We start from the raw sequence: 143,339 nt of genomic DNA, 5'->3' as shown, positions 1-143,339 counted from the left end.
CTAGGGTTAACAGCAAGAGTGCTTTAGGGAGTCTCCAGACAGGGCGGGGTCATAATTAATTTATTTTATCTTATCCATCTATCTACACACAGGATTAAAATATTCACATTGGTCTGCTCACTTTGAAACATATGCCCCCTTCAGGGTGACGCCTTCAACTTTCATATTTGGGGCTTCCCTCCTTCCTCATCTTTGGACCACACCTACTTTCCAGTTCTGGTGGGATCTTTTAAGTCGGGGAGCCCCTGCACACTGGTTCTCTAACATGAAAATCTGGCGACAGTGAGGTCACAGAGACAGAGGCCCTGCCAATAGTTTTCCCCAGAGAGGCCAATGAAACCTTACAGGTCTGAACCTGGCTTCTAGAAGAAGTGTGACTTGGCCAAGGCAGCTTGATGGCAGCCAAAGCCTGGCAAAGATGTGCTGTCAAAGGCTGCCAGGTAGGCAGTGGGTAGCAGAGGGTTAACTTGGGGAACAGGGTGGGGTGAAAACAGAAGCACACAGGCAGGGGATCAGGAGCTGTAGGACCCAGCGAGACAGGCACAGACACAGGGGGCTCTGTCTGCCTGCCTGCTGCCCTGGCACAGTGACTAACCGCCCCACCATTGTAAGCCTGAAGCCAGGCCTTTGTGTGGTCTCCTGGCATCTGGGAGCAGAATGGAAGAGCCCTTTCCAGCAGTTCGTTTTTCGCCCTGGAAACCTGCAGCCCAAGTCCCACTTTATCCGTTCTCAGGGTTGCTGAGGGCCTAATAATCCAACAGAGGACTCCCCTGCCCTAGTCAGGAAGGGACACCCAGCAGGAGAGGTGAGGCAGGGGAAGCAAAAGAAAGCTCCCAGCTTGGAGTTTGGGCACAGAAACCAGCTCAACCTGCCTTGCCCACTAACTACAGCAGGCTGCCCACCGTCCTGGCCCCTGAACCTTTGAGATCTAAAGAATCCAAGTTTGGACACTTTCGTAAAATATTTAGAGTATTGAGGACTTTGTAGAAAAGAAAAAGTGTCTCTCATTAGCAATTTTGTGTGCTATATTGAGATTGCTATTTGGGGTCTATGGTAGAGCAAAGGAATTCTATTGTCAAAGTGGCTTCTCTTGCTTCCTGCTTTTCCTTTTAAAAACTGGCTGTGAGGATCTGTGCAATTGCCGATAGGCCTGTGACTGGCGCTCACACTATGCTTCTGTCAGATAGGGCTAGGCCAGGAGAGGGCTTGGGGTCCAGAAAGGAGCCTTGGAAACTGTTTTCACTTAGGAAGACAGGCAAGGGCTCCCCAGCCCAGAAACACCGTGTTCCTTGCCTTAAATTGGCCTTTTCCTGTACTGAGGATTTTGGGTGTTATACTTTCACCCTGTGTGAAACACACATGAGTAAAAAGGTATGCATCTGTGCACACGCGCGCGCACACACACACACACACACACACACACACAGGCACAGCAACCAGGCCATGGCTCCTCTCCATGACAGAATCACCCTGTCCTTCCAACCATCAGAGAAGCTGGATTCATAGAGGCCCCAAATGGTCTCTCAAAATACCCCCAGAGCCACTCATCAGACCCCCCCCCAGGCCCCCAAGAAAGACAAGACTAGCTCATGACCAGCTCTGTTTCTCCTGACCCCAACCGCTGTTGCCTTCCCAGGCCTTTCCTCCAGAAATATTAAAAAGTCTACTTTATAGACACACCGGAGATGTGTCTACAACACAGGCTGAGTTCAATATTACATGTTCCTTACTCATTTTTTTTTAATTATAGAAGGAGTTGAAATTAAAACATGCTGTGGGCCTATGGTGGGGCAGCTACCCGGCACAGGGGCTCAAGCCATTCCAGGAGCACCCACACCTGCAGCTGGAATCCCTAGAGCTTGCCAGCCAGGCGCAGAACCACCCCACCCCATCCCACCCCACCCTACCCCTTCTTTCTGGGAGCACGCCTACCACTTTCTTCTGACTACTTTCCCCTAGAATGTACTCTCCTTTTCCCTACATAGACGGTGGGAGAGGCCCCCAACAGCCACCAGAAAGCATGCCAGAAGATTTTTCAAACACAGAAATCAGATAGGAGAAAAGCTCAGTATCCCACTGAGGACCTAAGTCAGTAGGACTGGAGACCATCGACTCCAGTGGGGTTTCCATTCGCTTGCGAAGAGGGCCTGGTCAATACCTTCAACCCCAAGAGCAGAGCCCAGGCATGGTAATAACAGGGCCAATGACTGGCACCCTGCCACTACCCATGATGCACCATGCCTGTTCAGGAACCAGACACTATGCCCCCAAGCCTGCACACTCAGCGGGTGCTCCACCCTGGCTCTGGAAGAGGTGCTGAAGAGGCCTTGGCTTCCCGGTATCTCACAGAAAAGGCACGTGGGCTCCCCATAACCCCATTCCGACGGTGCTACTGCCTAGTCCCCGCAAACTTTGCTGAGGAAGGCCTGGTTGAAGCAGGAGATGGTTAAAATTCTGCATCCGTTCGCATCCGCCTCCAGAGGAAGCACTGCTTTTTTTTTTTTTTTTTTTTTTTCCACCCCCAGCAGGAGGAGGGGGGGAAAGCTGAGAGCAGCAATTTGCAGGCCTTGGGATGTTTTTCTCCTTGACAGCCCTGGGCCCCCGCCTGCCTAGCTTGGCCTTCCTCAGCTGGGCTGCTGAGGCTGGCCCTGCAACTGGGAGGCTTGGCTCCGTGGCTGCTGCTCCTGAGAAGGCCCCAGACACACGCACTCACACACCCCCATCCCAGACTGCAGCCCCCCTGCTTGGGCAGGGAGGCCATGCTGCATGCTAGCGGCCTGGTACTGCCATGCTTTGTGCCTGGTTCTTCCGCCAGCAAGCCTCTTCCCACGAGGCCTGCTCCCAGCCAAGCTGCACTGTCTGCCCACCCCCATGGCTCACCCTGTTCCCACCCGGAGTGCCCTCACCTTCTGGGCCCCTGGCCCCCGGCCTCGGGTCCTGCTCGTGCCCAGGGCGCCCAGCCACGTCCTCCGCGCCTCTGCTGCTCGCCCCACCCTGCTGCCCGCGCTCTGCGGCGAGCCTGGCACTGTGCCAGGCTGCCTGGGAGCCCAGCCCGGGCAGGGCGAACTTTCCAGCAGAGTGTGTGTAGGGGGATGCTGGAGTGAAGCTGGTGCCAGGGGAGGGAGCGAGCCCCAGGTGCCCGGCGACCAACCCCCCCTCCAACCTTGGCCACCTCCCCCCCCCCCACATCCCATCCCCTGTCTCCTGAGTCCCATAAAGGCTCAGACAACACGAGTGGTTTAGTCAAAACAGTCATGTGCAGGAGCCCGCAAACAAACAAAAGCCCTTATTTATTTATTTAGTTCACACACCCAGATAAGGAGCCGCCTTTGTGCACATAATTTCACAGAAAGGAGGCGAAGCCACGATGCTCTCCGCAGCCCAAGAGCCTGGACAGCAGGCCTGGCTTCATGAATAATTGCAGAGTCGCAGCCTGGGTATTTCCATATTTAAATTGGGCAGCAGCGTATGATTAATTAAGAAGGAAAAAGGCAAAAAGGAAGAAAAGCGGTGGGGGTGGGGAGCCGGACATTCTGGTCAGTGCATCGTGCCAAGGTGCCCACTGTGGCTTAACTCCTCCCATGCCAGGCCCAGGGAGGACACTGCTACAGATGGTTTGAGAGGACTCTGAGGGCGCTCACACTGGCCACCTTCCTGTGTCCAGGGCCACCTGACTCTAGATACTGCCCAGGAAGGTTCTCCTATGTTCCAACATGGCTTACACAAGAAACATGCGCTGTGTCCAAGGCACCCAGTGGGACACTTCAGTCTAAGACAGCCTTTTTTCTCCGTGTACATCTTCATCTTCTCATGCAAGCTGCAATGGGGCTATGAGGTCCATCCGCTCCCCCATCCCCCCAAACACACGAGTCCCTTCCAAATACAGAAGCTGCACCACATCTTGGCCGTGAGAGCAGGTAGCCTGTTCTGCCATAAGACAAGAGGCCTGTGGCCCTTCTGGAAATAGTCTAGAGATACCAGGTGAGGCAGCAGAGGTCTATATTCCTGAAGGCCACTGCCCTGGGGTTAGGGCCAAGCCATCATTGTGAGTCAGCTCTGACCTTGCCAGCTGTTTGGCGTCAGGCAAGTTATCTGGCCTTCCTTAGCCTCAGTCTGCCCATCTGTAAAATGGGAAGGGTACTATCACTCATATCTGCCCCCATGGGATTAAGACAGTATAGTACCACTTCTGACTGAGTAGGGGCCCTGCCTGAGGTCTTAGGTCATTAATTGTTGTGATGAGCAACAGTGGGGCCAGGGAAGCCTCCAGCAGAAAGCTTGGCCAGAGAATAAGTCTGGTGGCCCCAACACAGGAGTCACTTTGCTGAGTTGACCTGATTCTGTGGCCACCAGCACCCTCTGCCCTTGAGTATGTGCAGATCATCCTTGGGCAAGGGCCTCTGGGGGAGGAGGTGTCCCTCTGGGATCTACCTACCATGCCTAATTTGCAGACAGATAAATCTAGGTATAGAAAGATTAATTACCCCCAAAACAGGGGCACTAAATTTGAACTCAGAGCAGCCTCACCCCAAACACTCGGCTTGTAATCACCAAGCGGTGTGCAGTGGGCTGGTTCCTGTCTGGGATGTATTCCTGTTACAGAAGTAGCAAAGCATCCTCAAAGAGGGGGTACCCAGCCCCTATTAGACTGTGCCCCCCTCAGAGCCAGCAGCTAGAGACTGCACATGTGCAGTGTGTCTGTAGAGAAAGGAGGGAAGTGGGGCGAGGCAGATGGCGGGCTGAGCAGAAGAGCACTCTGGGTAACTGTGTCTTTGGGGGAAAAAAAAATGAATGTACCTCTCTAAGCCTGTTTCTCAGGTGTTATCATGAGAGGTGACTCGGGGTTCTTAGACAGGCTCTACTGGGATGCAGTGACCCTCGCCCTCCTGATCATGGGACAGCCGCAGCCACATTTGCTTTTCTGCCAACTACAGGCGGGGGGGGGGGCAGGGGGACTGCAGGGGATGAAGCTCCTCTGTGGGCATGTGGCTGCTTTCTGAGAGCCCTGTATTCCTGTATGTGTGAGCTGAGGGGGGGGGAGGTCATTCTTTCCATTTCACAGGGGCTGAGGAGATAAAGTGGAACTTCATACATGTTCGTCACTCCATACACATCCCGCTACCCCAGAACCCTTCTGCTGGTACTAAGAAAGTCTTGGAACTGGTGTCCCTGCAGATGGGGCATCAGGAGCTGGGGGGGGGGGGGCGGCGGGGGAGTCCTGCACTGGGGCCAAGTTTCTGTGTCCCTGGCTTCCTGACCTTATGTAAGTTCACACTCAAAACAGGAAAGAAAAGAAGGAAAGGGAGCAGGGGGGAGGAGAGGAGAGGAAGAAGAGGGAGGGAAGGAAGGCAGCATCCCCTGTGCTCTAGGAGAGACTAGGTTACTCCTGACCCCACCCTACCCTGGGCAGGATAGTGGCTCTGAGATACTCAGGGCCCAGTCCCTAGAGACTACATATGCATCACTTTTCAAGACAAAGAGGACTGAGGGTTTGATGAAGCTAAGAGCCTGGGACAGAAGGTTGGCCTGGGTTACCCACAAACCCTTTAGTGAGGGAGAATCGCTGCCACTGAAGACAGGGGAGCAAAGGAATGCGGGCAGTCATCAGGGGATGAAACAAACAAATCAGTGCCTTCATTGAGGGGGCCACTGTCTCCATCCCACAGAGGGTGGGGTCATGAAAGACCTGGCACATACTAGTCACTCCATAAATGTTCCTTTAGCCCCTCACAGTGAGAAAATGGCTCTCCCCCACAGAACAGTCACCAGATACCTTGCTTTTGGCCCAGTGAGACCTCCACTTGATTTCTAACCTCCTGTTGTAGAAAGAAAACAAATTTGCATTGGTCTGGTTACAACTTCAGTGGCCCTGAGCATGAAGAACAATGGGAAAAAAAACATATAGATAGGGTGACTATTCCACAGGTCCACAGGTGAGCTTATTTACTGAACACTGTCCATGAGTGGCCACCACGCAATTTTATTCCAACTCTGTCCAACAAGCCCTGGGGCCCAGGCACCTGTGGTCTCCATGGCCCCTCTATAGTTTGATGATACGGAGGCCGCTGTTAGCCCTGTGACTATCGCCGTGCCTTCCTACCATAAGAGCAACAGGACATTCTGTAGCCAGCATGGGATTTCCATGACACTGGGAGACACTTGAGCCACGTGAAATTCCAGAGAGCCTCAAGAAGCTTCCAAAACTAAAAGTTCTCCCTCAGCAGACTGACAGGGGTTCTTGAATGGGCTTATAGCCTTAAGAAGCAAGCGGGACGTGCAATGTGCTTTCTGTGCCATGGCTAATAGCAAAGGAGTCTGGGAAGAATCTGCATGCCCAGTGAGTGCACCCAGGGATCTCCCTTTAGCTAGCCAAGACAATCACTTTGTAGTCCTGCATCATTTGACAAAGGCAAAGAGCTGTGATCAGTTGCTTGGCGAGATACACAGGAGGAAAAGTGAGATATCGATGTGTTCTGTCCTCCTGGACGATGGGTAAGCTGTTTCTAATAGGTGCACTCAGTGTGAATTCAAACGTAATTAAAAGATGCCTTTCTCCTTTTGTGAGGTTCCAAAAACGATCTAAGCTTACCACAGAATACCCACAACACACACACACACACACACACACACACACACACACACACACACACACACACATGAAGAGGAATGGTGAGCCTTCAGTGTGGCTGCCTGCAGTTTCCCCAAGCCTCAGAATAAACAGGGACAAGGCACAGCCCTCTGCTGCCACACAGGCCCAGCACTCAGCAAGCACCTGAGTTCAGAAGGGTCCTACACTCTGTTAAGTCCTCCATTGTCACCATCTTGAAATTCTTAATCCACTTTTGAACTAGGAAGGCCACACATTTCCATCCTCCTCCGAGGTAGCACAGGATGTGGAAGCTGAGACAAAGTACCCCGGGCTCTACACAGCCTTCTATTCCTCTACCTCCTGTCTCTGCATGCAGTCAGCTACCAGGCTTGCTGCCCTGCCACTCAGCAGCTCCCTTCCTTCTTGTGTTTCATCCAGACCCCCCCTCCAAGATTAGGAATCTAACCCCAGAAAACTAAAGTAGATAATTGCTGTCCCCAGGAACAGAGAGGTGCTAGGGTATAGGTTGGGAGTCCCCAACACGGACCTGACAGTACTCAATGCAATGTTAGCAAAAATGGGGGACGGGGCTTGGGTTTGTAGATAATAATTACAACCATAAAGACTATTTCCTGATGATTTGCAGTGCTTTTTCTGAAAATGGAAATGAGTCTATGTTCTCAGGACCTTCTTTTTTTGTTTGTGTTTTGTTCTATTTTGTTTTTCGAGACAGGGTTTCTCTGTGTAGTCTTGACTGTCCTGGACTCGCTTTGTAGACCAGGCTGGCCTCGAACTCACAGCTATCCACCTGCCTCTCCCTCCTGAGTGCTGGGATTAAAGGCATGTGCCACCACCACCTGGCCTTAGGACCTTCTTAGGAACACTTTCCCTAGTAAAACCCTACTAAAACTAGTAAAACTCTGTGCCCTAGGCACAGAGACAAAGCTGCCACCTGCCCCTTACCTTTGGTCTCCCTCAAGTAATGTCAAAGGATGCCTAGAAGGTTTCATCCGGTAGCAGTACAACAGCACCTGGGATGCAGAAACAGGCTCCCTGTGTGCTCAGAGCTGGCCCGGCCAGGTAACAGTACACAAATGCTCAGTGTTTCAACAACCTGCCTCTACCTACCCAGGATTGAACAAAGTTCAAGTTCAGACCTGCTTTCTGCAGCCTGTCTCCCCTGTGGCAGCTGACCATCATGGGCACTGTGTGTATTTGTGTGTGTGTGTGTTTGTGTGTGTGTATGTATACACAATGTGTGTACAGGTGGATGTCTGCCTGTGGAAGCCAGAAAAGGTTATCAGTTCCCCTGGAGCTGGAATTATAGCTGGTTATGAGCCACCAGTAGTGGATGCTAAGAGCCAAACACTGGCGCCCTCCCTCTGGAAGAGCAGAAAGCCGTCTTTTTGTTTGTTTGTTTTGGTGTTTTGAGACAAGGCCTCTACAGAGCACTGGCTACTCTGGAACTTCCTATATATACAACGTTGGCCTTGAATGCACAGAGATTCAGCCACCTCCGCCTCCTGAGCCCTAGGATTAGAGGTGTGCACCACCAAGCCCAGCCAACAAGCAAGCTCTCTAAACCACTGAATCACCTTCCAGTGCTGGAACTCTTGTTTTGGGGGGAGAGGGGGAAGAGAGAGAGGGTAGGTTTTAACTTTGGAATCTTTTCACCGAGACAAATCTGGCCTGAGAGGGCCACGCACCTTCTCCCTCAAGTATAGTGATGGCTTCCTTCTGAAGGCTCTGACTGGGTCCCCAAGACACTAGGAAGCCTGCCTTTTAACACGAGCCTGGTCACATATACAAGAGGCTCTAGCAATCTTGGGAGTGTAAGAGAGTCTGAGCTGGCAAATGACATGTTCCCTTGTCCTGTAATACTTCCTTTTTTAGACATCGTGGTGACGCAAGCCTTTAATCCCAGCCCTTGAGAGGCAGAAGCAGGCGGGTCTCTGTGAGTTCGAGGCCAGCCTGGGCTACAAAAGCAAGTCCAGGACAGCCAAGGCTGCACACAGAAAAACCCTAACTTGAAAAAAAATTTTTTTTCTTTGTTTGGTTTGGGGTGTGTGTGTGTGTGTGTGTGTGTGTGTGTGTGTGTGTGTGTGTGTGTGTGTGTGTGTGTGTGTGTTTCTTTTTTGTTTCTCTGTGTAGCCCTGGCTGTCCTGGAACTCAATCTGTAGATTATGCTCACAGAGATCCACCTACCTCTGCCTCCTTACTGGGATTAAAGGCATGCACCACCACTGGGGACCTGGCCAACAGTGGCAGTAGTAGTTAGCCAGTAATCTCTGCAAGGGCTGGGGTACCCAGTTATAGTCTTGCTGGCCCAGGACAGAACTCTAGGAGGTTAACACCCCCTGTGGATTGGGGAGCAGACAGAGTTCAACCTTGTGGGGACTCCTCACGCACACAGCACATACCAGGCCATTCACTTGGCAAGTACTTATTTCAGGTAAAGGGGCATGGGCGCTGAGAAGTTGGCTACACAGGTGGTCTCAGGGGCTGAATCCAGACGCAAGGCCTTCCAGAGTTCCACTCAGTCTCCCCCTTAGATACTCTGTCCACAGCAGTCTTGTGTCTCCAGCACTGCCCATGCCCACTTACACCCTGGCTGACCTCAGGCAGCCATAACCGTCAGTAACCACTGTTCTCCTTTTCAGGCTATCGGGGAAGCCGCTCAGGTCTTCCCGGACCATCCAAAAACAATGGCTACAGACACTCCTGCAGCAGGGTGAAGACCTGGTTGAATTAGGAAGGCTAAGGCCTCCTTCATCTCCCCCTCCCCCACCCCTCTGCATCCCAAAAGGGACCATGTGCAACAAAAACACCCAGCAGAGAGCCCCCTGAGTGCATGATCTTTGTTCCCCCTTTAAGAGCCCTGGCTGCAGCCCTGAGGAAGGAAACGGTCTCAGCTGAGCATTCCCGGCCTAACTCTGCAACCTTCCTTTGTGCGACGCCGGCTGCACGGGCTGAGGCCAGACTGCACCCCAGGGCGGGCCCCAAACCGTGCCCCAGCTGCTCCCTTCAGCTTCAGCCGCTAACCCCACCCAAGACCTCCGCCTGGGCCGAGCAAAAGGCAGAGCATTTTACCAGGTCAACAGGAGCCCGGGGCGATGCGCGCGGGAGGAGATTGGGGTCAAGTTCATGGCCACCGCCTGGACTGTCCGAGGTTCCTAGGAGCAGGCTCTGCCGTAGTCCCGGTTGCGACCTTGAGTAGCTCCGGTACTAACGCCCCTCTCTCTGGCCTCGCCACCTCAACTTCGTGCACAGTCGCTGAACTTGAAGTTTCCGGACTTAGCGGAGGCTGGGCTGGGTTTCAGGAGCGACGTCTGAGCTTGGCAACAAAGACAGAAAACAGGCCAGCCGGGAGACAGGAGAAAGAATGACAGCAGGGACAGGAGCCTCTTAGAAAGAACTTGAAATGATACCCGGGTTTTTTGTTTTTTGTTTTTTTTCCTAAGAGGGAAATAAGAAGGGCCCAGACCCCGGTCTGGACATGGGTGAGGGTGGGGCAGGAAGGATATCTTCTTTTCTTCCCCAAAAGTGGGTGGTGGTGGCTGGTCAGCACTTCTCTGCTAAGTGGGTATCTTCATGTCAGTTCTTTCGAAAAGCGTCAGTCCACACAGTGCTCAGAGAAGAGCTCAGCCGTTGGAACATGCAATGATACTGTTTCCCTACCTGGAAACTTCTATGGCATGGCACTAGGGACACAGGTCGGGTGGAGCCAGGGGCCGGCTACAAACGCATGGCACCCATTCTGAGAGCTCACAAAACATTTTGGCCTTCACAGGTTTGGTATTGATAGTGTGTTCCCAGCACCCCAGGGACTTCATTGCGGTGGTGGTGGTGGTGGTGGTGATGCTGGAGGCTGGAGATCCTGTCTTAAGAGTGTGGGATGAAACCGGGCGTGGTGGCACATGCCTGTAATCCCAGCACTCAGGAGACAGAGGCAGGTGGTCTCTGTGAGTTCGAGGCCAACCTGGTCTACAAAGTGACTCCAGGACAGCCAAGGCTAACACAGAGAGACCTTGTCTCAAAAAACCAAAACCCAAAAAAAAAAAAAATTAAAAAAAAAAAGTGTGGGACAACACTCCCCACTGTTCTCAAAGTAACCAGCAGATCCACAAGCCCTGGGAGAGTTAGTGTCCGTCATCCACTCTACTACAGAGCAGTGGGAATTCCATCGATGCTGGTGGTCATTTCAAGAGAAGTCAGTCTAAATCACACTCCTTTTCAAGGGGGGGGGGGCTGCCTGCTTTCTCCACTGCATCCTTACCAGGAGCTCCACTTGGTATTTTCATTCCTTTTTTATTTAGTTCTTATTCATAGTCATAAACAGTGGCACACACCTGTAATCCCAATCCTAGCACTCAGGGAGACAGAGGCAGGTGGATCTCTGTGAGTTCGAGGCCAGGCTGGTCTACAAAGCGAGTCCAGGACAGCGATGGCTGCATAGAGAAGCCCTGTCTCAGGGAGGAGAGGAGGGGGAAAAGAATTGGAGGAGAATGTGGAAAACACAGAACCCAGAGAATTTTTATGAGAGCAGAGGCTATGGGGTATTATAGGCAGATGGGGGGAGGGGGCGCACTTTTCTGAGCCAGAAGGAATGGTTTGGTGGGTAAGATGCCCACAAGTCAGAACACTTAGATTTGTCCACAGTCGGCAGTGATACTGTTCTTGCTGGTCTTGCCGTCCCTGGTCCCAAGACACTCCACGGCTTCCACGATGCTCATGTCTTCTTTTAATTTCCTGAAGCCCACATGTTTGTCATCCAGCCACTCAGTCCCTGCAGCAGATGAAGAAGTGGGAACTGTTTGTGTTTGGCTCAGCGTTCGCCATGGACAAGATGCCAGGACCTGAATGCTTCAGGATGAAGTTCTCATCCTCACATTTCTCCCTGTAGACGGACGGGGCCTGCCACCTGTGCGTGCCCTTATGGAGTATGAGGTTGCCCTCCTGGCACATGAATCCTAAAATAACTCTATCAAAGGAGGAGCCCTTATATCCCAACCCTTTCCCTCCAGGGCTCAGATCATGAAAGTTTTCTGCTGTTTTTATTTCTGCTTGTAACCAGCTTGAAGGAGACACAGCTCAAGGCTCACCACCAGTCACAATGTGGGATTGACCATGGCTGTCCCATCTGCAGAGCCTACTTTGTATTGTCAATGTACCCAAAACATTATTTTCTGGGATCATGCCCTTCTTTGCCTCTGCACTCCCTGTCTTTGGAGCTCAACTTGTCCTAAAGGAGCTGGGTGTGGGGTTCACACCTGTAATCCCAGCTCTCCAGAATCAAAAGTAGAAAAGTTGTGAATTTGAGGCAGTCTAAGCTGCATGGTGAGAAACCGTGCCAAACCTAAAAAGGGCTAGAGAAATAAATGGGTAAAAGCCAGTGCTGAGGTCAGCTGTGGTGGTGCATGCTTTTAACTCCAGCACTCAGGAGGCAGAGGCAGTCAGATCGATGTGAGTTCGAGTCCAACCTGGTCTACAAAGCTAGTCCAGGACAGCCAAGGCTACACAGAGAACCCCTGTCTCGAAAAACAAAGCTGGTGCTGTTCTTCTGGAGGGCCGATGTTTGGTTGACAACTGCCTATAAAACTCCAGCTCCAGGGAATCTGACATCATCTTCTGGCCTTAGGCACCTGCGCGCGTGTGCGCGCACGCACACACACACACACACACACACACACACACACACACACACACACACTCACTCACTCACTTAAAAACAAATCTTGAGAGTTGGGCATGGTGCCACATTCCTTTAATCCCAGCACTCATGTGGCAGAAACAGGTATATCTCTAAGTTTGAGGCCAGCCTGGTCTACATGGCAAGTTTCAGCCCGACCAAGGTTACTATCTTTTAAAAAGATAAAAAATCATGAGGCTGGAGTGATGACTCAACGGTTAAGAGCATTGGCTGCTGCTCTTCCAGAGGACCTGAGTTTGATTCCCAGCACATACATGGGGGCATACAACTGTCTGTAACTCCAGTTCCAGGGACTCCAACACCCTCTACTGGCCACCACAAGCACTGTACACACAGTGCACAGACATACGTGCAGGCAAAATACCTATACACATTTTTAAAAAAGTAACTCTTTAAATTTTTTTCAAAAAATAAAAGAGGAACATGGAAGGGGGAGTAGTAGTAGTAGTAATGGAATAGGAACATGCTTAGTTAGTAATTTGTTTAATGTACATGAAGCCGTGGGTTCCATCCCCAGCACTGCATAAACCGAGAGTAGTGGTCCATGCCTATAATCCCATCCCTTGGGAGGTAGACACAGAACAATTGGAGTCATTCTTGGTTATATAATCAACTCAAGGCCAGCCTGGACTATATAAGATCCTGTCAAAAAATAAACAAATAAAAAAAAATAAAAGCACAGTGTTTACCTAGGGCTGGCTGTGTAGGTGTGCAGCATACTCAGTCCCACAGGGCCACGTGCACAAAAGGAACTGCTTACTTGTCAGCTGTCACCTGGCTGGAAATCTGAGTCATGTTTGAGCCCAGAGCTGCATTTTCATCTTGTCCTGGGCCCTGAGAACCAAGCAACCAAGCCTGACTGTGGCTGTAGGTGAACAGCGTCACAAGGCAAGTGTCTCTTACTGATGTTTCTGCTACTGAATTCTGCCTACAGAAATAACTTCAAATCCTGGGTATTTGGAAAAGAAAGACTTCAGTGTCAATTTATCATGTTTTCAGAGGATGTGTGTCTTAAAGAGGGAGACACTGTGGTGACAATGGTGGGACTATAAGGACCGGAGCCATTCCCGGCTCTCCTGTGTGGGTGCTGTGCTCCATCTCAGGGTCTTTAGTTCCCTTGGAGGGGATGAGAGAATTCCAGGCTGCAGCTATTTTTAGGAATCAGTGTGTGGGTGGTGGAGGCAGTGGATCAGTATGCAATAGGCACTTGATAAGTAACTGGCACCTTTGACTCTCATGGCTATGATTTGACAGCAGGATCCATGTACAATTTCATACGTGTGTGTGTGTGTGTGTGTGTGTGTATTATTTTTTTTTTAACATATGGTCTCACTATGTAACCCAAGCTAGCCTAGCTCTTGTGGTCCTCCTGACTCAGCCTGAGTCCTGTGATTATAGACACATGCTCCTATGCCCAGCTTCATGGTTTTCAGTGAAAGTGTATTTGTTTTTCCTTTCTGTCACCACACACACACACACACACACACACACACACACACACACACACTCACAAACTCACACTAGCCACTCAGACAGCCCTGGTTAGCCTGCGACTTACCATGTAAAAATCATTCTGGACTCAGATGCATTAACAATCCTCTAGCCTTGGCCTTCTCCCATGTGCTGAGAGTACAAGCATAAAACGACACACCCAGACATCCCTCGATCCTAAACGCAAGCACTAGTGTGCCCCGCCCCCCATAGTTGATCTGGTGAAGGTGCTTGCTGCCACTTGAAGCCTGAGGCTCTGGGCTTGATTCCTGGAACCTACATGGTATTGCAAGGAAATAAACTCCAAAAATTGTCCTCTGACCTCTGCACACAGGACGTGACATAGCCATGCCTATACACATACATATATTAATTAATTAATCAATTAATTAAAATGCACGCCAATGGGAGACCAACTCAGTAGATTTGTTTGCAAACCGGTGAGCACAAGGACCTGAGTTCAAATCTCCAACATAAAAGTATTTTGAAACCCATCACCCCTATGGGGAGGGAGATGGGGAGGAAGGGAGGGAGGGATGGAGAGAGAGGGGGAGGGAGGGAGGGAGAGACAGAGAGAGCACTAGCAAAGCACAGTGGGACCTCACTGGGGACTCTGAGCTGAGCCAGTGACCTCCCTATACCCTGCAGGATGCCCAGCTGACCACGCCATGGGATGCCTTCACACCAGGCATAAACCTGGGCTCTGTGGCCGGCTGTTCTCCATAAGGAGACACTGTGACATTTGCTGCTGATTAAAAGCTCTGCATCACACTGCGTCCTTAACCTTCTGTGCCTCAGCTTTCCCATTTGAGACTTGGTTTTTAAAAAATTATTTTTAACAGTTTCAGGCTCTTATTTATACCCACAGACTGCTGCAGAATCTGCTCCATCCATCAGGGAAAGGAACAAAAACAGAGCCACCCAGTATCTCTCTATGCACCCCTGTGAGACCAGCAGGCAGGAGAGAGGGCTGGTGAACACTGGGACCCCAGCAGCTTTCAATAAAGGCAGAGTTCTGTTCCCAGGTAAGGTCACAGTCAAATTCAAAGCCTAGCCCCAGAGCCCACAAGAATCCAGATCCTAAACCCACAGCATCTTAATGATGTGCTAGACCCAGAGACTCATGGGAACTGAAATTAATAAGAACTGGAAGCCCAGGCAAGGCATTAAGTTCACCAACTGCTGGCCAGGGTTCTCTGGGCATGTTACTCCTCATCCGAAGCTTTGGTTGCCTCCAACAATAGCCTTGAACGCTCAGGGTTACAAGAGGATGAACTTCTGTTCGGTGACTAACACAGGCTCTGCCCACCGGTGTCGGTGCTATTCCCACTAGCCCTTGAGGAATCGGGTGACCAACAAGATCCAAACCCAGGACCCCATGCTGGGCAGGGCAACACATGGCCTCAGGCCAGCCCTCCAATCCGAAAGGTCTGCCAGGGATGGGGCTCTCCTGGCTCCCCTTGCCCACAGAGCCCTTCAGAGTGACAAGTACAGAAACAGAGCAAGGGCAGAGGGTTGGGTGTTCCAGTCAAAGCCATTTTCCCTATAGCCACCTCACTGGCATTGTCCTTTGATGGAGTTAGGGTGTGTTCTCTGAGTCCTAGCTAGGAGTCTAGCTCACCTCCCAGACCTACTGTAGTTGGAAAAAAAAGAGAAAGGAAATATGCTTGATTTTATTTAATTTGTTTATAAATATAAAAGTGTTCATTAAGGAACATCTGGAAATATAGAAAAACATAAAAAAAAAAAACAGAAATTACTCACAAGGTAATTACTGGGTACATTATGTTCAAAATCCTTCTGGGATATTTCAAACAGTCCATGTGTGCGTGCAAGAGTACATATATGTGTGTACATAAAACTAGATTATATGGTAAGTTACACATGTGTACATGTAGGTAGGTCACAGTTTGAATTATTTTAAAATCTTGTTTATATGTTGTAGAACTTTATGACAATACTGTTCTGTTCTCTATGGTATTTGAACACGTAAAAGGTAAATAACTTCTAAAATCAGCATTATTGGGCTGGGATGTGGCTCAGTTAGTAGAATGTTTTCTAAGTATGTGCAAAGCCCTGGGTTTGATGCCAGTACCACACACAGCAGGAACGGTGGTGGCACACAGTATGTTATCCCAGCACCTGGCAGGTGCAGGCAGGAGGACTGAGAGTTCAAGGTCATCCTTGGCTACACGGCAGGTTGGCAGCCAGCATGGGATACATGAGACCCTATCTCAATAGTTAACAAAGCAAATGTAGTCAGCTTTGTACACTTGTGAGCACACTTCTGGTATACCGCTTTGTCATCAACCACCTGCACCGAGAAAAAATAGTATCTGCAACTACATACTTCTTGTTCCCCGGAGCCCCTTGTAGGGAGGTGACGACTCCCAGGCCTCAGAGTCACATGAGTCACGGGCCTGTCACTGCACAGTGTTCTTACCTTGGCTTGACTTAACAAAAATAAGTCAAAGTATGAGCTCTCCCTTGGCACACTTGACACTCACCTCTGTTGGTCAGTTTGCCACAGCCTGTTGCTTTTCCTTAGTCTGTGATGTTGCGTTGTATGCTGACTGAAGGTTACCTGTTGTCTACTGATGGGCCACTGGGTTGTTTCTGGTGTTTATTTATTTTTAGCTGTTGTGACCAGAACTTTGTAAATCTTTTTAAACTTATAAGTGAGTTGTATCATCCACAAGTGTGGATTTAGCCTGTGCCTTTTTTCCTTGGAGCATCTGAGATGGGGAAACTGAGGGCTGGAGATATGCATGGGTGAGCCAGAAACCGCGGAGTGGGGTCAGGATCTGCTGGGAAGAAACCTGGCTTCAAAATCTCAAAATCCCACTATCAACAGGACAGAAGCCTCCTTTTATAGATACACTTGTCAGAAATGCTCCAGAATTTCCCTTCAAGGACAAAAATTCTATGAAATCACACAGCGGAGTATACAAAGGCAGCCTTGTGTTAATCTGGCTGCCTCAAGTTGATTCCTCCACCGAGCTACTTCATAACTACAAATTTGCTACTGGCATGAATAAATATCTGATACCTGACCCTCAAAGGGGTAGTAGCACACAGGTTAAGAACTGCTGGTTCAGAATTTCCTGGGTTCCTCAGGGGCATTAAAACTGAGACCAAGTTTGGTTTTGCTCCTGAATTAATTAGCTCGTTGTTACAGGTCTGATAGAGCCTCCTTGTATCTTTATCTTAAACATTTATTTTATCATCTATTATATATGTGGGAGTATGCGCCTGTGTTTGTGTATGTGTATACGCACATGCATTCAGATGCCTGTGGAGATCAGAAAAGGGTGTCAGACACCCTGGAGCTGGAGTGACAGGCAGTTGTGAGCAGCTGGATTTGGGTGCAGAGAAACTGTACTCAGTCCTATGGAAGAACAGCAAGTGCTCTTAACTGCTAAGCTGTCTCCCCAGAACCCCCTTTATCTTTTAAAAATAACATTTTATATTTATTCTTTGAAAAAAATCATGCAGCCAGGCATGGTGGCGCACGCCTTTAATCCCAGCACTCGGGAGGCAGAGGCAGGTGGATCACTGTGAGTTCGAGGCCAGCCTGGTCTACAAAGTGAGTCTAGGACAGCCAAGGCTACACGGAGAGACCCTGTCTTGAAAAAAAAAAAAAAAAAAAAGAAAGAAAGAAAGAAAGAAAAAATCATGCACGTATACAATGTATTTTGGTCCTATTCCTTTATCTTATTTAATCCCAAACAATCAAATATGGTTGTGCACGTTTAGCAGATGAGAAGCCTGATACTTAGAGAAAGCTAAGAAACTGGAGCTGGGAGATGCCTCAGTCAGTAAAGCATGTGCTTGCGACCATGAAACCCTGAGTTTGGTCCCTGGAACCTATCTAAAGAAGCCAGAAAAAAAAGAAGCTGGGCATCATGGTAGTGCTGCAATCTCAGTCCTGGGAAGCCAGGAGCAGGGAGGTTTGCTGGGGCTTGCTGGCTAGCCAGCCTAGCCAAATCTCTCTGCTCAGTGGTTTAGAGCACTTGTCTTGCAGAGAACCCGGGTTCGGTTTCTAGAACCCACATGACGGCTCCACAAGCATCTCTAACTCCAGTTCTAGAAGACCTGATGGCCATTGCCAATGTCTGTGTCCACCAGGCATGCACGCAGTACACATACATACATACGTACATACATACATACCAGCAAGTACTCATACACATAAAAGAAAAAATTAACTCTAAAAAAAAAAAAACCAACAAAAACCAGTGATTGAGGAAGGTACCAAACACTGACCTCTCCACATACACACATCCATGAATAGCCACACTTGTGAGGCACAGGAACACACACACACACACAGAAAAACCTAAAGGGTGAAGAGAAGGCTTAGCAGTTACGAGCCCATAGGTTTTTTTTTTCCCCCAGAAGTCCCAAGTTTGCTTCTCGGCATCCAAATCAGGTGGCTCACAACTGTGTGTAACTCTAGTTCTGGGCGACCCAGTACTTCTGGCCTCCTTGTACACACCCACACTCAGACACACACACACCTACACATAATTAATTAATTAATAATGTAAATCTTTAACAGGAAAGGAAGAAGTCAAGAAAGGAAGGAAATAATGAAAGGAATTTTCTTTCTTTCTTTTTTTTTTTTTTTTTTTTTAAGGTTTGGAATAGTGGTGCACACCTCTAATCCCAGCACTCAGGAGACAAAGGCTGGTGGATCTCTGGCTCTCTGTGAGTTCTGAGGCCTCAGAGTAGTCTGAACTCCCACGGAACCTGCTCCTTACAGTTTTGCAGCCAACACCTCTTCTGAATCAGAGAAGTCTCTCCGAATGTGTGCCTAGCAGGCCCTGAGGGACACCTACTCACCGTAAACTAGCTGTAAACATAGCTCCCTTCAGTGATCACTGCCGGCTCTGCCCCTTCATTGATATTTCATCACTAGGGGGAGGACCTTCCCTCCTTAACCACCTTGGCGGTGCCTGATGTCCCCATCTGCACCAGGTCGCCAAGATCATCAAATACAGATTTTCCTTAATGATGGCTGGACCAGACCCCAGAATGATTCTCTGACACAGAAGTGGTCTAGACCCTCTACCAAGTCCTATTCAACTCCAAGAGGCCTTCTTCCTTGGACCATGCCTTAGATCCATCCCAATTCATCCTTTTCATTTAAAAAAAGGGGGGGGGCATCGGTCTCCCAGTTGAGACAGTCCTTAGTCCCAGAATCCCTGTGCTTGGCGTTATTGGACTGAAGTGTGTCTCTGTCCATAATTGGTGAAACCACGGAACAACTCTTGGAAACCATGTGTTTTCTGTTTACAGAGGTGCCTGTCCAGTTCCCAAACTTCGTTTTTTAAGACAGAGAGGAAAAAACAAACAAACAAACAAACAAAAAACCCCACTGTACAGCTGCCTCTCTGAGGCACACTTCAGTCTAGAAAATCTGAACTGTTGTAGGCAAGCTTGGTAGAGCCTCAAGCCTTGGGCCAGGCATCCCATGTGCCTGCTGCTGCCAACACTCAACACATAAGACAGGGGCAGACACCATGGAACCTCAGGACAGCCCAGGGACAGCCGTAAGTGCAGACAGGAGAGGCAGCCTCTGCACCACATGACTGGTTTCTTCAAAACTATGTATGAGAACACTGGGAGTGGCCTCTCTCATACACATTGTGTCCGTGAGATTGGCTTGGCAGGCTTAGTCCAACAAATTAGGTGCTTGGAAATCACTTACTTTTCCACGTCCTCTCTTCAAAGGCTTCATAAAGACCATCTCCCCCAACTTCTGTACAAAGAGAGATAGTGCACAGATGGTGCACAACCTACAATGTTTCCTTTTGGAGTTGAGTTTACAATGGTGCACATGGGGCAGACATCAGCAGAAACAGTACTTGGGATTTTGAATTTGATCTTTCCCAAGCTTGTGATAATGCGATAGAAACACCCTTTCTCAACGCAAGGCCATCACCAAGGGAAACCACATGCTCCTGTGTGCTGTGTTGATAAGCCAGGGCGTTTAGATTAGGCGACCCCATGATGTCTTCGAGCCACAGTGAGTTGTCGGTGTCTGCCATCGTTAAGGGACATCTGTATTTGATGATATTAGCGAACAGGTGGAGTTGGAGACATCAGGCACCTCCAGGATGCTTAAGGAGGGAGGGTCTTCCAGCTAGGGACGAAATAGCTACAAACAGCGCAGAGCTAGCGGTGACCACGTTAGGGAACCATGCTTACAGGCTCCAGTTGAGCACAACGGGTTTTTAAAGCAGAGATTCAAACCCAGTTGCTCACACCCAAGCAACAGGGCTCCAGCTTTCTGTGGAGTGACAGTGCGGGGCCACAGCTGCTAAGAGAAGCACCGCGACACCACCACAGGAGTATGGGCGGGCCTTCCTGGGCTCTGCTCCGCATTTCCTGGACCTGGGCTGAGAGCATCCAGCAGGGCCACCTCGCTCCCTGAAAAAGAGGGAGGCCAGAGCAAAAATTAGGAGAAGCCTCGCCGCCATCTCAGTGCCCTGGCCTGCCCTCCCTAGGGACCTGAAAGGCCTCGCGCTCACACTTTGGAGGGGCACAGTGGGAGCAGAAAAGGAAGCGTGCCCACAACAGGCGCAGCCCTTGGGCAAAGCGTGTAAACCTTACGCCCCACCCCGGAAGTAGACTCGCGGTAGACGTAGGGCGGGGTCTCTCGCCCTTGGGGGCGTGACTTCTAAGCGGCCCGCGCCGGAAATGAAGTCCAGGGTGCGGCAGGCCTAGCAGCCGCGGCTCGCAACTGAGGGGCGGGGCCATGTCTGGAGGCGGGGCCTCTGTATAGGTGGAGGTGGAGTCACTAGGTCACTGTCTCCGATTTCCGGGGATGGAGGCCGTGCGGGAAGAATGAAGCATAGGGTGCGCAGGCCCTGGGTCAGCCTGTTCTGAATGCAAATACAGGAGCTAAGCAAGCGGCGGCTCGGGGGCGCGGTCCGCGTGGATGGGGCGGGGCCGAGGGGTGTAGGCGGGACCTGGCGGAGCAAACTGCTGAATCTAAGGGCGGCCGGGACGGGAGGCGGGGTCTCGGCCCTACTGAGTTTGCGTAGTCTTTCCCGCGGCCAGGCTTTTTCCTCGCGTGCAGGCGGTAGGAGCCCAGTGGGGTCATGCATGTCGTAACTGTGCACTGTTGACCGTAGGGCTGGGTTTCACTTGAATCGGATTTTCATTTAAGTTAGACATTTCTCTTTTGAAAGCTTTTCTGCCCTCCTCTTTGAAACCCGACCAAACCGCTAGGTAGTTGGGATTTGTAAGCGTTGGCGAGGACGGAGAAAATGGGAATCCTCTCTGAGCTCCCCACGCCAAGCACCTCGGGAGATTTTTGAGACTGTCTACACGGTATAGAGATTCTTAAGTGATTGGAATAACACTTGTAGAAACTTTTACACTACCAAGTTCTTGATCCGGGGATGTAGCTCAGTTGGCAGAGTGCTTTCCTAGCATATATGAAATCATGGGCTCCGTCCTGGTACCAAACACAAACAAAACTTGGTAATTTTCCAACTTAAAAAAAAATACACGTTACTGAAAAAAATTATAAAGGTGAAGAGATTTTTAAAACCTGACCATTAAGCCGGTCGACAGTGGCACATGGCTTTAATCCCAACACGCTGGAAGAAGAGGCAGTCGGACCTCTGAGTTCAAGGCCAGCCTGGGTCTACAGAGAGTTTCAAGATAGCGAGGGATACATAGAAAGCCCTCTCTTGAAAAACAAAACAAAATAAAAAACAAAAACAACTGATCACTTAAGATCATGAGTCTTAACGTTCTTGACGAGTTTCTATCTTCACAATTCTATGTATATTTGAAACAAAAATAGGTTCACCCTGTAAGTAACGCTTCGCCTTTTGTCTTCTAGCGGCTGGTTTTGCTGAAAGAAGGTCCCACTGCTCCCTATTTGTGGCCACACACCGCATTAGATGTGGGAACCTCTTTGTTATTTGACCCTCATCTCATTATTGGGCCTTAGCTTTCCCAGTTTCATTTCTTCCTGTCCTCCAGTCTGTGACATGCCTAGAAATGGAACTTTACTTGTTGAAGATGCAGACACTAGACCTTTTTTGTTTCCATCCTTTTAGGATAAATTTTCTACATTTAAAAGGTAACAAATGTTTCAACAAGTAATAAGTTACTTGTAGCCAAAAATAGATATCTTGTGTCCAGATTATCTAAAGAACTAAAACTCAACAATGAAAGACCTAATTTGATTATGGACAAAAGACTTGGATTTTTCAAAGACTATATCACTGTCTAAGACTCTCAAGTCCAACAAGATATTCATTATGGCCAATCAACTGGGGAAAGAATAAACCAAATTCACAAGACAACGCCTCACACTAAGGTAGCAAGTGCAGAAATTAAGAGTTGAGGCTTTAAAAAATGACAAAAAAAAAATCGTTATATAAACGTATGGAACACAAACAATTTGAAAAACTGGAACAATTTTAGAAAGTGTTGGCAAGTATGTGGAGACTCTGGAACCTTTTCATGTTGCTAGTAGGAATGAAAAATGGCATAGCTACTATGGAAAACCTTCTGGCAGTGCCTGAGAAGTCAGAGCTCCCATGTGACTCAGCAATTCCGCTTGTCAGTGTATGTCCAGAGACTTGAAAGCAGGAACACTGACAGCCTGCTGTGCAACCCTGTTCAGACAAGATGAAAGGTAGAAAGAGAAACAGCCCCAATGGGTCATGGATGGGTGACAGGGTGCAGCTGATATATAAATACATGCAAAGGGACATTATCAGGCTTAGAAAGGAATGAAGTTCTCCAATCAGTTTCAACAGAACTGAACCCGGGAAACAGAACTCCGTGAAGAAAGCCAGACACAAAGTATCCAGTCGTGAGATCCGATCAGGGGGAGAATGGGATTACTAGCTCTGGGGACAGGGGAGGGTGTGGAGCTCTTACTGAGCAGGTCCCAGTCTGAGCCTGGGATAATGACAAGATGTGGGAATGGATGGTGTAAAGCAAAGTGAGTGTACCAAATGCGTGGAAACAGCACTTTTTTTTTTTTTTAAAGCTTATTAATATTCATGAGGAAGTCAGAGGCCAACTTTCAGGAGTCTCTCCTTCCACCTTGTTGAGGTAGGGCCTCTCATTTCTGCTGCACAGTGCACTCCAGGCAAGCTGGCCCATGTGCTTGTGGGTGATTCTCCTGTTTCTGACTCCCATCTCACAGTAGAGTCGCTGAGATTAGACGCACACCACCACAGCAGGCTTTTTTATGTGGGTTCTGGGGCTCAAACGCAAGTTGTCAAGCTAGTGTGGCAAGCACCTTTACCTCCTGAGCTTTTTAGGCAGCCTCTGTAATAATACTGTTACAAATATTTTAATACCCCTAAAGTCATATTTTTGGAGGGAAGACCTTTCCGTATACGTGTGTGTGTGTGTACACATGTTTATGTATATATGGAGGCCAGAGATAAACTTTAAGCGCATTCCTCAATTATTCTTTGCCTTACTATTTTCCCTCCTTAACTTTTTAAGGCAGGCTCTCTCATTGAACTCGGAACTCAACTTTTGGAACTGGCTGGCCAGCAAGCCCCAAGAATCTTCCTGTTTTCTACCGCCACAGTACTAGATTACACGCTACACCACGGGGAGAGGAATAGGGTGTCTTTCTCAGATGCTAGTCCCCGTATATAAAATCTCAGGCCCACTGAGGTGCCCCTCCAGGAGGCTGGGGATGGCTTCATTCAGCTTTCTCTGTGTCAGTCCCAATCAAGCAGGAAAGAGAAGCCTGCTTTGGAAAAGCAATAAATCGCTGGCAATCTTTATCTTTTCTGTCTGATCACATGCACATATATACGCCAACACACACACACACACACACACACACACACACGTTTTCTTCTCTAAACACCATACATGTCCATTGCTGGCAGTTTTTGCAAATGTGGAACCCTGAGGAAATAACAAAAAAGGAACCTCAAGCTGGAGAAGACCCTTGTGAAGACTCCCTTCTCTGTTCATGACACGGACCTAAACCACTGCGACCACATGACGCGCCGCGTTCATCTTTGCCTCTACCCAAGGCATGGGGAAAACTCCCGTGTTTCAGTGTTTCTGCAGCACATTTTAGTGACTTCGTGCTGCACAGTCTCCAGCTGCCCCTTATGGACCTTCCGTCCCTCATCCTTCACTGTTGGCTGTGTGGATGATTGACACAGGAGCTGCAGTGAGCATCCTTAATGTCTCTCTCATGCTTCCCATAAAGTATCCCTAGAGTATTTGGAAATTCACTTGAGTGCATCATGAGTTGATGCTCAGGAAAGGGCAAAAATTGTTTTAGCAGCACAGCATGTGACCAGAGATTTCATTTTGTTTTTTAAACTTCTTATGTGTCTGGTTGTTTTGCCTGTATGTATGTCTGCGCACCACATGTGTGCCTGATGCCCCATGGAGGACAGAAGAGATTATTGGATCCCCTGTAATTGGAGCTATATATAGTTGTCAGCTGCCTCGTGGGTTCTGGGAATCGAACCCTGTTACGCTGGAAGAGCAGCCAGCACTCTTTAACTGCTGAGCCATTTCTCCAGCCCATTTTGGGGTCTTGCTATGTAGCCTTGGTTGACCTGGAAATCTCTGTATGGATCAGTCTGGCCACGTGGGGATTCCCATTTCTCTGCCTCCTCGGTGCTGGGCTTCCATACCAGCTGAGCGTGTATGAAGCATCTCACTGTGGAGGGAGTTTTGGGAGTAGGAACAGCATGTTGGAGAATGGTCCTGCCTGAGGCTGTGGCCCACTGTGGACCCTTGCCTGGCCAAGCAATTCTGAAGACAGGTGGCCAGGGAGAATTGAGGCTCCCAGCTTCAAAGGACTGCGTTCCACCCCTAGCTGCCTCTAAGGCTATTGAGCCTGTCACTACTCGTCCCTATTACTGTCAGTCAGGTAATAGGCTGGTTCTCAGATCTGGTTTATGCAATGCTCTCTTACACTCCAGGACCATCTTGTTCTTACTCTTGCTTGGAGGGTGGCAGAGGCATGTCTTGGCTATACCTTGGCCAGCAGGTAAGACCCTTAAAAGAGTGGGAGTGGCCAGAGGGTCACTTTCTTCATCTTCATCTTTCTTCATCACAACACCACCAAGGAGTCCTGTGAGCCTGACTTGTGACAGCTGACCATGAACAAGGCCCTGGGAACCCTTAAGAACAAAGTATGAGCTGGGTGTGATGGCACACACCTTTAATCCCAGCACTAGGGAGGCAGAAGCAGGTGGATCGCTATGAGTTTGAGGCTAGTGTGGTCTACAGAGTGAGTCTAGGACAGCCAGGCCTACACAGAAAAATCCTGTCTCAAAAACAAAACAAAAAACAACAAAAGAAAGAAAGAAAGAAAGAAAACAATGAACAAAGTGTAGTCTTCATCCACCCCTGCTGAGGCACCCATCACTCTCACTATATAGCTTCCTCTGAGGCACCCATCACTCTCACTATATAGCTTCCTCTGAGGCACCCATCACTCTCACTATATAGCTTCCTCTGAGCAACATACTAAAGGGCCCCCCCCAAACTTGTGGCCTCTTCCTGTCCTAAAATCCTCTAGTTTAGGACTTGAAGCATACTGATCTCTGCTTCTCCCTCCAGCCTCCTCACCACTGCCATTTTCCATTATCCAACAGCAATCCCCCCAGTGCAGAGACCCTGCTAGAGAGAACCACTGGCCTTTCTTTACTCATCTTTTTTGGGGTGCTCTTTCTTCCTGGGCGGGGGGGATCATAATCCCAGCTCCTCCTGAGACTAACAATAGCAACTCAGGCTGTTCTTGTTAGCTTCTCCCTCAGCCACCATGTCCTCTGGAAAGCTTCCCAGGACAACGAGGATGGATCCCTCAGCCAAGGGAAGCCACATGAACATTGCTGGCTCTTTCTGCCTTTGCCACAGCCTACCTTTACATCGAGTCCCACCAGCCTCTGAGTTACCTGAGAACAAGGGATGCCCTCGGTGTCCAGCATGAGGCCTACTGTAGGTGCCCAGCTGTGGTCCAGGACCAGTATGCTTAAGCAAGTGACTGAATATAAACAGCTAACACAATACGCCTCACAAACTGGTTCTGACCTTCTCACTTCAAACTCACATCATTTGGCAACAGCTTCCCCCTCCCCTCCCTCTTTCTTTCTTTCTTTCTTTCTTTCTTTCTTGTTATTTGGCGGGGCAGGGTCTCTCACTGACCATAGGCTAGGATGGCTTGGCCAGCAGGCCCCAAGAATTTGCTTAGTCTCCAATTCCCCGGCACTAAGAATACAGGTAGACCCTGTCACACCCAGGGTCTCACTCCTTATATAGCCCTGGTTGGTCTGGAAATTGTTTTGTAGACCAGGCTGTTCTCAAACTCCCTCTGCCTAAATGTGGGAGCTGTAGGGCCTGTGCCACTGTGCTCGGATAATGCCTGGATTTGTACGCGGGTTTGGGGGATGGAATTCATGTAGTTGTGCTTACAAGGCAAGTACTGACTGACCTATCACCCTGCCCCTCTGAGACTGAGTTTGTGAGCCCGATTTAGGATGTGGCACATCCTGTTCACAAAAAGAATTCCCTTGCCTGTTACTTTTACTTTATGGGCTTCCTTGAGAATACTTGTTTCCAACAGTCAGAGGCCACCAGCTTGTGACAGGAGAGCTTCAGGCTCATGACAAGCATGTGGGGTACAGAAACACACACACACACACACACACACACACACACACACACACACACATACATCTTTCTAACATCCAGTATAGACAGCCAAGTCACATGAATTCTGACTTTAACTATCTTGTTTTCACATATACCTTCCTTCTTAACAAGCCAGTGTCCAACTGGGCCTTTAATCCCAGCATTCGGGAGGCAGACGCAGGCAGATCGCTGTGAGTTCGAGGCCAGCCTGGTCTACGACATGAGTCCAAGACTGCCAAGGCTACATAGAGAAACCCTGTCTCAAAAAAATAAAACAAACATATGAATGGAAAAACAAAACAAGCCAATGTCCTCTGCAGCCTTGTTCAGTTACAATGTCCAGACATATTCCCACCAAGGCTGTTCTCTGACAATGGCCATGTTGGAGAGCACAGTGGATCCAGGGGAGAGTAGGAAGATTCTCTTGCTGTCTTGGGGACCTGGGAGCCAGTACACCAGGTAGAAAGAGACCCCACAAGGACCCACCCTCTGATGAACACTTGTCACGAGCACACTATGGAGTCACTGCTTCTTAGAGTCTTTGATGGCTCCCTGTTGCCCTTGAGTTCAGAGCCAAATTCCTTAGTGTGGCTGTTTAGTCTAGGATAAGAGGAGTGAGACAGGGCAAGGGCTGCTACCTTCGGAGAGAGAGAGAGAGCCTTGGAGAGGGGTGGGGCAGGAGCCATCCTGAGGGCTGTGGTGGTTTGAATAATCCCAGCACTAGGGAGGCAGAGGCAGGTGGATCGCTGCGAGTTCCAGGACAGCCTGGTCTACAGAGTGAGTCCAGGACAGCCAAGGGCTATACAGAGAAACCCTGCCTCAAAAGGAAAAGAAAGAAAGAAAGAAAGAAAGAAAGAAAGAAAGAAAGAAAGAAAGAAAAGTCCCCTCTTCCACAGTTACAGGTATCTGAACACTTGGTCCCCATTGGTGGTGCTGTTTGGAGGAGGTTTGGGTGGTACAATCTAGATGAGGGTCCATGCCACTGGGAGAGTGTTTTGAGATTAAAAGCCTTAACTACTTCCAGCTCTCTCTCTCTCTCTCTCTCTCTCTCTCTCTCTCTCTCTCTCTCTCTCTCTCTCCTTCCTGCCCACCACTGAGATGTGAACTGTCTGCTTCCTGCTCTTACACCATGTCATGCTTCCCCACCATAATAGGTTCTTATCCTTCTAGAACCCTAAGCCAAAGTAAATTCTTCTAGAAGTTGCTTTTGGTCATTGTGTTTTATCACAGCAACAGAAGGAAAGTAGTTAATACAAGGGCACTCCATCTGCAGGGACCAGGAATGAGGTAGGGACATTTAAATATGGATTGAGCATGAAATTCCAGAATGTGCATTTCACAGACAAGGTTCCAGGAAGGGGAGACCCCCATACTTAAGACACAGAAAGAGTGGAGCAGGGTGCTGGGAAAGATCTGGGGCTCAGGTGGCCTCTCCACGATGCTGTTTCTCACCAGCCCACCTTGATCCTTCCTCTAGAGCCTGGCCCTGGGCCTGGCCCTGGCAGTAGCTGCAAGTCCATGGATATCATCTCAGAACATGATGCCTGTGGCATGGTGCACCCCTACCCCACCCCACCCCCGCCCCAACCACTGGCTTCACAGGGACAGGTGCTGCAGACACCTGGGACCACTGGGATTGGGTGGGTACGACTCACACACACTCACAGAACTTCTGTTTCCTGGTACCTCCAGAGGCTCAGGGGTGGGCATCTTCTTCAGGGTAAGAGGGGACCCAGGGGCACCCTCCACGAAAAGTCCCACTCTCACCCCACCCCCAGCCCCAGAGGTTCTGAGTCTCACTTTCCAAGTATTGGAAACACCCAGTGTCATGGCCTGTTCTCATCGGTTACCACCCAGCATGACCAGCCCTGGCTGGCATTCACCCATCCAATTAGGAAGTCAGTAATTCTGTCCTGAGTTCTGTGAAGCCCCAGGGAATCACAAGTTCCTGCCCCAGGGAGGAAGTAGGGAGGATCTCAGGACAGTGGGGATGGTGGAAATACCCTGGGAGCAGAAGATATAATGATGGTGGTTACCAGAAGAATCTGAGGTCGCTCCCACCCTAAGCACTTGGTCAGCACGGTAGGACCACAACACAGCTTCACCTACAGCAAACCCACATTTTACTGTCCCTGTCCCTGGGTCTCCTGGCTGGGAGGCAGGCTAGATCCAGAACTTCCTGGAGGGCAAGCTGCCTCACGGTTTAAGAGAAACTGAGGCTAAGATTTGTCCCAGGCTCCCTGGGAGTGATGGCGGGCCCCCTCTGCTCCCTGGCCAGCCGCTCTCCCGCCCTGGGACTGCTTTTCCCACGGGGCCGGGCACTCCTGGCAGCCTAGAGGTCTCCTGGCACAAGGAGTGGAGGAGGAGTGCGGTGGAGGGCATCTGGCAGCTAGGGGTGCGGGGGGCTCCTGGCAGCAGGGGGAGCCTGGGGGATGGGGCCTGGCAGGGGACGCAAGGGGCTCCGGGAGGCGGGCCGCCCGCCCAGACGCGCTGCCAGGCTGATTAGCATGGGCGAGGGGCGCTGGCGCGGGGGCGCCGCCGGCCGAGCTGGCACGTCCCGCGCGGGCCCAGCTGGCCCGGCCGAGACACAAAGCGCCTCAGACGGCGGCGGCGCTCGGCCATTCACGCGCTGGGGCGACCGGGCGAGGGGTTCCCGCCGCTGGAGCGAAGAATAGCGCCTGGGCCAGGCGGGGCTTGGCCGCCCCGCGCTCCTGACCTTGAACCTTTGTGACTGGAGCGCATGCAAATCGCGGCGGGGCCGCGCCAAGCCCTGAGGGCGCTGCGCCTCCCGGGGTGTCCCGGGAAACAATGCGCCGCTGTCCCCGCGCCATGCGACGGGCTGGGAACGGCGGGGGCTATGCGGTGCGGAATGCCGATGCGGACCTGCTCTGTGCCCGCGTGTGCCCGGCCGGCTGCGTGGGCTCAGGGCCGGGACTCGAGTCCACTCTCCACCCAGTAGGCGGTTCAACTGCGCGAGACGGTGATCAGATACAAAAAGGTTTGAGACCTGGTCCCACTCCTGCCTTCCTCTTTCCTTTAATAAAAGTGATAGTTTAAATCCTACAGTGATCAATAAGATATAGACTGGGACCAGAGAGACGACTCGACTGCTTAGGGCATTTGCACCAGGACTGGGGACCTGAGTTCGATCCCCAGGATTCACAGGGAGGACTTCTGGAAGTTCTTCTCTGACCTCTGTACACCATGAACCCTTGTGTGGGCGCTCATTTAATAAAGTTAAAAATAAAGACTGTTACCCACCTCACTCAGGGAAGTCTTGGTGGGGTTCGGAGCACATTTTTTCTTTGGGGCCTCCTTTCTCTTTGCATTCACTATCTTGGATTTGAGGCCCAGGTTAAAGTTCTGTTGGGATGTGCCACGTCTCTACATGGAATGGTGAGGGACATTCCCATAACAGAAGTTAAGACTTGTTAACGGCTGCTCCCCAGTCCTTAAAGCCCTGAGAAAAGACAAAGGCCTCACTAGGAGTTGCAGTACACAACCCAGGAAGTTGTAGCAGGGTCCCCTGTAAGCACTACAGGCAGGCTATTGTGGTCACATGACTAACTGGAGGAAGCCTCCCCTAATGTTCAGGGACACATTCCTTCCTGGCCAAGAGATTCCAGCATGTTCCATTGATTTGAAACAGCCTCAGTCCAGCTCATCCTGCGACTGATAGGTGACCTGCCACTTGTCCCTCAGAGAATCTGTGTCCTTGTTTGGTATGGGTCTGTGAGCCCTGCCTGCTTGCCTTGCAGGCTGTGAACCTTCCATACAGTGTGAGGGCCGGTTCCCTGGGACTACCAGGCTGCTCTTGGAGAACATTCCTGAGCCAGGTGCTGTGATGCACACCTGTGATCCCAACACTCAGGGAGGCAGAGGCAGGAGAATCTCTGTGAGTTCCAATCCAGCCGGGTCTACAAAGTGAGTCCAGGACAGGCAAGTGGGGAGAGAGAGAGAGAGAGAGAGAGAGAGAGAGAGAGAGAGAGAGAGAGAGAGAGAGAGAGAGAGAGAGAGAGACAGGACAGAGACAGAGACAGAGACAGAGAGAGAGACAGAGAGACAGAGACAGACAGAGACAGAGACAGAGACAGACAGACAGAGAGAGGGTCTTAGTGTGCCTTCACACGTGTGGGAGCTCTGGTCTGCCATAGTCAGGGGCCAGAACAGAAGCAAGAAATTAGCAGTTGTGCTTGAGCCGGCCTCAGTTTCCCCAGGGTATTGAGTGAGGGTTATGTAGAAAGTCCGAGAAACACCCCCCCTTTCTCCCCCCGCCCCCCCCCCCCCCGGGCATATATAGTTGCCTTTTTTTTTTTTTTTTTTAATTGCTATGATGAAACAGCATGACCAAAGCAACTTACAGAAGAGTTTATTTGGTTTCAGAGAGTTAGAGTCCATGATTGTGGGTGAAGATAAAGCAATAGGCACAGCCAAGAGCTCACATCTCAAAACCACAATCAGGAGGCATAGAGCACACTGGGACCGGCAAGAGCAAAGCCCACCCCCACTAACATACGTCTTTCAACATGGCCACGCCTTCTCCCATAGAGTTCCACTAACTAGGGGCCAAGTATTCAAACAGATACACCCATGGGGACCATTCTTATTCCAACTGTCACACAGAGTCTCACTATCTGGCTCTGACAGACCTGAGAATCTCTGTGTAGACCAGACTGGCCTGAAACGCACAAAGATCTGCCTGCTTCTGTCGCCACACAAGTGCTGGGATTAAAGGCATATGCCTACGTGTGCCTATACACGGCCCTACTAGCTTCCTTGGAGAGACAAATGAAAACGAAGACTTTCTCTCTCTAAAGGATAAGCCAGGGTCTCATGTGTCATGTCACCCTGGTGAGGGCACTGTGCCATTCCTGTGGATGATTTGCTGAGATGTCCTTGGAGCTAGGTCCAAGCTTTGCATGGACCTTGTTGGCTCTTGGGGGGGGGGGGGGGAGCAGTTCAGACTATGAAGAAGCAGAAGAGGTAGAGAGAAATGGGTGAGGATAGTTACCGAGCCTGGTGAGTCGGGGGGGGGGTGTGGGAGGACACAGCCAGCGATGAATGGTCTATCCGGGAAGGTTTTCTGCAAGAGTGAGTGGAGTCTACCAAGATACCAAAGAGTGAAGAGCACCCCATCGCTGGGACAGCTGCCAGGGAGCACAGAGAGCATTTCAGGAGTGGGAGTACTTGTGAAAAGGAAATCTCCAGGGAAGGGAGCACTGCACAACCCTAACCCTAAGCTTTGCCCCAACCCTAACACTATAACGACCCTAATCAGACCCTCATGTCCTAATGCTACAGCAGGCCCTGTCCCTAATGCCAGTCTAACCCTGGCACTGACCATAATGATAAATCCAACTCTATGCAACTCTATGTGTAAGCTTAGTGCTAATGTTAACCCTAACCCTAGCTCTAACCTTACCTTAAACCTACAACAACTACCCGTACTAGCCAGACGCCTAAGCCAGGCCCCAGCCATAACCCTAACCCTAGTGCTAACATAGATTTTACGCAAACCTAGCCCTAACCCTATGCATACTGTTAACTGCAGGATAAAACAAAGCTCTGTACTTGACCCGGACACTGGCTTTAACCCCTGTCTGTCTGTTTGTTTTTGGTTTTTCCAGACAGGGTTTCTCTGTGTAGCCTTAGCCGTCCTGGACTCACTTTGTAGACCAGGCTGGCCTTGAACTCACAACGATTCACCTGCCTCTGCCTCTTGGGTGCTGAGATTAAAGGCGTGTGCCACCATGGCCAGCCAAAAAATAAATCTTAAAAAAAAATAAGTAAATAAAAGGGAAAGAAAAGAGCCGGGCGTGGTGGCGCACGCCTTTAATCCCAGCACTCGGGAGGCAGAGGCAGGCGGATCGCTGTGAGTTCGAGGCCAGCCTGGTCTACAAGTGAGTCCAGGGATGGCCAAGGCTACACAGAGAAACCCTGTCTCGAAAAACCAAAAAAAAAAAAAAAAAAAAAGGGGGGGGGGGGAGAAGAAAAGAAAACCAAAACCAAACAAAAGATTATCAGCTTTGAGGAATAGTTGGCCTCCTGAGAGACAGGCAGCATGATTTTAATCCCCAAAGCTGGAGGCCAGCGAGTCACACAGCACTCTGTAATCGTGACAACCAGCATAGCTGGTGTTATGGGGGCACATTCTGCGTAGGAGACTGCTAGGTGCCTACATGGTTCAAGTGCCAGCCTGAGTACACACAGTAGGTACAGCCCCAAGGAAACAGGAAGCTCCAGTGTGGTGAAGCCTGTCTAGAACTGAAAACCATAGCCCAGGCCTGGTCAAGGAGTTGGCCTGTCAAGTCCTCAGTGTACTGACAGTGTGGTTCATCTGCAAGGTAGCTGAGGGGTGTGGGTGATTTTCGAATTCTCCAGTCATCTTTGTTATCTTTTTTTTTTTAAGATTTATTTATCATGTATACAATGCACATTAGATCTCATTATAGATAGTTGTGAGTCACCATGTGGTTACTGGGAATTGAACTCAGGACCTCTGGAAAAGCAGTCAGTGCTCTTAACCGCTGAGCCATCTCTCCAGCTCCCCATCTTTGTTATCTTAATAGAAGTGAAATTTGTAGCCACAGAAGTCACTATGGCAGTCACTTATAGCCAGACCCAGCTATAAGACCTGGGGTCAGGCTCTCAAGTCTCAAGACACTTGGCTTTTCAGGAGGCAAAACTGGATGGACCCTCGGCACTGCAACTTCCAGTTCCTAGGATACAGAAATGGCAACCATGGCCCCAGCAGGTTGGTCTAAAGCCAGGGCAGGCTAGCATGGGAAGCAAGCCTCCCGCCTTCTAGGTCTTTCCACTACTTCACCAGATTCCTCAGAAATTAGCAATGGAAAAGCCATCCCACACTCCTGCTCCGAAGACTCAATCTTTCCATCCTGGCTCCTTGTGAGCACCTGGGGTGGGGGTAGGGGAACCCTGCAGATCTCATACACAGAGCTGTGTTATATATGTCACCTGCATCAGTTCACAGGATGCTTTGGGCTGCGGTGATGCTGACATCATGGTTGGAGCCTGTGTGGAATCAGTGGCTTGCCTTTTTCCCTTAGCTGCCACACCATCGGGTTGGGATCTAGCTCAGGGGCGGCAGCAGCAAGGCCTTGTTGGAGCCTCTCCTACGCAGGAGAGAAGGCGGGAAGTGTGGACACACAGCTGTGCTCACAGCAATCTTCTTCCCTTGTCAGGAGGACTAAAAAACCAGTGCTGCCGGGCATGGTGGCGCACGCCTTTAATCCCAGCACTCGGGAGGCAGAGGCAGGCGGATAGCTGTGAGTTCGAGGCCAGCCTGGTCTACAAAGTGAGTCCAGGATGGCCAAGGCTACACAGAGAAACCCTGTCTCGAAAAACCAAAAAAAAAAAAAAAAAAAGAAACCAGTGCTGCGGTAGCTAGTGAACTGTGTTTAGCCCTAGGCAAGCGGCCTTACCACCCCCCCATCCCCACCCCCAGCTTTCCTTTACTCCTCTGTAGACTCAGATAACAGCCATAGTAAGGAATCAGTAGGCAACACAGGGCGAAGGCCTAGGATGGCAGCAGGCATACAGCAAATGCTCACCAACTGCCAGCAGTCACCTGACACTCAGCCATAAGCCAGTTCCCCACCCTAACCCTAACCCTAACCCTTCCTTCTTCCTATTAACTGTACTTCCTGACTGGTGGTTGTACCACCTGCTAGGACACTGAGTCGAGCTGGACAGATAATGACTCTAGTACTTGGAGTCTAGCATGAAGCAGTCAGGGCTAGTCCGAATAGTCCAGAGCAACTTGCCCGAAAGTGTCCTGTGATGACCCAAAAGCTCTTTTTGCTGCCCCCGAGGTAGCTACTATTAGCTTATATGACTATTGTGCCCTTGAAAGAATGGCCAAGGAAATTGATTTCATTTCTTTTTTCTTGTTTTCTTTTTTTTTTTTTTTTTTGGTTTTGCTGTCCTGGACTCACTTTGTAGACCAGGCTGGTCTTGAACTCTCAGTGAGGCAAAGCCTGCCTCTGCCTCCCAAATGCTGGGATTAATGGTGTGCACCACCACACCTGGCTTAATTTCATGTCTTATTCCAGTTCATTTTTAATCAAACTTAGAGAGAGAGAGACAGAGACAGAGACAGAGACAGAGGCACAGACAGACAGAGAGACAGACAGAGTGAATGGGCCACAGTGCACATGTAGAAGTCAGAAGACAGCTTTTGGGAGTTGACAGAGGCAGGGTCTCCCCCCCACCCCGCCCCCTCGTTCTTTCAGCTGCTATCCTATACTCCTGCCTATCTGGGTCGTAAGCTTCCAGCTCACTCTCCTGTCTCTCCTTTCCATCTCACCACAGGATGCTGGGATTATAGATGCATGCTTTTTGCATGGGTTCCATGGATCAGTCTCAGGCCATCAGGCTTGTGTGACAAGGGCTTTCCTGTTGAGCCCTCCCCTCCACCCTCATTTCACCTTAATGTAAATCACCATTCCACGGAAGTCCTCCTATGTGGCTGGCTCATAGCTATGCTAGCGGACATCACGGATACAGAGCAAAGACATTTCCTTCACACCACTGACGACAGGTATCTAAGCTCACCAGGTCATTTCCTGTCATTTCTCTCTAGGATGGCACACTCCTTAGACTTCTGTTTTTGAAAGAAGAGTTCCTGACAGAGATGGGCCCCTGGGCTTTGGGTCAGGTATGAGATTCAAGGGAAAACCAACTTTACTGCGTCATTCCCTGAGGCAGAAGAATTACTTGTTACAGTGGTTACTTTTTCTCCTCTCTCTGGCCAAATACCCAGCAAGAAGCAACTTGATAGGTTAGAGAGATGGCTCAGTCAGCAAAGTGTTTGCCAGCCAATATTGTGGAAACCAAAGGGTGGGAAGAAAGCCCTGACCTCAGAAACTATGTCGGCTGACCCTAGTTCAGATTCCCAGAGCCCGAGTACAGATCTGGGGGTGGAGAGACAGCTTAGAGGTTAGAGGCTCTCCCCCCCCCCCCCCCCGGGGAGCCAAGCCAACTTCCCAACACCTGGATGTTTGGCAGCTGATGGTAAGCCCAGAGTCAGGGGGTCTGACATCTTCTTCTAACCGTTGTAGACACTACACACACATATGTTCACATATGAAACAAACAAACTACATTGGGGTGTGGTAGCTCACGCCTGTAATCCTAACTCGGAAGAGTCAGACACAGGAGATTACCAGTGACTTGCTATCCAGTTAATTTGGCTAAACTAACAAGCTACAGATTCAGTGGGAGACTCTTGTCTCCAAACAATAGGTGGACGCCAGGCGTGGCAGTGCAGGCCTTTAATCCTAGCACTTGGGAGGCAGAGGCAGGCAGATCACTGTGAGTTCAAGGCCAGCCCGGTCTGCAAAGTGAGTTCAGGACAGCCAAGGCTACACAAAGAAACCCAGTCTCCAAAAACCAACCAACCAACCAAACAGACAGACAAACACCCAGCCAGTAGGTAGAGACAGATTGAAGAATACATCTGATGTTGACATCCGGCTGTCACATACATGAACATACACATGAACACATATACACACACACTGACATCCCTACAGTCCCAGGCTGGATGAGGACAGGATGCCAGCTATGGCCACCATGTGCCTAAGGGAAGGAACAGTCTAGTTGCACAGGTCTTCAGGTGGCCAACATCAGTGTGAAATGGGCCTGGAGGCTGTAGCTGGGTTGGGGTTGGAAAAGGCCCAGATAAACAAGCAAGCTACTTGCTTCTTCTTATCTGTCTGTGCCTTTGGGAAGGTACTGTACCATAGAGTCACCTTGGGAGGGTGACCAGCATCTACAGTTACCATGATGACACCAGACCAGAGGCCATTGATGGACACACATATTCCACATTATCACATATTCCATATAAGCAGCTCAGCTGGTCTGGGGGAGTGACTGTGGAGGCCTGTTCCTTTATCCCAGGAGGATCCAATCTTATGGCTGGGTTGCAGGATCATATAGGGATCATGTCTGGTAACTGGGCTATGGGCCCCTAGTCCTGTCTCAGGGATTCTGAGCTCTCTGTGGCATTACTTTTACTGATCATGGTCACTGACACTGGCTGCTCATGCCTAGCGCCATCTTGAAAACACCAAGAGCCACTGGTGTGAGTTCCTGGTTCTGAGACTGTGACCCTTTCCTTCCCACAAGCCCCGGCCTTCTTTAGAATCACGACCAACGTCCTGTGTGTTGACTTGTTTTTCTGCCTCGTGCTTTACAAGTACAAGGAGGCCAGGATGACCAAGAGACAGTGTAGACTAGACACCCGTTCACATAAGAGCATGTGCTTTCTTCATGGCACCTAAGGTTATCTAAGTTCAAACGCTCATCTCTTGTCATCTCTAGTGGAATTGAGCACATGAGACACCTCTGCACAGCTTTAGTTGAGGTCTCAGATGAGTGGTCTGTTGTAATCTACCTCCCGGGAGATGAATCTCCCTGCTAGAGCTGGGACCTCACATCCAACAAAGCCTAAGTTGTAGGGACGGGAGGAGGAGCCTGCCAATAATTCTTAGATCTAAGCATCCCTCTTGGTCCTTGTAGTGGTCTGAATATGAATGTCTCTCCTAGGCTCATATGTTTGGATACTCGAGTCTCAGTTGATGAAACTATTTGGGAAGGATTAAGAGGTGTGGCCTTGGCTGTTGTGGTGACAGCATGCGCCTTTAATCCCAGCATTTGGGGAGGCAGAGACAGATGGATCTCTGTGAGTTCAAGCCCAGCCTCGTCTACAAAGAGAGTTCCAGGAGAACCAGAACTATTACACAGAGAAACCTTGTTTTGAAAAACAAAACAACAAAACAAAAGAGGTGTGGCCTTGTTGGAGGTATGTCCCTGGGGTAGCTTTTGAGATTTCAAAAAAATTATGTTGTTCCCAGGACACTCTCTGCCTCCTGCTTGTGTTCTTGAGATGTGAGCTCTTGGCTGTTCCCAGCACCATCATCTTGGATTCTAGCCCTTTGGAACTGTAAGCCTAATTAAATGCTTTCTTTCTTTCTTCTTCTTCTTCTTCTTCTTCTTCTTCTTCTTCTTCTTCTTCTTCTTCTTCTTCTTCTTCTTCTTCTTCTTCTTCTTCTTTTTGTTTGGCTGGTTTGTTTTTCAAGTCTCTCTGTGTAGCCTTGGCTGTCCCGGACTCACTTTGTAGACCAGGCTGGCCTTGAACTCACAGGGATCTTCCTGCCTCTGCCTCCGGAGTGCTGGGATTAAAGACGTGTGCCACCATGCCCGGCCTATTAAATGCTTTCTTTTATAAGTTGCCTTGGTCATGGGACTTTATAACTGCAATGAAAAATTAACTAAAACAGTCCCTTCATGTGAGGACATAGTTTCTCAGGTCAGGGCTTACTTCCCACCCCTTGGCATCCACAATATTGGCTGATATTCACTCACTTCACTGGTATTTGAAGGGGCGAGACAAGGAAGTCTGGGCACACCATACATTCCACAGAAGACGCGCCGGTGTCCGCCTGGCTCATTGCTGGCCTTCCAGGTCCAGAAGACAAACCTGATAACCATTAGACCAAGAAAGACAGTCCTGTCACAAAGGATTTACTACCAAATAGTGAAGTGCTTTCGTGGTTTTGTTGCTGTTGTTTTGTTTTTTTGAGGCAGAGTTCCTCTGTGCAGCTCTGCCTGTCCTGGGATCAGACTGGCTTTGAACTCAGAGATCCACCTACCTCTGCCTCTGCCTCCTGAGGGCTGGCATTAAAGGCTGGCACCACCACTGTCTGGCTAGTAAAGTACATTTTAAGGCAATGTTTAAAAATATATAATAATTGAGTTGTCACTGGTAAAAGGTGGTTCCATAATCAGAATGAAAACTAAGAGGAAGTGAAGGTGTGACATAAAAACCATAAATATCCTAGGGAAATAGATAGGGAAATATTTGCAAAATGTTGGGGTCAAGAAATACCTGGCTGAGTAATAAAGCTCATTCAGTGTCTATAGAAGAAATTCATGCATATGTGTGCACATACATGTGTGCCTGTGCATGTGTGTGTGCATGTGTATGTGTGTGTGTGTGTGTGTGTGTGTGTGTAGCATCATTTTGCCCTGGGGGAGGACTGTGTAAAACAGAGTCAAAAGACAAATCTCCTGGGGGAAAAACTACGTGATTGAATATGCAAGAATGGCTTTGCTAGCCAGTAGGATGTTCTCAAAGGATGCAGGAAGGAAATTCGTAAAGAGACAAAACTCCAACTGCCAATATAGTTATGATAAAGTCTAATTTTGAAAGATTAAACATTAAGCTAGGATAAAGATTGACACTAAAATCTCTTCATGACGAAAGACAAACATACAAAAGTCTGGAGGAAAAGATGTCACGGACTTGGCAACAGCCTTGCTAGCTGTCCTATTGGTGGCATTGAGTGACATCTGTCCAGCAGACCCTCTGGGAATTGTTCCAGTTCCATGTATGTGTCTGTTACTCTACACCACTAGCAAAGCCGTTTCACAGCTCTGCACAGAGTGGGGCTGTGGAGGACTGACGGAGGCAGCCACCTTGGTGCAAACCTTCTCTCCCTACAGGCAAGTAACCAATTCTGTGTGTACATCAGACTCACCTACACACTGTCCTTCCAATGCCCCTAGGAACTGGTTCCAGCATCATCTTGGATCCCTTATTGATTAATGAATTAAATCAAATCGTAGGTGGATTTATTTTCTCTTTGTATGAGAATCACGATTTGACCTCTAAAAATCACTCAGTAAGAATTTGCATTCACAGTATGTGGTACAGAAGTGAAAAAAAAAAAAAAAAAAAAAAGGCAAAAAAACCAATTAAGCACAAACCCAGTTTCTAAACAAAAGAAATTGCCTGCCCAATGAGGAGAGAAGGTGAAATCAACACTAGGACTAGGACCTGTAGGTACCCTCCCTCAGGTCCCACCTCTCAGATTCAGGTCTCTGTTCTCAAGGGGCTGGGGGTGGGGGTGAAGGAGGGGCAGAGTTAATCCCCTCCCCCAGCTGTCTCTGTTTTAAGAAGGCTCTTCCAGGCTTGTCTGGGGAGTAGAGGAGGCTACCTGGGATATTGGGCAGTGGCCAGGATATAGTGATGGGGGCTCAGGTCTGAGTATTAGCTGATTGAGAATTGGGAGGCGAGGATAGATGGTAACTTGAGTATCTGGAATTGATATCCCTGGGTGCCATTGCCTACACCCTTCCTTTTAGGCCTGTAACTCAGGATCCCCCCTGTCCCCCGCACGCCCCCACATGTCACCAAGTGAGTCAAAGACCAGAGATCAGCAGGTAACCCTTAGTCCAGAGTTTCTGTCACTTAGCTCAACTCCAAGAAGCCCTCTTGACAGGGAGTGGAGCATTGGGTCAGGGCTGGGGCGGTTCTCAGTGCCAGATGTGTGAGTGCTGCAACCTCGGTGTGCTGGAGGCTGGGTAGACCCAAGTCAAGCAGCCTGAGGTGCTCTTGGTATATCTCACAATACCAGGGTTCTAGCAGCTCAGGCCTCTAGTGATTCTCCATGTCCACTCCCCACATTACAGGGGACTTGGGGCTCGGGTTGTACAGAGTTCAGCATCACTGCAAGCTCTCCAAGGACTATGTGATCCTTGAAGTCTGGGATTGAGTGGCTCAAGAAAGGACAGAAACAGGGGTATAGAGACAGAAAAGTGTGAGGCCGGGGTCTTAGGCTGACCTTGGCCATCCCGTGGAGACAGCCACAATCGCAAACAGAAGTGGCCTGAAATGCAGGTTGGAGGTGGGGTAGCTTAGACCAGGCCCTTGGCTGTTGGGTGGCAGCAGGGGAAGTGGCTAAGTTTGGAGTAGGGCGAGGCACGAGGGGTGTGTCCCTTGCTAGGGAGACTTGGGCTTGTGGGACAGCCAGAAGGAAGGGCAAGGCAGCAGATGCTGGGGAGGAAGGTGGAGGGAAGAGAGGCAGTAGGTCTCGGGAGCAGGTGGGAACGCGCAGGAGGAGGGCGTGGGCTCAGGTGCTAGGAGGCTTGAGGCAAAAGCGGAAGAAGCCATGGTGACTTTCCTGAGGCCAAGGGACACCCTTCCCCCGCCCCCCTCCGCCCACCCCCCAACCCCCGCTCCCCACCTTGATTCATTTGCGTGACAATCTGATGGGCTGTGGTAGCCGTGGGAAGGCAGCTGGAAGGACACCTAAAATCTCCGCACGACAGGTTTCAACAGGGCTCAAAGGAGTTGCTTGCCTAGCGGGGCGCAGTGGCTGCTGGGCTGCTGGTCTCGGCGGCAGCGGGGACACAGCATGCCAGGGCTGACTCAGGCGAGCCCTCCTAGAGGCAGGCAGAGTCCTGCAGGGTGCTACCTGCCCGGGTCCGCCCCGTGGGCTCCCTTTGCTGGGTCTGCTCTGGAGTGGTTCTTACAACTTTAGGAGGTTCTCGACTGTCTCCAGGGGTGTAAGGTGTTCTGAACTGCTCCCACGGCCTCAGAGTGCAGCGTTCATCCCTTGTGGGATGCTAAGGGAAGGCCTGGACTGAGCCCCTTGGCCATCTCCATGTTCCCTGTCATCGGTGTCATTCATGTGCTACCTCACTCATTCCTGCGTCCACACGCTCATGCCACGCACGTTCTGGGACCCCACCTGCTCTTTGGCCTGGAACAACGAAGTCAAGGTGACAAACATAACGGCAACACGGTAGGTGGAGAGGTGAGTACCAAACTGGGGAAATCCTAGACTGACTTAGGCTGTACTCTAGGGACAGCTGGCCGGGACTTTGGGTGGGCGGGGTCGTGACTGGGCGGAGCCTTGAGCTGAGCAGAACCTAGGGCTGAACTGGAAGAGAGCAAGGTGACCACAGAGACTCAAGGCCAGGGTGAGGATATGAAAATAGGGAAGCTTCTAGCAAGCCAGGGTGAAAGGGAAGGGTGTTGTGGCCCTCTGCATTAGGGTCTGAGTAAGTGGGAGCATCGGGCAGAAAGAAGTCCCAGCAAAGGACCCTGAGCCTCCCACCCACGCCACAAGCCTTCCTCCAGCACACAGCCCTGACTGTGGACACTGCAGGGTGGTCCTCCAGCTGCAGAAGCTGGCCTGGCACAAGGCCATTGTCCCTGGGTCAGGCCTGCCCAGTGACTGATGTGACATGAAGCAAGGCCAGGCCCACTCCACTGGGCGGAGGACAACTCTGGGTTGTTTTAGAAGGTCAGTTCTACACTGTCCACCCCAGCATCCATCCTTCTGCTCCCTCCTATCCCTGGTACTGTCCACAGGCCATCTCTCCATTCAGGAAATCATGATGCATTGGCTTTCTTGGTCACACTAGGCCTGAAGTTGCTAGACCACATGAGCTGTGACACCAGCTGCTGCAAGGTAGTTTAGCCCTGAATGGGGAGGCTGCCAGACGCTCTTAAATCTAAGGGCCTGTGGGAGTATAGGCAAGGGGCAGAAAAGGCCTTCTATGGGGCCTATGAGCTCCAAGGGGTGCTGTCTGATGGTACCCCTTGCTCTGTTTGCCCTTCTTAGCTCCTCAAATATAGAACCCCCTTTTTCATCTAGACCCAGTCCAGTCCTTAACCCCTTTGTATATCATCAGGACTCACCTGGCCTCAGTGTCATAAGCCACATGTTTCTTGCTGAGATGAGATGACACGGGGTCAGCCTTTCTGAACCCCAGGAAGACCTTTGTGGCCCGTAGACCACCCTTCTGGGACTGAGCCCCTTCCTGCCTATGTCTTCCTACAAGCTGGCCCTGAAACATGGGTGCCCACATGTAAGTTAGACTCTCTCACGGAAAGGGATTCCAGCAAGCAGAAAAGGGGGGGGGGGCTCTAGCCAGTGCACAATATCTCTCCAAGGGCAGCTGGGTTCAGTACCAGAGCATGCTGGGAGTGCTATCTTGGCTCAGGGTGTTCCTTCCATTTCTTTGCCACTCTAGCCGGCACTTCCACTTGGTTGGCTTGGGGCCAAAGCTACATCTGTCCTAGTGGCAGCTAAAAGTGCACTTCCCACACTCAGTGAGATGCCCTTGGGGGTGGGAGACTCCTGTGCTGCCAAGGAACAGTTAGCTCCTCACCCGGGCACATAGAGGGACACCCTGCTGTTTGCAGTGCCCTTAAAAGCCAGATAAGTGACAGTAACCCCAGATCTAGGGCCCTGCCTGTCCCCCCTTTTCCCCTCCACCAGCCCATAGCTCCAGCTTGCACCCCAGAGGTTAAGAGACAGACCACTGCAGGGCGTGGCAGCTCAGCCCTGACTGGCCTAGTCTAAACTGATGTTCTGCCAAGGAGGCCCTTTGGCTGCCATGAGCACCTAAACAGCCCTGTCTTTGTCCTAGCAGCCACAGGCACTGTTTGCTCTGTGCCCAGCTTGTTTTTCCCAGGCTGAGCAGGGCAGGCAGAGGCCCGGGAGCCATGGAAACAGCACAGGCCACCTGTCTTGCCCAGCCCCTCTTTCTGCCCAGTTGCTTTCTCAGTCTCTTCAGACCTCCTACTGCACTGGCCCTGCCCCAGCTGCCCTTGTTCCACCCCACCCTCACCCCAGTCCCACCCCCTCACTAGCTGGGCTGGGTGCACAGATAGCCAAGGGTTTCAGGTGCCCTGGGGTCACACAGATCCTGGGGTCAGCTGGGGGCATCCTCGGCACCCGGTGATTGACTTCTTCTGGGCGGGCGACTGAGGACTCCTGCACTGAAGCTGACTCCCGCACCATCACGTGGCAGCTCTGCCCTGCTCTGGAGGCCTGAAATTCACTAAGCTTCTGGTGCTCAGGAGGAAGGCTGTGAGGTCCATTAAAGGCTCCACAGCTGCATTAAAACTGCTGCATCAGGGGTTGGAGAGATGACTCAACAGTTAAGAGCACTGGTTGTTGTTCCAGAGGACCCAGGTTCAATTCCCAGCTCCTACATGGTAGTTCACAACTGTCATGAACTCAGTCCCGGGGGGTGTCTGATGCCCTTTTCTCTATGGCCACTCCACACACATGGTGCACAGATACACATCAAAATCGATCCATCAATCCATCAAACAAAAAAACCCTTTTGCCCCAGCCTCTGATTTCACCCCCCACCTCCTGAGACAGAGTTTCTCTGTGTAGCCCTGGCTGTCCTGGACTTTGCTTTGTAGACCAAGCTGGCCTCGAACTCACGGTGATCTGCCTGCCTGTGCCTCCCTGAGTGCTGAGCTTAAAGGCATGTGCCACCACACCCAGCTGATTGTTTTTTTCTTGTCCTCTTGGAACCACCAACTATTTATTAAGATCAGTCTGAAGTCCCAGGCCCAAAACATCTGATTCCTGTCCCTAACAACACTTCCTGTCCACTAGTATGTCCTAAGGTACTCTCTAATAAGTAACTAGGACAGCTACAAGTGTGATGGGCCTGACCTTGGACCTATGTCCACATGTTCCCTCTGCCTGCACCTCATTGGTTCTCAGTGTAGCCCTGACAGGACTAATTTCTTCTAGATTTTTTTTTTCAGGGCGCTTATGCAGTCTAGGTAGGATTTGGGAAAAGGTAGTGCATGCAGGGCGTTCTGTGGTTGGGTGGAGTTGGAGGACAGAGTTTCACTTCCCCTGGGGCAAAGAGAGAAGTATATGTTCATCTTAGGAGGAGTCCTCTGGCCCAGGCAGGGGGCGACCCACCCATGTGGCCCCCTAAGCACTAGTCTGGCAGCACCTGTGTCCTCAAATACCTTTCAGCTTCTGGGGGCAGGAAGCTTATTCGCTTCATTATCCAGATGAGAAAATCAAGGCTCCAAGCCAGAGGCTAAGGGAGCTCTTCTGGTCACGCTTAGCCTCCCCACTCCCACAGCTGTCCCCTACAGTTCCCTCCCCAGCCCTGATCACGTGGTTGGCTACAGCCCTGGGCTTCTGGGTGGGTACCATTAGGCAGCAAGTACAGTCATGCTTGCTGTGCCTAATGCTTCTGTATTTTGCAGGAGGGGACACGGCTGGAGAGGGTCAGGGCTTGGCGATTCTGTCCGTCATTTATTTGTTCCCTGCTCCTCTCATGTCTGGCCGTTTGGGTTCCTTCCAGCTCTTGAAATATCTGTTCCGCCTACCTGGAAGCTGCTGGCTTTAGGCAGGGCAGTTCTTCCTGCCTGCTCAGTTCAATCCAGGCTTGTCACCTCCCTGCCACCTTCACTGGGCAGGCACCAGGCATGTGCTGTCTACCCTGGTTGGGCTCCTGGGTGGCCAGGAGGCTCTTGGAGAGCTCTCTTCTTTCCCACTCTTGGAGCTCTGCGGCTCTCTTCCGGAATGGCTTCCCGATGAGGTAATGCATCTTGCAGACGGGAGGAGCTGCCGGAGAATGGCAGTCAGTGGCCTCCTTGCCTGGGCGACCTGCCCAAGGCACAAAATAAGCCCTTTTGGGTGGCTGAAACGAAGACCGGGCTTGAGACTCCAGACCTTCTTTCATCTCCTGGCCTTGAGCTGAGACTATTCCAGTCCTGGGCTGAGCATGGAGCCTCACTCACTCCTCCCCCTGCCCTGTGAACACAGAAGCCCCTGCACACATGGGGGAAACTGAGGCCTGAATGGGGAAAGGGTCACATTCAGAGCCCCAGAAAGAATCCACAGCTCTCCCTACTTGACACTCTAAGGGGACAAGCAAAGCTTTCCTGCCTCACCTTCTTTGGTTTGGGGGTAGTAGGGGACTTTTTCCCACCAGCCAGACTTCATTCTCTGGAACTTGGGCCAAATTTAAGGCTGCCTGTTATTCTCCTGTGTTGGAGCTGGGTGGATGCTAGCCCAGAGGACAGCTGCTGGAGTGGCCACTCTATCCTGGGGAAGAGAGAAGCTGTGGAGATAAGACACAGGCTGGTGTTCCTGAGGAGGTTTGCTTCCTCACCCACTCTGGGCCCCATGCCTGCCAGGCCCTGCCCTGATGATGAGGTAGGTCCCCAATACCCACATAGCCCAGAAGCACCCACACTTCAGGCTTGGAAAAACAATATGAGACTCCTCACTTCTGCGGCTGGTAGCCACGGTGCCTGGCACCTGGGGCTGACCCAGGAAGGCCTTTAGCGCTAGATAGCAGCTGTCTTCTTGAGCCCTGTAGGACCCCTGTCCTGCAGGACTGCAGTCTTTTGGTAGGATTAGAATACAGGCTGGGAGATGACTCTGTGAGGCAGGCAGGTCCAAGTGTCTGCAGGCCCAGCTGGTCCCGTCCCCAATTTGAATTTATTGTGCAATGTCATCCAAGGCCCCCTGCCCTGGCTGGATCTCAAGTTCCCCCCATCTGCAGACAGAAGGAGGGCAGGAGAGGCCTCAACGGGACTCCAGAGCTCCCCAGACCTGCAGCTGTGTGGGCGCAGCCTCTCTGGGCAGGAAGTTAATTTCCGGGTTGGAGGCAATGCCTGAAGCAGGCCCAGTGCTCTCTGCATGTTCAGATGAGGGCCGGGCTGGTGAAGTCATGTGGGAAGTAGCAGCAGAGCCAGGATCCTAGCCAAGATTTCTCTGCTGGCCTGGAGTGACCTTGCTCAGCCTTCTTTGCTCACCCCCACCCCCTATCCCTCTTGCTTGCACAAAGCCCTGGCTCCACAAGGAAAGACAGGTTGCCTTGGAAGGTGGGCCTGCACCCTCTTCTGCCCCCTGGTGGCTATGAGAACATATGGCAGTTCAATCAGGGTTTTGGACTCACATAGCACCATCATCCCCCACACAAGGCCAGGCACCCACAGGATCACAAGAACACACAGGGCTGCAGACACCCACAGAGGCACAGACACCCCCCCAAACCACAAAAACTCACAAGGTTGGGAACCCGCAGGATTACTGACACTCATAGCCAGAAACCACCCATAGGACTTTGGGCACCTTTTAGGCTTGGGGTACCCTCTCTGGGAACTCTGGATTGTGACACCCCACACAGGAAGATGTCACTGCCACCAGTGTCTGAGGAGTGTACAGTATGGGTCGAGAGTGGTTAAGGCACGCAGGAAATGACACAAAGACAGGAGCAGTGTTGAGAGACCATGCATCAACTGCACTGGTGGGCAAACTGAGGCTACAATAGCAGACCTAACAAGGTCCAGGACTAGCTAGGCACAGACCTGGAGATGGGATGGACACAGAGTCTAGGGGTAGTCACCAGTCCAGAGTGACACTGACACTGTGGCACTGAATCCTCAGTAGGAGGCTTAAGGCCCCCGCCAGCCTGGGGCATCCTCTGTGCCTCCCACCCTGGAGTAGGGGAGGCAGGGTCATATATAAAAGGACCAGGGCGGAGACCTAGAACTTTCCATGTTTAGGTCCAGGGGACGGGGCCTCTGATACTGGTGTCACTCCCCTGTCTGGTGTCCCTTCTTCTCAACCTTCTGAAGGAAGAGATACTTGGGGAGCGAGAGCGTCATGAGTTAGGTCTGGGGTGGGGGGTGCCATGACCCCAAGTGCATGCTGTGACCAGCAGAAGGATCAAGCCTACCATGACTGGTACCCCAGAGGCCTGGTAGGTTACCCAGTGTGTACCAGGGCAAGGCGCACGGTGATGGAGGTAATTGCTCAAATCCCCTCCAGGCCTCTGCCTGCCTCAGCTGTGAACCAATGGGCAGCAGTCTCAACGTCTCTGTACTTCATTAGGAAGGACAGCCCTAACTTCCCAGAGGACAATGGGTTAACACATACAGGGGAGGGGCAGGGGATTTGCTTGCCTCTGCCTCCCGAGTGCTGGGATTATAGGCATGTGCCACTCAGGCTTCCATTAATTTATTATTATTATTATTATTATTATTATTATTATCATTATCATTATTATTATTATTATCATTATCATCATCATCATCAGTAGTAGTAGTTTTTTTTTTTTTTCTGAGACAGGGTTTGTCTATATAGCCTTGGCTTCCTAGACTCTCTTTGTATACCAAGCTGGCCTTGAACTCACAGAGATCCACCTGCCTCTGCCTCTCAAGTGCTGGGATTAAAGGCATGCGCCACTTAGGCTTCCATTAATTTTATTATTATTATTACTACTCCTATCATCATCATCAGTAGTAGTAGTAGTAGTAGTTTTTTTTTTCGAGACAAGGTTTGTCTATGTAGCCTTGGCTGTCCTAGACTCTCTTTGTAGACCAAGCTGGCCTTGAATTCACAGAGATCTACCTGCCTCTGCCTCTTGAGTGCTGGGATTAAAGGCATGCGCCACCACGCCCGGCTATTATTGGTTTTTAAGAGATGGGTTTTCTCTGTGTAGCCCTGCCTGTCCTGGAACTCACTTTATAGACCAAGCTGGCCTCAAACTCACAGAGATCTGCCTCCTCTGCCTCCCAAGGGCTAGGACTAAAGGCATGCACCACCACACCCATTTTCTTTTAACTTTAAAAAAATAAAATAAAATTGTCGAGTGTTGTCCTTTGTTGTTGTTGTTTTGTCTTTTTTTATGTGTGTGAGCATTTTTCCTGCATATATGTCTGTGCACCACATGCATGCCTGGTGCCCAGGGGGGGACAGAAGAGGGTGTTGGATTTTCTGAGACTGGAGTTATAGGCATTTGTGAGCCACCATTTGGGTGTGGAGAGCTGAACCCAGCTCCTCTGCAAGAGCAGCAAATGCTCTTAACTGCTGAGCTGTCTCTCTAACCTGAGTGTCCTTAAATTCTTGGGTGTGGGCATAGCCAGGCTTTCATGGAACTTCTGGCCTTCCATTAGCTTGGTTCCGAGCTCCTGGCAACTGCTCTGTTTGTACTTAGGACAAAAATAGGGTGCTATCAGCTCTTTTCTACAATTGAAGATACTGAAAGACAGGAAAATCATCATGGGCAAGCCAGTGCACGGCTGTAGGTGAGACTGGGACTTGGGGCGGCAGGTGTGTGTGTGTGTGTGTGTGTGTGTGTGTGTGTGTGTGTGTGTGTGTAGGGGGACCAGGAGGCTGAGGTGCTAAGGGAGAAGATCTTGAGACAACAATGTTGGAACTGGATCTGAATAGGCCACGAGGGCAGCTGGCATGCTGCATGCCCAGTGAAGGCTCTAGCTGTGGGACCTAGGAGCAAAACTGGGGAGTTGAGGGGGATGGGACTGTTATCTTCATAGAAGGACATGGCTGCCCTTGGCCTTGAGTGGCCTCCAGTCCTGTGGGGGCAGCCAGACTGCAGGGTGCCAGGGAAACAAGACCGGCACTGTTTGTTCAGCTGTTGGGTTGGCGCCGAAGTTCTAACCAGGACCTGGTCTCTCTGGAGTTAACACATACACTTCTCCCGTCCTCACAGAGCATGCTCACGCAGTGACTGCTCCCGAGAGGATACAGTGTTCTGCAGAAGTCATCATGGGCAAGCCAGTGCACAGCGTACTGGGGACCTGGAGCAGAGGTACCAGGAGGCTGAGGCGCTGAGAGAGACAGGTCTTGGCCAAGTGTGACAGCCTCTAACAGAGGAACCTTGAGTTGCCACCCCACCCCACTAGCTAGAACCAAGCAAAAAATCTGCAAACAGAGGTCTGGGGACAGCCAAGGTCAGTCTTCAGGAGCTCCCTGGATGGGTGAAAATGGATCTGTAAATCCCAGAGAGGCAGGTGCCATGTCCCTGAGGATGCCAGCCTGGTCACCAGAATGGCCCTCTCCCCAGGGAGAACATCAGGGCTATTCTTCACAGAAGCCAGAGGGCACCACGCTGCTGATGTCCCACCAGGGGGATCTGTTCCACCATTCACCCTTCATCCTCTGATTGCTCAGACACGAGGCCATATACCACCAAGGGTGGTGTCTACGCCCCTGCCCCTAGGGAGGGCCTATGGCAGCTCTATGGTGCCACAGAGAGTACCACATGGGCTGGATTGTGAGAATTTTGGCTTGAGTCTGGAACTGTGGGAAACCCAGTTCATATGTAGTTGCCACTTAGGGGCCACCACTTGTCAAGCCTGACTCCAGCCCTGGACACCAGGCTCCCTGAAGCTAGCTAGGTATTTCCACTGCCACCCACAGGGGTTGTAAGGGTTAAAAATGTGGCTGCTGGGATGGAGTAAAATGCCTGGCACATATAAGGACCTCTGTAGAAAGCCAGGCATAGAAACCTGAGCCTCTAATCCCAGCAATGGAGAGGTGAAGGCAGAAGGACCCTTGGAGCTCGGGGGCAAGCCAGCCTTGACTACTTGGAGAGTCCAGGCTAACCCATGCTCAAAAAGTGAGGTGGATGGCTCCTGAGGAATGACACCTAAAATTGACTGCTGGCCTCTGCTTACATATACATGAGCACCTGGACCGATACACACACGCACATGCACACACACACACCACACACACACACTTGCCTGCATCCCCCACATGCTCATAACACCTGACTGTGTGGTAAGGGACTATTTAGGGGTTCTCTTTTACATGGCCGCCACAGTACCTGGAGCAGACTCCCATGAAACAGACTGGTCCCAGGTCATTTGGGCACTACTGAGAGAGATGTGGTTGCTGTGAGCTCTGAACTTGAATGGACACAGTGTGTGGACTGGCTTGTGTGCCATGCTCCAAGCAGAGCCCAGTGGCCTTGGCTTTGATGTTGCCAGTGTCCTGGTTCCTGGTCTGCATGGATCTATCTAACCCCTGATAATGGTGAAAGGGACACGGGCGTCAAAGGGAAGGGGAGGAGTGCAACGGCGCCATTTGTCTTCAGCAGTGGGAGAGGGAGGCCTGAGCCATTGGCTCTTCCAGTAACATTCTGGTCACTGTCTAGACAGGGACAGCCACACTGAGCAAGGCGTTTAGGGCCACATGTGGGCTGGGAATAGGAGTGGCTGTGGCAGGGGGTTGGGGAGACAGAGGCTATGGTACCTGGGCAGAGGACTAAGTCCTCCAACATAAGCTTCGGAGACATCAGGTAGAGGTTGGAGAGGTGACAAAGATGTGTTCCAGGGCCCCACATTCCTGTGGCAGGGACAGAGGAACAGTCCACAGTCAGACCATGGGGACAGACCGGCACAGCCATTCCCTACTTGAAGGACTGAGGAGGCTGGGATCTGACGGCAGCAGATGGCGGCCATGATTCGTGAACTCCTCGGGACAGAAAGAGACTTGTCGGCTCACACTTCCTTCCTCACCTAAGCCCTTTCTTAGTCTGAAGGCCCTGACCCTGTTCAAGGTAGGCGATGCCCCATCCTTTTTCACTGTCCTGAATGTTAGTTCAGGCTGACCCTGAACTCAGGGAGCTTACAGAGGTATACCGCAGTGCTGGGCTTACCCTATTAACTGGCAGTTACCTCATCTTTCTAGCAGCCTAGATCCCATATACACCTTCATGTTCAGTGACCCCACCTCTCAGAGGGCAGGTGGAGACTTTCAGGAGAGGAGAAATCCTAAAGGTTAGGGGCCAGGGGAAAGCAGCAGGTAGGTCAACGGCTTTCTTTCTTTTCGTTGCTTTTTTTTTTTTTTTTTTTTTTTTCAAGACAGGGTTTCTCTGTGTAGCCTTGATTGTCCTGGACTAGCTTTGTAGACCAGGCTGGCCTTGAACTCACAGCGGCCTGCCTCTGCCTCCCTGAGTGCTGGGATTAAAGGCGGACGCTGCCACCACCCGGCCTGTCAGTGGCTTTCTTGACTTCTGAAGGCCTGGAGTTGGGAAGGCCTCTGGCACATGGGTCTGTGAGACAGAGTTAATGCAGCAGGAGGCTGAGAAGGCAGGGAGAAAGGTTTCCTGGTCCTGGGAAGGCAGCAGAAGGCACGGAATAAAGCAGAAGAACTCTGTGCCGGCTGAGGGCCTGGGGGGAAGTGAGGCCTTCAGGGGAGGGGGAGGCGTGTAAAGGTTAGAGAGGAGGGCCTGCCGGGCTCACTGGTATCCACAGTGCTTATACCCAAGACTGCTACCCCACATACCCTTGCTGCAGAGTCCCACATGTTTGGAGAGGCAAAGCAAAGAATTTGGTCTGTTTTTTTCCTTCAAAGAACCCAGGACCTTGTACACTGTAGGCAAGTACTCTGCCACCCAGGCACACCCCTGGGGCCTTTTAAAAGATTTCATTTTGAGGTAGTTTCTGACTATGTAGCTCAGGCTAGACCTTCCTGCTTTGAGATTCCAAGTGTTGAGATTCCAGGCATGTGCGGCCACAGCCAACTCGAGTCAGGTTTTTAATCCTAAATGGTACGTTGAAAAGTGAGAAAGACAACAACTGAAGGGAAATTAATAGAAGGTTCTAGGAGCGAGGTCCCTAACCAGAACAAGTTCATACCCCCAAATAATGGCCGTGCATGGAGGTAAGGAGCCAGTGCCTAGCCTGGTACTGCTGAGCCATGGCACGGGCTCTAGGGTGACAACAGTCGTATTCTGGGGATCAGGCAGGGCTAGCCAGGACTTCATGCCCAAGGACTGTAGTATGTGGGTGCTCTGTGGGATCCAGCGAAGGGGCAGGGGAGAAGGCCATGCACAGTGTGTGCAGCTAAGAGTGTCCTGGCCCTTTAAGAGGCATGGTAACCAAATTGGGATGCCAGCACACACCTGCCAGAAAAGGTGGATGCCAGACCAAACACATGTGTAGGTGCTAAGGACAAGGATGGTACTTTACCTTATGAGCAAGGTCAAACCCAGTTTCTTCCTACTAGGACCTACCACTTTTCTTTAAAGCTGTTCACACCGGAAGTGCTCTTTGAAGCTTGCATGCGTGGGGTGAGGGAGGAAAAGATGAGAGCTGGGGGTGAGCAGAAAGGACCTGACTCCGGGGAGGAGCCATGGGACGAGGAGTCGTGTAAGTTCCCAGGCTGGACCTTTGCACACCATTGTTCTCACCTGAGGGTCTAGGGACCAAATTCCCGTGGGCCCAGTAGTTGGACGTGTTCCTCTAGGGTGAGGAGCTGGCCAGGACTGGAGTCTTTTCTGCTTGGCTTAGTTCTTCCTCTTGGCCTTCTTTACTGTGTCCAGGCTGAGAAGTGACCAAAATTGGTTACTGGGAGATGGGCTGGCCCCCAGGAGACTTGGCAAGTGAGGAGATGGAAGGATGGGACAGTGACCAAACCCCCCACACACATTCCAGCCCTCACACCCCAGACTCCCATCCCTAGATGACTGGGGAGGACTCAGGGCTCAGGCGGCCATTGCAGCCTCCCAGTTCATGGTCTCTGCAGGCCTCACCCGCCCTGGGCAGCAGCTGCTTCCGGCCAGACAAGCAGACAATGTGTTGGCGGGTGGCCCGGGGCCAGAACCATCCATTCCCCCAGCAACACAGGAAGACAGAGCACAGAAGAGGAGCCACCGTGTCCTGGAGTGAACCCACTGCCCAGGCACTGTGATTTAGAATTCCGGTTTCCAGGAGGAGGAGCCTGGCCGCTGACTCAAACTGCTTCCTCCAGCCTTGAACCCATCAGGACCCTGGACCGCTGCCTGGGGGAGTGGAAGAGAGTAGGGGTGGGGGGATGGGGTGGTGCCAGGGGCGGGGGGGGGGGGAAGGGGGGAGGGAGCAGGGACGGTCAGATAATCTTGGCTTTGTCTTTCCTTTCTTTTGGTAGCCTTGGCCTCAGACTGTGCAAGCCTTTCCTACCACAATGCCCTTTGCACTTTATCAAGGTCTGTTGAGACTGCCCCATCCAGGTCTATTCCAGTGGCCTCCTGCTAAGGTCTGCCTCATTCTCCTGTTCCCTCTTCCCCTCCTGACAGAGTCTCCTCTGTCCTGGCATCCTTGCTCAAGTGCTGTCTGTCCCTTCTCCTGAGCCGTCCCCTCCCCTGTCTCTGGCCACCTGCCTGTCACCAGTGCCTCCTGATCTCACACTCCCCATACCTCACAATGTTTGCTTGTTTGTTGGTCTCCTCATCCTCCTGAAATGCCCGGAAGGACAGAACCTGCCCAGCTCGATCTTAGCATAAAACCCGTGCACTTAGTAGGTCCTCTTAGAGGCCTGATAGATTACTGGATAAATTCCTGAGTGTGCTGGGTTCTCCCTGCTAGGCCTGTCCTACCCAGTGGGGGGGCCATCTCTGCCTTTTTTTTTTTTTTTTTTTTTTTTTGCCCTGGCTTCTTAAGTGTGAGGCTGGGTGCAGGGTCTTCCCTCAAACCCAGACTATGAACTCTGAAGGAAAGGATGCACTCTAGCCTTACAACAGTGTAAAGCACAGTGACAAACCACCTCCACACACTTGAGTGTTACAATAACAATAGCAGTGATACAACCAAAATAAAACATAAAGGAAAGAAACGAAGCTAGCGGGGGTGGTGGTGGTGGTGGTGGTGGTGGTGGTGGTGGTATTGTGACCCTTACACATGGCCAAAAGGCTGTGACATGGCCACATTGGTGAGCCCCTCAGAAAGGTCAATACAGAGCCTACTATGTAACCAGCAAACCCACTAATAAACCTGAGTCCTGAAGGAATGACAGTAGGGGCTGGGCTCACAGCAGCCAAAGGGGCCTGGGTGAGCCTAATGTTCAGAGACGAGTGCATGGGTGGCCATTCTATGCAGTCCTAGGTGGCCACCCGGGGGCTGCATTGGCTGCCCCTATTCCCGTTCCAGCACCCTGAACCTCAGGGTGATGCCATTGCTTGGAGACCCCTCAGCACCCAGGACCGTAGCTTCAAATACACACCCTACCATTATTCATGATGATCCAATCCTGTTCCTGGTACCGCACATTTCTTCCTGAGTCTTTACAGGCCAGCATCAGCCTGATTCCCACGAGTCATCCCCAGAGCCCTCAGGTAGGCACCATGCCACAGAGGTAAAGGTCTTAATGGTTACACAGCCTTTGGGCAGCCAGGTCACAGACAGCCCAGAATCTGCACTCTCCCTCCATCTCAGGAATGTGGTCTCCAGCTCCATAGCTCCTGCTGGCCTGTAAAGACTCAAGCAGAAATGTGTGGTACCAGGAACAGGGCTGGATCACCGTGAGTATTTGAAGCTATGGTCCTGGGGGCCGAAGGGTCTCCAAGCTATGGCAGTACCCCTGAGGTTCAGGGTGCTGGAACCGGAATAGCAGCGGCCAACCCAGCCAGTATACCTATTCCCTGCTGCAGCGCGCCCTCTTGTGGAGATATTTGGAACTATCAGGCCATAGAGAAGGAATCCAGAACTGGGCCAATTCTGGAGGGCCACAGGGTAGGGACTGGCCAGGGAACTGGAGCTGCCTAAGATCACCAACCCACCCCATAACTTCCATGGCAAACGCATTCAAGCTGTGTATCTTTCCCAGGGACTATGATGTGGTGAGGACAGATACCGCTTGCAGACTGGACTCCACATGTTATTCTCAAAAGCACTACCACTGTCTACAATCTTCCCCATTATCTCCATCATCACTATCACCACCACCATCATCAGCAGCATCACCACCATCATCAACATCACCATCACAACATCAGCATCACCATCACCACCACCATCATCATCACAATCATCATCATTACCATCACTATCATCATAACCATCACTGCCTGTGCTGGCTAGTTTTGTGACAACTTGACAAGCTAGAGTCATCATAGAGGAAGGAACCCCAACTTAGAAACTGTCTCCATAAAGGGCTGTAGGCAAACCTTAGGGCATTTTCTTAATTAGTGATTGATGACGTAGGGCCCAGTTCACTGTGGGTGGGGCCACTCCTGGGCTGGTGGTCCTGGGTTATATAAAAAAGCAGGCTGAGCAAGCCATGGGGAGCAAGCTATCACTCCTCCATGGCCTCTGCATCAGCTCCTTGCCTCCAGCTTTCTGTTCTGGATGTGTTCCTACCCTCACTGCTTTTGATGATGAACCGTGAGTGAAACAAACTTTTCCTCCCTCAAGTTTTGGCCATGGTGTTTTATCACAGAAATACTTAGTAACCCTAACTAAGACATTTCCATCACCTCCACCACCACCTACTCTGCCATCATCACCAACCACCATCACCATCACATACCATCACCATCACACATCATCACCATCACACACCATCATCACCATCACACACCATCATCACCATCACACACCATCATCACCATCACACACCATCATCACCATCACACACCATCATCACCATCACACACCATCATCACCATCACACACCATCATCACCATCACACATCATCATCACCATCACACATCATCACCATCACACATCATCACCATCACACACCATCATCACCATCACACATCATCATCACCATCACACACCATCACCATCACACACATCATCATCACCATCACACACCATCATCACCATCACACACCATCATCACCATCACACACCATCATCACCATCACACACCATCATCCCCATCACACATCATCATCACCATCACCACATCACCCATCACACACTCATCACATCCACACACCATCACCATCGCACACCATCATCACCATCACACACCACCATCACCATCGCACACCATCACCATCGCACATCATCACCATCACACATCATCATCACCATCACACACCATCATCACCATCACACACCATCATCACCATCACACACCATCATCACCATCACACACCATCATCCCCATCACACACCATCATCACCATCACACACCATCATCACCATCACACACCATCATCACCATCACACACCATCATCACCATCACACACCATCATCACCATCACACACCATCATCACCATCACACATCATCATCACCATCACACATCATCATCACCATCACACACCATCATCACCATCACACACCATCACCATCACACACCATCATCATCACACATCATCACTATGACACATTATCACCATCATATACATCACCATCACACTTCATCACTATAATATATCATCTCCAACACACATCATCACCACTACACATCATTATAATCACTATGACACATTATCACCATCACACATCATTGCCACCACACATCATCACCACTACACATCATCGCCACCACACATCATCACTATCACACATTATCACCAACACACATCATCACCATCATACACCATCACTATAACACATAATCACCACTACACATCATCACCACCACACATTATTACCAACACACATCATCACCATCACACATCATTATAATCACTATAACACATCATAACCACTACACATCATCACCATCACACATCATCACATCACACACCATCACCACCACACATCACCATCACATACCATCACCATCGCACATCATCACCATCACACATCATCACCAGCACATACCATCACCATCACACACCATCACCACCAAATATCGCCAGCCTCCATCATCTCTATCACCATGACTACCACCACCATCACCATCACTGTTGGATCAGTCAAGCTTCTCATGCATGTGAGTATAAAGGGGATTTATTGGATTGACTTTCAAGAAAGAGCCTGGGTGATGGTTCAACAGTGGCCGTCTGTGTTTAGGAGAACCAGAAACCGCAGTAGCTGCTCAGCACGAGAAGCTGGGATCTTCAGAACAGGAGGGACCGATGATATAGTCCCAGATGGAGGCTGAAGATCTGCAAGTTCCCTGGAGTCAGTGGTATGAAACTGTACTGAATGGCTGAAGAAGCTGGAGCCTGAGGTCGCGGGCAATGGCAGGCACAAGAAACACTCACCCAAGAAGAGTAGAGGGTCCACTGGTTGGTGTCCTCACTTCCACTTTTATTCACCCAGGATGGTGCTGCCCACACCAGGGCAGGTACTTCTCCCTCTATTGCTGCTCCATACGTTGATCACTTCTGCAAACACCTAGAAATGTGCTTTTCCTCATTCCCTGGTACTCCAATTTCATGAACTCTGCTGCTCTGAGAAATTGTTCCGACAGAAAGCAAGTTATAGGAGAAACACATAAAAACAATTACAGGCCACAGTCCATGGCTGCAGGGAAGTCACGTGAGCAGACATGTGAAGCAGCTGGTCACATCACACTCGCAGATAAAAGCAGAGAGAAAGCCGGGCGTGGTGGCGCACGCCTTTAATCCCAGCACTCGGGAGGCAGAGGCAGGCGAATCGCTGTGAGTTCGAGGCCAGCCTGGTCTACAAAGTGAGTCCAGGATGGCCAAGGCTACACAGAGAGACCCTGTCTCGAAAAACCAAAAAAAAAAAAAAGCAGAGAGAATGCACGTGTCTCTGGTTCCGTGAGCACTACTAATGCAGGCCAGATCTCTTGCCTAGGGAATGGTGCTGCCCACAGTGGGCTGGGTCTCCCACATCAGTTAACAACCAAAACAGTCCTCCATAGACACACCCGCAGGCTAATCTGATCTAGATGATCCCACACTGAGGTTCTCTTCCAAGTGACTCTAGGTTGTGTCAAATTGACATTTAAAATTAACGATCACACTTAGTCCCTTCTCTGTCAACTGGATCATCACTCCTAACCATGTATCTCCTCCACAATCTCCCTCACCTCCTCCACCACATCCATTATCGCCACCAGCAATGTCATCCTCATTACTGTAATTACTACCACCAGAGGCCGGCAGTGGGCAGTGCACAGCACTCTCTGGGAAGCCATGCTGTGTCTTCCACATACATGGGAGGCAGGTATCTCTCTGATTCAACATGAGGTATTGTATAGATGGTCACCACCCCTGAGGCTTCCTGGGGGCTGCAGAAAGGGCAACACAGGAGGAGGGCAATGGAATGTGGGGATACGAGCAGAGCATCAAAAGCTGCTCTGAGCATTTGGTAGGGCTCTCAGGGAGGAGCCTCCAGTTCTGCGGAGGGTGCTTAGGACAATGCAGAAACAATGAATAGAAGACCCTGGCATGTCTTCATGGCTTGAGAGGACCAGACTGGATCCAAATCGGAGGTTTTGCACTTCTGGGAGCCCTCATGTAAATATTCATGGGCCTGACGGGGTAGAGCAGCCTTGGCTACCCATTGGCAAGTCAGTGGAGGGCGTTCACCACCACTGGAGTGAGGCAGAGACCTACGCCCTCTGTATTGGCCAAGAGCACCTGTATGCAGTCCCCCGTCAGGAAGACTTCTGTCAGTCAGTCAGCCTGGTTCATTCTCCAGAGCTCAGTACTGGAGAGCAAATACCCTGTCCCTAGCCACCTGCACCTCCTTGGGGCTCACGGTGTTGCAGCTCTTGTCAGCTTCCGTGGTATCTCCAAAGGGCAATGGCTTCAGATTCTCTGGCCACCGCCAGCAAGGCCCAGTAGGATAAACTCAGGGCTCTCCCTTTACAGGCTGGGACCAGGCTTCTGACCCACATGAGTAAGAACTCTCCCCTGGAAAGCCGGAAGCTTGTCTGTACTCTCCACTGGAGAGAGCACAGACTTTGAGAGTCCCTTCCCTAGTCTCCTCCAGCCAGGGGCATGGTGGATAGTGTGGGCTTCAAGGAGTCTGCATCTGATTACAGAACATCTGTCAGGAAAAGCCCCAAAGTCTGCCTCTGTCAATAGATCCAGTCAATAGATTTATCACTTTTATGGACTGGCGAGATAGCTCTGTGGTTAAGAACACTGGTTGCTCTTCCAGGGGACCTGGGTTAAATACCCAACTTCCATCTGGCTGTTCACTTCTCTGTATGTCTGTAACTCCAGTCCCTGGAGATCAATGCCCTCTTCTGCCCTCTGTGGGCACTGCATGCACATTGTACACAGATATATATGCAGGCATCACATCACACACACACACACACACACACGCATACCACACATGCCCCCCCGACACCACGCACACGTGACACATACACCACACACACATGATACTTACACCATACATACACACATACACACCCCCACACACACACCATACAAACCACCCACACATATACATACCATACATACCCCACACACCACACAAACTACACACACACACACACCACATGCACACATGACACATACACCACACACATATCACACACACACCATATATACACACACACACACCACACATATATACATACCATACATACCCCACACACCACACAAACTACACACACCCACACACACACCACAGCCCCCTATACCTGAACAACATATTTGCATTGATAATTCAATGGCCAGGCAGCAGCACCAGCTGTCCATGCTTGTAGGAGTCAAGATTTACTTGATTTGGCCGAGCATGGTGGCGCACGCCTTTTATCCTAGCACTCGGGAGGCAGAGGCAGACAGATCGCTGTGAGTTCAAGGCCAGCCTGGTCTACAAAGTGAGTTCAGGGCAGCCAAGGCTACACAGAGAGACCCTGTCTCAAAATAGAAAAAAAAAAAAAAAAAGACTTACTTGATTTACTTCAACTTTGTGTCTACTAAATGCCACTTAGGTGCCATGAAAGCTCAATGTATGTCACACTTGACTTTCCTTGTGTGCGTGTGGGCAGCAGTACTGGGATCGAACCAAGAGCCTCATGCATGCTAGGCAAGTGCTCTACCACCAAGCTACGTAGCTCAGCTCATGAGGGACCCTTGTGCATCTCGCTGTCTATCTGGTGAGGAAGGTCAGCGTACCCCATGTGTGAAGAGATGGGGTGCAGCTGAGGATAACTAGACGTGCCTGGGTTTCATCTTCCCGTGGTCTAGAGGGCTAGGGCTGGTGTGCACCTGTAGATTCACTTCCACAGAGGCCAGACTTCACCATCCACTCCCACTGTGGCATCCACCCAGAGTCTCTGTAGGGACCCACTGGCCCCAGGGGAGGGCGACGAGGTCCTGTGAGCACCCTCTGGGCCACCGAACCTCTTTCCTTGCACTTTTATGTGGGTTCTGGGGATTGTCAGGCTTGGGCTACAAGCACCTTTATCTGGTGAGCCAGCTCGCCCACCCATCTGGGAAAGCTGGGGCTAGGGGCTCCCTTGACAAACACATGAGAGTCAGTGAAGCCTCGGGGGAATTAAATGTTAGCATTGGGCCACGAGTTGCAGCTCCACATCCGCAAGGTCCACGGTTGACAGCCCTGACCCCAGGGTTGGCAGAGGAGGGTGGTGCCACTCTACCCCCTCACTGCTTCAGCAGCGAACTCTGGGTCCTCAGCAAGAAAGTCTGAGAAAAGTCACCCACAGGCTTCCTGGGATCCAGGACCATGACTTCAGGCAAAGTCATAGGGTACAGAGACTCGGACACAGCAGGGATTTTCCATGCATGCCCTGGTATCTGCCTCCCACCTGCCTTTGTAGCAGCTCCAGTTTCGGCTGGGTCTATCATGCTCTGCTGAAAGATGACATATTCCGAAGAGGCTTACAGCTTGATGTGGCCCTGTGAAAGACTTGCGGCCACTGAGACGTGGAAGAAGTGTCAGGGACATTTAGGAGGGAAGAGAGACTGCCCCCTCTGCTTGCTTTGGGGCTCTTTAGGGGAACAGAACAGATAGAAGGAATGTACATTGCTAAAGGGACTCATTAGAGTGGCTTGTACGCACAGCAGGGCCTGGGTGGGCCCATCAGTGGCCATCTGCAATCTGAGAGGCTGGGGACCCAGTGTGGTGACACAAACCTGGAGAACTGCTGGTCTTCAGTTCACGCTGGAAGGCCAAAGAGACTGGGTTCTGACGACAGCCAATGATGGCGGCCTCAGCTACAGCAATAAGGTAGATGCCCTCGCCCACAGGAAGCAGAGGCAGGCAGGCGACACAGCTTTTCTCTCGGATCTCTCCACATTTGGGCCACTGCCACACGTGCTGCCCACTCTTGGGGAGGGTCTTCTGCCTTCAGTTGACACTCCCTGGAAACACTCTCCCAGATGTACTCTGAGGCATGCGTCTGAGTTAATTAATTATATATCCAATCAGGCTGACAACCAAGATCAATCACACATCTTCTTCTTTGGCCCTTATGCCACCCAACATCCTGGAAGGCAGATGTGATAGCAGAATTCCCTTATGGCCCTTTTGAACTCTGAGATGATTAGCTCCGTGCTCAGGATGGCAACCGAGTCTATGTGTGGCCCTTATATCATCTCTGGGGCTCATCTATGACTGAACTTCGCTTATGAGAAAGAAAACTTCACCCTCGCTATTCAAACTTTTCTACTGTGAGCTGGGACCTATTCTCAAGTGGCAGAGAGAAGAACACTGGAGAGAGCAAGGGAACTTTGAGAGAGCCAGAGATTTGTCAGCTTGGGGAGTGGTGTACTGTTTGCCCGAATCAGAGGAAACAATGACTGCCAGGCAGTCAATACAAGAGCTGACGGGACCGCAAAGTTCCTAGGCTCCACGAAGCTGGGACTACATACTCTGAGAAAGGAGATAAGAGGAGCTGGTGGGAACATCATAAAGAGCAGGGAAGTGTGTCAGCAGGGAGTACACAGGGCCACGGTGGGGACTGCATCTGAGGAAGATGGCAGGCTGCCGGCTATCCTCCAGTGTTGGTGTTTTATGCTGCTTTATTGGGTTCTTGTATCTGCCACCCTTCACCACCATCCCTTCCAACACCACTAACACTAGGTAGGAGAGACAGAAGGTTAGAGGGGAAAGGAGTATAGACCTCTATAGGCTGCTTTCTGTTGAGTAGGGTCCTCAGGTTCCTTGGGACAAGTCCAGTTTTAATTTTCAGGATATCTCCAACTTCTTCTCATTAAACCTACAACAACAACCAGGAGCAGCATGAGGCAGGGGAGCAGCAGCCACCACCATCACTACCTCCTTCTCCTCTTCTCTTCTTTCTCCTCCTCCTCCCTTTTCTTCTTTGGAGCACCCCAACCCCTCTCTGGGCTCTGGCATTTATACCCTCTCAGAGTTCCCAGAATTAGATTATCATGCCCCTGACAGTGCACGATACAATCATAGTTAATGGCTATGGACAAACTGAAGCAGCCCCATTTCCCACACTAGGGATTAAAACAAAACCATATTCACACAACTGGCTTTCTAAAGAAACTAAAACTCTCACTGCACTCTAGAATCTGTTGTTACTTCCTCCTTGAGTCACCTACTGCTAGCTAGTCCTAGCCAGCAGCTGAACCTAGGCTCTGGCTCCCAGCCTCCCTTGCAGCTAGGTGTGGCCCAAACCAAGTTGGCATCAGTGGGATGCCAGAGGTGCAAGATGGTGTCATTTGCTTTCTTGGATGTCTGTGCTTTCTTGGCTATGACTGAGCCCTAGCATGCGGCTGGTTATCAGGTTATGTACTTGGTACACACAGTTGACCTGGGTTTTCCACCAGGAACCCAAAACACTGTACTTTATAGCTCTGATCACTTGCTTTTAACGGTCCAGTTCTATGCCTCTGGGAAAATATTCGGCAATGTATACAGACACTTTTGGTTGTCGTGACTCACAAGAGAGGCTACAATTGTGTGGTAAGAGGGAGGCAGGGACCCTGTTGAATGACACAGGACACAAGATAACCTCCTACAAAGAACAATACCGCAAAAAAAATGAGTGCTGTAAGCAATCTATCTTGATTAGGCAGCTGCGTGCTGCGTGGGTGCCCTCTGGCCAGGACCCAGCCTTTTCCCCACGTACTTGGCATTCAGGTCTTGACTGATCTTTGGGTGATAGCATTTCCAGTAGTGGACACCTGTTGGGAAAGGATGTCTCCCATTTTATGTGGAGGACACCTATGGGGGAGATGGGCCTCTAGAATGCTTAGGCCTAGCCTTGCATACCATACCCATTTCTTTTCTCTGAAGAGCTTCCTACTACTGTGATAAAGACCATGGCCAAACCTGGGGAGAAAGGGGGTCATTTGGTTTCCAAGTCACAGCCCATCAGGGCAGGAACTCAAGCTAGGCAGAACTTGGAGGCAGAAAATGAAACACAGGCTGCGAGGAGTACTCCTCACTGCTTTGCTCAACTTGGGTTTTTTTTTCCTTGTTTTTTTTTTTTTTTTTTTTTTTTGTTTGTTTCTTGAGACAGGGTTTCTCTGTGTAGCCCTGGCTATCCTGGAACTCACTCTGTAGACTAGGCTACCTCAAACTCACAGAGATCCACCTGCCTCTGCCTCCCAAGTGCTGGGATTAAAGGTGTAAAACATCACCATCCAGCTTTCCACATGGGTTTCAAATACAACCCAGGACCACACATTGGGGGTTAGGGAGCATAGCTCACAGAGGACCAAGCCTTTGCAAAGCAATCATTAACCAAAAGTTTTCCCTGCAGGCTTACCCACAGTCAAATGTGATGGAGGCATTTTCTCAATTGAGACTTCCTCTTCCCAGATGCCTCTAGCTTGTGTCAAGTTGACAAACAGCCCAGAGGCCCAGTAGGAGATTTAAAGAGTGTTCTCTACGGGGCTGGAGAGATGGCACAAAGATTAAGGACACTGGCTGCTCTTCCAGAGGTCCTGATTTCAATTTCCAGGATTCACATGGTGGCTCATAACCATCTATAATGAGATCCGGTGCCTTCTTCTGGCCTGCTGGCATTACATAAAGGCAGAACACTGTATACATAAGAAATAAATCTTTTTTTTTTTTTTTTAAGTGTTCTCTAGGGTGAGCTGAAAGGAGCTTTTGTTCGTTGGAACCAGACACACACACACACACACACACACACACACACACACACACACACACACACAGAATCTCCAGGGCACCTATTACCAGCAGGAAGAGGGATAGAAAGGTGGGACCTAGTCACCTTTGCCAAAGAAAAAGAAATGATGGATTGGAGGTATGAACTGAGTATCACCGACTTAGGAGTCATGGCAAACATACTCCATCATCAAAATAGGCCATGCCTGGTGGACCCTGTGTCCTCACACTCAGAGAGACACCCCAGTGCTCACCCCAGTGCTCACCCCAGTGCTCTGGTCTGCTTTGCACTAGAAGAGAAGCAATCTAGGACACTGCCTCTCAGTTCATGGCAGGTCAATCTGGATCAGGGTTCAAGATCAGGGTACACCTAGACTGTGGTCTGCCTTCCTGGCCTGAGAAGGGGCTTCTGTTGGGAACATAGATCTGGTGGGTTTTTGTTGTGTTGTTTTGGTTTCTCGAGACAAGGTTTCTCTGTGTAGGCCTGGCCGTCCTGGAATTCTCCGTGTAGACCAGGCTGGCCTCAAACTCACAGGGATCTGCCTGTCTCTGCCTCTCAAGTGCTGGGATTAAAGGCGAGCGCCACCATCCGGGGTTCACAGATCTGTTTTAAAAGGACAGCAGGCTGGAGAGATGGCTCAGAGGTTAAGAGCACTGTCTCTTCTTCCAGAGGTCCTGAGTTCAATTCCCAGCAACCACATGGTGGCTCACAGCCATCCATAATGAGATCTGGTGCCCTCTTCTGATGAGCAGGAGTACATGCAGGCAGAGTACTGTATATATAATAAATAAATAAATCTTAAAAAAAAAAAAAAAAAGGACAGCAGTATACACCATGTGAGTCTTTCTGCTTCTGGGTTAACTCACTCAGTATGATCATTTCTAGTTCCACCCATTTGTCCACAAATTTCGGGATTTCCTTGTTTTTAATAACTGTGTAGTATTCCATAGTGTAAATGTACCACAGTTTCTTTATCCATTCTTCAACTGAGGGACATTTAGGCTGTTTCCAGGTTCTGGCTATTATGAATAAGGCCACTATGAACATGGTTGAACATATGTCCTTGTTGTGTGGGGGAGCATTTTCTTAATTGGACACTAGTCCAAGAGGCACGTCCCATGAAAGTCTTCACTTACCAGGAGATTGGGATACATGTGAGGACATCCTATTGGGACTCGAGGTGAGAGAAGTATGGGAGATCCAGAGGGTCCTAGAAACCTACAAGAAGAACATCATGACGGGCAGCTCAAAATACTGCACCAATCAAAGATAATACATGCAATAAACATTGAACCCCTACTCAGATCTAGCCAATGGACAGGACATTCTCCACAGTTGAGTAGAGAGCGGGGACTGACTCGGTTACGAACTCTGTTACCCTATATTTGACCACTTCCCCTTGGTGGGGAGGCCTGGTGGCACTCAGAGAAAGGATAAGCAGGCTACCAAGATGAGATTTGATACCTATGATCATATAGTCGGGGAGGAGGTCCCCCTTGGTCACAGACATAGGGGAGGGGAATAGGGTGAAAGCAGGAGGGAGGGAGGACACAAGGGATGGGATAACAATTGAGATGTTATCTGAATAAATTAATTAAATAATAAAGAAAACAAACTCATGAGTGCATAAATAAATAAACAAACCAACAGCCAGCAGGTTTGTGCACAGGGCACCCCCTGATGGCCACATCCTCACAGTGCAGGAGTGCAGGCTCCTGGAGATTATGGTCCTGGCCAGGATCAGGCTACTCTCCCACTCTTGGCCTGTCAAACTCCTGGGCTTGTTCCGTGGGAGTCTCACCATCCCTCAAGAATCAGTACCTATAACTGTCCATCCAGTGAAGGCTCTTCCACTTCTTTACTGGAGAGAGCCTCACTCCCTTCCTCTCCCTAGAGACCCTGCCTTTCACCTGATAGGGGTTGGTGTACATACACACACAGACACAGACACACACACACAGATACACACACACACACACACACACACACATATACACACACACACACACGGTGTGGGTGGGTGGGAGAACTGGAGAGCTGTGCAAGCTGCCAGGAGCTAGAAGGTGACTCAGAATTTACGGTCCAGCTTCCTTCCTAATCAGATTTTGTCTCCAGAACCTCCCAGCATGCATATGGGAATCCACCCTCCCCCACTACTGAGGAGTCCACCTCAGGGTGATCCCAGACCTGGCTGGTCAGGCAAGCAGGGAGCACTTTATTCAGGGCCTACTATTGATACCCAGAAACCTTTAGTAGTTCCCTTGTGCCAGAAAACTAAGCCCTTGGCTCTCAGTCTGGCATGCAGTCCATGTTTGGGGTCCTGCCTTTTTCCTGAGTCACCCCTCACTCTGTCCATGCCAGGGGCCATTGCTTACACTGTCTTGGGGTTTGGGTTTCTGCTTCCTTCTCTGTGTGTCCAAACCCTGCTACGCGGGTTTTATGTTTACCATCAAGTGTGTGGCTTCTAACCACCGAACCATTGGGAGTCTAGCTTGGCATGGCTGGGGGCTGGTATTTGATGGGTAGGGGCCACTTAGAGGTCTCCGGGAGTGGGCCTCTGGGTTAGTCCTGGTTGCAGGCACAGGACCCTGTTCATTGCTGTGGGAAGGACTGAGGCCCTCTGGGCTAGTCTTGGTTGCAGGCACAGGACTCCGTGGGAGGGCTGAGGCTCCCACTTTCCCTGCTGGTTTCCAACAGCATCCAACCCCTAGAGGCCATGAGCCTTCTCCCCAGGAGGCCACTACTCCTCAAGGCCACTGCAGAGGTCAAGTCTTCCTGTCTGTCTCTCTCACAGGCCCTCCAGCTACAGCTGCTGAAAACCCAGCTTTTAGAGAACTCAGGAAATCAGGCCCAGCCCACGAGGGTAAGTCCTGATGGTGTCACAAGATTGTGACTTTAAGTGCACCTGTCTCCCCGGCTGCGACAGTCTTGGGCACAACCAGGGCTAGGGCAGGGCACCTCCCCCTTTCCCCTGCCCTCATCCTCCCTAGTGCCTCTGGGGGTCACTTAGTCCCCTACAACACTTTACTACTGACCTCTGGCCGTCCTTGGTGTCCCTTCCGTCTCGGGCCTGGGGCTTCCCAGCAGTGGCTGCCGGTACTTCCCCTCTGCTTCTGCCCCATGAAGAGGTTGAGTGACGCATCATCCAGAGTCTAACCCTGTTTGGCAGGCACAGGTGAGAGCCCTACTTCTTTGTCTTAGTTTACAGTTCCTACGGCTATGAACACACCATGACCAAAAGCAACTTGAGGAAGAAAAGATTTATTTGGATTACACATCCCGATCACATCCATCACTGAAGGAAGTCAGGGCAGGAACTCAAGGCAGGAACAGAAGCAGAGGCCGTAGAGGAACGTTGCTTTATTGGTTTGCTCCCCCATGGCTTCCTCAGCCTGCTTCTTAGACCATCTGGGACCACATGCCCAGGGGTAGCACTGCCCACAGTGAGCTGGGCCTTCCCACATCAATAATGAATCGAGAAAATGCACCACAGGCCAATCAGGTGGAGACAATTTCTCAATTCAGGTTCCCTATTCCAAAATTGACCCTAGCTTGTGTCATAGTCTTGGCATAAAACAAGCCAGTATACTACCCCAGCAATGTGATCTTGGTCCCTTCCGTCACTCTCTGCTTCTGTTCCTGTGTCTGCCTGAGCTTAGAGGTCCCCAGCTGCTCATCTAGGGCCAGTGCATGGTCAGGGCACTTGAGGCTGGAGCTGCTGGGATTCAGGAAATGCCAGTGACCACATCACTCACATGTCACTCACAGGATGCCATACAGAAGCAGCAGGAGTCAGGGTGTGTGTGTGGGGGGGGGGGCGAACAGCAACAACCAGATGTGACTGGTGCTGGAGATGGGGGTGCTTAACCTCTAGGTTCAGGGGAGTTGGGTCAGATCCCTCTCTTTCCAACCCAAAACACTGCAGGTCACACATTGTCTGATGCTTCCTGCAAAATTATTCATTTGCCCCTCAATTCATTTAAATAATTACTTAATAGAACACTTACTCTCTGCCTCCAGGATAGAGCACTAACCAAGACAGACATTGCAATGGTTCCTATAAAGCTTATATCCTAATGGAGGCCAGACAGATAAAACAAGGACATCTTTCTTTAAGAGGAGTAGCTAGTGTCATAATAAAGAATGCCAATGGTATATTTGGGGGGAAGACCGCGGGAGGCCCTCTGATACGGAATGCTTAGCTGAGGCCAGGCAGTGCTAGAGAAAGACTGCTGGAACGAACAGCATGTACAAAGGTCTTGGGGAACAAACTAGTTGTTGTGGAGTTTTTCCTCCTGGCCCTATGCTCCCAGAATAATGACTTATGAGACTCAAAATGTATTTACAAATACCTAGGCTATGTAGATAGGCTCTTCTCTGATTGTTTCATAACTTAAAAATAACCCATTTACACTAATCTACATTCTGCCATGTGGCTGGTTACCTCTGCTCAGGTACCATGCATACGCCCCCTCACATCTTCACAGGCGAACCCCCTATGACTGGCTCTATCCCAGAATCCTTTATGCCTACCGAATCTCCTCCGTCCTTGTTCCTCCTTCAGCTATAGGCCATTGGTTTTTTATTGATAGGGGATGTTTCCATACAGACACAGGTGGTTCCTTCTACAAGTGTCTAAGTGACACAGAGGACATAGATGTCAGGAGAAATGGAGGTACGTTTTTTTATTCAAATCATTTCTTTTTATTTTTTAACTTAGACATATATATTTATATTATTACACATATATGCAATAAACTACATACAGCAAGAAGGACCATGAAACAATTAGGGATTATATATATGTTGCATTCATAGTGTTTTGCCTTTTTGTATTTGGCAACCTTGGAGAAAACATCTTTCCTATCTTGGTGAGTCTACAATTCTGAATGTAAATCAATATCGATCATATCTCATCTCTATCAACCTAAAAACGTCTATCTAGACCTAAAAACATCTTAACCCCTAAACAACTACCTGGTCTTCAACCCTATCAGAGACGTGAGAAGGAATAAAATTAATCATCTGAATAAAGAGGAAGTGCAACTTCGCAGCTTCCAAAACGAGAGAATGACAGAGACCGTTCACTTCCCAGACAGTCACCTAAAACTCTCTATAATGTTGGAGCACAGTCTTCAGCCTTCTGGCCAATTATATCTGGCAGACATATTTGTGAAGCAGGAACTATTAAGAAACCCTGTTTTTACAGAGTTTGGCTATCAACTCTACCTGTGTCCACGCTTGCCCACTTTTAGGCAGAATTCAGCCTGTGGCAGAAATGAGGACATTTGTCCAGTGGTTGGTTGCAGCAGCGGAGGCGGCCCTGGGTCCCTGGGAGCTCACCTGAGTGTGGTCCCATGGTCCTGTGGTGGAAGGGCATGGATGATCCACATGACAGATTTCTTTCTTTCTGGGAAACACCAGCACTGTGTTTTTGAGCTCTCAGTATGGTCCTTTGGTGGCTGTGCAGTCACTGCTGTTCCGTGGATCAGACACAGTGTGCGATCGACACCATCTTGGATGATCTTGGCTTGGGTGTTTCTAATACATTGCGCTAAGTATTTCCTCACAATCAGGCCACTCTCTGGGATGAGTTTTTCTGTGTAGCTCTGGAACACAATCCTCCCCCTCAGAATGCATTGATGACCTCATCTTTCGAACCCTGGGCCTGCTGCGCGGACCTGCACCACCCGTGTGGATGCCCTTCTTTCTTTTCAACCCCTATCTCCATACCTGAGAAAGAAAGATGGAGGTAGGTTTTTACTTTATTCATTTACTCTAAGCGTCCATCTGCTCCTTCATGTCCCAGGTCTGTGCCTTACCTAGACTGGACTCTCTAGGCCAGTGGTTCTCAACCTGCGGGTCACAATCCCTTGGAGGGGGATGAATGACCCTTTCAGAGGGGTTGCCTAAGACCATTGGAAAACATAGATAGTTACATTATGATTCATAACAGTAGCAAAATTACAGTTGCAATTACAGTTATGAAGTAGCAATAAGAATAATTTTATGGTTGCGGGTCACCACAGTATGAGGAACTGTATTAAAAACTCTTGCAGCATTAGGAAAGTTGAGAACCACTGCTCTAGGCATTTGGAAATGGAATTCAGATGGCTCCACCAGAGTGTGGGGATGAGGGGTAACCTGTTTTGTGGGGGTCCTGTGAGGACTCAGAGGGGCTGTGAAGTCAAGGAGCCCGGCACACAGTGCCACAGTGCCGGCCAACTGAATGTGACTGGATATTTCACTTTTCATATCTCCCCACACCCACAGCCCAGCCCTGCGTGGCCATTCCCAGGCACTTGCCAGCATCCCAGAGAAATCACTTGCTTGAGGAAGATTCTGGTTTCTTCCCTTTCAATGCTTAAAACTATCTGCCAGGTGTGCCAGTACACACACATTTAATCCCGGTACTCAGGCAGAGGCAGAGGCAGGCAGATCTCTGTGAATCTGAGGCCATCCTGACCTACATAGTGACTTTCAGGACATCCAGGGATATGTAGAAAGACCTTGTCTCCAAAACAAAACAAAGACAAAAACAAACAAACAAAAATCCTGGGAATGTCCTAGGCAAAGAACCTAGATTTGATTCAATCTGCATAATACACACTGGTCCACATGAGGATGGCTTGCTGCATCCTCCCGTAGCAAATTCATCCATGAACCTACACATGTGTCTGTCCATACACACAATCATTGCCCATCAGTTCATCCATTCATCCACTCACCCATCCACCCATACTTTCCTCAGCCCATACATTCGCATGCCTCTCCCTCCATTCATTCACCCATGCATGCACACATGTATCTATGTTTCACCTACATATCCATGTATGATTTCCTCCCTCTATACATCTACCCACCTACTTATCCATCCATCCCCTACCCATCTGTGCTAGCTACCATATTTTCCAGCATATAAGACAAACCCCAATTTTTCCAGTTAAAATACAGAATTTGGAAAATACTTGCCGTATAAGGCTACTCCTCTTCCAACGCAAACCCTGTGCAGCAGACTTGGGCATGTGTCTATTTGCAGACAGGGCACAAGCAGCCAGGTGCTTTATTAAATGCTGGCTGATAGCCAGTGCCTGCCTACACTGCCCCTTTAAGATGCACTCCACACTCAACCTGAAAATGCAGCCCTCTGAGCCTAATGGGCAGGTTCTGGTGGAGAGCCAATCCACGCTCACATTCTTCTCCTCAGGGTACAGGAAGATGTGTGCAGCTTGCTCCTTCCTGCTTCCTACTCCCCGCACAGAGTGGGGAGTCAGCTGCAGCACCTCCCACTATGTGTGTCAGACATGTGAAGCACGGTGCACGTAAGTACCCAGCATATAAGACGATCCCAACTTTGGCACAGATTTTTCAGGGTTAAAAAGTTGTCTTATACGCCGGAAAATATAAGACTTTTATGCCAACTTGACACAAGCTAGAGTCGTTTGGAAGGAACTTCAATTGAGAAAATGCCCTCATCATATTGGCATTTCTTGACTAATAACTGTAAAGATCACTGTGGTCTGTGCCATCCCTGGTGGTCCTCGTTGCTATAGGAAGGTAGGATGAGCAAGCCATGAAGCACATTCCAGTAAGTACCATTCTTTCATTTCTTCTTCTCCTCCTCCTCCTTCTTTCTTCTGTTTCTGAATCCAGGTTCCTGTCTTGAATTCCTGCCCCAGTTTCCCTTGATGATGAACTATTATGTGAAATTATAAGCTGAAATAAATTCTTTGCTTCTTAAGCAAAGACAGAATTGGTACCAGGAGTGGGGTACTGATGAGCATGTTGTTTTGGAAAGGATTGTGGAGGTCTTTGGGACTTCATGCTGGAAAAGCCATCGAGTGCTCAGAGCTTACTCGGATGCTGCGAGGACCTTGAACATAATACTGACAGCAGTGCCGACAATGGAAGCCTGGCTCATGACATTTCATGGCCATTTATGTGATATTTTGAATTAAGAACCAGTAAAGTGAAGCCTTTCTTGTGCTGGGACAATTGATGCTGGCCAGTCAGAGCTGAAGAATCAGCTGTGGTTAAGAGACTGGCATTGTTAAGTACAAATCTTCAGGGAGATGTTTCCTCGGGCTGAGTACACAGATGCTGTGGTCCAGAGTACTTTGTGCTGGTAGCTGAACTTGATAATGTTTAAGAGTCTCCCAGGTGGTACTGGTTTTGAATGCGTGAAGGAGCAGCATGAGAGACCATGAGAGGCGATAAACGCATCCATCCATAGATGAATCCATCTATCCACCTACCCACTCATCCATGCACCTGTCAGTTGAAGTAAAGCCCCAGGATGGAAGGGGTCTTGGAGAGAAGTTGAAGCTTGGCGTCAAATGGTAGGGTCAGTGTTCCTGAAGAGGATCCAGGAGAGACTATCTGTAAAGGTATAGCCCAGTTGCAGAGAATCCAGCGTTTGGAGATGCCAGTCAGTACCACAGAAGGACCACCAAGGATGGCAACTGCAGCGGAGTGGAGCTGGTCTTAGTTTAGGAGGCAAGCTGTGTGTGCTGTGAAAGGGAGAGCCATAGAAGTGCCACGGGTCAGCTGGCCTTTAGAGGCCAGAGGATCACCAGCGCTGAACTCTTTACAGGGTTGGACTTTGGCTACGCTTTGATGTGATTGTGGCTGTGCCCTGGTTCCTCCCTCTTGAAGTAAGAAAGCTTTTGGCTTGGGCTTTGATTTTACAGGAGCCCACAGCTATGAGACCTTGAATATTTTAGAGAAACTTTGGGATTTTAGAGATACTTTAAATGTTTTAGAGAAACTTTGAATTTTTAAAAAATCTTTTCTCTTTTAAATGTATTTACCCTTTATTTTATATGTGTTGGTGTTTTGCCTGCAAAACTTTCTACGTGAGAGTGTCAGATCTTGGCATTATAGACAGTTGCGAGCTGCCATGCGGGTGCTGAGATTTAAACTGCTGGGCCATCTCTCCAGCCCGAGACTTTGAACTTTTAAAGAAACCTTGGATATTTTAAAAAGACTAAATTTGTGTTTGAGTTTTTACAGAATATGGGACTTTTCAAAATTGGAATGTTTTCCAGGCGTGGTGGCTCATTCCTTTAATCCCAGTGCTTAGAATGCAGAGGCACAGAGATTGTTGTGAGATCAAGGCCAGCAGGGCTACATAGAGAGATCCTGTCTAAAGAAAATAAAAATAAAGTTTGGATGTCTTATATTGTGGTATTAATATCATGCCAACCAGATGTGGTGGCGCATGCCTGTATTTGCAGCACTCAGGGAAGAAGAGGCAGGCAGATCGCGGTGAGTTCAAGGCCAGCCTGGTCTGCAGAGTGAGTCCAGGACAGCCAAGGCTACACCGACAAACCCTGTCTCAAAAACAAAAACAAATCATTATGCCATCTTAAGGACAAATGAGAAAGTAAAAGTTCTAGTTAAACAGTGATGTGTTTGTGTGCCAAGCTCATAAGGGACCAACGGTGCTGGCCTGTTTTTGGGCCAGGCGTGGTGGTGCACACCTTTAATCGCAGCACTTGGGAGGCAGAGGCAGGTGGATCACTATGAGTTCAAGGCCAGCCTGGTCTACAAAGCAAGTCCAGGGCTACATAGAGAAACCCTGTCTCGAAAAACTAAAAAACTTAAAAAAAAAAAAAAAAAAAAAAAAAGAGTCATTTTGGAAGACAGAACCTCAATTGGGAAAATGCTCCCCACCAGACTGGCCCATGGGCAAGATGATGGGGCCTTTTCTTGACTGATGATTCCTATTGGGGAATCCAGCTCACTGTTTGCAGTGCCTGTACATTCCTGGGATGGTGGTCCTGGGTGCTACCTAGGAAAGCAGGCTGAGCAAACCTTGAGGAGCAAGCCAGTAAGCGGCACTCCTTTGGGTCTTCCCCTTCAGGTTCCTGCCTTGAATTCTTGCTCTAATTTCCTTTGGTGACTGACGGTAACATGGTACTGTACTGAAACGAAGGCTCACCGAATTGGCTTTTGTGATAGTGTTTTATCACAATAGAAACCCCATTTAAGACACCGCCCATCTACGTAAGCACTCACTCACGGATGTCCGCATCCGTCACTCCTACCCACCTACCCATGCACCCGTGTACCATTCACCTGCCCACCTACCAATCCGTTCATCACCTACCTAGTCACGCATCCCCGTTCATCCAGATATGCACTCACCCATCACTGTATGCTCATTTGGGGGTTGGACACAACAAGAAAAACACCATGGAGTATAGGAACGAATGATGGTGGTACTGGTAGTGATGATGATGATGGCGGCGACGACGACGACGACGAAGGCCGCGATGATGATCTCCAGGCTGGAGAAGTTGAAATTTTTGCCTGAAGTCACACAGGCAAAGATAGCTGAGCCTGCAGATAACCAGGCTGTCCTGGCTCTGTCCTCTTCACGCCAGTCTCATCCCAGCCTTAGGGAGAGAGGCTCCCCCAGTAGAAGCAAGCCTCCACCTTGTCCCACAGACATATGTGGGGGACCTTGGAGCCAAACCTTAATCAGACCTTCTTCAAACTGCAAGGACAAAAGGTGAGCAGAAGCCCATCTGTGATTGCGGGTCCCCTAGAATGCCTGGGCGGTGCCGCTTCCCGCCGGCTGCCGGCAGGGGGCGACACGACGCTGTGCCGCAGACCCTGCAAACTGTGTTTGACAACCCTGCGTTCTGTTTTGGGGAAACAAGGGCATAGAAGCAGGTCCAGTCCATCTACAAACAGGAGCACCCACTTTTCGCGCACACAACCCTCCTGGAGACTCCCAAGACCAAGCCTATCTTGGGACTCTGGGACCTGACAGGGCTGGAGGTGGGGTGCGAATCCTAAGGCCCCAGGTGGGAGACACATGGGTGATCTCCCTGCTGCAGCCCCGCGGTAGCCACACAAATCTTTTGTCTCACTAACCCACACCAAGATTGAAGCTGTTGGCGGCGATGACCCGGGGAGTGGGGAGGAACGCCCTGAAAGTCTCAAGCCCGTCTCCGCTGCAAGTATCGCTCATTGTCGCCACGGGGTGGCAGCAGCCACCTGCCAAGTTCCGGGGCTGTTCCGCTCGCTCCTGCCACCCGGCCCAGTTCAGTTTGTTGCCCACCAATTTATGCGACGTCCAGAGTTCTTGGTTTCAGGCGACAGTGGTGCGGGACTGCTACTACAGTTTGACATCTGTGTCTTAGTTTGCCTGCTTGCGATATCCAAGGTCTCCTTTCTACAGGGTCCTCCAACCCCCCCCCCCAAAAAAAAACGTTCTGCACAGCTGCACCTGCGGGCCTCTGAACCTCTGGCCCAGGAGCAGCTCTCTCCCGAGTCATGGCAAAAGTTCAGAGGATTTGGAGAGATTAAGAGGGGATTAGGGGCAGGGAAGGGTAGCTTCTGAGCTTGAGGTTCCTGGATGAGCTGGGCTAGGTAGGCCTGAGGACAACACCTCTTCGTACCCTCCTCATTCCCACACTAGGTAATTGGGTATTGGCTAGACCTTAAAGACTACGACGAGTCCATTCCCTTGTCATAATAGCTCTATTTGATGTTGTCCAGGGCTGAAGAGACTGAAAACTTGTTTTGGACCGCCACCCCCCCCCCCAATCACCCACCCACCACCCACATGTCTGGTCTGCTGAGCTAGGACAGATCTATCTATGGCAGGCAGTGTCCCTGGCATCCATTTGGCCGGGACAGAATCGAGCCAGCCCCGCACAGGGTGTGCCAGGCACCAAGGTGAGTCTATCTTCCCACTCTGGCTGTTAAACGTGAATCAGATCTGAGTCTCGCATCCGACAGCCCTGAAGAGTGAGACTGAGAACCCCCAGACTGGGACTCTCCAGGACCGCCTTCTGATAACCTTCTCTGAGTCTCTGTCATGGTGCCACTCTTAAGGGTGGGTAAGCTAGTGTGTCTGCCAATCTTTAAGACCTACGCTCAGCTTGCACTCTCTGCGGCGCTGGGTGCTGGACCGATCTTTCACGAAGTTTGCTGGGCAGGCAGTGATGCCTGATCCGGGGGTGTGGCCCTGGAAGCCCCCATGTGAACAATGTCTAGGAAGAAGATGTCTGCACTTGGCGGTGGGTGGTCTATGTCTCTCCGACTAGAAACTGGAAACCGAGTGACCACCAGGCCCTGGGCTAGTAGTTTCTTAGCCCCCGCCCCTACCCCCACCCTCACTGGCTCTGAAGAGCGCAGGTGTCTCTTTGGAGCCGCACCCTCTCCTCTCCCTCCCCCCCTTCCCACGCAGTCCTGGGAGGGCGATCGGAAGGGAGCTGGCCTGGGGAGGGGGGGCGCGGGGTTAGATGCGTTAGTGTGTCACGGGGGAGGGAGGAGTAAAGGGAGGGGAGAGCCAGGGAGCGCGCGCGAGAGAGCGCGCTGAGAGCGAGGAAGGCGGGCGGGAGGCGGATCCTCCTACCTGGGGCGCGCTCGCCTGCTCGCGGCTCGCTTGCCGGGGCCGCGAGTCACCTGGGGAGGCGGACAAGTGCGGACACATTGGCCGCCGCGGCGCACCGTGAGGCGCCCTCAGCCCCAGGCGGCTGAGCCCAGTGGAGGCAGCGCCCGCCCACCCACCCGACCGCTGCACCCAGCTCCGGCCTGCGCTTACTGAGCCCCACGGTCACTCCTCTGGGCTCCGAGGTCGTGGTTCCCGGTCCGGGTCACTCCCCCCTCCGGGCGCACGCGGCTGCTGCGGCGCCCTGGGCTCACCATGGTGGCAACGCGTGCCGGGTGCCCGCGCGTCGCCCGCCGCCCGAGCAGAAGCGCCGGCTGAGCGTGGTCCTCCCCGCAGCCCCCCCTGGCCCCTGTCCGGCCCCTGCCCGCCCGCGCGTCCCCTCCGGCCGCAGCTGTCTATGGCGCAGCCCCCCTCCCTGGATCATGCACAGAAACTTTCGAAAGTGGATCTTTTACGTGTTTCTCTGCTTTGGCGTCCTCTACGTGAAGCTCGGGTGAGTATTCCTGTGGGTGGGGGCGGCAGAAGGGGAGCCGGCAGCCTCTAGAGCCTCCTCCAGTGGACCTGGAGACCCGAGTTGGGGGGGGGCGTTTCTTTGAGTGACCGGGCTGGCCGGTGTGTCCAGCCCTCGCCCCAGCCTTACGGAGACTTATCTGAGTCCCCAGGGCCAGGGATCCTCTGGAGGGGCGCGGAGCCCAGGACGCAGCAGGGGCAGCGCGGCGGGTGGACGGCCGCAGCGAGGCTCGCGGGTAGCGGCGAGCGTGCCGGGCGCGTACTTTCACCTGTTTGGGCTCTAGGCCCCGGGGGTGGGACGCGCCTTCCCTCCCCCGGGCTGCGCTGGGCGCCGAGCCCGGATCGAGCGCTAGCCGCCCGAAGGGCGCGCCTGGACGGGGGGCGGGGGGCATCCCCGGCGGGGGAGATCGGGGCGCGCACCCGCCGCGAGCGCGCAGGCCCTGCACCCGCCGCGGCCCTGCGTCTCTATCCATCACCCGGACATGTTGAAATTACCTTGACAACTCGTCCGGCTGGCTCAGGATGGGCCGCGGGGCTGGCGCAGCAGCCTCGAGCTCCGTCCCGGGCCCGCACCCCCGCCCTCCCGGGGCCCTGCGCCCGGCCCCCTCTCGCCGCGCTCCCCCTGGCGCGGCCGGGCGGGCGGGCTCCAGGCGGGCCGCACTCGCTGCTCGCCGCCGTAGCTGCTCCGAGTCGTATTTCCACATTCCTGAACCCAGCCGAGTCCTTACCTGTTGAGCCGCGATCTCCTTTTAGACAGAATCTGTCTCGGCCTCCCCGGATTGGGGGTGGAGGGGCAGTGTGACCGAACGGAGCGCAGTGCACCTCGCAGACGTTAGTCACTCCTGGCGGCCTGGCCGGGACCAGACCCCCAACCCCACCCCGAGCACCTGTGAGCAGCTGCGCTCGCCACGCGCCACACGCTCCTACTATGTGCAGCCAGGCGCTTGGAAGCCAGCCTTACCGTGGCCCTGGGAAGGCCAGTGACCAGACCTGTAGGAGGGGCGGGTTCCGGTACCTGGGAGACCGGCTTTCCAGGAGAGAGGTAGAAACAGTAGCTGAAGATCAGCACCCTTCCCAGCCCTTTGCACCTCCGCCATCTTACAGGTGAAGAAATTAAGGCCCAGAGAGGGGCAGAGACCAAGCCTGGTGGCCTCAGAGGCAAGGTTGGAAGTCAAGTCCGGTACTAGCCTTATTCCTGAAGCCCTGGGCGTGAATGTCTGCGGCTGCTGGTGGTTGTGTTTATTGTAGGTTTGTGTGAGTAGGCTGTGTCCCTGGGTGTTTGTTTATGAAGGTGAGGGGTGCAAGCGTTGAGCCTGCTGAGGGTGGGGGCGGGGTGGGCAGGCCACTGCTTCCCAGACTCTAGGCAGCCTGCAATGATTCTCCTGGGCCTGCGAAGGGATCCACAGCCCTTTGGGAGAAGGTTCCAGGCTGGTCCCACTCCCTAGCTCTGGCACGGAGGCCTTTGAGTTGAGGCTTGACTCCACCGGCTCTGGCTCTGGCTTCCACCGCTGACCAATCTTCGTGGCACCAGTTCTTCAAGAAGAGGCTTTAGCAAAGGCCCCAAATGGAAAAAGGGGTCAGCAGATGGACCTGGATTCCCGACGTTGGGGGTGCTCCGTGGAGTGGTTCCTGGGTTTTGTCTCTGTACCTCTTTTGTCACCTTATGGGAGTAGGTAGGATTTTGCATCAGGCTGTTCTGAACAGCATGGTGGTCGGTGTTGAGTAGAGAATGGGTGAATAAGACCCCAAAGGTTCCCAGTCGCCTGTGAACACTACTTCTAGCAGTGAGCAAGCTTGCTTTCTTCTGCCCAGGAGCCCCAAGGAAGAACTATTCTCCCTCCAGAAACTGCTGCCCCTTTCTGAATTAAAAAAAAAAATCCAAAAATCAAGTTGAATGACAGCCAGAAAAGCCACCCTGAGACCTGTAAAAGGAGTGTGTGTGTGTGTGTGTGTGTGTGTGTGTGTGTTTGCTCACATGCATCCATCAGGTGAGCAGGAAAGGTAGCTGGGCCTTCCCCTGAGACATAAAGGGATAATAGGTGGAGTGAAAGAGATCTCTTTGAAGGAGACATCCCACATCACTTCTGGCAGGCGCCTCAGCGACCTCTTACCCTGGAGCAGCCTCTTGCCCTCATCTGAAAATAGTGAAGTGATGGTAGCATTCCCCTTGGGGCTGCTGAGGGATTAGTTCTGATGGCTTTTACCCTAGCCTTAAGTAATGGTGGTGGAATATTGTGGTATCTGCCAGGCCAGTGAGGCCTTTCTTATCACCAGTGCTCATGAGATCAAAGATGAGAGCCATTCTGGGGATTCCTCCAGATAGCTTATTCTGGGAAGGGGGCATTTTTTGTGATGGAGGCTTCCGAGCCTGCCTCTGCTTCACGCTTCAGTATGTGCAATGGGGCCTCCAGATCCCACCGGAGCATTCGTTCCCACCTGCACACCTCACATATAAGCAAGAACCAGAATTCGGCCCTCGTGCACAATGGCAGAACAGAAGTGCCTTGGATTCTCAGCAACTTCCAAGCACAATACCAATAGGGAGTCGCAATGCCTAACCTAAGGTTTCTAGGCATGGAACTGCAGTACTGGAGGAGGCCAAGGTAGGGTTGGGAGCAGCCAAGGTCACTGAGGTGCCAGGACCAGTCTTGCCCTAGTTTTGTTCCTGCTTTTGTTGTCAGGAGAAGCAGAGGGCCAAGGGGGGTGGTGGTCTGGAGGTAAGGGAGGTTCCTCACTCCTGGGTGCCCAGGAACCTCCATGCCAAGCCTAGGAGCTGGGATCCACTTTCAGGACCACACACGCCCCCCCCCTTCCTGCTGTCCTCCCTGCTCCGAGACTCTCCCTCCTCTTGACATATACCTCTATAGAAAGACATTCCAATAAAGCCGGTCTCAGCAGAAATAGGAGATGGGACCCCAAATCCATTTCTAGGCTATAAAAATACATTTACTAGAAAAGGAAGAAGTGATTTAGAAGAATTTTGCCTTGCACCCACCAACCAACCCCTCAAAGGGAAGAAAAAAAAAAAAAAAAAAAAAGACGAAGAAGCCAGAGGTGAGGGCCCTCTGTGATGAGAGCAGCAACTGGGGGACTTCCCGGCTGCCTCTCCAAAGAAGTACATGAAGCGGGTAGTGCAGGCACAAGAACAGAGCTGGCCCAGGTGCGGTGAGAGGGACCCACACCCAGCCACCCCTAATCACGGTACATGCAGGCAGAGGGACAACACACACAGAGCATCTGTGCACACACACCTGTAGCCTTCCATACCGCCCATGCTTCTGCAGGAACATGCAAGCACATGCATGCACACATGAGCACACGCTGCTGAGCACTGCCCCTAAGAGGCGCACACGCCTCCGCGCGGTGCCTCCCGGAGATGCGCTCTCAGTAGCGGTGTTGTTTCTCGCCAAAGGTTGTGGCAAGGGTATCCCGGCCAAGGCAACTTGGGCAAACCCTGGGGGCGGCACCCGCTGCACACTCTGGTCAACCTCCCCTTTAAAAAAAACCCGCCCGCGGAGGAGGCGGATGTAGGGGCGGCTTGTCCAATGGCAGCTGCGCGCTTCGGGAGACTTGGAGACTTGAGCCAGAGTGAGCGACAGAGCCGGTTCGCACCGACAGACGGACAGAGGACCAGACAGCCACTAAGGCTCGCCCACTGTCCCCTGCCAGGCCCCGAACTCCAGCTCCAGCGTCTGCTGCTGGCCCAGATACAGCAAGATGCGCGGTTCTGGAGGCGTGACACGGGCGACCACTGTCCCCCGGCCACCGAGCCCTGGCCCCTAGCGCCCAGCGCTGCTGCCCTGCATCAGGGAGGGCCGCGGAGACCCCAGCCTCTGTTGGCGCAGGAGCCCTGCGGGTGGGGCCTGCCCAGACCTGCCAGCCGTGCCGACCCACCATGCTCCTTCTGTCGCCGCGCAGCGCGCTGGTCTCCGTCTATTGCCCGCAGATCTTTCTCCTTCTGTCCAGCGGCAGCTACCTGTGAGTGCCGCGGGTGGCGGGTTGGGTGGGCAGGAGGGAGCCCCTGGCCATCACTGCTGGAAAAAGGAGGGCGGGGGAGGTGGCAAAATGGTCCTGGTGGGGTGCTGGGCGACCTGCGCGCACAGAAACTGGGGGGCCTTTGGTGCCAAAGCCGCTGAGGTAGATCACCTGGGCGACAGTTGTGACAATAAGACGTGGTAGCTTAGGGGTCAGAGAAAAGGTGGCTGGAGAGTGGCCCCGCTGCCCCTGCATATTAGGTAGGCTATGCGCACCGAGCGCGATGCCGGAGCTAGCCAGTCCTGTCCGGGCAGGATCCTGGACCAGCGGGAGACCCTCTTTCTGGGCTATACTAGCCCATGGGACGTGCACGGCCGGCCGTGCCGCACTAAGGAGAGCTACGTGCACACATCCGCTTCCCAGCGCATACACTGGCAGGCACGTGCATGTTGTGCCCCACCAGACAGCGCGCCCAGGTTTTCGTCCCCCTCCCCAAGTCTCTGTGGCCCCTTGTGTTACCCAGCCAGTGCGGGGAGGCCTTGACCTCTGTGTTCTGCTAGACGCCTCTCCAGGAGGAGAAGAGAGCTCGTGCTGTGCGCTCAGGTCACGCAAGGTCCAGGTATCAAGGCCCAGGAAGTGCGCGGAGCAGGGCGCGCGAGCGTGGAGTAGGGCAGAGCCTACCATTCTAAGAGAAGCGCGGGGCAAGGCCCAAGTTGGTCCTGCGAGGCGAGGGGGCGCGTCCGCACAGCGGTGGCTTCGCCTGATTCCTAATGGGACGCATATGCTCTGGCCTCCGATTTAAAAAGAAGTTTGATTTATGGAACCGCCGTTTGGGGGAATTGAAGCTGGATGCTACTGATTAAACCTCAGAGCCAGTGCTCCCTCTCCTTCTCCTCCCCTCCCCCGCCCCCTCCTTAACACGCGGGCCACGTCCGGGGTCGCCTAACGCGGCCAGAGGCGGCAGCCGCCTTCCCGCTCCCTGCACCACCCCCTTCCCGCCCCGCGGCCACAGTCCTGATAAATTGCCCCGCCCCCACCCCTTTTAATAAAGACGCGGCCAATTTCTCCTCCAGCTCCTAGGAAATTACTATCCTACCAGTTTTCCTTCTATAAATAGTCGCGCATCTTGAAACAAAAGTTCGCAACCGCAGCCAGATGCTGCGAGGCCCGCGGTTTCCCCGGCTGTGGAACATAATTACAAGGTCCGGGCAGAGGGAGCGCTCCAGGCCCGGCGGGCAGCCCTGGCTGCGGAGGCATCGCCTGGGGTGGGGAGTAGCAGGCCTCCCGGGGCAGGGCTCAGGGCTCGTGGGTACCGCCTGATCAGTGGGGACCTGGCCAAGGAGAAGAATCCTGCTTCCATCGTCCTTACTTGAAATGGATCTGCCAACAAGGCCTAGGACTCCAAGGCTCCTGCGGGGTTCTGGAGTTCCTGAGGCCTCCCCCTTTACGCATTTTAGCCTTGCTGAAGAGCCAGCATTCACTCTGAGAAATCATTTGGGGAGGCTAACAGCTGAGGTTTGGTGTGCCTTGGGGAGGTGTCCAGGGGTGGAGGCCAGGAGTTGGGTCTGAAAGGAGAGGACTGCGAAAGTGGTTTGCCCCACAGCAATTGCAGGGCTCTTTGGCAGATTGGTAGCCAGTGTGCCTCTGAGGCCCTCCTGGAGGGCCCACTCCAGCTTAGTGGGGTGACCTCCACAGTCTGTGCCCACATTGTTCCTGACTTATACTGCCAGTTTTGGGGGCTGAAATTCTTTCATGGGAACAGCTTTTCAAGTGTGTCCAGGCCAGTGCTGGGGCCAACCTGGGTGGTAGTAGCTGGAGGGTAGCAAGGGGAACCAAGTCCCTTCTTCATCACTAATCGTGCCTGGTTCAGCCATGACAGGAAGGGAGAATGCGCTGGTTCAGCCCTCCATATGCCCAGCAAGGAGGGGCCCTGAGTGGAGGCTCTGTTTTGTTCTGTTCCAGAGAACTTTCCAGAAACTTCTGGAAAGTTCTGGGTCCCATTGCTAGGATCACAGACACTGGCCAACAGTTGATCCTGCCCCTTTCAGCTGGGATGTTCACCCAGCTCCCAACGCTGGGTGAATATCCGAACACAGTGAATCCCAGACACATGCCTGGGCCTCTGCCACTGATCATGTTGGATGGGTGTGCTGGCCTGGAAGGGCTCTGAGCCTGTACCAGACTCCAAGTGTGACCCAGCTGTGAGAGGCTGCTCCCATCACCCCTACCCCTGTGTTGCAGAGTGGGAGTCCAGTGGGGAATCCACGAGGGACCAAGGGAAGGCAAATGGGGGTTGAGACCACAAGAAGGGTTTGTAGTGCTGGGTCAGCTGGTATGAGGGCCTGGCCCAAGCCTGGAGCCAGAACCAGTCTGGGCTACTGTAAGGGCAGGTCCTTCCGGTCTTGGCCTCCCTGTCCTAGATGTGGTAGTTGGCTGTGATGACCCCCCCCCATGTCTTCCGGTAGAGCCTGTCATGGTAACCGCCTGCTCTGGGGAGCCGAGTGAGTCATGGGTGACAGGATGGTTACTCACCGACCACCTGGCTTGGGGGTGCAGAGGGTGCTCACCACTATCCTCCCTAGGCCCAGCCAGGCCTCTTCCTGGCTCCTGCTGTGGCTTTGCTGGTGGTGCTGACCACAATCCTAAAAGCCCTGTGGGCATGACCCTTGGTGAGATGGGCGCTGAATCAGGCCACTCCTGTGGCATCATGGTTCAGGGGGGCAGTGTGGGTCACCTGGAGGGTGGTGCCTGTCTGGACCTTAGTCTCCTCACCAGTCATAGGGGAAAGAAGACTGGCCAGGCCCGTGCATCTCTGGGTTTGAAAACGTGCAACACCTTATAAAATACTGACCCAACAGGGTTGGAGCTCGAACACCCAAGGATAACTTAACTCCCAGGAAACCTTCCAGCTAGAGCTCCTGGAACCACAGAAAAATTACCCCAAATCCACGGTGGTATGGTAAGGCTCACCAGCTGAGAGGGGAGCAAGGCATATTCTGGGATGGACGCTTCCCAGCCCCTATGTGTGTGTCCCTTTGAGTTTTGACTGTGGGAGAAGCTAGAGGGTGGAAGCCTTCCTAACCTGGTTTCCTTGGAGTCCAGGAGACCAAGAAGTATGCCAAATCCTAGCACCGCCTCTTCCGGTGTGCCTGTATCCTGATTCTAGCTCCCTTCTCTGACATCATGCGAACCTCACAGGGTGACCTGGAACACTTGGAGAAGATTCAGGACCAGTGCTCAGTTTAAAACCTGGTGCTAGGCACAATTCAGGAGACAGGTGGCCCTCCTTGGGTAGCAGGAGGAGGGAAGATGGGAAACTGGCCTTTAGTGACTCTGAGGGAGGTCGGTCCAGAGGAAACAGTCACCCAGGAGGGAATAGAGTGTTCTTTGGGTCCTTCATAGAACTCCCCACGGGATTTTAAAGGAGGAAAGAGTTTTGGTCGAACTAAACAGGATCACAATAGGGAGACTCCTGAACAAGAGACAACGTCATCCGCATCCACCCAGATGACACCACGGGGAGGCAGACACAATACTGGGGTCCTGAGAGATGAAGTCACCCAGACTCCAAGTCATCATCTTGTCCTTCTGGCACTAGCCTTTTCATGGCTCCCCCCCCCCCTCTCTCTCTCTCTCTCTCTCTGGGGTGACCCATCCCAGAGGGGAGAAGTGGCACAGCCAGCTGTCACAAGTGCAAAGAGGCAGGTGACCAGATGTCTAGAAACGATGCTTCCTGTCTCTGTCTCTCTGGCCTTGTCCTCTCCTGCTTGGCCTCCAAGCCTTAGCATGGCCTAGTGGGGTAGGTAGACCAGGGTTACATCACAGCAGGTGGATGTGGGGCCTGGTGGACGTGGATGCCCTGCTGGGGTTTAAGCCAGGGTTCAGGGCATGGTTTGGATCCAGGCTGCTCATCCTTCAGCAGAGGGTCAGGGGGAAGTGTGGAGAGCAGGGTCCCTCTGTGCAGCCTATAGCCAGCCCACTAACCTCTCCATCTCCCAGGCAGGTGGAACAGCTACAGCAGGATTCCTGGATGCCTCCATTTTGCACAGTCCTGAGTCCGGCTGGGATAGGGCTCAGCTCCCCTCCCAAGGGGACAAGAGGCTGGCGCCCTCCCTTGTCAGATGAAACCCCAGCCCAGGGCTCCGTGAGCCTGATGAAAGGGTCATTGTGTAATAGAGGCCGCCCGCTGGCCAAGGACAAAACGGCTGTTTGTCCTCCCTCTTTGGTGTGGGGCTGGGGGCCTCCCCTCAGGCTGGCCGATGGGTGGGGGTGGGTACAGGTGCACTCTTAGCTCCCTGGCTTTCCTTGTCTTCCAGCTCAGCCTGCCCCTCCCCCAAGCCTCATACCCACCCAGGGTCACCTTGCCCTTGAGTGTGGATTCCCCCAAACTTGGGCCAATCTTGCTGCTGTCTGGGAGACAGTGAGCTTCCAGGCAGACCCTGGAGGCATCCAAGCAGATGTACGGCCTGAGATCAGGAATTCCAAAGAAGGGCTCTGCTGGACCAGGGAGTCCAGCACTCTGGACACACTCACTGTGGGCAGCTAGGTGTGTGGTTGAGGCTACTTAGTGCAGATGTACCTGCAACCATGGCTGAGACTGGGAGATGAAGATGCTAGAGGCCAGTGGCCTCCTAAATGGCCATGGCAGCTATCTTAGTTAGGTTTTATATTGCTATGCTAAATACATAACTAAAAGTAACTTGGGTAGGAAAAGGTTTATTTGGGCTGCATATCCCAGACCAGTCCATTGAGGAAAACCAAAGTGAGAACCTATACTCACCAGAGACTATGGAGGGGTGCTGCTTACTGGCTTGCTCCTTGTGGCTTGCTCAGCCTGTTTTCTTTCTTTCTTTCTTTCTTTTTTTTTTTTTTTCTTTTCTTCTTTCTTTATTTTTGCCCTCCCCTCCCCCCCAAGACAGAGTTTCTCTGTGTAGCCTTTGCTGTCCTGGACTCACTTTGTAGACCAGGCTGGCCTGAAACTCACACAGAGATTCACCTTCCTCTGCCTCCCCAACTACTGGGATTAAAGGCATGCGCCACCACACCCGGCTCAGCCTGCTTTCTTATAGCACCCAGGACCACCAGCCCAGGGGTTGCACCACTCCCTGTGAGATGCGTCTTCCTTCGTCAATCCTTAATCAAGATACTCCACAGACTTGCCTACAGACCAGTCTTATAGGGGCATTTTCTCAATCTTTATTGGTTCCCTTTTCCTAGATGGCCCTAGCCTGTATCAAGTTGACATATAAATTAGACAGTACCTCAGTTATAGGTTGTGAAGCCCTCCAGGGGCTGGAGCATGGTTGGGCTCCCCTGGGAGTCACATCGGTTGATACTTCAGGACTTCCATCACCTTCCAGAACTCTCTCCAATACAGCTTCCTGATCTACCCTTCTTTGTGCTCCAAAGTCCCACTACCAAACCCAAGCGAAACTGCTACCTATGGTCAGGTCACTGGAAGGAAGAGGACAGGTGAGATTTCAGATTATTCCCCAGCAGGAGGCCACTGGGTGTAAAATAGATTTTAAAACCTTTGTTTTAGCTGGGAGTGGTGGTGGCGCATGCCTTTAATCCCAGCACTCTGGGAGGCAGAGGCAGGATGATCTCTGTAAATTCGAGGCCAGCCTGGCCTACAAAGTGAGTTCAAGACAGCCAAGGCTACACACAGAGAACCCTTGTCTTTAAAGAAAAAAAAAAAAGCTTTATCCTAGCACTCAAGGCTGAGGCAGGAGGATCAAGAGTTTAAAGCCAACCTGGCACACGTGCTGAGGTCTATCTCAAATGAAAACCTTTAGAATGAGAATTGGCCAACTGTCTTGTTGACTCTAGACTAGGAACATGGGCCCCAGGGATCCTTTCCAGAAGGACCTGTCCTGTGGGCCTGGCATTCTCAGCCTATCTGGAGTCTCCTGTTGAGTCTCTTTCCTTCCTGGCTGCTGGCACAGGGGCCAAGCCAAGCCATCTCCTACGTAGGAATGAGAGAGTGGGAAGGTCAGGCCCAGGTGTCAGGTCATGGCATCTGAGGCTGTATTCGAACTCACGTCTGTATGACTTTGAGGTCCAGCCCAGCTTCTAACCACCACTATTACCTCTCTCACATTCGTTACATTGTATACGGCTTGAAAACCTAACTAGGGCACTATGTTGCAATTGTCTGTGGACCAGGAGGTCCTGAGCAAAGGTTTCCTAGGCAACTATGGGGGGGGATCTAGCTTTTACTTTAGCCCTGGGGGACAGAAATGTAATGCTCTTGGAGGATGTAGAGATGGCTCTGCCTGTCTCGGCTCTGCTCCAGCAGCTGTGAGGCTGGCTGTAACAGGGAGGAAGATAGGTACCGCAAGCCAGCTTGTGACCTCTTATGTAGTACTGTGACTGGCTTGTGCCTGATGACATGCTCTCCGGTGTGGCTCTGCCTGGACTCCGGGTACCCTTGCCTTCTCTAGAGCTTGCGTTTCCATCTAGGGAGGCTCTAGAGCCCTTCCAGCTAGTCCCACCGCATTCAGTTGACTCTTCGCACCCCCTTAATTTATCGCAGCCCCCTCCGCCCACCTTCCTCCGAGTTCACACAGAGCCCTGCAACTCCCACAGCAGGGACCCAGACCACCCGCTGTGAGGGTGAACCAGGAAAGACTTCTGGTGTAGGGTGGCCCGAGAGAAGCTCATCTCTACCAGCCTCAGGGGCACAGGGTCAAGCAGGGACTGAGGGCCAGGCTGAGGCTGAGCACCTTCCTGGAGGCGGCTCAGGTGTTCTGGGGGCGGGAGGGGGGGGGGTGAATTCACTTCTGGTCGAGACTTTCCGAGGGCTGCTGATCCTCCCCGGGAGCCAGATTCGCCACCCTGCTATCTCCATCATGTCTGTGTTTGAGAGACAGGCTAAGTCCCTGTAGACCAGGTTGGCCTGTGGGGAGGGCTGAATTTAAGCTACCATATATACTCCTGTGGGCCGAAGTGCTGGTGTGGCATTCCTGTGGACCAAGTAGGGCTGATGTTCCCTTTGGTGGCCCTGCCACAGGGTGGAGCACCAGGTTAAGCATGCCAGCCTCCCTGAGTGACCTTTTGAACTTTGGGCCAAGGGATGAGATGCACCACGGCCATAGCACTGTGCAGTGAGAGCCCCTGGGGCTGGTGTGGAGAGAATGCTAGCCACAGACTAACAAGTCTAGCGGCTTCTGACCCTGCTGGGACTCTGGGACAGGGATGCACGGCATGAGGGACCAACCCTACGGACACACCCTTAATATGGCCACAAAGAAGAGTGCTTAAACTTCCATTCTGTCCTCTTGCAGAGGGGGAGATCCTAGGGCTGGACAGCTTTCCTTCAAGCTGTAGCATCGGGGGGGGGGGGGGGGGGAAGGTCTGGTTTTGTGTGATAATCGTGCGTGCTCCAGAAGCAGCATAGGCGGCAGCTTGTGGGTCAAGGGATTCTTTCCAGACCCTTCACAGAGCAGTTCGGGCGCAGGGTGTGCAGTGAGGTCTACAAGCCCAAAACTGACCCTTTCCAATGTCGGGATTCCTGTATCAGGAAGGAACTGGGGAGCCACAGCTGCAGTAGGAGGGTACCAAGGAGGCAAAGAGAAAGCACCTGGCTCTATTACCACCACCTGGCTCTACCACCATCAAGCTGCTGTTCAGCCTTAGACAAAACACTGCCCTTCTTGAGCCTCCTCTGGGAAGTGGTCAGGCTGCCCACTGGGATTGAGTGGCCCCTTTTCCAGGGCATTCAATCTGAGGCAGTTGCCTGGGAAAGCCATCAAGATCATGAAGAGAGCCATAACGGTGAGGGACCAGGGAGCAGTACCCATGGAGCTTTTGACTAAGACAGGTCCCCAGCTACCATGACAGCAGATGGCAAGAGTGGGTCTGGCCCCTGGCTGGGGCTCATACTGCCCTGGGTGCTGTGTGGCCAGGTAGGCTACACCCTTTCCCACCTGATTCTGGGTTAAGAACTGCCTTGCCTTTAGGTCAGTAAAGAGATGGTGACTTGCTGTTCTCTGTGTGTGGGACCCAAACTCACAGCTCAGAATACTCTCAGAGTGTCCCAGGAAATGCTGGCTTAGCCATCCAGTGTTTAGACTCCCAAACTGGCAGTAGGCCAGTCAGGCCTGCCAACTCCCTCCCACCTTTTACACCCACCTGCCCTTCTTCTGTTGTTAGGTCTCAGGTTGGTGTCATGGCCAGCCATGCCTTCAGGGCACCCCATATCACATAGATTGTATAGTAACTGACATGCTAGGCTGGGGGGGGGGGGAATCCCAGCCCCAATTTGGCTTCAGTCATCCTCACAGCCTCAGGGGGCTAGCATCTGTGGGTGTGGCGGCCTCCATCTGTACTGTGGGAAGTAAAGAGAAAAGCCATGGATAAGGCCAGAGACACCTCAGCCCCTGTGCCACGGTTTTCCTAGCAGTGAGAACAAAACAGGGTCAGGTAGGCTTCCTGGAGGTGGAGGCACTGAGTCAAGTATGGAGTCCTGTTTGACTGCTGGAGGGACAGACAACCCTTCCCAGGGCAAAATCACAATCCACTGAGGCCAGGACTTGGCATGTTATGTTGGGTCCAACATGCCAGGAGAGGTCCTGAAGTTTCTAAAGTTGGAGGTCAGTGGAACTATGGTGACCCTGTGTGGACCTAGGGAATCCATTAACCCACTTAAACTCTTCGCCCATGCCTCCACGTGTCACTCTGAGGCTGTGATTTTTTTTTTCCATCGTCAGCAACCCCAGCCTACCCAGGCCTGCTGCTCTCTGTCTGCTTTCTCCCACACCGCCGCCTTCTTTCTCTTCAGGGTGGGGTCCTGGGATGCCTGGCTGGAATGCCAGCTATGTGGAAGGGTGGGAAAGCCTTTAGCAGGATCTCTACTCTCTTGCTTGGGAATACCAGGAGCAGCTGAAGGGAGCAGTGGCCTGGAAAGATGGGAGCAAGTGGGGCCCGTATTGGAGAGGAGGGGCTGCCCTTAGGAGACCCAACCATGGGCAGAATGATCTCCCTAGGGACAGATGGGTAGACTGAGGCCCAGGTTGGTTAGAAGGAGTCAGAGACTGAGCAGAACCTGAGTCTAGTCCCCACAGCCACAGAGGCCTTCTTTAGGGTCTAGCCTTAGGTACCCGGACTTTCATCTCAGCCCCTTGATATTCAAATGGAAAACTGAGGCCCAAGCAGATCAGGAGGGAGCCCTAGGGGTGCCCACCCTCAGCCCTCTCCATCTCCTGGGTGCCTCTAGGCCCTTCTGGGTATCTCTTAGTCTCTTTTCCCCTTTGTAAATTTAGGCTTCAAGATCCACCATGAGCAGCCACTGTGGGGATGGGTAGAGCAGGAGGGAACTGAACTAGGTGGCCCCTTTGGCTCTGTGTCTATGGGTGCAGGTGCTGTGTCAGGGCACACTAAAGGGCAAGTTGGATGGCCAGGCTGGATCGGTGCTCTGACACACCCTCCAAGGGCCTCACCTGGGTCCAGGTACTTACTGTCCAGGTGACGGACACCTGCAGTGCCAGCACTCTGAGGTCTGAGCAGGAGGATCAGTTCATCGTCATATTGGCTACTTAGTAGTTTTGGGATTAGCCTGGGCTACATGAGACCCTGAAAGAGGGAGGGAGGGAGGGAAATAAAACATAGCTCTGGAGGTGCTGTGCTCTGTCCATGTTTCTGAGTTGAGGTTACCAGCAGAGGGAAGAAGTCTAAAGGAGGACCAAGGGGAGGACAGGTAGCCCAAGGGGAGGGGCGTTCCACTCTAACCAGTTCTGTTCCACCAACCTGCCAAGTGGACCTGCTGTGTTCAGTTCTGGCCTGGCTGAGCTCTCCTTGGGTCAGTCTTACCTAATTCAGAGTGTAGCTAATGTCTGTGTGTGGGAGTGGGGGAGTGGGGGGACTGTGATCTGGAGGCGCAGGCCAGTCTGCACTGTGGAGACATTTCTATCCCCACTAACCTGGCAAGAACATTGAGGTTCGTCTAGTCCTGTCTCCCACCACCCACCCCGAGTGCCCCCATTGCGCTCCAGTGCCTGGGAAGAGCCCTTGGGGCCCCCAGTGACTGGAAAAGTCCTGGACACACCTGCCTACCCGAGGGAGAGCTCAGCGCCACCCTCCAGGGGATTTGCTGAGTTACTTCCTGGATGAGTGGACCCAGGCCCGCCTTCCTGGCCGATCATAGATAATTAGAACATTCTTCAAATATTTTGCCGGAGGATGCCCAAGAAGGAAGAATTACAAAGCGCCTTGGGCCAGGAGCGTGGGCTGGAGTTGTTGGGTAGCTGGCCGGGGCCAAGGCTGGGGGGCCCAGAGTGAAGCCTAGGCCAGCCTGTCCTCACCTTCCAGAGCTGGAACTGGGGCAGGAGACCCTGTGCCATTTTTAGGACTAGTCAGTTACCTAGCAATGGTTAGGGAATCCTTACCCTAAGGAGTCTGCAGCAGGCGAGAGGCAGAGCCTACTGCAAAAGGCCTTTGGATAGGACTGAGGGTCACACACTGAGTCCAGGGCCTCCAAGTGGGCTGGAAAAGCCAGTCCCTCTGAGGAGGTATATCCGCAGTGGAAGAGCAGATCTTAGGGCAGAGCACAGGAAGGAGAAGAGAGAGACATAATCCTGCTGCCACGGGGTAGGGGTAGGTAGGACGGAGCAAAGATGGCTGTTCAAAAGGTTGCATCTGAGGCTGGGAGGGCTGGGGCACACCCCGAGGTGGGGCAGGCTGGGTGCAGTGCAGACTGCCTCCCCTCTGCGAGGGGTGCGGCTAGGCCAGGAGCTGGAGTAGGTAGGGTGGTGGGAGCAGAGGGCTAAAGGATCTGTCCTGGGGAAAGGCTTCTTGAGAGGAACCTGCTTTTCAGAGGATGGCTCATGTCCCTGAATCTGCTTCCAGGCCAGGATGAGCTCAGTGCTAGTTTGAAACAGTCTTTGGCTCCTGTGTTAGTCTTTGCAGACTCCTCTCACATGTGTTTGTCCCAACCCAGCAGCCTGGGGGCAGCCTGGTGCTACATGCAAAGGGCTCAGGCCAGAGAAAAGAGCTGGCAGAGGCCAGTGCTATTTCGGGGCCATTTGCTCTTGTGGATAGAGATTTAAAGAGAATATTGGGGTGCAGATGCTTGGCTCTGTGGCCATAGGACACATATGTGCATTTTGAGGCAGCTGGGGGCTTCCTCTGGGTGGGAGAGACTACTCCATTGGCTACCTCTGCAGCTAGCAATGACAGCTTCTCTCGCTGGCCATTTAAGTGGAAAAGGACAAGACACCTGACATGATTTTCACTGACCTGTCACCCAGGATGAAGAGAGGAAACCTGCTGTGCTACTACATTGAAGGTGCCTGGGTTTCACTCCCTGGGCATGTGAGCCTAGAGACTGATCACATGTCCTGTGAGGGATCTCTTCCGCTGTGTTTCAGTGCGTCTGAGCCTCCATTTGTTCACCCACCGAGGGGTGGCACAGTGGGCTGCAGTCCCTGCTCCTTGTCTGCTTGTCAACCCTAGGCAGCCAAGCCTCTCTGGGCCTCTGTGGAGAGGAATAACACTTCTTGTTTGTTTGTTTGTTTGTTTGTTTGTTTGTTTTTCAAGACAGGGTTTCTCTGTATGGCTTTGGCTGTCCTAGACTTTTTGTAGACCAGGCTGGCCTCGAACTCACAGAGATCCACCTGCCTCTGCCTCCCCAAATGCTGGGATTACAGGTGTGCACCACCACACCTGGCTTAGAATAATAATATTCTTATCACACATTTTCACATAAGGACATTATGTGGACCTTGAGCTCAGCCTAACACACAGCAGGTTTTCTCTGACTCAAGCCCTGGAAACACTAGCAGCATGAAGGACTTAGGTTAGATTCCTACCCACTCAGGGCAGGCTTTGGAGGGCTTACTTCCTGAAGGAAGTAAGAGTGTCCTCCATACCAAGTAAAGCTAGGACAACCTCAGACCTGGACATAGCAAACTCTCTTCCGCCAGGCTTTCACGTGACCTGGTGCTCCCCAAAGATGTTGGAGATTGGCGGGGGGGGGGGGTACTTGGAGGAGATCCCAGGGTGAGGCCTGGCCTGAAGCCCCACAGCTCAGCTGGTGGTTGGATACTGTACTGGTTGGGGTCACTAATACTATTTTCCTTTGTTTCTCAGACCCAGAGTTGGCTAGGTTGGAGGGAGGAAGAGACCAAACCCCTTGGGTAGGGCATGGAGATGGCAGTGGGCACTCACTGGCTCAGAGTCCCACTGTAGGCATAGTGCCTTACTGGTTCTGGGGGGGGGGGGGGGGTTGGGGTGGAGCCAGGAGGGCAGCAACCATGTGTGCCCAATGAATGCAGGACCAGAGTGAGCCCAGCCTCAGGCCTGGAGGCTAGAGCTGGCCCTCACACACAAAATGTCACCTCACGCTAGCTCTGATGTAAATGTATATGTGCCACCGTGAGTCGCCTCCTGCTGTAAGCTCTGTCATTTGTCCAGGATGCTTTCACACCCCTTTTAAGGAGGAGGAAACCGAAGCACAGAGAGGTTAGGGTATGTGCCTGAACCTTCCCCACTCAGCCGTCAAGAGGCATGTTCAGGGTACCCATGGAGCTCGCCAGCACCAGGATTTGTGGCCCTAGCCACTGCACTAGAGGGCCGTGTGTGGGAGGCCTGGTATGTACCACTGGGCAGTACCAGCAAGGCTGAGATGTTCTCCTCTGGCCTTCACTCCCTCCTCATGCCTCTCGTCATGAAGGGAGACCCATTCCCTTAAGCTTCTGGTAGGTAGAAAGATCTTCTATCCAGAGAGGTCCCGGCACCCCCCCCCCCGCACCCCGCCGTTGCAGTGCCCAGCCTAAACCCAGAGTTGAGTATCACAAGATTCAGGTGCTCTTGGCCTTTGCTGGCCTCTGGTGTGAGCCAGGAGGTCTTGTCCATAGCCACAGCCCCTCTGAGATTTGTTTAGGAGCCTGATCCAGGCCAGAGGTTAGGAGGATGTGTAGGTTCACAGCATAGCCCACTGTTCCTGGCACTTTGCCCATGTCCTAGGGCCCCTGAGCAGTTTGAGGGACAAGCCCAGAACAGAATTTTTCCACGGAAAAAAAAGTCAGCCACAAAGGCACACACCCCTGCCAGGCTTCTCTGCTCATAGACCTCCCTGGTCTGGTCACTTGGACACCTGAACAGGCAGCTGCTGGCTAGGACGAGGGTTTTCCCAATGTGGGATGAGAGCCGGGGCCCACCTGCAGGGTGGCCTGATGAGGGTGCCAGGCATGCTCCCATCCTAGTGCCAACAACCCCGGCAAGGCCCCACATGCCACCAGCCTCCTGCTGGCACAGTTACTTAGATTTTAGAATTTTAACCCTTTCTCCTGCTCACAGGCTCTGTTTTCAGTCCACTCCCCTGTCCCAAAGGCTTGGGTTGGTCGTGGTCTAGCCTGATCTAGGATTGGTGCCTGAGGGTTAGTATATAGAGAACTGCAACCAGATCTCTACACTGTAAGCCCAGATGAATGAATGAATGAATGAATGCATGCTTCTCAGCAAGGAAGTGACTTAGATTGGGTTTTGAATACAACAAAACAAAACCCAAACAGTCCTAGTCTAATTGGGATAGTTTACTCTCCAACAATCCCAACTGAAGGAGGTTGAGGCAGGATTATAGAGTGAGTTCAAGGTCAGCTTGGGTTACAGATTAAGACCCTGCACTCCCCCCAAAAAGAAATAAATAAAAGAAAAAAAGAAAAGCACATAGAAATCGTGGGTCAGTGGATTGGCCAAGCCTGACAACCTGAGTTTGAGAAAAGAGAGAGCTGACTCTCACAGGTTGCTCCCTGATTTCCACCCGTGTACTGTGGCGCACCCACACACATGCACAATGCTAAGTAAATAATGAATGAATAAATACATCCTTTAAAAGAAGAAAGGCGGAAGGACTAACCCCCCCCCCGCACTCCCCCCCCCCCCGCTCCGGCCCCATCCCCCACCCCACCACCTCTCTCTGGGCTTACCAGCTCTTCCTGCTTTCCCAAAGCACGGCTCAGCCTCCACCCCTGGGCTCGGACAGTGAAGTGCTGGCTCTAAATGGAACTGTAGGCCTCCCAAGCCCCCCAGGCGCTCTGAGTTCTTACCCCCCCGCCCCCCCCCCCCACCTCACATCCCTACAGAGCAGAGTCCTTGCAAGGCTGGGGCGAAGGGAGACCCCACCTAGGCCAGCCTCAAAGGGGAGTGTTGAGTACTGTCAGGGAGATTCCCTCTAGTGCAAAGGAAGACAAGTGTGATGTCATCTTCAAATTGGTGACTTACCCGGTCACTTTGCATGTGTCTCTTGTAGCCTCAGCCACTTGGCTGCAGGGGAACAGAATTCCTGTCTTGGCAGCACCAACACCCGCATTTGGTGAAAGCCTACTTCTGATGGATCTGTTACACTGAGGTGTATAGAGTCCTGTGAATTGGAGTTTTTTTTTTTTTTTAATTTAAAGTGGTTGAAAGGCACGTAAAATGAAATTTACTGCTCTGTCCATCTTAAAGCACAAAGCGGTGCCATTTCACGTTTTCATAACAGCACACAGGGCCGTCAGCTTACATAGCTCCATCACGCAGATGGGAATTTCACAGTCAGCCAGTCACCGTCCTCTCCTCCTCACATGTCTTCTTTCTTCTGTCTCAGTGGATTTGCCCATTCTGGACATTACCTTTAAATGGACTCAGGTGACATCTGGGATTCTGTGTCTGCCTTCTTTCTCATGGCATAATCTTTTTGAGCTTTTTTCATACTGGGCCATGAATGCATGCTTCATTCCTTTTTAATGGCTGAATAATATTCCATGGCGTGGACATACCACATTTTGTTTTCAGCCACTCATCCGTCGATGGAGAATTGGGTTATTTCCATCCTCTGGCTACTGTGAATAGTGTTGCTGGGAGCATTTGTACAGAAGGTTTTGTTTCAACACCTGTCTTCAGTTCTCTTGGATCTATGCCAAGAAATGGAATTTCCGGGCAGCTTTGTGTGTGACTTTTAACTCTCTGCCAAACTGCTGCCCACAGTGGCTGTGGTGAGGGAGGACTCTGCTCCCCTGCCTCCCCACCCACACTTGGTGTTTTACAGCTTCTCAGTTTTGCTCACAGGGGTCCTGGTGGGGTGTGCAGTGGTTTGCGTTCCTGGAAGGATGGGTCGGGTCACGCCTCACTGCACGTGCTACTTGCTTTTCCCCTGTCTTCAGGGAATCCTCTACACAATTGGGTTGCTGTCTGATCATTGACATCCAACAGGGGTTTTCCTGTGTGCTTGATGCATTCTATGGGAGCCGGAGAGGGCTCTTCCCCTACACAGCCACTCTTGGGCCCCAAACTCAGCTAGGATTTGGCACTGCTCTTGGGGCACCTACCATTCAGAGATGGCATGAAGACAGTAACGGCAGGGTGCCGAGGGATGAGGTTAGACTCTCAGAATGGACGTTCAGGGCTCCTTTTCTCCATGCCAAGGCTTCTGGAAGGGGTGAACCTGGAAGGGTAGAGTTTTCCAGATGGAGCCAGAGAGGAGGGACAGCGGGCCAACAGAAGCATCTATGGACACAGTCAACATGGACAGTGGAGAGAGAAGGGAAGGGGTTCTCAGAGCCAGTCCCCTAGGCTTCTGTTTCTAGGCAAAGGGAAATGGGGAGCTATGGGTGACTTCTGAGCAGGGGAGTGACCGGGTCCCATCTGGGTGGTAGAGGGAGCTGTCTACAGATGGAAGAGTAGGGGCCCGGGGGCCACTGCAATGATTTCTGGCTGCCCCCAGTTTACCCTGCATCCCATTATGGTCCCCACAGTTTAGTCTGTTGGTCTGCATGCTCTCCCAGGTAGGCAGTTGAGCTATGAGTTCCAAGCCTATTGGAGGAACTTAGGAACAGGGGGAGGCTTTGAGGTCTGGGTAGGAAAGTGACTGCCTCGCTGTGGTGGTTGTGCCCCGTAGTGTTCCCATCCATCTCGTTTCCCCAGCTCAGTTTCTGAGGATTCTACAGTTACTTTGGGCTGGATTCCCCAGATTCCAGTCCGCTCCCAGCCCCACCCGCCCAGATGCCCTTCCTCAACGCCAGCCTGGGGCGTGTTCACCCCATTGTGTCATGGGAGACCCAGGGGGTGTCTTGGCCAGATTAGCAGGTAGAGCAGGCAGGCAGGCCGCAGAGATTGAGTGTCACAAGGCTGCAGCACATGCTGGGGGCTCAGGCCACATGGAGACTGCCCAGCTGCCTGGGGAGTATGGTGGCCTGGAAAAACACAGACTTCTCAAAGAACTGCCACAGGCTTAATTGTCGGCTTTGGGGGCCTCTGGCAGGTCCTCTTCACTGATGCGCCCTTGCTAAGCAAACCTAGGATGATGCCGAAGATGACAAAGAAGAAGATGATGATCATGATTGGTTTTATTTCAAGAAAGGGTTTCTCTGTGTAGCCCTAGCTGTCCTGGAATTCATTCTGTAGACCAGGCTGGCCTCAAGCTCAGAGATCCACCTGCCTCTCTCTGTCTCCCAAGTGCTGGGATTAAAGGCTTGCCACCACCACTGGCCCACCTGGCTTAGTCTGTTGTTTTAAAGCCAGAGACTGTTGTTTTTGCGGCTGAATCTCCTATAGCCCAGACTGACTTCAAACTTTAAGTAGCTGAGAACGGCCTTGAACTCCTGGTTCTCCTGCCTCCACTTCTGGTGTGTTGAGATGACAGGCATTGGCCACCAAATATAGTTTATATGTTGCTATGTATTAAGCCTAGGGCTTTGTACATGGAAGGCCAGATTTCCACCAGCTGAGCCCAAGCTGGAGCCGTATTAACCTGGAAACTGGCTCTCTGCTCCTTCTCTGATTGCCTAGAACCAAAAGATCAGTACAATGTCTGTACCAAACCTTTTAGCAATACTTCAGGAACTCAAAGAGTCACTAGATGACTCTGGAAACCCATCCCCAACAGTGGGTGCTCGGAAGATTGAAAACAGGGACTCAGACAATGACAGGCATACACATTTTTGTGGTCACAGCTGAGAGGCGGGGCCAGGTGTCCATCCACGGGGAGTGGCCCGCTGTGCAAATGGAATATTATTCAGCCTTTAAAAGGAACGAGGCACTGGTGCATGCTGCGGCTCGGATAAACTTTGAAAGCATTTCACTGAGTGGAAGGAATCTGGCCCCAAAGAACATACGTATTGTAAGATTCCACAGACTGTCTGAGTGAGCGGCAGCCCCGTGGGAACAGAGGCAGATTAGTGGCTGCCAGGGGCTGGGGGAGGAGGGGCTGGGAGTGCCTGTTCATGGGTACAGGGTTTCCTTTTGGGATGTTGAAAAAAGCTTGGAACTTGATAGAGGCGGAGGCTGCACAATACTGTGTGTGTGCTAAAGGCCACGGGGGGGGGGGGGGGGAGCTGTACATTTAAAAATGGTTAATGCTATGTTATGCGAATTTCCCCTCATTACAAAAACAAACAACTGTGTTGATAATACTCCAAGCTCGGAGTGAACTTGGCAAGAAGCTTCCTCCCTGGGAGCTGCCAGGAGTCATTGCAAAGGCAACCACAGGCTCAGGGGGCCCAGCCCAGCACACAGTAGGTGCTTACCTCGTGTCCGCTCCTGTCCCCTCCCAGTGCACCCACTTATCTAAACATGAGGAGGCTGTTTCAGGTGTGTGTCTGTGCTTGCATGCTGGGGGCAGCAGGCATCAATACCCATTCCCTGAATGTGAAACATAGGCTCAGAGTGTCTTGTCAAGGTGACACATAGCTGGGAGCTGGAGGACACGTCCTCTGAGCTCAGAGGGAGGAGCTAGGGACTCCCAGTGGTCAGACTGTGCCAAGACTGTCAGATCCCAAGTGGGACACTGATCTGTGATCTGTGTGTCTGACTCAGGCCTGGGGACCAGGGGCGGGGGGGGGGGGCTCCTGTAGGTGTGAACTGATCTGTGGTTCTAACACTTTCAGAGCTGGTAAGGATCAGTAGAGGGAGGTGTTGGTGTCAGTGGGGGACAGTGGGCTGCCTGAGGGGTTCTCAACATCTCCCTTCTCTCTGCCCCTGTAGAGCACTGTCATCCGTGGTGGCCCTAGGAGCCAACATCATCTGCAACAAGATTCCTGGCCTGGCCCCACGGCAGCGTGCCATCTGCCAGAGCCGACCCGATGCCATCATTGTGATCGGGGAGGGGGCGCAGATGGGCATTGATGAGTGCCAGCACCAGTTCCGATTTGGCCGATGGAACTGCTCCGCCCTGGGCGAGAAGACTGTCTTCGGACAAGAGCTCCGAGTAGGTAAGGGTGTCTCTGGGCCTGTGGGCTGGGGGCCAGGTTACCCACCAGCCAGCCCTTGTCCGGGACAGACAGCCCGCACAGCCTGTGTGTATGGACGAATGTCCTAGCTCTGGACTGTGGGGTGGGTGGGCCTACTCTGTAGCTTCAGGCAGCTAGGCCCCTGCTCCACTTTCTGTGGCTGTCATTTGGGAAGCATGGAGAATGTGTGAGGCTTTCGACATGGCATGGGAGCTGTAGCTCACCCAGAGGAGACTATGAGACTATGCCACCTGCTTCTTGTTGAGGGATCCTGGCAGACAGAGGCTGTAGGGCGCTCAGATGTGATGATTCTGACCCTGCAAGAAGGATGCCATGTGCAGGGGTGGATCTGGGCGAAGCAGAGGTGGGCTTCCATTTGAGGACAGTGATCAGCAACTAGAACATGCCAGGTGGGGTGGCTGTGGATGGCACAGCCCTTGGGGATGTGCGGTGAAGCCAGCCCTTGAAGTGTGAGCCACACGGTGCCCAGTTCACAACAGTTCAAGAACAAAGCCCAGGGAGGACCCTATTTAGGGCTAGAAAGAGTCTTAAAGGAAACTTCCAGAAAGAATCTGCATCTGAATGCATCTGAACTTGGCTGTGTCCCTCAGGGCTACTCTGAGCCTTGGTTTCCCTATTTGTGGTGTGAGCTCTGAGCCAGTAGGCTCCTGTCCAAGGCTCAACACCAGAGATCACAGGTCCTCAACAAATGCTGTGGACTACATGTGGGCAGAGATAGTGACTCTGGCTGCCTCTTCTAGGTAAGATAGGGGAATAGTGCAAGGCTTGCTGGCTGCCTAGCCTTCAGGTGCATGGGGTCCCCCCCCGTACTCCAGGGGGCTGCAGTTGCCACAAGACTCAGGGCAGAGCTGGCTTTACAGGGCTGCAAACACTGTAAGGCTGGCGATGGTGTAGAGGAAAACTCTCATGGGCCCCTTTGCGGTGAGCAGCCTGTGGGTGGCACCTAGTGCAGCCAGGAGCGTGGCACCGCCCCCTCCCCGGGGCTGTGCCACCCAAGTGCAGATTGCTCCCTCCAGGTGCCAGCTGGGGGGGGATGGTGGGGAGGGCAGTAGTGGGCAGAGGTATCCGCCTTGTGTGGCTTCCCACCCACTCCCCAGCTGCCATGTTTGGAGGCATCTGTGAGTATCAGACCCATAGTGAAGAAACTGATGTTATAAAGTATTGCAAGGTCAGCTGCTCAGGGTGTCAACCCAGAGTCTGTCACTTCATCTGGCAACCAGCTTCAGCTTCAGAGAAGTGGGAGCTTGAACTTTGGGAACACAAGACATAAAGAGAGGGACATGTGACAGCCTTGAGACTCGCCAGTGTCCCAGTGACTCTCTACAGACTCTCCTCTCAGGAGCAGTGCTGGCCCCACAGTTGTCCCCTTACCTCACAGTGTCACCTTTCAAAGAACATCAATGATAGTCCTTGGGAAATGGCCTTGGGCTCACCAGCAGCCAGGAAGGGCACAGCTCTGCCCACAGGAAGGAGGCCACTGAGTCAGGGCTACCATGTGTACCCCTCCTGTCCCTTGCTCCCTTGGGGACCAGACCGCTAACATGGATGCTACTCAACAGTTTGTGTTTCCCCTTGTTTGTGGCCCCTGCTCTTGAGAGAACCATTCTTGCCTCAGGTGCTCCTCCTGAGGAGAACCTGGCACTTCATGCTGCCTTCAAGAACATGTCAGAGCCCTTGGCAGGCTTCTTAACTGTCCGCTCCACATAGCTTCTTGTCCAGGTCATTAGTGGCCTTGATGCTGCTGCTTGTCCCCACTCTCTGGCTTCCGTCTTGACTCATCGACTTGGGTTCTTTTCTGTCTATAGCTGCTCTTTGCTTAGCCCCAGGTAAGGCATGCCCTATCCCCAGGCACACATGGGCGACTCTTTCCGCAGAACCCTGACTGACAGCTCATTGTCACCTGATGTTGAATCTCACTGACCCACACACACCTTGGCTTTTCTGCATGGCATCTGGCTTCTCAAGTGCGCTGTCCCCAGCTCCCCCGACCCACCTGACCATTTGGTGTCCTTTCCGCTCTCTATCCCTCTACTCTACGCCTTGATACTAGCCAGGGCTTCTGCTTCTCTCTTTGGTCCTCCCCTGGAAGCTTTGAATGCCTCCTGCCTTCCACAGCCCCGGTTACTGCATCAGACAGAAGCCACCCTATACCCTTTCCTTTCTGTTATACAGGTAGACACATTCAGGTTTGATCCCTCGGTGCTGTAGTAGAGGCCTGTCATCCCCACCTTTGCCAGCCACTGGCCCACCTAGTCTATCTGAGACTGTTTCACAGCCATTGCCAACTACAAAACCCAGCAACATGTAATCTTTGCAGTAGCTCTCTACTGCCTTATGGTCAGGTTAACTTCTTGGCCCTGAGCCCCTCACCTTGCCTCCCTCCAACCAGCCTCCAACCACATCTGTCTTTTCTGTCTGCCTAAGCCTCATTTCTCGACTGGAGAGGCCTCTCCCCTTTGCTATACCCCTCTACAGCTATTCCTCCTTCCCCTGGGGGCGGGGAGAAGGGGGGTTCCACACCCTCAAGCTGGGTCAGCCTGTGCCTGTCCCTAGCCCTCCCTGGCCCCGGGATGGGCAAGCTTTCTGGAGCCCAGCCTGGGTCTTACTGCCCTGCCTTCGCCTCCTGTGGCTTCCTGCTGCACTCAAGCAGGGAAGCTCTGGCCACAGGCCGAGCTGATGGAGCAAGGGCAGGAACCGCAGGGGCTTTTGCCTGTATGAGAAGGCTCCTTCTCCTTTCTCAGTGGCTGGGAGTCAGAAGCAGCAGGCAGGCTGTACTGTGAGCTGGCCACTTTGAGAGGCTTCCTGAATGCCTGAACATGCCCGGAAGCCCGTCTGCGAGCTGGCAGGCAGCCGGGGTGCTCTCCTCGGAGCAGCCTTTCAAGCGGGGCCAATTAATGATTGTCCCCGAGAGAGGCAATGCTCTGGGTGGTGGGACAGCCCCCCTTTAAGCCTTGCCTGTGACCTTGGACCAGTCCTAAAATGTAAATGTTAAAGGGAAACCTCCTTAAGACAATAAAGCCCCTCTGCAAAGTTGCACTCCTCCAACACCTTGGCAGGTGCTTGTATGCTTCCGAGCATGACATGGGCAGTATTCCCAAGATGACCACCACACTAGCCTTGTCTGGCACACTGAGAGTGATGGTGGCTCCGCTCTTTGGAAAAGGTCAAGACAGTCTTTAGATTTCCCCATGCTGATGTTGTAGTCCGTGCGTGGAACTCTCTACTCGCTAGCCTGTCCAGTACTGTTTCCACAAGGCTCCACAGAGGGGGGGCGGTCCAGAGCTCTTCCAGCTAGTCTCTTCCATTGATGGAGAATGAACTTGGGGGTGGTTGCATCCATTGTAAGTGCATCCCAGCTCTGCCCCGAGATGGGGGAGGGACAGAGGTGAGGTGTGAGAGTCTATGTGTGGAGGTACCTGTATATTCCAGGGAAGCCTGATAGAAATTTGAGTTCCGTTGCAAAGTGGGGGAGCTGCTAACAGTCACCATAACCAAGCCTGGACTTTTAGCAAAGTCTTCCTGTGAGGGGAGCCCAGGGAAGGATAGCCAGAGGACAGAATGTGCCAAGGACCTGAGGCCAGGAAGCAGAAAGTGGTTTTCTTGAAGGGTGATGCTTTGTGGTGCAAGCTTAGGGAGGATCGGTGTGGGAGAGTGGAGGCTGGAGGATAGGTAAAGACACTGATAGGATGCTGCGAGCCTCCAAAGAGCTCAGAGCATCCAGAAGATCCCGATCAGGCAGGGTCTCCCCTTGAGCATGCATGAACCCCAGTTCCTCTCCTGAGCCCGGAGCCTCTGACCAACTCACCTGGCCTGGCCTGCGGTTTGCACAGTCCCGAGCTCTAGAATGCAGAGTCCTGCCCATCATGTGCTGGTCTCAGACATGACCTAGCATAATGGCTACCCCTAATCTGAGCTCACGTGAACAGACCAAGGTTTACTCCTGCTGACTTTACCCGTGAGCTTCGCTGCAGCAAACAGCAGCCCTATAGCCAGGCACACTTGCATTAACAGCAGTGGGGCTGCTGAGGCCCCCTGGGAGGGGGTAGATTGACTCGTTTTTTGTTTTGTTTTGTTTTGTTTTTTAGGTCATCTGAGAATCAAGGGCCCTTGGGGAGGGAGGGTGGCTCCTCATCACATTTACTTGCTGGGCATTACTACCAGGACTTCTGCAAGCAGGCCCATGTGGGGTAGGGAGCATTGTCCTTAGAAGGACACTGGCTACCCTAACTTCTTGGTGGCTGTAGGCCTCTGCTGGCAGGTGTGCTTCCACCAAGTGAACAGTAGTATTAGGCACAACAGGTCTCAGACCCCAGAAACAAGCATTTCTTTGTCCTGCTGTATATTAGAATGTACTATTTTGAAATATTGGCTACATAAAACATCACCTTTGGTCACACTCCATGTTATTTCCATTTTTTTTTTTTCTTAATGTGACCATTGAAACCCTCAGAAGACTCCTGTGGCTTGCTTGAAATTTCTGTTGTGTTTCACCGTTCTCAGAAGGGATGAGAGTGACCTGGCCTACCTGGCCAGGGCAAAAGGAACATTTGAACTTAGAACTGATGATCCTTTCCCAGAGTACAGTGTGTCGGGGCAGCGTGAAAGGCACTGGCTGCTATTATCAGGCCCTGTGGTAGTTCCACGTGTTAGCATCCAATACCTACTGTACTCTAGGCCAGGGCTCTGCCCAGGCCACCCCAAGTGAACTGGAATGATTGGGCTGGAGGTGGCAGTGCTAAAGGAACCCTAGCCTTGAGGTTTTCAGACTCCTGGTTTGAGCATCTCATATTACTGTCCCATCGAGCCTGTCACCAGGGCCAGCCAAGGCAGCAGAGCAGACATTTCTTATGCCCAGGGTCCCGGTTGCCAGGGCTCTAGGGACTGTTGGGACCTTGAAAGTCAGTTGCTGGCTTGGGATGTGGTGAGGCCCCAGGCTACAGCCTGGATTCTATCCCTTCTTGGAAGGCAGCTGGCAGATGGAAGGGCTGTTCCCCGAAGACCGCTCTGTCACTGTCGCTGAGCTCCACAGCCTCAAACGGCTGGGTGTGGTGGCCTGGGCCATCCTTCAGCCCCTCAGAGGCCACCTGGAACTTGTCCAGAACTGGAATTTTTACTTCATTGGCAGGCCTTGTCAGGAATATGGTCAGGGTGAGGCCTAGAAGGGGAGATCTCTCCCGGGCCAGTGGTCTAGCTCACCCAGGTGACCTTGTGTCCTTGTGTCCTTGAGGCTTCAGTTTTCCCTCCTGTTCCACAAGAGGCTGAAGCTAAAACCCCACTTCTCCCAGAGGTGATTTTTGTCAGCAGCCCTGAGGGAAGAAGAAATGGAGGGTGGCTAGCCCTATCCCAAGGCAGCGTGGACCCGAGGACCTGGCTGTCCAAGGGCCTTCTGTCTTCCCTCAGAATCTCTACAGGACCCAAAGGACATACAGACCCTTATGTCCCCTTGTCATATAGCCAGATCCTGTCCTCTGGGCTCAATGCCCCCAATTGGGGCACTATCTACAGGGCTGCACAGCAGCATGTGCGGGCCACCCTGGGTCGGAACAAAAGCCTGGGGCGCAGGCGGGCCTGCATGTTCGGACCTGGCAGGCCTTTCCCTGGTGCTCTGTTTATGACAACGGCAGGGAAGAGCTTAGAGTGGAGACACTGACTCAGCCAAGCCGGGTGGGGCCGGGTGGGGTGGGAGCCAGAGGGGACAGAGGGACACAGAGAGATAGAGAAGGACAGATAGGCACATGGAAACGCGCACACACACACACATGCACGCACACGCACACGCGCACGCGCGCACACACACGCACACGAACACGCACACACGCACACGCACACACGCACGCACACGCACACACGCACGCACACACACACACACACGCACACACACACACACACGCACACACACCATACATGTCTATACAAATACATCTGTACATGCTCATAGTTGTATACATGTACAAACACACACAGACTCGCATACAACTATACACCTTTGTACACATGTATGCACACAGGATCTTAATAATTATCTGTTTACATATATACAAGTGTGCACACATGCACATGTGGCACACATGCACATGTGGCACACACACACACGCACATGTATACACATACACACACACACACGCATACTTCTCACTCACACATGGGATACACAGTACCTATGCAGGCTCAGGGTCATGGTACCTGCAGTACATGGAGTATGTCACCTGTTTCCTACATGGAACTCAAGTCCCGGCACATGTGATGTCTCCCCAGCACTACTTTGCTAGCTGATGCCTTTTCAAGGGGTGTTCGGTGCCGCTTCACTTTACTGGGGTGGAAGTGGGCACATTGCGAGGCAGCCTGCCTAACCTGTCCTGGGCAGATCCTGGAGATTCCCCGTGGGGTCAGAGGTATCTCTGTGTTGGCCCACCTCACTTCCCTGACTCCCACCTGCCCCCTGCTGCACACAGATTCCCCTAGCCTGAGGCTCCGTGTGTTGGGATACAGGCCCAAGATCTACTTAGGCAAGGTTTGTACCCTGGTGACTGAGTCCACTCTGGGGCTGAATGTCCAGGCTGAGGTCCCCCTGGATGTAAGCACTACACCTATTGGCCAGGGACATCGAGAGCTACTCACAGGTCTAGTGATGTCATTATCTCTGAGTCTAAATTTCTCAATGAATCCTGCTGGAGACAGTAACTCCCTGCTCAGTTCTAGACGGAAGAGGAATCTAGGGACTCGGTAGGCTGGGGTTGGGGAAGGGATCCTGGGTGAACAGGGAACAGAGAGATTACCAACCATGCCCTCTGTCCAGGCCCATTGTCTCAAGTCCCTGCCAGAAGAATACAGTTACACTTTTGAAGGAGATTTTAAAGAGGACCCATTGCACCTGGGAACACTGAAGTCTAAGAGTGACAGGCCTGGACAGGGCCGCATAGCACAGACCCAATGCTCCCTGGGGTTGGCTTTGGTGGTTGGCACAGCAGGATCTGTCTTGGGACTAAGCCTGTGTGCTGTTTGTCCTTCTTCCCTTCCACAGATAAGGTGTCCTTTGATTCCCCAAGGCTTCATCTCTCCCTTGGTGATGTCCTCCGCCAGCAGCTCCAGTACCACATAGGAGGCCTTCTAGAATTGTCTACCTATCCCCTCCCCCCCACCCCCACCCCATGCTGATCTCATTGGCTCAGCCACAGGCACCTTTGCACCTGCCTCTCCTTGCTGCCTCCAAACCCCTACAGTTGGCCTGAGGGTTCCCTTCATCTTAGGTGAGAGCCATACCTCCAAGGATGCCATCTCTTCTCAGAAGAAAGCCCTGAATCTTCTCCACTCTCTTCCAGGAGCAATAGTAAGGGCCCCTGAGGACCGTCACTGCTTTCTTGGGATAAACTTTAGGCAATCCAGTCATTTCTCCTCAGTACTTCGGCAGGGATGGTCCCCCTGCCTGAAACAGAGTTCTCTGTGTTTTTGCTCACCTTCCTTCCCTACCATTTAGGACTTATCTCTCCCAGCCCCTCCGCCACTGGCCCTCCAGCTGACCCCTGCACCATCCGACTGCTGCCCTCTGCCTCAGCAGCTAGAAGCCCCGTCTAACCTGTCTGCCCTGGGTCGGCATCCCCTGCCGCTATGCTGCCCCATGGTGTGCCTGGCTTTTTGAAAGTTTTGCCAGGTAGGGGACATACAGCTGTCTCCCCAGGGCTCTCCATGGTCTGGCCAGGAGCAGGGCTGAGCTTGGCGGCATGGGACACACAGGCTGTGACAAAGTATATGGGGGAGAGATATTGGACTGACATAGGAAGATGGGGTCCCTGGTCTGAGGCAAGAGATAGAATGTACAAGTTTTCCAGTCTGGCACTTAGGCCTCAGGGGCAGTGAGACTCAGGGTTCCCGAGTCAGACTCCAGTCCAGTGGCTCCCCTGCTCTGTGGCCTTGGGCTAGTCACTGGCTTCTTTTCAGCTTCCTGGGGACCTAGCTGGGGCCGATAAAGTCCCATGAGGACTCACACTGAGCAGGACAGGCTGTGTGTTAGACTTTCAAATGCTGCACTTTTCTAACAGGCTGCAGCCATTTAGTGCTGTGCATGGTGCACAGGTCTGGAGTCTCCTCAGTGTGGCCATACCCCATTATCACTGCCTTTTTTTGCAGACGTGGGAATGAAACCGAGGCCTGCAGGCTGGGCAAGTGCTCTGCCACTGGGCCATGCCCTCTGCCTCCTGTGTTTAATTGGTTGGTTGACTTTTTTGTTTTTTGTTTTCAAGACAGGGTTTCTCTGTGTAGCCTTGGCTGTCCTGGATTTGCTTTGTAGACCAGGCTGGCCTCGAACTCACAGTGATCAGCCTGCCTCTGCCTCACGAGTGCTGGGATTAAAGGTGTGTGCCACCACGCCCGGCTCTGTGGTTGCTTTTTTTGTTAGCAACTTGAAGACAATGTTGTTTTAAATTGGAAGAGCAAGGCCGGCCTATCTGAGGGTCTGCGTGTGGTCCCAGGGACACAGGAAGGGTCCTTGGCTAGGCCATCATCATCCGAGTAACCAATTTTAGGATCTGGCCTTGTAGAATGACTCTAGGCCCTGGGTGACTCCAGACCTCTGACCTCTGACCTCTGACCTTAGTGACTTTGGCCTGTGAGCCCTGGCTCCACCATGTTCTGAGTGGCTGTGTGATAGTGGGCAGTAGGCTATCCTTCTCGGGCCACACTGGGTCTCTTTGCTTAAGGTATGTCACCAGGCAGTCCTCAAGGCCCTCCCTTGAACCAAGTTCGTGGTCTCCAATTCCTCTTCTGAGAGACAGGCAAGGGCTTTTGTAGCCTTCCCTTGCCAGTGTAGCTCATGGGGTCACGGTGAGCTCAATTCAGGCTTTTATAGTATTCTAAAAATAGTGGGTGGCCCATGTAGATGGCAGGTAGTTGAGTGATAGGTCTCGGGGTAGGCTTAGTCCCAACTCTGCCCTGAGGTGCGTGGGAGGGTGGTGGTGCTATCCTGCCTCTGCTTTGGGCAGCAGGCCCATTGGCTCTGCCCAGTGGGGTTCTCTTGGGGTCCGAGTGAGGGGCCGCAGGCAGTTGAGACTCAGCTCTAGTCTGACACTGTAGGCATGCGGCAGCCAGGGGCTGTATCTGTTGTCCCGTGAGCCCAGCTGGGTGGGGAGCCCATGGGCTCGGTGAGGAGGAAAAATTGAATGACCTAAGGAGAGCACTGACCTGGGCCGTCCCCCTGTGGCTGGGCTAGCCTCGACTCTATAGCTGTGGTCTCAGAATCTGCACCTCTAATCAGCCTACTTAGGATGAAGACAGGGGAGACTTCAGGGCAATGCTGAAAGTGCTGATCTTGGGGGAGGGTGTTCCAGGCCAGCTTCAGTGAACCCCGAGACGTGCCTGGCCATCCTGTGGTCCCGTTTCTAGCCTTAGCCATTCTCTCTCCCTCTTATTGATGGGCTAGCACGCGGCTGGTTCTGTTTGCTCCCAGAGCTGTCTCCTGGCCAAGGGGCCGGGGAGCATTGTGCTCCCACAAGGCAAATGAGGATGCAGGCTTCTAGAGGGGTTGTGGTTTGCCTACCCTACCCTCACACACACACACTCACCAGTAACTTCAAGCCTAGTGTTCATTTTGCCTTCACTGCTCCAAGCCTCTCTGCATGTCCCTCTCTGCTTTTCCCTTTATTGGCCAGGGCCCTTTAGCTAATGGTGCTCGCTTTTGTGTATCGAAATGGTATAGACAGGGGGATCTGTATCAAACTGGTCCACCGAGGACCATCAAGACCCAGAAACCCATCCAGGGACCCTGGGGAGCCAGGAAGGAGTGGCCACTCTAAACCCTACTCTCCACTCGTTTCTGGTGTTTTCCAGGGAGGCGGGGCCTTCAGTGCTTAATGTCACAGACCCATGTGGGACTAAGTCTCAGGTCCCAAAGAACTCCTAGGTCTATGTGAGCCAAGTGTCCTCTCAGCACAGCTGGTGCCTGCACAGACCTGAGCATGCTGTCATAATTCCCTTCATCCCCCTCCCTGACACTACCACCACCTGGAACAGCCAGAGCCTAGGCAGAAGCCACTGTCTGGAGTAAATAGTTAACCACCAGGAGGCCTGGTTTTCCTATGTGGGATATGTGTCCAATTAAAATGATCCATTCTTGGGAATTCTGGGAAGATAAACTAAATGCCCAGATTCACCCATGTCTGAGGATTTGGGAGTGGGCCTTGGTTATGGGATGCATGAGAAAACTGACCTCAATGTTGCCCAGAGGACACACTCTGGGACAGGAGGAGTCCTAGCTGCATCCAGAGCCTGTGACATGGGGACCACTGAGAGTCATTAAAGATAAGAGTTTTCAACTGCCTGCCAGGCAGGTGGCAGGGAACTGGGGGGCTTCTTTCTTTACACGGAGTCAATCTGCACTGAAGGGAGCTATACTTATCAGCAAATGGGCTACCATTCACCCTGGCCATGTTAGTCTGTAGTTCATGGTGGGAGGGGGCTAGGTTGTCAAGCCTTGGAGACTTCGGAGACCAGGGCAGGACACTGGAATCCATGTCGGAGATCTTGGGAGCCATCGGTGGTTGTTGAACTAGGTCCTTGAGCCCATGCCGTCTGCATCTGCAAAGGAAAAGCTCTTCTGAGTCAGTTCTCACTCGTTCTCTCCTGGAGGGAGCAAAGTAGGGCCTTGGGCAGCCCCAGCCAAGGCTGCAGGAAGGATGGGGAAGCCTAGAGCCACTCCTCCCTCCCCACTCAACACCTAGGCATGTCATAGCCTGGGCCGAATTACCAAGCCTACAGAGCCAGCATCCAGGACATTTTCAGGACTCTAAGAGAACAAATGTACCATGCTAGTGGCAGGGACCCTCAGCCCATGACCCTTACTCCTCTTGTTTGACCTTACATGGGTTGTCCTTCTCTACAAACTACCCCTTACCTCTTGTCGTCCCCCCCCACCCACTCCCTGTCTCTATGGCAACAGACGGAGGGCTTGGCTCATTAAAACCAAATAAAAAACGGCCCTAGCAGGAGTGGCAGCCTGATGAGTAACTGCTGACTAACTGAGTCAGAGCAAGTGTGGGCATAAGCAGGTGAGAGCTGAGGCCCGAAGCGGGATGCATGCGAGATGCCTCGGGTTGTCCTGAAACACACCTGCCGGCCAGGGCACCTGCCTCCTTGCCTGGGGCTTCCAGATAGGATCACTGGTCAGACTGGAAGAGGTTGAACAGTCTCCAGTGGCTGCCTTGGCCTGCGTGGTGGTGGGTGGTGGGTGGTGGATGACACCTAAGCTGTCTGCCCCTATTGCAGAACTGCACAGTTATTTTAGTTTTCTAGCCCCCTGCATTGGGTGCTTGCAGCCTGTGTGCGCTACGAAGTCAGCTTGCCGTCCCCTTGCACCTTAAGACCCACAGTTCAGCCAAAGGCACCTCCACAGGGTACTAGGATTTTTTCCGTTCTTCTTTCTTCTCCCACAGCCACAGGCTATATACAAGCTAAACTGAGACAGAATGGGTCCCTGAGACCTTATATTTGGGACCTCAGCCCCTTCCTAGCCTTTCCGGGCTTTGCATCCATGGCCAGATTCAAATCCCATCTCAGTTACTAATGCCCAATTTTATACTCTCCCCATGCCTCAGTCTTCTCTGGAAAATGTGAGTAAAACCAGCATCATCTCACTGTCAGGAGAGGTCTGTGAGAACAAGGAATGGTCCGAAAGGAGCTGGGTGCACAATGAATGCTGGCAGTGATGAGGACACTGAGCTGCTTTTGAAGGGTTCAGAATCCTGTGTCACACACACAAAACAAACCCCCCAAAAACCACCACCATCACCACCACCAACAAAACCCAACAACAACAACAACAAAAAAGAATCCTGTCACTTGTATGGTCACAGTGACCTCTGCTCTGTCTCTTGACAGCCGCTGTGCTCCATTGGAAGGCATGCACACACGCACACACACACACACACACACACACACACAGCACAGCGTGCATGCCACACCTCATACCCCGACCCATATCACATACTCACAGCACCGCACACTCTTCTGATACCCGCACACCCCACAGCTTCCATGCTGCTCCCACCTCAGCACACACCAGGAGTTGGCCTATGCTGGGTCCTCTGAGAACAATGCTGGCCACATACTCTGGGCAGAGTCCGCAGGACTTAGGGGCTGTCTCCTTTCTCTCCTATCTCCTGTCACACATGGACACCCAGAGCCCGAAGACTCTGACACTGTATTCTGGCAAGAGAGGTGCTGGTGCGGATGAGGGTGGCCCAGTGGGGCAACAGGGTGAGGTGGAGGCTGCTGTAGCCATGAGACACTTGTTCTCCCCTTGAGGTGAGAGGGCCTCCCAGTAATTAATCTCACCCTAGGAATTAATACGCCCTTCAGTACACCCCAGCTAGTTAGTAGGTAGGTAGGTAGGTAGGTAGGTAGGTAGGTAGCAGGCTTAGGCCAGGCATAGAGTTGGTTGTTGGCATGGTTTATGGCCCTGGCTTGACTCTGAACCATTATTCTGTAGTGGTGGGTCACAGCAGATACAGGTTCCAACAGCAGGGCCTGCAGCCAGGTACCCAGGACAGGTTGGGACAGGAAGGTGCTGGCATGGGGCCTTGCTAAGGCTAGGTCTTGTGTTTTCCACCACCGTAGCCACATCTGACCACAGGCCCTATTGTCCACAGATGAGCTGGTAAGGAGCCACCCATGACTACAGCTCACCCTAGGTTCCTGGGGTGTCCCTTCATGAGCCTTCTGGGCACCCACACACTGGCATGAGCTGGAGTCCTGAAGGAAACAGACAGTGGGTGAATAGGGAGGCACCCAAGAGATAGATGCATTGAAAATGGAAAGCTCGCATGGCCCAGTCTGAGGCTGTGGAAGATAGAGAAGAAAACAGAACAAATCTTACCCACTTGAGGCACCTTTGGACCTACAAGAACTTAGGGAGCCCCTTGTAGGGTTAATCTGGTAGCCAGGGACCCCAATAAGAAAGCTGCCTAGAGAAGGAGCCATTAGGGCCAGGCCCCAGAAGGGGATGGGAACTTACCCTAAAGACCTGTAAATCTACAAGGGGTGTGAGCCACACCCAGGAGGCTTGAGTCATCATCCCTGACAGAGGATGTGGGGAGAGGGCTGAGGAAGCCAGGCAGGTGTCAGCAGAGTGAGGTGGGGGATGGCTTCCCTTTCCATCTCTGTCGGTTGGCCATGGGCTTGGCTCTATAGAAGAGGAGAGCCAGGAAACATGCTGGGGTGGACAGGTGCCCTGCCTAGACTACATTTGGGAAGACCTGGGTGGAGACTAGTGATGGGTACATGCTGCCCAGAGGTTGGAAGGAAGGAGACACCTGGGTGCCCAAGGCCTGAAATGGACTGAAGGTGAGTAGAGAGGGAAGACGGCTTCTGAGCTGTGTGGGTTCCTGACTTGGGTACAGTGCCTCTGGACTTCCTCATGACCCAGAACACACCTTCTGCCCAGATCACAGATGGCCTGTCCCTTGGGAACACGGAGACAGTAGTACGTGCTGTTAGGTCACAGCGTACACAAATGACACCCAAATGTCCTTGCTATATCCCTTCACAGTGGTTTTCGTCAGTCCCACACCCCACTTTAGTAAGTTGCAAGCTCAGAGAGGCCCAGGCGAGAAGGCCAGGGTCACTCAGCAGGTGGACGACATCCCTGTCGCCCCCCCCCCCCCATGAGAAACTGAAGGCCTCAACACCCATACCTATTGTCTCTCTCCACAGGGAGCCGTGAGGCCGCCTTCACCTATGCTATCACCGCGGCAGGCGTGGCACATGCTGTCACCGCTGCCTGCAGCCAGGGCAACCTGAGCAACTGTGGCTGTGACCGTGAGAAACAAGGCTACTACAACCAGGCAGAAGGCTGGAAGTGGGGAGGCTGCTCAGCCGACGTGCGCTACGGCATCGACTTTTCCCGGCGCTTCGTGGATGCTCGTGAGATCAAAAAGAACGCCAGGCGCCTCATGAACCTTCACAACAACGAGGCAGGCAGGAAGGTAGCACAACCAACCAGCCAAGGAGCGAGATAGAAGGGAGATTTATTGTCTAAGGATGGGCAGGTCCAGTCAGCTCGTGGAATAGCCAGGTTTGCATCGGGGTGGGATAGCGTGAGGGCGGTAATGGAGGGAAATCAGGTCAGGACACACTAGGGAAGAAGTCAGGGTGAGCCCGGCCACCACAGGGAGATGAGGGCCCCAGATACTGTGCAAGGAGGAGCGGCTGCCACGGCGGCAAGATGGCCCGAGATAGGGCAGCCAGCCGAGCAGAACACGGGCTGGATCTGGCTCCTCGGCCCTAGGAGCTGCACCCATGCCTGCAGGGCCTGGGGGCTTCTTGGGCCTGCAATGAACTGCCTTTCCAGGCAAAGAAGCACCAATGAATCTCTGCACCTCAGGGAATATGGCCAAGACCAGTATCTCATTCATTTATTCAGTTAACACTCTGCCTTTTTTTTTTTTTCTGTGCCAGGCCATAGAGAAGGAGTCTAACTTGGCTAGGGGGTTCTGGGTTATCACCAAAGGGTATAAAGGGCATAGGAGACCAGAGGAAAAGCAGAGGAGCTTCCTGGAGGAGGTGGTGTAGGAGGAGGGTCTTGAAGGACATGCAGGGAAAGGTTGAGAAGGCTGGTGCTGGGGAATGGCTGCAAGCAATTCCAGCTAGTAAGAGCAAGGAGAAGTCGATGGGTCAGGCCCAAGGAAGCAGGAGCTGGCACAAAACAGGAGGGTTAATTTGATATGGGGTGTCCCCCAAAGGGGACTGTTAGAGTATGGTGGCAAACAGATGAGGAAATAGCAGTCGTGTGGCCTCCACTGGGCTCACATAGAGCCCCACATCTCCAGGCCAAGACCAATTCATAGCACATGATTATAGCTCACTTGCCAGGGAGGCCGAAGAGAAGGCCCACTGACATGGAGGATAGACAAGGCTGGACCCTCACAGGAGTCTCTTCAGTGGCTTTTTGTTTGTTTGTTTTGGGTTTTGGTTTTTAGAGACAGGGTTTCTCTGTGTAGCCTTGGCTGTAGTGGACTCGCTTTATAGACCAGGCTGGCCTCGAACTCACAGCGATCCGCCTGCCTCTGCCTCCCGAGTGCTGGGATTAAAGGCATGCGCCACCACACTTGGCCTGTGGCTTGTTTTTGACCAGATCTTTTTTTTTTTTTTTTTTTCACTCTTGAAAGGAAGATTTCACTGACCCCAGTTTGCTGATAAGACCAGTGAGCCCTAGGGCGAGCTGCTGCAGAGCTGGCTAGGTGATCCCTTCAGGCCTGAGTTCTGGTCGCCGTTCATTAAGAGGAGGATTCCAGGCAAAGGGCCATCCGAGAACCAGTTAGGCTTATCTCCAGTTTAGGTCTGGGATTGATCTGGTAAAGAGGTGTAAGGGGTTAAGGCAGGAATGCTCCCTGGGGATATGGGAACATAGAGGCTGGTAATGGGACTAGGGAGCAAAATAAAGGATAAGGGGTGAGTCATGGCAGCTGTTGGCTGAGGGGGTGAGGGTGTACAAAGAGCCCAGACACCATGCTAGGGGTTTGAAAGAAAGCAGCACCGTGAGCCAAGATGGAGAACAGACTATGGGAGAGTAGGATAGGTGGAGGCTGGCCACGAGCCATTGGAAAAGGTTGTTAAAGAGTCCGTTGTAACAAGGCACAGCAGCACGTTCACTGAGGTAGACATAGATTGTGAGGTTTAGGGTAGCCTGAGCTACATAACAAGATCCTGTCTCAGAAAGAGAAAGATCCAGACATGGTGGTGCATGCCTTTAATCCCAGCACTCAATAGGCAGAGGCAGACAGATCTCTGGGATTTTGAAGCTAGCCTGGCCTACAGAGTAAGTTCTAGGCCAGCCAGGGCTACACAGTAAGACCCTGCTTCACTCTACCAAAAACAAACAAACAAACAAAAAAAACAAAACCCAGCAACTAAAGGTCATTGCCCTCATACCAGCTCTGGCCTACTTGACCCTGCCCCTCTGCTGAGCCTCAGTCCCCTCCCCCCCTCCCCCCTGCCCAATAGACACTGAACACTTTGCCTCTAGTAGCCCTACCCTCTTAACGCTGTGAGCACACAGCCCTGAAAGCCAGCTGGCGGCTGCCTGTGGGCCTTTTCTTTCACACAGCTCAGTGCTAGAACTAGTTTTGGTGGTGGGCCGAGAGCCTGAGGTTACCACGCGGCTCCTGCTCTCCGGCTGCTGTTCCCCTGGGCGTTCAGACAGATGCCTCAGCAGAGCACTTCAGATGCCCAGCACAAACAAGACAGACGCATGTTCTCCCACAGCATTGGAACCTGGCACCAAGCTGTGGTGAGGCCATGGGAGGTGGAGTATGGGGCAGGGGCCCTACTTGCCTTGACCAGTTTCTAGAGTCCCCAGCATGTGTTGTCTGTGTCTATGTTGTCCCAGCCCTTGCTGCTGACTGACTATGTGGTCTCTACTGGGCTGTTGTTTCTTCTGTCTCATATGAGGCACTCAGTGGCTTGTGGCCCACCCGATTCCAGATGGACACGGTCCCATTTTACCTTTCATCTCGTCCCAGGGAGGTCCACTTCTGAGATTTTTTTCAGTGGCGTGAGTCATAGGCAGCAGCCTCTAGCTGCCTCACTTTCCGTTCTTTCTCCTCGGTGGTAGGATCTCAGACAGGCATCCTGGATGAACTGAGGTGAGATAGGCTGAGCTCAGAGCCCAGAGGCCAAGAGCTTACCGTGGTCACCAACCCAGCCCTGCTTCACTTCCCCACAGACACTTCATGGGCTGTGCTCATCATTAGAGAGTGGTGCCCTCTAGTGTCTGGGCAGAAAGAGACCTATTCCAAAGAGTACTCAGACATGAAGGAGCCTGGCCAACAGTTCTGTCCCTTTGTGGTCCCCCACCACAGTGTGGAGCGTGGGCAATAGGCAGATGGGATGGATGCCCGATCTGGTGGGATATATAGTGTCTTCTATCCAGACATAGTGATAACTAGGGCTGTTCCTATGAGAGGGTCAGGTGCTGTGCTCAGCTCCTCCTACGGATACTCACCAGGCTGGAAGATGTTGCTGGGAGCTTGGGGTGGGGGGTGGGGTGGCACCCTATCAGCCAGCTGCAAGCCATGTCCTGACCAAGGATTCCTGACAGTGGCGTTTGGGGGTCTTATTATTCTCCTTGTATGGCTCTGGGAGGGAAATCCATGCTGAGCCCAGACTGTGGGGGCTGTTCTGAGGCCAGAAAAACCCACAGCCATTCCTGGACCCAGAGTCAGAAAGAGCTGCAAGCAAAGGCGATATTCCCAGTGGCTCCCAGGTCCCTGGGGAGGCCAGGCCACCTGCAGGCTCAGGAAGCTAAGGGCGTGAGAGTCCACTGAGCCTTTCTCCAAGACCTCAGCCGCTTCCCCACCCATTTCTGCCTTGCTGGATTTGAGGGATGCCAGACTTCCCTGGGTTTATCCAACCTTCTTCTGAAAGGCTTTGGTCCCCAGTCTAATGACACCCCTGGCCTGGCCCAAAAGATCCTGGACCCTCCATGTTAGCCCGTCCCTTGGGTGCAGTTTGACACCATGCACCTGTGTGTTGGAGGGAACCAGGCCTGCAGGGCCCGCAGCGTCAGCCCCAGCCCCTCAGGCAGGAAGCACCATTCTGCAAACCTCCCAGGTGTCTCCTGGGTGCCTGGGCTGGTCTCAGTGCCCCATGCTCCTGGCTGCCCCTGGCGCCACGGCTGCTGTCGCTCTGACGGCAAGGGCTCTGGAGAAGGAACCGGCACATTCTTGAGTTCTGTGATCACTTCCCGGCGGCGAGGCTCCAGCTCAGGGGACCCAGCCAAGCGAGGATTCGGCCCCTCACTCTGCAAACACCTGCCCAATCAACTTCATCATGCCCTTGTCACTGGCAGGACTGCCGGGGATCTGATGTCCTCGGGCAGGCTCAGGTAGAAGAGAGAGAGCGCGCAGCAGGCTACAGAGGAGGCTCAGGAGCTATAGCCTGGGTGAAAGGTATCCAGCAGGCCACAGTGACACTGGTAGCTGACTACTGGCCTGTAATGGCCCCAACCTGGGCCTCACTGATCTCAGCAGAGTTGTCAGCCAGGCCCTGGGTGACCAGCTGCTCCTGCCTGGGGCCCGGAAAGGCCAGTCTAGCTATCTGCTAAGCAGGTTAGCCAGAACAGGGAACTTTCCAAGCTCAATGAAGACTGGTAGAAGGGGATATGGCCAAACAAAGCTGAACCAGGGCCAGGAGAGTCACAAGGATGGATGAGGCATAGGAATGCAGGGAACAGGTCCTAAGTATGCCTGAGACCACTCTGGCCCAACTCTCAGGCCTTTTTGGCCACCCGCTGCTCCAGTCCTTTGCCACCATTCACGTAGCCGGAAAACAATAACAGAGACAGCTGCCCAGGGTCCACCCGGCCATGAGGGGTATACAGCCCATCTTCCCCTGAATGGCCGATGGTGCTGTCATATCTTTTGGTAGGCCCTCTTGGGATGCTCCTGTGCTTATCTAGTGAGCTCCTACCCCTCCATCAACTCCCGCCATAAGTATCACCTTCTCCAGGAAGCCCTCACAGGTCCCATCACCCTTGACGAGCTGTGAGCTCCCACGGGCCCTGGGAATTACAGCACGTCTGTTTCTTTCTTTCTTTCTTTTTCTGTTTCTTTCCTTTTTCTTGTTTTTGTTCATTGCTTCAAGACAGGGCTTTTCTGTGTAGCCCTGGCTGTTCTGGAACTTGCTTTATAGACGGGGAAGGACTTGAACTCAGAAATCCACCTGCCACTGCCTCCCGAGTGCTGGGATTAAAGGTGACTGCCACCACACCTGGCTCTTCCTGTTTCTTACACTGGACCATGTGCCCCATAGGGTCCTCTATGAGCTCCAGGAAAGGTGCTGAGGCAGAGGCAGTTGACTCTTGTATTCATTCATTTATTCATTCTTCATTCATTCATTCATTCACTCATTCATTCAGTCATTCATTCATTCACTCATTCATTCATTCACTCACTCACTCATTCATTCATTCACTCACTCACTTGCAGAGGCTTCTTATCTAAAGCAGAGCTGGGGGCTGACAACAGGTGTCCTTGACAGTGGGTTCTAGCCGAGGGTGGAGCTACAGGCCAAATGCCGGAAGTCCCAGGCTGTGGAGGTGAGGCTGGTAAAGCAAGGACAGCTGACGAATGGCCCCTCAGCAGCCACAGGGCGGTAGCTAGCAGTAACTCCCCATCTTTCATGAGGCCGGCTGGCAGGGCTCTTTCGATCTGGGTAAATGAGTACCTGGGGTCAGGGCTGGCTCTGGGAACTGGCCTTCCCAGGCGAGAGGGAGGCCCAAGGAAAACACAGGGTCGCACCCATCCAGGGCCCACATGCAGCAGAGAGAAAGAACAACAACCGGCTGGGCCTGGCTGTCCGCTTCCCAGAGGATGGCACGACTGGGCCTCGCTGACCCGTGCCCTCACCCTCCCAGTTCCCTCCATCACTGGCACGCCAGGCTGTCATTAAGCAGCTGGCTGTTAAGCTCTGACTGCATGCCAGGCCCTGCACCAGGCATGAAGGCAGTCTCTGGGAGACGGAGACATGGAAGCCTGGTGCTTATTAATCACCTGCTGGTGCTGGGCCTCTCTCTCTCCCAGCCCAGCATCACTACCTGCTGCCCCTGCAAGTGGCCCCCAATTAGGGCTGGATTTAACCAAGTCTGATCAAATACACCACACTCTACCAGAGTGCGCGCATGGCAACCCATCCTTAGCAGCTTAAACGAATGAGCTCAGAGAGGAAACACAGGGAACTCCGGGTGGCACCCTGCCTCCTCCATTCCCTGCTGAGCCTCTACTCTTGTCTCCTGTAGGTTCTGGAGGACCGCATGAAGCTGGAATGTAAGTGTCACGGTGTGTCGGGCTCGTGTACCACCAAAACCTGCTGGACCACGCTGCCCAAGTTCCGTGAGGTGGGCCACCTGCTCAAAGAGAAGTACAACGCAGCCGTGCAGGTGGAGGTGGTGCGTGCCAGCCGCCTGCGCCAGCCCACCTTTCTGCGCATTAAGCAGCTGCGCAGCTACCAGAAGCCCATGGAGACGGACCTGGTGTACATCGAGAAGTCGCCCAACTACTGCGAAGAGGACGCCGCAACAGGCAGCGTAGGCACGCAGGGCCGCCTGTGCAACCGCACCTCGCCGGGTGCCGATGGCTGTGACACCATGTGCTGCGGCCGGGGCTACAACACGCACCAGTACACAAAGGTGTGGCAGTGCAACTGCAAATTCCACTGGTGTTGCTTTGTCAAGTGCAACACGTGCAGCGAGCGCACCGAGGTCTTCACCTGCAAGTGAGGCTATGGCGCAGGCGCACAGGGCGCCTGCCTACCCTGCGGCCCTCGCCATTTTGCACATCCTTTTTTTGCTTCGGGAGCTGCCAGCTGCCATCACAGCGGGGTGGAGACGGGAGTCGGGAGCTCAGGACAGTCCAGGCTCCTTCCTACCTGCTTTGTCCTGCCCAGAGGCACAGCTGTGACCTAACCCGCCTGGCATCCAAGGCCAATGCAGTGGTCTGGTACCCAATGGAGACAAATTCCTTTACTTTTTTTTTTTTTTTAGGGAAAGTGAACCTCAAAGAGACCACAAGACACTAAGGGTCACCTCCATGCCTGGTGGCCGGACACAGAAAGGTCACACCCACCAGTCACACTCAAAACCGTTTCCTGGGCTGTGTCCTGCTGGCCCCAGGGCAGTGTGGATGGATGTTGACAAAATTATTTATGTTTTCTTAGCAACAGATAAGGACTCAGTACTAATGACCGGGTAGCCAGACCTAACCCTATTCGAGGTTGCCCCCACCTCCATCTCCTTCCCCTCACTTCTCCTGGCCCCTTCCTCGAGGGTCTCTGCTCCCTGCCGAACCCAGGGATGTCAGAGTGGGCACGAGGGCTGGCTGGTGGTGGTGGTATGAGGGGCGACTCCTAGCAGCACCCTGAGAAGGACTTGGTGGCCCAACAAGGCCAGGGATTGCCTCAGAGGACATATTGCATTCCACTTGGAAACTGTCATGCAAATCGAATGTGGCTTGTTCCAGGCAGGTTCCAGGCATGCCTCTTCCTCCTCCTGGGCCTTCACCCCTTCCCAGCCTGCTGTCAGCCTGTGCCTCCAGTTTACAAATCCCCTTCTATTCTGGAGCCAACCTGACACCCCCCAGGACTGTCCCCCCAAAAGGTTCAGGAGTCAGCAACAGTTGCCCCGCGTGACAGATGGACACAGGGCAATCTGGAGGCCCCATGGCTCTGTGAACTATATACCGCCAGGGCCCCATGCAGCCCAAACTCTGGAAGTAGCCAGGGCGATGGGGAGGTGGCATCCCCTTCTCAGTGTCCTTCTACTCTGACCCTGATGCCATAGAATTGGCATCCAGAATGTAGGGCTGTATCTGCCAGGCCACCTGCCCACTGTCCACTGACACCTGCTAGAGGGTCTTTATATCATGAGGACATGGGACCCTTTAGCAGGGGTCTGTGGGAGGCTTGATGTCCTATTTCCTCAGGACCTTCCAGACGGGGACATAAGAGCTCAGGCCTGGACATATCCCACCCCCCTCCCCCCCCCAAGACACGGCAGGGGTAAGGAATTGCCAGGGCTGATAACACCATTGACCACAGCCTTCCCCACACTAAGGCGATTCACAGCAGAAATCCATGGGAATGAGGGGTTTGGTGGCCACCAAGCCAGGTGGCCTGGACATTGACCTGGGGAAAGGGACCCCTGTTTACCCTTGCCTTGCATCCAGCTGTGTGTCCCTGTCATATCAGGATGTTCCAAGCCTCTGGGCCACTGGAGACATCCCACCCCGATCCTGGCCCCATCTCACCCCAAGTCCTGGGATGCCCAAGTCCATAGCCCAGCGTCCCCTGTTAGGAGCCTGGTTAACTTATATTGTTATATAGAGTCCCCGTCTGTCATGTCTCTTAAGTTATTGTGACCTACACTGGGTACCGGAGGGGATGGGGGATGGCTTCTGCTGCCGTCTTCCCAAGCCAGGCTCCTCCGTCTGCTTGAAACGGACCCTCGGGGGGGCCCCTGATGCCACCGAGGCAATTCGCACTGTCCCTGGGCTGCCAGGCACCTGCGCCTGCACTAGGTCAGCCGCAGACCTTGCCTTGGGGGAGAGAGGTGGTTAGTGGACCCAGGCAAGGCACTGGCTGTCCCAATGCTGTGTGCTGGGGTGGAGGTGGCCGGGCACCACATGTCCTTGAAGTGCCCTACTTCTGATGGGCTGTGTTCCTGCCTCCTCTGGAGGGGAGCACTTGGCCCCAATAAAAGCTGGAATCAGAAAAGAGTGTGTGTGTGTGTCTAGAGTCTCCATGGGACACCCCTGTGCCCTGAGGGTGGGAACACACACTTGCCTACTGGGGCCAAGGCCTTTGGTCTTTCCCACTTCCTTCACTTCCTTCACTTCCTCTGCTGAGGCCCTTGGTCAGGCCCCACTGGGATCATCAGGCTTGCCTGCCTCTAACGGGCAGCAAGAGTCCCTGCGTGTGTGCTTCTCTGGATAATACGGGGTTCAGGCTGCAGGGACACAAGGCCTAACAGTCTGGTGCCCAGGAACTAACCACAGGTCAGGGCTCAATGTGCCCTCAGCTGGAGGTGGGATAGAAGGCCCTGTCTCTGCCTCCACTCCCCTCTGACTTCATATACCTAGGCCTGAAGATTTGGGTCTCCTCCCCCCCCCCCCAGCTGTTTCTGACAAACTTCTAGGGCCTCTCTTATTTTCACCGGGCCTGAGCCCAGAGTCCCTGGGGTGGGGGTGGGGCGCTGGCAACCCCGACTGCTTGCCTGGCCACAACCTGTAGTGACCATGCACTCCCTATGGTGGATGGCATTCCTAACCCAGGGTCAGAAGGCATGTGGCGGGGCCGGTTTGGCCACTGCCCGCTGTCCTGGGGAAGCCTGGCATCAGTTGGAACTGCTGATCCAACATCTAGTTCTCTGCTCTAGCTCTCTGATAGGCACCCACAGAACATGCCTTAGATCCAAGTCTCCTGCAGGAGGCCTCCAGCTGTGCTTTTCAAAAAGGGGTTCACCCCTCTAGAGACAGGCAGGACCCTGCATCTGATCCTTGTCCCTTCCCAACCCATGGAAACCCTTGAGATGATCCTCTCCAGGGCATGGCCTCAGTCTCCCCGATCGAGAGCAAGAAAGTGGTAGTCCAAAGCTGGGGCTTGGTGATCTGTAGGTTAAAGCATGCCTGGGGCCCGGGCTAGGGCTGGGCAGGCTGGCAGGAGGCCCTGGGTCCCCATGAGGCAGTCATCAAATCCTCAGTGGTGGCTGCAGTGGAGCTCAGGGTCCGGCTACTCCCACAGGGCCAGGAATGAGGAAAGAGCCCTGAGAATGCCCCAGCCCCAGTGCCCAGACTGTACTTATTTCTTGGCTGTGATTCAATCCCAGCCCGGCCTCCCAGGGCCAGGGCATGCATCCTTGGGGGCCCTGCCTGAGGCGTGGAGTCCTCATTGCCTGGCCTGGTCCCAGGCCTTACCTTAAGGCACTGTGAGAGCCCAGGTGTCCCCCGGTGGCTTTTTGTTACCCTTCAAGTGACACCCCTCCCTTCCCTGAGCTCTATCCAATCCTGTGCCTTGTTGGGTACTGCCCACTCCAGGGGCCTTTCTTCTCTGCGTGCCTAACACTTCCCTTCCTAGAATGGCCTGCCTTCTGTACCCCAAGAACATGGAGGCTCCCAGGCAACAGGAATCACGTGGACCCCAGAAGGGATTTTGGGAGACTGGAGTTGTGGGTAAAGTCATCCCACTCCCCACACTTTATTACTTCTGCTCCTTCACGCCTGCAGTCCTGCCCTGGCAAGGATGAGCTCTGGCATACGGTTCCCGCCATGGGGGGTGCCCCATTATCCACTCCAGGTGGTACCCACAATTCCAGGGCAGGAGGAAGCCCCAGAAGAGGTGCTCACAGCTAGTGGAGGCAGCCTGCAGAGAGAAGGAATCTGAGAGAGCTCCCCTACTCGGGTGTCAGAGGACAAATTTTCCACAGCACCAACCCCCATGCTCTCTCTTCCTCCCTCGAGGACACCCTGGCCATGGGCACGGTGGCCCTGCCAGCTCAAGGCTGCCTGCACACTTCCTTCTCCCCCACCATGTTACACTGGGACATTCTTACTCCTATTTTTCTCCCATCTTACACCCAAAGCTTCCTTTCCAGGTCACCTGAGCAAGCTCAATTCCTTGTCTTCACTCTTGTCCCATGGTGGGTAAAAGGGGGTACCAAGTCCCCCCTAAGCCAAGTAGTCCATGGAAGATGGACCGCATCTCCCAGGCTAGGCTTTTCTTGGGTGGTCTGCTGTTACCCTTGATCTTTACAACACCCCTTCCCATGCAAGCTGTCATTCCCAAATGGGTTAACCAAGGAATTATGGGGAGACATCTCAGTGAAAGCCAGAGCCAGGATTTAAACTCGGGTCTTCTGGGGTCTTCTCTCTTTCCGACTCATATTCTCCCAACTGGGGAAATGCAAGGTCAAAGACTTCCTCTAAGACCAAACAATGGGAAGGGAATGGCTGAGCCAGGTCTCAGAGGAGATACCAATAATGTCATCTCTAAGAACAGAGCAATAAAGACCAGGTTAAGAAGCAGCAGGGAAGATCTGGGTTAGAGCTCTCAGTGAACTCAAGAGGGAACAGCTGTGGGTCACCCTCTCTAATGAAGGGAGGAAGAAGAGATACTCTGGGTGAGTGGGTGGGTAAGGCTGTGGTCTAGGGCCTGGAGTGGCGAGAGGGCAGAGGGTAAGGGAATGAAAGAGGTGAGTGGAAATATGTCTCTGTTATCAGGAGTGCCTGAGCAGAGCGGCAGAGGAGTGGACACCTCTCTCCTCCTTAGTCTACAACTGCGACTGGACCTGTCTGTCGATCAAGTCCTTCAACTTGAAGGACCCCGTGACTGAGGGCCACTGAACTGGGTATTTCAGGATAGAACTAGAGTCCAGAGCCCCAGGAAGCCATAGGCTTGATGCCACAGCAATGGCCAGGAAAGGGCCTGGAGGCATGTTGTCTGAAGAAGACACTGGTGAGGGGCTAAGCTGGAGACTGCCTTACCCCACCTCCGGACACAAGGAGCCTATGTTGGGGAAGCTGCCTAGTGTCCTCTTTTGTTGGGTCCTTACCTTTGTGAGCTCCATGGAGCCCCACGTGGCCTTTGTGAGAAGGCTGCAGGTAGGGGATTGAGAGTTCTCTCACTCCACCTACAGGCAAAGGTTCAGCAGCAGGGCAGCAGGGCTGGCTTGCCTCCAGGGGTCAGAAACAGATGTCCTGCCTAGAGAGCTGGTCCCTCCTGGGTGAGCAGCCTGTCTACCTGAGGTCCAAGGGTGACCTAAGGACCCTGATCTTTTGTGATGAGCCCTGTAAAGAGCCTTTGCTGAACTCTCTGGAAGTCCCTTGGCAACAGTTCTCCCTGCAGAAGCTGCGTTTTGTTGGATGTTCTGCCAGTCTCCCACTGTGGACCGAAGAGTGGGCTAGAAGCCCTGCCTGGCTTCCGGTTCTGAGCTCCAGCTTTTTCTGTAGGGGTGTGGGACACAGTATCCATGAGGTCTCAAGTCTTTCATGTCTTCATTTGCCTGTCATTGACTATGTCTTTGGTACCTGGAATTCAGTGGGCCACTGTGAGTGAGGGCTCAGAGCTGAGTCTGAGGTGGGCATCTTCCTTCAGAGAACCTCAGGCTGGGGAGAGGTAGGCAAGAGTGCTGTTCCTATGGTCCCTGAGAGTGGGAAGCCTTCCCCAGCAGCAGGAAGACTGTGGAGCATGGGGGGCCATGGAAGCTGAGGCCAGAAGCAAAAGTGGAAGGAGGGAAGCATAGGGTCAGGGAGAAAGAGCTGAAGTGAACTGAGAATCAGTGCGGTGAGGGGATTGGAATTTGGAGAGTTATAGAGACACTCTGAGCTGATGAAGTTCTAGAAAGTTCCATAAGTATAGAAGAGAACCTAGCTTTTTGAGCCTCATGAAGTAAGATTTGGCAGAAAGGCTTGCTGCATCCCCTGGTAGCTTGCAGCTTGGTGAGCCTCTGGACCAAGGGCCAGTTTCTCACTGCCCTATAACCCCAGGCTGCCTATGAACTTCCGTCATGACCGAGAATGGGACCCACAGTCCAAGAGCCACCAGACTTTGAAGGTGAAGGCTCCTGGGCTGCAGGATGGCCTAGGGTATTGTGGGTTTTTGTTTTTGTTTTTTGCTTTTTGTTTGTTGCTGTTGTTTTGTTTGTTTGTTTACAGAATGCTCCACATGCTTCCATGGACCATAAAGAAATAGCCTTCATGCTGCTCCTTCTGCCTCAATTTCCTGACCAAGGGGACCTTTGCTTGCCCTGGGTATCTCCTTAACCCATAGGACTCTCTAAACCTGGTGGAGCACTGAGCAGCCTGCCCTGGCTGGCCCTAAGGCCACTGTCAAAGGCTGTGACCTCTTCGTGAACCAAGCTGAAGGATGGAATGGTACCTGCCAACGCACCAGTGTCTGACACAAAAGGGGTAACCCATTCCCATGTCCCCTCCCTGGTTCCCAGACAACAGGGATCGATTCCATCTCGATGACAAATACTGTGGAGGGGATGGCAGCCGCAGGGACATCTGAGTCACTGGGACATCATTGGAACAGGGCATGCTTCTGCAAGGAGTGGCACTCCCCCATGCTAAGGTCCCATTCTACTGGGAAGGATTGTGACATCAGGGTCTGTAGCATCCCCTTCTCAATTTGGGGGCTTTAGGATGGACCAGGGGGTCTAGTCAGGGCCTGGGGATGACCTCAAGCCACAATTCCCAGGTCTGCTCAGCTTGAAGGAATACACTCCCTGCCACTAGAGGAATTCAAGTATAGTTTGACCTCTATAGGAAAAGAGAGAGATGTTCTGATCGCAGGGTTCTGAGGTCCTGTGAGGCTACGTGCTCAGGCACAAGGCATTGGCAATCTCATTCCTGTGGCATAAAAGGGCTAGGTCAGGAAGACAGTGCTGAGAGTCCCTGGGGAGATCAGTCTAACCATGGCCCCTGCCTCTGACCTGGCAAGGTTTCTCGGCAGCAGAAGCTCCATGCCTTCCCCTTACTCGTGATCCCACAGGTAGTCAGTGTAGTTCAGCATTGCCAGGGGCCTAGGGGATGAGTGTGTAGACAGATTATGTAGAACTGGGAGGGCTGGGGACAAGGCTGCAAGCCTTTGGTGGAACACATGCTTGGAGGAAATGGGGGCGAGGGGGAGTGGATGGCATACCAGGCAGAGGGACCAGGCAGGCCTGGGGAAGGGGGCTGGTAGACATTCAGTTAGATGGCAGGAGATTCCAGCTCAAGGTTTGGCTTTTTTTCTTTTCTTTTTTTCTCCTAGTGGCTGGACTAGAAGGGCAAGAAAGTGACCTGTGAGACCCTCTAGCTTTTCTTCAGGAAGGGTACAAGGGAGTGGTGAGACAGCAGCGAGAGAGTAGAGCCTTCTGCGATGGCTTTCAGGTGTGGTGCGGCCACAGGGGATTCGGCGGGATTCCATGCATATTTTGCAGGCAGAGCAATTTCCAAGAGCAGTGTAGGCAGGCTCTGGAAGAGTCCTAGAGAGGACAAGGTCAGGGGAGGCTGATGGTAAACCGGCCCTAGGCTGGCTCCCCAGATGTCCCTCAGACGTGTGTATCATCTTCCGAGGATGCAGAAGAGCCAGGGTGAGGGCTTGCCTGTGGCTCAGAGGTAGGCTTGGGCCTGGAGACATGTGACCTCTTTCAACCACTGAGATCTTCGGGGAGAGGGCCTGCCTAGGCCTTGGGGACAGATTGAGCTTGGGACTGAGTTAGATGGAGCTTTGAGTCAGGCTTCATGTTGGCTGGCTATGTGGCACTGGCGCCACTTTGCCTCAGCTTCCTCTTCTGTTAGCACGCCGAGGTCATGGTGGAGGGACGCAACCTGGGGTGGTGTCCGAGTGAGGGCCGTGCTGTCTCTGGAGACTCTGAGGCTGGAGTGGCAGTGGGGATGGCTGGAAGATGAGCAGTTGGAGAGTGTGTCCATAGAACTTTACAGTTTACACTTGTCCTTTTGGCTCTTATCTAGCCCCCTTAAGACTTTGCATCCCCAGTATACCACAATGCCTCTTTAAAACAGCAAGCTCAAGCCCCTTCCACTAAGGGGATCCCCTGGGGCCACTTCCTAAGACACCCCACCCCCACAGGACCTCTGTGTAGTCTCTGCACTGTGTGCCAGAGCCACTAGGTCCAACCTGAGGACATAGGGCCAGACCCTTCTAGGCAACTGGCCACAGCATCCCAATTTCTCCCCAGGCTTTGTGTCCTGAGGACACACACCAGCCTAGCATGACTGCTGGCTTGTGCCGCACACTCTGAGCCCCTTCTCTTCACCAGCTCATCCTTCTAGCCTTGCTGGGGCATCATTTGTTGGGAGACGGTATCCAAGCCTTTCCCTGGGTCCCTCTGCCCTTTACACATCTGGGTGTGCACAGCCCTATAGAACTAAATCTCCCCCTGTGACCCATCCAGATGGGCAACCTCAGACTGTCACCGTTTTCCAAAACCTCTCCTCCCCCAACTGACAGTGAAGTCAAAGCTTGGCATGCTACAGAGGCAAAACCAGACCTTGCACCAGGCAGCGGGTTGGGAGGGCTCCCCACAGGGATGGGACCCAAGACGCTTCTATTTTTAACCTCGAGAAAAAAAAAAATAAGAAAGAAAAGAAAAGCTCAACCCTAGTACAAACAACACTCCTAACAAATATTTGTTTTTATTCTTAAAAGGGTTTGGATGGCAGATGGCTGGTTTGGGGACTGATGGGAGTCCCTGCTTGAATACAGGGACTCAGAAGAAGCCTCGCTTGTACCCAAGGCTGCCTGCCTGGCATAGCCTCATTTCAGGGAGGCAAGGGAGGACCACTGGAGGGCCAATTTTTCCTGAAGCAGTCAGGCAGTTTGCCCTCCACCTTCCCTCAGCCCTGCCCTTCCTGCCCCAGCACCTCTTCTTCTCTGGTTGTGTCCTGAGGTTGAGCAGGCATCCTCCATAGAGCCTGCCTGCTGGGATAATCCTGCAGTGCAGGGTTATCGTGCATTACAGGAATGCAGACATCTTTTATTAGCATGCTGTCCCATTGCCCCTGAGCTATAATTGAGGAAAATGAGGGTCAGGTGAGGGTTGATAATGAGGGTCGCCCTGTATCTTTCTGAGGATCCAGTCAAGACTGGGATGTCAAGGAGCTCTGGCTTCCAGGAGGGTGTGAGAAGTTTAGATGAACCTCCATATAGGAGAACAATGCAGACCCATGTAAGGACCACTTCCAGGACAAGGCCTTTGCTCCCTGGAGCCCTGGGATAAATGACAATTCAGGGTCTCAAAGCAGCAGTCGTTCCTCTAGGGGTAGACGCATGATGTCAAGATGTCAAGAAATCCATCCACTCTAACGGTGTGTCTACCCTGTCCAGCTCTGGAACTAAGGTCCCTGGCTGTGGCTGCACTGGTGCAATCTTCAAAGGACATCTTCACTCATTTCTTTATCCCCCTACATGGCTGCTTCTGCCATTGCTTGTCCTGTCCTGAGCTTGTCCCTGGTCTTCCTCCTAGGAGTCCATAAGATCACAACAGGAACCACGTAGCAAATGCAGGATAATTCTCTCGGCATCCTGAACAGAATCGCATGTACCATCCAGGGAATCAGGCCCAGCACGTCTCTAAAGGCTGTGACTTTCAGCTTCCTACAGACTTTCCAAGGCTTCCTACACCTGGGTTCTCCCTTAGCTAAGGGATTAGGGTGTCTGTCAATCACTAGTGGTTGTTTCCTCCACAGTTTGGGTTTTGGGAGGAAATTAAGGCTCATGGCCGAGCCTCGCAGCCTGGCAAATGGGATGGTAGGGACTTGATGAGGCTAAGTGGAGCCTGTCACGCTGAAGGAAGGGTGGAGCTGGATGAACAGTGCTGGGCCTTTAGGCTAGTGAATGGTGCAGCTGTAAGCCAAGTCGCCTTTATCATGGCTGTACAACATTGATTGGTTCCAAGGGTGTGGCCAATAAATAGTGGCTCTGTCCTACTCTCCTGCAGGAAGACTGTCTGACCTCCATCATGGACTGCTACTAGTCCTCCATCCTTACCAACCCATGGAGCCGGGAGGTTGTGATTACCTCTCATGCTATTCCCTGGAAAGAATCGAGGCACAGTTGCTCCCATCTCTGCCACCCAAATGCCATCAGCTGTCCCTAGTCTCTGCACTTCATCCCACTCTGTCCCTGCTGCCACTCAGGAAGACCACAAGAACGTAGAAGCTGGGGCCGAGCCACCACCTTGAGTCCTGACACCTTCAGTCCTGTACTTACCCTCTGCCCCTTTCAGTTGCTACTGGACAAGACTCTTTTTCTGGCCTGTCTACCTCACCCTCTGCCTGGGACTCTTCTTCTGTAGCTGTCCTTTTTCTCCACAGGCCTCTCCCAAGGCCATCATCTCTGCTGGGCTGGTGGCTGGTTCATCCTCACTGTTGCCCAGGATCAAGTCTAAGGCACAGCAGGAATGTGGGATGTTGAGACAATGCACGGTGTTTTCCACACATTGGTTCAACTGTGGATCCCGGAAAGCAAATGTATCTAACGGCAAACCAAACCTCAAGAAGAACCACTCATGGCTTCCTTTGTGGGAAGGTCTGTCCTAGAAGGTCACAGCACCAAATACCCTAGGCCTCCCAGTGAATGAAAGGATGAGCCAGGCATGGGTGCTCACCTCTAAGCTTGGCACTCCTCAGGAGGCTGAGGCAGGAAAGATCACCAAGAGTTCAAGGCCAACGTGGATTTCGTAGCTACAGCCTGTCTCGAAAAACAGCAACCACCAATGGTCTAAAGCAATGTCTCAGCTAGTAGGAATGCTTGTTGTGTAAGCAATGGATGCTCAGAACCTAAATTAAAAGCCAGATGTGATGTGTGCATGTCAGTAACCTCAGCACTGTCTGGAAGGGAGACGGGGCGGTCACTGAGGCTGGTGACCCTCCTAACTTCAGGTTCAGTCGTCTCAAAAGAAGACAGAGAGGGATAGAACAAAAGATTCCACATCTTCCTTTGGCCTCCCTATGGCACAAGTACCCATATACATACACACAGAGGCACAAATAATTATACATTATTTATATATAATATAAATATATACTATATCATGTTTCTTCATCTATAAGGTGGGGTTATCTCCCAAACAAATTAACCCTTATGAGGTACACATGCAGACACACTGAGAAACAGGCTTATACTGACGAGGACTTGTCTTTTCCTAAGGGGAGCACAAGTGCTTATGCCTCTCCTTTTGGGGGTATCTTCGGGGTTGCAGGAGGTCCTGAGGCTTGGGAACCCAGCGCAGCCTTGCTCACGGAGAGCAAAGTGTGTGCCATCCCTCTGGGGGGTGATGGACCTTCAATCCTCTGGGTGTTCAGCAGGACTGGGGACTGGTGGGGGTGAGGACTTATGGGGTCTGCTCAAATCTGGGACCATGCATAGACCTCAGCATCATTTGTTAAACCCGAGGTGCCCGGGAAGCAGGGGTCCTGCTGTCAGGGAGTGTGGGTCCCAGGAGATGCCTTAAGATCCCATCTCCTCATCAGATCACACAGCATTAGTGGATAAGTTCCACTCTGGGAGCTGTAAGGCTAGAGAGGACCTAAAGGGTCTGAAAGCACAAGGGCGGGGGGGGGGGGGGGGGCGGGCGGGGGGGGGGGAAGGGTTGGGGTAGGCAAGAGGGTCCCGGGGGCGGGGCCTAAGAGAAGGTGCCCAGACCATCCGCAAAAGCTGGAGGCGGGCAGCTCTGCCCTGGGAGCCATTGAGAAAGCGGCTTCTTTTTAATTAAAGTTCTGAAAAGGGGCTTGAGCTCCCAGGAAAGGGAAAGTGTTGGTGCAGAATAATTAGCCAGACAAAAGGCAAATCCTCTTAGCTTCTCCCTGGGCGATTACAGGTTAATTGGTTGACGTTCCTGCCCGCCAGGCCAGACACCGGGCTTTCCCGCGCCTCCTGCCGTTCGATGACCCCGAGGCCACACCTGCCCTGCTGTCCAGCGTGGGAACCCAGCGGGGAGCTTCGGTCGTCCTCTGCTCTGGGGGCCCCTGCCCCACGAGGCCCTCTGCTGAGCCTCCAGCTCCTCCATCAGCTGGGGGAGCCCTGGAGCTCTTCATAGGTCCCCCCCCTTTCAGGACAGCAGTAACAGCATTGTCCCAAGGAGGCATACTCCCCTGTGCTTGGCATCACTTGCCAAGGCTTCTCTCTCTCTCTCTCTCTCTCTCTCTCTCTCTCTCTCTCTCTCTCTCTCTCTCTCTCTCTCTCTCTCTCTCTCTCTCTCTCCACTGACTTGAGGGTCAAGAGTTCTCCCGGTGACTTGAGAGACAAGTTGCCCCAGAGGTGGCACAAGCTGCCATTGCATCTTGCTAGCTAGAGAGACTGAAGGTTACAGTAAAGGAGAGGAAGGCAGGAAGGTAGGAAGAAAGGCTGGAGAGAGACTGCTGATCTGAGCAACGAATAGAGAGCATGACCTGATGGTCAATACTCAGGGCTTCCCCACAGCTCTGGCTCCATTCCCACCCTTGCTAACCAGTGTTATGTCTCATTTGTTTTCCTGTCCCATGTGAGGCCCGGCTGTGGCCTTCAGGAGACCCTGAACCACACCAGTCCTCCTCTTCTTCCAGTTTTCCTTCCTGACCACACCATAGACAGTCAGAGGTGTAGCACCGGTCTCTGGCTTCATCTCAGGATGCCATTGGAGAAAGAAGAGGCCAGAGCCTGGCGGGAGAGGACACAAGATGTGTGGGGTTCAGCCCAGGTGTCCTGGCATGGACACATCCTTTTGCCTGCCAGGCGTAGGCAAGATTATGGGGCTCGGAGAGGCATGGGCCTGGCCCAAGGTCTCCACTGGGGGCTCCTGGGGCAGCCCTGGGTCCTTGTGTGCTGCCCCCACCCAGGCAGGCTATGAGTCAGCCCACAGCTGGGCTCAGCGGAGGCCACACTGTGGCGGGGTTTCCAGTCTCAGAGGCAGGACAGCTGTTTATTTTTCTTGCTGTAAAGGAGAGGGCAGGGGTGGGATGGAGGAGCCGATGACCCTGCTGGTTCTCACACTGGCCCAGGATCCCTGGAAGGCCCTGGAAAGGAAGAGACCTCAGGAGCAGACACTGCAACAAGGGCGGGGGGGGGGGTGTGCCTCCGGGCCTCCCTGCCACACTCCTGGGGCAGCCAGCCAAAGCCAATGCCGCAGGCCAGTTCCTGGAGCGGGATGCTGGGGTTTCCGAGGTCGGGAAAGTACTGGCAAAGCTCTTTTTATGATGTCACCGGCTCTGCCCCGGCCTGGCCCAGCCCCAGCCCTGTCACCACCAGGGAGGGAATACAGCATGTCTTGGGGGGAGCTCAGAGCTGCCCGGAAGAGGTGCTCAGGAAGAATTCAGGTGCTTGCCCCTGGCCCTCCTATCAGCTGAGACCATTCACTTTGGTGTACAGCAGGGGCAACATCTCCCTGCCTTCTGGGCTGGGCTGAGACTGCGTGGAGGGGATGTTTCCTGAATCAGAAGGCGACCATCCAAGACACCGTGATTCATCCTTGGAGAGTTGCGGACCCCAAAGTCAGCTATCTTTGTGAGCATAGAGACCCTTCCCCTCAGCCAGACTCAGGTCATCATCTGGAGTTGGGCCCCAGTAGTAGAGGACAAAGTCCTCTTTAGTGAGGAACACACAGATGAGGCGTGCCATCTTGTCCTGTCTGAAATCTCCAGTTTCCTTCCACCAACCCTATTTTTTCCTATAAGTTTTTAAGGTCATGGAACCCACAGGGAAGTGAACACAGTGGACAGCCCAAAGAGATTTCAGAAACCAGATCTAGTGTGTTAGCATCCACCCGGAAGGTGGACAGCACCCAAAGCCTATACGCTCTCTGGTCACTGACCCTTTGTCATGCCTGAAATGGCCTCCTTTTCATCTGCCACTGCCTTCCTACCTCCCCTTGGACCCATGCACCCCATCTCAGGAATGTCTATCAGGGTGTTGCCAGGTGCTGCACATGTGTGTGCATGTGTGTGTGCACTGCTCTGTGCAGATAAATCTCAAGTTTTTTACTTTTTAAAACCAACTTCTCCTTAGAGTAGCCTTGACTTTGCAGAGAGACTGAGAAGAAAGCAGAGTCCCAAAATACCCCCAATATCTCCTGTTCTTTTTTAAAAATTTTATTTAAATAATTTATTCAGAGTACATCTAGATTGTTATCCCCTCACTTGTATCTTCCCATTCCCCGCTCCCTCCCTCTTTCACCCTATTCCCCTCCCCTAGGCCTGTGACAAAAATGGACGCCCCCCCCCCCCACCATATGGTCACAGCCTATCAGGTCTCATCCTGGTAGCCTGCTTCCTCTTCCTCTGAGTGCCACCAGGCCTTCTGACCAAGGGGAAGTGGTCAAATATGGGGCACCAGCGTTCATGTCAGAGTCAGTCCCTGCTCTCCACACAACTGTGGAGAATGCGCTGTCCATTGGCTAGATCTGTCTAGGTTTACTGCATGTGTTGTCCTTGGTTGGAACAGTAGTTTGAGCAGATCTCCCCTCCCCCCTTGGTTCCAGATCTGCAAGCTTTGATGGCCCTGGAAGGTTCCTGGACCCTCTGGGTTATACTATTTCCCCATTCTCACTTACCTCTCTCACCTGGAGTCCCAGTAGCAAGTCCCTGCATCATTTCCCCTATTCTTAATGCCTTATGTTCAGTTCTTTCTAGCAAGTCATTTTTTATTTGTTTTGTTTTTCAAGACTGGCCCTCTCTGTGTAGCCCCAGCACCTCTTGATAACTATGAGAAACTGTCAACACCATTTTTTTAAGTGTGGTTGAAGGGCCTCTGCCTGTAGCTCCCTCCAACCTTGAACTCCCCAACATTCTTTCTAGGCCCCAGGGGGCCTCTGCTCCTGGGCAGCAGTGGGGTCAGGTGGAGAGGACAGGTCTGCTCCTCCCCGTTGATATTTTGTCTTTTTTTTTTTTTTTTTTTTTCAGAGCTGAGGACCGAACTCAGGGCCTTGCACTTGCTAGGCAAGCGCTCTACCACTGAGCTAAATCCCCAACCCCTGCTCCTCCCTTTGAATGAGTCTTGTTCCAGGGCCCAGTGGATGCATGCCCTTGGCAGGGCAGAACTGAGGTTATCTTGCTGTGGCTTGAACGTGAACCTTTCCATCAGGCCTGGTGGCTGTCAGCCTTGAAGCAGACATCTCCCACTGGCCTAGATGGCACTAGGTCATTCTGTCACTCCACATGGACTTTCTATGCCACCCAGAGGTGCTGTAAACACAAGCCCGATGAGGGTTGTTTTTAGCTCAGTGAGACAGGAACATACAACAGCCTGGTGTGCAACTACCACTGAGCACACGCGCGCTCGTGCGCTCGCATAGACACACACACACACACACACACACACACACACACACACTGAGCTTTTGTCCCAGTGACAGCACAGGGCTTGTTCATATGGTGTTGCCCCAAACACTGAGGAATCTACTGAGCTATGACAATCATGATAGCTACAATGACATCACTAAATGACAGGAATTTCCCACTTTATCCCAATCTTGGGGAAGCTTGTTACATATGCAGCTGGTCACTGACTAAAATGTGGCTGTATAGCCCAAAAGTTTGCATGTGTGCATGTGCGTGCATGCATACATGTGTGTGTGTGTGTGTGTGTGTGTATGCATGTGCTTGTGTGTGTGTGCGCACGCACGCATACATACATGCCTTCCCTGGCTAGATGACTCTCAGGGGTAGCAGAGACCCAGCCTGAATAGGCCTACTGACTGCCCAGATGTCACCCCTGCACTGCACTGATTTTGCACCTCTGTCCCAGCAACTGAATCCCCTGCATTTAAGAGTATGCAGAAGTCATTCAAAATAGCAAATATCCCCGTGACCCTGCCTGGCCTACCCTGTTGAGTCATTACATCACCAGCCTGTCTATATCGCCCCTAAGGCAGGCCTATGGGGCTCAGGTGTATCAGACCTGGCCATTGCGTCCACTAGGGATTTTGATCCAGGTCAGTGGAGAAGTGGGTCCAGATGGCCACTGGGAGTTTGACCCTGAGTACACAAGGGTCTCTTTTGTCTGCCCTGCACTGAACCTCCCCAGCATTTTGCCTATAATACTTGCCAGTGCTGTATGCAGGGCCATCTTGTTGCCAACCCTGGGGTGGATATAGGTAACAACCTTCAAGGAGAAATTGGCCAGGGACATGCTATCAGAGATGATTGGGGGAGGGAGCGAATGCAGAGCTCCACCTCACAGCCTGGGCTCCCCCAGAAGCAAGTGCTCAGATCACCTGCCATCCTATCTCTAGACAGAAGTCTACTGAGTAGACAAATCCTGTGCTAGCCTGACCACCCCAGAATCAAGGACCCCTATCCTTCAAGAAAGGACCTTGGTCAGCCTAGAGCTGAGGCACTGGGCTGGAGGAGGGGGTGTGACTTGGATAGGAAACATCCCTACAGACTCACGTTGGAGGCTTGGTTCCAACCATTGGTCACGAGGTTGGGGCCTGCTTTCAAAGGTTACACTAGGTCTACAGGGTCTGCTCTGCTTTCTGCTTCCTGTTCACCATGAGGTAGACAGTCCCATTGGCCACAAGATGCTGCAGCCATGATGTTTGTCCAAGGGCACGGGGCCAAGCAGCTGTGGGCAAGATCCTCTGAAACCATGAGCTGGAATACGCCTTTCTTCTTTTAAGTTACTTGTGGGTGGTATTTTATTATAACAACAACAACAACAAAAGAAACTATCAGAGGGCGGAAAGGATGGGGGCTGGAGAGATGGCTCAGTGGCTAAAAGCATGTACTGTTATTACAGAGGACCTAGTTCACTTCCTAGCACCCATGTAGGAGGGGTGTGATTTGGATATGAACTATCCCCACAGACTCACCACTGCCTGCAACTCCTGCTCCTGGTGATGCAATGCCTTCTTGTGGCCTTTGTGGATATCTGAACTCATGTACACACACACACACACACACACACACACACACACACACACACACACACACACACACGTTTAAGAGATCAGATGTTGTAGCTCGAGACATGGGAGTTTGGATTCTGGGAGCCATGAATGGCTCCTGTACTGGGGGTGGGGTGGGGGTAGGGGATGGTAGGAGTAGAGGGGATTCACTCAAATGGGACAGACTGGTTCTCTGCTCCTTCAAGCCCCTCCCAGAATATCCGTTCCCTTGACCAGGAGAAAGCTACGCATCTCTCACCAGCACAGTGAGGCTAAGCCAGATCCTCTGATGGGTAAAGGACAGGGAGCTAGGGATGCTCTTGGTTTCTGTCTCCAGAGGTTAGGTCCAGTCTAGATCTCAGGACACTGGACACAGGGCTTTCAGTGGCTGCGGAGACAAAGCCCAAAATAGTGTACCCTTACCCCTCCCCACAAGGGCTGCATGGTGGCACACAGTAGGCCCAGGATAGTCATCTGTCAGGTGGAAAGAACTAAAGTTCCCCAGGACATTAAAACTGGCCAAACCGGTTCAAAGGCAGCTTTTCGCAGTTTTTACAAGAAGCTGCGGTTCCCTTCTCTGAGGAGGTCTGGCCAGTCCAGGCCCCTCCCCCCCCCCCTTACACCCTTCTCCAGAGGTCTAGGCCTCCCTCCGTCCCTCCCTCCCTGTCACTTTGGTCTCCTCTCTTTCAGCTTCAACAAGACTTAGGTACTCCTTAGAGTATGGATAGGCTGCCCTGGGCCCTACCCCCTACTCATCATGGTCTGATAGCCTTGTCCACAGCCAGAAGCCTAGATGAGCAGCTCTCCAAGCAACTCTGGTTCCAAACTACGACTGGACCCTGGGGGATCCATCCAGGAAGAGATGAAATAGGACCAAGGCTTGGGAAGCTGGTGGTTCATCTGTGTGGCCCTCCAACAGGCAGGCTATGGGAGGAGGGTCCACTGGACTCAGGTCTACTCACACTGTAGCTCTTGGCTCCACCAGGCCCGACCCTCTGGTGACCCCAGAGCCCTGGCCAGATGAGCATTGTTGGGAAGGGAGGGTTACAGATCCAGGAGAGTGGGAGAGGGGGGAAGATTAGAGACCTGAAGGGATGGAGGAGGGGACCTGGGGAAGGGCCATGAAGGAGGGAAGGAAGTGACAGGCACCTTACACCTGATGAAATGAGGAAGAAAGGCAGAAGGAGCAGGAAGCAGCCACTGCCCCCCATGTCGATTCAACAAATATTTGCCATCCAAACAAGGACGCTTTTAAAAGAAAGGACTGGAGACCCGAAAGATAGTTTATTTAGTTGTTTGGATATTTATCCATCAGCCAAAACTTAGTTTTATCGCCTTGGCGAACTTACAAAATAATTCTGTTTGAAATCATTATAAAATTTCACCACCACAGGGGTGGTGGTACACTCCTGTGATCCCAGCACTCGGGAGGCCGAGGCAGGAGGATCTCATCTTAAACTAAACCAAAGGGACCACCTCTCAAAATAAAACAACTATTGTAGAAGAGTTAAGTAAATTGAGTTAGAGTGCTTTTTTCTTTCTCTAACTGTTATCTGAACATAACAAAACCACTGGTGGGGCCTGGGTCCTTCATCGCACACATGTTGGAGCCTCCACCAGTCCCCGGCAGGCATCATGACATCGCTATTTCTTTTAATATGGCCCTTCTACTTTGACGGCTCATTCCCACCTACTTTCCCTCGTGTTCTCCAGAGCGGCGTCGTACTGTCATCTGAGGCTGCCTTTCACAAACTCATATCAGATGACGGTAATGGAGTGGCGAGCATGCTAGCAATTGTGCGAGGACGTAAGTTCAAATCTCCAACACCCACATAGAAAGCCAGGTGAGGTCATGGGCACCCCTGTGAGCCTTAGACCCACAACAGATAGAGACAGGAAGGTCATTGGGGCTTTGCTGGCCTCCAGCCAGCTCCAGGTTCAGTGAGAGATCCTGTCTCAGGGGGACAAGGTAAAGAGTGACAGAGCAAGACATCCAATGTCCTGTCTTCTTCCGTTCCCTGCATGAGCGCGCACAGGCGCATACACCTCCCCCTACACACACCTCATACACATGCGCACATAAATTTTTTTTTTTTTTTTTAAGGAGAAGATAACATCTGAATTAGAAAAATTCTCTCTGGGGGATGGGGGGGCGGCGCAGCTCAGTGGTTGAGCTCCTGCCTAGAGTGTGTGAAGAGGCTCTGGGTTCGATTCACCGGGGACAGAAATGAAAGTTAGGGGGGAACTCTCTCTCCTCGGGGCTGGAGTGACTATCTCAGCCCAGATCTCCCCGCACATCCTGCCTTTGGCCTCTATTCAGGCAACAAATATTTGTACAACCTTGTCGAAAGAATTGTCCCTGCTGAGAATTCTTTCCCATGGCTCCTCTCTGCACTGTTGTGGTCTTCCCCAGTCTCAGCCCATTTCACTGTGTGCCACAGACGAATGGATTTCAGGCTCTGCTCTGAGATGCCACGGAAGGCTCCCCATACTGGCAGTTTGAGGTGCTGAATTGGTGGAAATACTGATTGAAGGTTTCAAAACGAGGCCAGGTATAGTGGCTTTCACCTGTGGTCCCAGCACTTGGAAGGCGCAGGCAAGAGGATGGTTGTGAGCCAGGCATGGTGGTGCACGCTTCAGAGGCAGAAGCAGAGGCAGAGGCAGAGGCAGAGGCAGAGGCAGAGGCAGAGGCAGAGGCAGAGGCAGAGGCAGAGGCAGGTGGAGAGATATGAGTTCAAGGCTAGCCTGGTCTACAAAGTGAGTCCAGGACAAGCCAAGGTTACACAGAGAAACCCTGTCTTGAAAAAACAAAACAAAACAAACAAAACAAAAAACACAAAAGGAAGGAGGAGGAGGGGGGGGGACAGTTGTGAATCTGAAGCCAGCCTGAGCCCAGTGACACCCTGTCTTAAAACAAAAGAAAAATTTGTTGTTGTTGTTTTTAACCAATGCTGGGAATGGAGCCCGAGGGCCTTGTGCATGCTGGGTAACCAATTATTAGTACTGTTATTGTGGTTATCATTGTATGTTGTTGCATGCCACAGGCGCACACACACATGTGGAAAACAGAGGAGGATGTTGGATGCATGTCTCTACAGACCTCTGCCTTGTTGCCTGGAGACAAGGTTTCTCACTGAACCAGACCCTCTTGGCTAGGCTGGCCAGCCAGTGAGATCCTGGGATCCGCCTGTTTCTGCAACTCAATGCTGAGGTTCCAGGCACATCTAGACACCCTGGCATTCTACATTAGTGCTCCCTAATCCATTTTTTTTATTTGTTTGTTTTTGTTTTGTTTTGTTTTGAGACAAGCTCTGGCTGTTCTGGAACTCTCTCTGTAGACCAAGCTAAACTCCGAACTCACAGTGAACCACCTGCCTCTGCCTATGCCCCTGCCTTTGGAATACTGGGATTAAAGGCATATGCCACCACCCCCTGGCTTCTCTAATCAAATATTTATTTTTTAAAAATGTACATAGGTGTTTTGCTGGCATGTATGTCTGTGTGAAAGTGTCAAATCCCCTGGAACTGGAGTTACAGACAGTTGTGATCTGTCATGTAGGTTGCTGGGACTTGAACCCAGGTCCTCTGGAGGAGCAGCCAGTGCTCTTAACCACCGAGCCATATCTCCAGCCTCCCTAATCAATTCTTTATTTCTTTTTTTCTTATTATTAATTCATTCATATTACAACTCGATTATTATCCCACCCCTTCCATCCTCCCATTCCTCCCTCCCTCCTGCTTACCCCTATTCCCCTCCCCTATGACTGTGGCTGGGGGGGACCTCCTCCCTCTGTATATGCTCATAGCCTAATAAATTCTTAAAAGGGGTTTCTTTTAGAATTCTAAAGCCCACTTTCCACATCCCCCATACCCATCATAGGTCTCTTGGTTGGGTCTGCAGAGGCCTGGGAGCCTTGAGTTGCAAGAATGACCAGTGTGCGCTCTATGATGACATCACAGATGTGTGGCTGTCAGCTGCTTTCACAGGCACCAGAAATGCCTAGAGGACTTTGAGAATACTGTTGGGGTCAGTGGTTGCACGGGTGAAGTGTTTGCCCACCAGTGCTTGGGAGGCAGCGACAGGAAGTTCCTAGAGCAAGCTTGCAAGCCCTGGATTGGTGAGCTCTGAGTTGAAATGAGAGATCCCACCTCAACATAAATACTGGGAGCATCTGAGGAAGGCATGCCATGTCAACCTCTGGCTTAAACACACAGACACACACACACACACACACACACACACACACACACACACACACACACACACACACACTATACACCAGACATAATATTCACATACACACACACCCCACACATACACATGTGCATGCACACACACTATACATTAAACATACATACATACATGTTACAGACCATACATACAAGCATCACACGCACACACACGCAGTACACCAAACATAGCATGCACATGTACACATCTTACACACCATACATACACACCAAACATAGCATACATATGCCCTGCATCCCACACATCATACACACACATACCCTACACACCACACACACACCTATACACACACACACACACACACACACACACACACACACACACACACCATACCACACTCCAAACATAAGGCACACGTACACACAGCCTACACATCACACACATACATGCAGATACACACACATCCATATACACATCCTGCACAACACACACACACACACACACACACACACACACACACACACACTCATGCATGCACAGTTCCTGTGCAGAGGTGAAAAGAGAGTGGAGTACTGAGGACACAAGAGGGTGAGGGCTGCCATGTGCACAGGGGCTGGCACTAGGAATGAGCTCTCTGAGAAGGGCGCTTAGCTGAGATCTGGAGGGGTAGGGTCATGGGTGTCAGGGTACGTGAGGAGCCACAGCGGGCAAGCGGACCTGGCACCGCCAAGCTGTGTGGTGTTCGCCAGGCTTCTTATACCTTTTCTGCTCATGGTCTTTTACATTTTAACTCGTGTGTTTATTTGTAGGATTTTATTTTATGTGTGTGACTGTTTTGCCTGCATGAGTGTCAGTGTACCACTTGTGTACTTGGTGCCTGTAGAGGTCAGAAGAGGGTGTTGGATCCCCTGGAACTGGAGTTGCAGATAGTTGGGAGTCACTATGTGGGTGCTGGGGACTGTGCTTGGGTCCTCTGGGGAAGCAGCCTGTGCTCTCAACCACTGGGCTACCTCTCTAAGGCCTGTCCAAGACATTTTTATGAGTCTCCTGTTATATGGATTTACAAAGTGGGTATATGAACCAAACACTTACTAGTAATAAACCACAGGTAAATTTATTTTAAAGCAATTTATTGGTAGACATATAATTTTGCCACTTGCTAACAATAAAGGAAATTTGGGTTATAATAAAATGGATGCTTTTATTTACTTTTACATAAAGAACAAAACTCTGGCTGAGTGTTAGATTCTACAGGATACTGAGCACATTTAGCATTTTTCCCAAGCTGATTAAAGTCTTGACTTTATAATTGTCTTCTTTTGGGGGGGGGGTTGAGACAGGGTTTCTCTGTGTAGACTTGGCTGTCCTAGACTCACTTTGTAGACCAGGCTGGCCTTGAACTCACAGTGATCTGCCTGCCTCTGCCTCCTGAGTGCTGGGATCAAAAGCGTGCACCATGCCCAGCTGATTTTATAATTGTCAATGCCAAGAACACCTGTTTTACATTGGCAGAACTATATTTATGGACATTTCAGAAATTCTGTCTTAATCCCAAGTCAAAGTTTTTTTTTTTGAACTTGAAGTTATCAATTCAAATACCAATTTTTAAATCTTAAAAGATTACTTAATCAATTTTATCTGTGTGTATGTGTGTGTCTACTTTATATAGTCTGGTACCTGCAGAGATCGGAAAGGCCTGTTAGATCTGTTGGGGCTGGAGTGACAGGGTGCCCAATGTCATGCTGGAGACTGGATTTGGGTCCTCTGGAAGAGCACCACATGTTCTTAACTGCTGTGCCATCTCTCCAGCCCCACAAGCATCAATTTTCAAAATCAGCATTTTACACAATACAATCCAAAGACACTGACTTGATACCTTTGTGTTGAGGAATGACGGTAGCAAAACATCAGAAATTTTTGTTTTCTGGGACTGGAGAGACGGTTCAGCAGTTAAGAGCACTGGCTGCTCTTGTGGAGGGCCCAAGTTCAGTCTCCAGCCCCAACATGGCCCCTCACAATCACTTGTAATTCCAGTTCCCCAGGATGCAACGCCCTCTTCTGGGCTCTGATGGCATATGCGCTCATATGCACATCCACGCCCCACCCCCACAACACATATACATGTAATTAAAAATAAAAAATTAAAGGTATAGTTTTCTGTAAGTAAACAATTAGAACTTTTCATGAGTAGTAAAAGACACCACAGCTTCTTACGTACAAGAGTCTTGAACCTGAGCCAAGGTGTCTCAGGAAGTGTTTGCTGGTGTCACACAGCCTGGTGGCATGCATAGTACAAAGTGACCACACCGTGTGTTCAGAAACAGGGCTGCAGTAAGGCACACAGTGCAACGGACACCAACAGTCACTCTTCAAACCCAATATGTATTTGATTTTGAATTAATTTTTGGTTGTTATGTGTTGAGAGACCTTTCCTGTTGCCAAAATTTTCATCATTGACACTATGACTCTGTATGAAGTCCCAACTTACATTTTAAGAAGTGGTGGTGGACAATCAGGATGTAATGTGAATAAATTATAATAAATAAATTAATTAAAAACAAAAAGAAGTGGTGGTGGAAAAGTGAGGCCAGGCAAGGGGCACAAGTGGTGTGAAACAGGCCTACAGCAGAGGCTAGGGGAGGGTGGGGTAGCCTGGGGTCACAAAGGAGAAAGTAGTGGCCCCTTGGCCATCAGAAGAGAGAAAGTGGCTGGGATCGACGAGTAAGTTTCAGTTCTAAACAGTTAATGTGTTGGCTCAGGAGGCTTGAGCCAACAGGATCTTCTGGTGGGCGGACTGAGGGTCAGGGAAAGAGGCATGCCAGAGGCAGAGTTTATGCTGAACCTAGGGAGAAAGGAGGCTGAAGACTGAGAGGAGGTGCAAAGGCATCAGAGGAGGGAGAAGTAAGGCAAGATTCTTGGGAAGGTCTTTCCTGGAGAAGGCAGGTTTTGGGAAGTGACTGTACACAGACCCAAAAGGGCCTTTGATGATGGAGTGGGGCGCTCTAGTTCTCAGAAGCCCAGCAGGTGGATGTCTGTGGTTGTGTGGTGGTGAAAGACTCCTGCACCTTTCTTTCCACACTCCTACCCCTCAATGGGGTCAGCTGGATACACACAGCAAGGTGGAGGAAGGGAGCCTTCCTCTGTTTTTTAGCTGTGAAAGCATCCTTGGGCCTCTGGACACTCTTGAGATGTGTGACACGATTTAGCCACAAAGCTCGTAGAAAACGAGGCCACATGGACCACCAGGAACCTGCCAGGAGAACCTTCCAGAGCTCAGAATCCTGATCTGCGCTGCAGGAACCTGACAGCAGCTGGGCTGTGTGCCTGGCCCCAGGCGGCCATGTGAAACTCGGTGCAGTCTCAGGCCTGAGCTGCTGTTTGTCCAGGGCTGTGACTGCCCTGAGGCCTGTGGGAATTTTCTCTCCCGAGAGCCCTGAAAAGCCATAGGGGGCGGGGTGCCCAGTCCAGCTGATGGAGGCGAAAGGGCCACATGGGTTTTGTGGTTGAATTATCCAAACAGTGAATCGCTCCGTCC

At 52.2% G+C, this 143,339-nt stretch overlaps 1 protein-coding gene across 2 annotated transcripts; it reads left to right on the top strand.

Moving 5' to 3' along the window:
• The first annotated feature begins 76,316 nt into the window (after nucleotides 1-76,316).
• Wnt7b (Wnt family member 7B) lies at nucleotides 76,317-119,034 on the top strand. 2 transcript variants are annotated; one of them, XM_051160142.1, is made up of 4 exons: nucleotides 76,317-76,495; nucleotides 98,446-98,672; nucleotides 112,410-112,681; nucleotides 118,492-119,034. In XM_051160142.1, the coding sequence occupies exons 1-4, from the start codon at nucleotides 76,425-76,427 to the stop codon at nucleotides 118,969-118,971; spliced, it is 1,050 nt and encodes a 349-aa protein (XP_051016099.1). In that variant the 5' UTR covers nucleotides 76,317-76,424; the 3' UTR covers nucleotides 118,972-119,034. The 2 variants fall into 2 exon arrangements, with proteins under 2 accessions (XP_051016099.1, XP_051016098.1); XM_051160141.1 differs by lacking the exon at nucleotides 76,317-76,495 and adding an exon at nucleotides 79,952-80,490.
• The last annotated feature ends 24,305 nt before the right edge of the window (nucleotides 119,035-143,339 follow it).

The sequence above is a fragment of the Acomys russatus genome, chromosome 17 (assembly GCF_903995435.1).
Source record: "Acomys russatus chromosome 17, mAcoRus1.1, whole genome shotgun sequence".
Classification (NCBI taxonomy): domain Eukaryota; kingdom Metazoa; phylum Chordata; class Mammalia; order Rodentia; family Muridae; genus Acomys; species Acomys russatus.
The sequence above is the reverse complement of the archived record's forward strand: the minus strand, read 5'-3'. Positions and strand labels throughout refer to the sequence as shown.

What these genes read in the sequence shown, in the direction of transcription:
- Wnt7b (XM_051160141.1), top strand. Translation starts at nt 80,408, where the DNA reads ATGCTCCTTCTGTCGCCGCGCAGCGCGCTGGTCTCCGTCTATTGCCCG. An exon ending in CTGTCCAGCGGCAGCTACCT is followed by an intron (nt 80,491 to 98,445) that starts GTGAGTGCCGCG and finishes CTGCCCCTGTAG; the next exon opens with AGCACTGTCATCCGTGGTGG. An exon ending in ACAACGAGGCAGGCAGGAAG is followed by an intron (nt 112,682 to 118,491) that starts GTAGCACAACCA and finishes TGTCTCCTGTAG; the next exon opens with GTTCTGGAGGACCGCATGAA.